Below are 129,783 nucleotides of genomic sequence, written 5' to 3' on the forward strand. Positions count from 1 at the left end.
AACTGAAAGAATAAATGCTTGAGAAGATGGATACTCCATTCTCCATGATGTTGTTATTTCATGCCTGTATCAAAACATCTCAGGTACCCCATAAATATATATACCTACTATGTACCCACAAAAATGTTTTAAAATAATAATTTAAAAAATACTATACACTAGCAAATCTGAATAATGTCAGTGACATAAAGATGTTCCTCTGTAAAAATTAAAATATGTTGTTGGTTTAAGCGCTAAACAATTGCTGTGGTTATAGTTGAATTTTAACCATATATATCCGTGTGTGTGTGTGTGTGTGTGTGTGTGTGTGTGTGTGTGTGTGTGTATGTGTGCGTCATTTTTTGTGCAGCTGAAAAGGATACCACAGCCCGGGTAATTTATATTGAACAGAAACGTATTGTATCACAGTTTTGAAGGCTGGGCAGTCCGAGATCAATGGGCTGGCATCTTGCAAAAGCCTTCATGTTATATTGTCCCATGGCAAAAGGGCAAAGAGAGGACGAGAGAGAGAATAAAAGGGTACCAAACTCTTCCTTCTATAACAAACCCATTCCCATGATAATGAACTCACTTTTGCCATAATGGTATTAATCTACTTATTTTCCCCTTATGGCCTAATCACTCCTTATTAGGACCCACATTTCAACACTATTATATGGGAAATTAAACTTGGTGCCTGTGACATAAGAGGCAGAAAAGGCAGTACCATTAATCTCCAAAGTGGCTTCAGGGTCATTCTTCCAGTGTCTCATGACTAGCCTCTGACTTCATTCCATCTATACTAATCTCCTTATCAAATGGTCTCTTGGCTATACCCTCGGTTTCGCCTCCTGAAAATGTTCTTTCATTTTCTACCACAGGGCCAGATTGAAAATCATTTGAATCCTAAAGTAATGTCTAAAAATTTTCATACTTTTACTACAGTTCTCTTCTGAAATCTCACCAGAATCACTCTTAATGATCTGTTTATGGCAATACAGGGATTTTCTTGCCTGTTCCTCCAAATTCTTTCAACCGCTGCCCATTACCAATTCCAAAGAGGTTTCCACATTTTCACGTATTTGATATGGCAACACCACACTTCACTAGTACCGATTTTCTTTGTCCATTTTGTGATTCGATAATAGAATACCACAGACTGGGTAACGTATAATGAACAAAAATTTATTGGCTCATGGTTCTGTAGGCTGGAAAATCCAAGATCAAGGGGCCAGTATCTTGCAAGGATCTTCTTGCTATGTCATTCCATAGCAGAAGGGCAAAGAGAGGGTGAGAGAAAGAGTAAAAGGGGTCCAAATTCTCACTTTTATAATGAATGTACTTATATGATAATAAATGCACTCTTGTAATAATACGGGTTTTAATCTATTCCCTCTATCCTCATGGCCTAATCACCTCTCTTTGAGCCCTACCTCCTAATACTGTTGCATCGGGGATTAAGTTTCCAACACATAATTTTGGGAGGAACACATTCGAACCAACGCAATATATAAGTAGCAAGTTAGCATATTTTATAATTTCTACATTAATAAATTTTATATTCGACATGAAAATTGAGAGAATCCTTGGTTAGACAGCTTGACCCAGAATACCTAGACTCAGCTATATAAATTCACTTTGAGAGGAAGTCTGTAACAGTTTGAAATCCTTTGAGCTTGCTTCAGGCTAAAGTTCTGTTTCTGACTCCCACTGTGCTCCATATTCCTGTGTTTAAGCAGTAGCTTTGAAATAAACAATGATAGCACAGTGATTGCAAAGACAAGAAACATAATTTAGGTGACTTTAATATGTCATTCTATGGTGTTTTAATTTCTGTTTACAATTCAAGAGCAGAAACATTTAGAGGCTTTAGAATCAATTACACTATTGAAGAAGAAACAAATATCTGGGTAGTTGCATTTTCTGAAATTTATTATAAAATGGAATTTTTATCATCTCTGACAAATTTATCCTTATATTTAAGACTTTACATAACTACTTTGTATATTTTGCTTCATGTTAAAGAAATTTTCTGAAATGAAAATTAATAAAATGTATTATTTGATCAACTGTGAATGAAATAGGTTAAAAACCCTAGCTAGACTATTTTTTCTGCAGGAATATGATGAAGAAGATTAATTTTGATGAAGTCATCAACAATGACAGAAGTTAAGCCTCGAAACCAAACTAATGTAATTTTTCATTAGTATAAGTGACCAGTATAGTAGTATACATATTCCGCTTTGTTCAAAGAATTCATTAAAATAATTAAAAATATTAATCTATTACACTGTATTTCCTTTCTGGCCAGTTTTATTGTTATTTCTTTTACTTCAGGGTTAATATTGAAAATAATTGTATCTTATAAAGAAGTGTTCTGTTAAGTAAGATAGACTCAGCTCTGGGTATAAATTATGCTAGATCTTTTATAATGTTAAGCACTATCTTAACCCCAAACTATAATCCCATGATTTATCAGATGCAGGTCACAGATTTTCAACTGTCCTGGGTCTGGACTGAATTTAGTGCCAACTTATTACCTACAATAAAATTCTTTGCACTGTGTTGTTTTCCCAGAGATCCCATTCCTAGAGAGGTAGAGAGTAATTCTCTCCTTGGTTGATCCCATAGCGATTTGTCCACAAATAACTATGTCATGAATAAATGTTTAGATGACTGACTTTCTTAGGAGACATGAGCCCCTGCAAAATATGGGATGTGTGTAATTAATTTCTACTACATTTCAGGTACTCAATAAATTTCATCGAATACGTGAATAAATGCGTGAATAAAAGGATGGTGCTTTCATTTGTGATCATGAATACATGAAATTTACATTCCTACTAAATTAAACAGATACATTTAAAAGGAATGGTACCTTTTCTTTAAGAGCATATTCTAATCTAATATTATTGATATCACTGTAAAATCAAAACTTAACTTGTGTTTTATCAGTAAATCTGAACAAATTCTTTCAAAATTCTCAAATAACCAATTAATGAAATGAAGACAACCCAGAATAGTCTAGTTCCCCAAACATTAATCACTGCATGCCACTTCATTTTTTTATATATGATTATTTAGTAAATATTTTTGCTCTAGCTATTTCTATTTTTTAAAAAAGCCTTAAATACATACCTTATCCCTGTTGTAAGAAAGAATATCCATGAATATTAAGGTTTTATGTGCCTATTACATTTTTTAATGCACACTAAAATAAGCACATAAATATTGGAATATATCATGTCTACTAAAATCATGTTGTATATACCATGATAAATACTGGCAGAGTGGAATAAACATAGACTGGGGTGAGATGAACTGGTATTGATCTTATCCACTTCCAAGGTAATATAACCTCTTTAAAAGTCAATGCTTCATATAAATATAGAGATAAGAAGACTGGCCTCAGAGACTTTTTGTGAAGATTAAATATGTAAATCACCTAATGGAAGTCCTGCATAGATTATTTAGGTACTCGATAGTTATACCTGCTAAGATGATACATATGTCTCACCTTTCGAACAGACTGCATTCCCTCTTTCTCCACTTCTCACTTTCTCTAATAATCTGTTGGCTGCTCTTATTCTAAATATAGCCTCACAGAAACAAGCGGCCAGATCTTATGCTACACAGATATTACTCATAGCAATTGCATGGGATAAAAATAAATATGGACAATATAGTGTGAAAGCAAGAGATAGAATTGAGCCTTCTTCTCCAGGCGCTGCCTCCATAAGTTATCTGCCACCTCAAATATATCACATGGGATCTCTGGGCCAGTCCCTTTATTTAATAAAATTGAGGGAGAAAATTCTTTTTCTGTTTAAAAAGTTAATGAAATATTCAATATTTGACATCCTTTTGCTTTCATGTTTTCTCTCTCTTAAATTTTATTTTTCTTATTCTTATTGTGAGAGTATATGTGAAGCAAGGTTCACTGAGAAATGAAAGGCCTTCTCCTAGAGTTTCAAAAAAGGGTCTTGCAAGTTCAAACAAGTTTTAACTTCAAGTCTCTTAACCCTTCTCCTATTGAACCATCAACTCAGACCCTTATCAGGGTGTTCTAACGCCCTCCTCCTCTTTCACCCAGGTGGCACTGACTTGCTCTTATTTATTCTTCACTTGTTGGGGGACTTGCACTCTCAGAGAGAAAGTAAGTTAAAAATGAGCAGAAATCAATAGCTGGAATCTTAACAGTGGACAGGAATTTTAGTTTACTTTTTTTTTTCATAGGGAGAAGAGTGCTTAGAGTTTTGATTGTATGGTAGAGGCCTCTAAAGCACTTAATTAAGATGTCTGAAGCAGATAATAACAAATTCAGAGGGCTCCTTGGATGATCATCCAGCAGACATCCTGGAGACAAACATACACCAAAGCAAAAATACATTTCTCCTTCTGCCTCTTCATCCTGTGGACTCAGCAGGCTGGCCAAGCATGTCCCCCAGAGGTTGGCCCCACTGTGGTTAGAAGAACATAGATTCTGCCTTAAGGCAGACATTAGTTACTATCCTGGATCTACCATTATCAATAGTAAGACTGAAAGTTACTTCAGCTCTCTCACTCTCAGTTTCCATCTATAAAAATTGAGATAAGAAATAAAAATAAGATCCCCCACCCCCCAACCCACTGAACTGACTCCCTCTTGGCCAAGGCAACTCCATACACCAAAGCAAAAACATGTTTCTCCTTCTGCCTCTTCATCCTGTGGACTCAGCAGGCGGACCATGCATGTTCCCCAGAGGTCAGTCCCACTGTGGTTAGAAAAACATAGATTCTGCCTTAAGGCAGACCTGAGTTACTATCCTGGATCTACCATTATCAATAGTAAGACTAAAAGTTACTTAAGCTCTCTCACTCCCAGTTTCCATCTATAAAAATTGAGATGAGAAATAAAAATAAGATCCCCCACCCCCCAACCCACTATACAGACTCCCTCTTGGCCAAGGCAACTCAAGAAACCTTCAAAACTGTGTTCCTGGCTATAACAGGACCATAGGTTGGAAACGCCTCAGTGTGCCCCTTCCTTGTTAAACTTTAACCAGAATTCTTTCCTAAGAAGTAAGCAGAAACAAACTCTGGAAAACTAGCAATAAAGGATTCATTCCTTTATTGCCTTTAGCTAGTCATCTGAGGCTGCAACTGGACTCCCCCTCCCTCTTTGTGGTTTGAACATGACAGCTCACCAGTTTCACAATGCATCCCTTCCTAAAAACTGACCACCATCTCCAGACTGGTTTTGGCTGGCTCACAGAGGATGGACAGTGATGGTGTTCGTGTCCTCTGCTTCACCTTTTGATGTCAGAGGGCCAACCCCACCACACCCTGGCCTGCGGATCATGCTAAGGCTGCCGTTTTTTGAACATGCAACCCATGAAGAGGCACGAAGCTCAGTTGTGCATGCCCTTGTTTCTGCTTTCATGAAATATTTATGACTCCTCCTGTTATTGACTGTGTAAATTCAGCCACTATGCTCAGCATAAATTCCTGTTCCCTTTACCCCTCCCTCAAAGTGCTTGCTCTCACCTTTTGCCAGAAGTGAGGCTTCCCTGTAAGATGGCCAGCCTGCAGATTGCAACGCTTTATAATAAATAATGCTCTCCTTTCCAAATTTATGAACATCATCATTCTTCAGTTGACAGAGATGATGCAGAGTTTTATGGTTTACTAATCAAAACACTTCACTGATAAACTGTTTTGATTATTTATTATTGCATAACAAACCACTCCAGAACTTGGTGTAACAATGAGTATATTACGCTCATGAATTTTTTTGTGTCAGGAGTTCCGATGACATAGCCAACATGGCTTGACTATACTCCACAATGTCTGGAACCGCAGCTTGGAAGACTCAAATGGCTGAGGTTGAGTTGAATGGCTGGAGGCTAGAATTCTCTGGAGACTTCTTCACTTTCAGGTCTGATACCTGGGCCAGAATGACTCATGGCTAAAGCTGATTGGCATCTCTCTCAATGTAGTCTCAGGGCTTCTCTTTGTGATTTCTCCTCCAGGCCTCTCCATCATGGAGACATCAGGGTGGTCAGACTTCTTATATAGAGCTCAGAATGCCTACAATGAGTGTTTCAGCAAAGAAGGTGGAAGCTGAACAGTTTTTAATAACCTAGCCTTGACAAATCACATGGCATCATTTTTACCATGCTCTCTGGGTCAGTGCATGTCTAGCCCTGAGATTCAAGAAGGCACATAGATACTATATTTGAAAGCATCAGGCCCAATACCTGGAATATTATTGGAGTTCCAGAAATGTTATAGATCATATTGCCATAAATCAATTCCCCATTGTAATAATACTGTAATAAATAAATCATAAAATATGTGAACATATACTTTGTAAGGCACTTTGACATTCATCAACTCTGTGTCACAATACCCTTCTCTAAGCAGGATAAATCTTTTCCCTTATTTTGTAAATAAACAAAGTGAAATTCAGAGAGGTTAAATTAGTTTACTAGAATCACAACAGCTAGTAAGCGGTGCAGCTGAGGACAAAACCCAGGATCTCTGTGGCAGGGTGTGGTGACTCTTGCCTGTATGTCCAACACTTTGGGAGCCAAGGCAGGAGGACTGCTTGAGGCCAAGAGTTTGAGACTGGTCTGGGCAACATAGTGAGAAAACATTTTTAAAAACTTAGCCAGGCCTGGTGGCACACACCTGTAGTCCTAGCTACTTAGGAGGCTAAGGTGGGAGGATTGCTTGAGCCCAGGAGTTTGAGGTTACAGTGAGCTATGATCCTGCTACTGCAATCCAGCCTAAGCAACAGAATGAGATCCTGTATTAAAAATACCACCACCAAAAACAACAACAACAACAACAAAACAACAGGATTTCTAATTCATGATGCAATCTGCTTCACTTTATAGAGTGAATGGAAAATAAAAATACACACAGATATATAAGTATACACTTTCTTATATTAAGAAGATCTGGTAACCACTGACAATTTCAGCTCATCAACTATAAAACTTGCTCATACGTGTGTGTGTATACTTATATATAATACAACTTCTTTTTGTTTCTACTAAGTTGTTAGAACAATAAAGAGGTAACATCTCACATTTGTTCTATGTGACAATAGATTCTGTGAAAATATTCTTTGGCCAAATCCTCTCCTTTTTGCATTATAAGAGATAAAAATTCCTGACAGACAGCCTTCCTAGAAACCATTAAGGATTGTTTATATCTCAACGCAAATTAGTGTCTCAGACTTTCTCTCGCTGTGAGTTGTGTACCTTGAGGCTGACACCATATTCCACTTCTCCCTTGGTGGGAGCTGATCTTATACCAAGGTGTGAAACTGATGGGTCAACATTTAATCCCATCCTCCTTATTAAAGAAAGCTTCAGGAATGATGATATGACCACATTTTGGCCAAGAAGCAAGAGGAAGTTTGTTGGGGCCTTCTGAGAAGGTTTTCCTAACTCTTTTGAGAGACTCGTAGGAATTTTTGTTTTCTTTTTTCGAGAAGAGTCACCCAGGCTGGAGTGCAGTGGTGGATCTCAGCTCACTGCAACTTCCGCCTCCCGGGTTCAGGGGATTCTCCTGCCTCAGCCTCCCGAGTAGCTAGGATTACAGGCGGGTGCCACTACGCTCAGCTAATTTTTGTAATTTTAGTAGAGATGGCGTTTCGCCATGTTGGCCAGGCTGGCCTCTAACTCCTGGCCACATGTGATCTGCCCGCCTTAGCCTCCCAAAGTGCTGGGATTAGAGGAGTGAGCGACTGCGCCTGGCGAACTCATAGGAAATTTAACACTCGGACTCTCCCAGGATCTGCATAAGAAAAGCAGGTTTTCCAGGGGAGAGGGGAAATGCTGAAGATAAAATCCATACCCAGAGGAGTACATGTCCAAGAGAACCACAAAAAAACGCAGCTGTATGGGATGCTGCGGGTGCCTTGCCCTGATCTCCTAATCAACTAAAGCATGCCACTGTTAATAGCTGTCCTTTCCTCCTAAGAATTTCTCCCTTCAGATGAGAAGCCGGACTCCCCTCTGCTGGAAGTTATGCACGTCTTTCATCCCTGAATTAACCCTCAGCGAATGACTGACCACCATAGGGGTACAGAAGACCACCTTCCTGCTTCAAGGTGGGACTGACTTTGTGGCATAATTCCTGTCCGGATTTCCCTGTGGGATTAGGCAGAAGCCGGCTCCAGCTGAAATCACATCTGTACTTCGTTCCTCATCTGCCCCATCCTATTTTCCTCACTTCCTTTCTCCTGAGGGTTTTTCCTCCACAAACTGCATAGACCCAAATCCCTGTCCCAGATTCTACTTCTTGGGAACCCCAACCTAAGACAGTGCCTGAAACCACTATTCAGCCATACATGATACCTGCCCTGTCTGTGTTCTTCCAGTTGTGTGCACTAGTACCATATATTGCGTTTGAAGACAGTATGTATAAGGTTTTTCTGTTACTTGTAGCCTGAAGTTTCCTAAGGAATAATATAGAAGCTAATGGTCTTTGACTGGGAAATCTGAGTTAGAAAAAGTACATGGCATGAGCTAGGTATAAAGGACAGGAGTTGACGTTTAGTATAAGACAGAACAAAGGTATGTTGTACTCAGTGAAGGACAAAAGGTGTTTCTGGGTTAAATGTTATTGAAGGTATGCAAAGTATGTGTTTTTGTGAGGTAGTATTTGCATGTACACCTTAGGAATTCTAGGAAGTCAAGCCAGGTCATATCCACTAAGGAAATTGTAAGACCACTGAGAGCAATGGAGGGGGAGGAGTTGAGTCAAATGACCAAATATCATTGCCACTATCACATGTTACAATGAAGAAACAACTTAATCCCTAAAGGGGTTATTTGGGATATGGAATTTTAGGAACTGGTCTTGAATCACAAGACCCGTGTCCCCGTCTTCAGGGTATAGATAGATGTAAGATCTGGGCCTGTGCTGACCAATACCATTGCCATTCATCACAGGTAGCTATTGAGTACTTCAAATGTGACTTGTCTGAATTAACATGTACTGTAAATGTAAAATATAAAATGAAAATCAAAGACAGTACCAGAAAATTAAAATGTCTCTAAATTTTTTATTGATTTTGTTTTGAAATTTTAATGTTTTGGATATGTTAGGTTGTATGTTATTAAAATTAATGTTATGTTTCTTTTTATACTTTTTAATGTGGCTGCTAGAAATTTTTAAATTACAACCATAGTTTACATTAAATGGCTATTAAACAGAACTGATATGAATAGTTTAAGGCACAGGTCTGTGTCATGTCCATAACTTGAAGTTCAGATCTGCAGCAAGATACTAAAATTTCCTAAAGAGAAGCAGCTTGAATTTATAGGTAATATTAGTATGAAGACATCATGATTAACTAGATAACTAAAAGCAAAACATCCAAGAAATCTAGTGAAGGTTAAATCATAATATGCTCAATTGAATACTTTACAAAATGACATGCAATAATTATAAATGGTTTCTTTCATGGCATATTAAAAATAGCTGAAATAACATCAAGATACAATGTAGCAACAAATTAAAAAGCATTTGTCAGTAAACTTACTCAAAAATACATAGAATACATTGCTGGAGATACAAAAGAGACAATTGTTAGAGCACATCACACCATGTAGGAAGGTGATTTACCAGCTGAATAAAAATATAGATGTGTTAACTCATCTCAGCTTATGTTATTCGTTAAATTTCCTTCATGATGCAGCAATGCCTGAAGCAGTACATTTTGGAGATTGTTAAAAGCAAAGATGTGCATAGAGGAAATAATATATTCTTAAGGATATTTTAGCAAAGAATTGTGGCTGCTTTGACGATTAGTAGAAAAAAACAAGATTCTGAAGCAAAAGCAAATGGCAGAAACAGCATTCTCTTCTTCTGTGATATTTGCTGGGTGTGGTAGTGTGCCCAGCTAAAATATTATATTCCCCAGTCTTCTTTACAACCGTGTTATGGTCAAGTGATTAGATTCTGAACAATTAGAAGTTATTGGATGGAACCTCTGGGAAGTCTCCTTAAAACGGGAGAACACAGAAATAGGATCCTTCCTTTTTTCCCTTCTTGGGTCCGATTGCCATCTTCTCACTTTGAAGGTGGAAGCCACATGAGACATATGGGGACAGAAAGATATAAGGAGCTTATGACAGCATGGAGCCACCATATTGTCCATAAAGGTCTCATTTTATATGAGAGAAAAATTTTTGTATTTTCACTTTTTTTGAACTGATAAAGGCATACAACCAAAAATCTTTGGAGATCCCTGGCCTGTGAGAAAGCATGGAGCACCCATGCTTGGTGGTAAGGACTGGATACAGGAAAGAGTGAGTAAACTAGGCCACATGGGAATAAGGAGAAGTTTAGGGAGGAAGAGAAATCTCTTTTAGGACTGCACCAAGCTGCAATAAGGGAATAATTAAACCTAAAAACCAAGGAGCTCTCCTTTGCTTAGGTTCCTTCAGAGGCACACTAGAACTTTCTTGATAGAATAAACTTCTTTATTATCAGCCTTAGCTACCACTCTATTCTCATTTCCTACCACTCCCCTTCCTCTCTTTTGCCCCACCATTCCTTTTGAAGACTTGTTCAAACATTAATTCTTTATCAAAAGGGCAAAGTCCAGCGGAAGAATCACAGATGAAAGTAGATAGGCAGCATTAAACTACAACTTATGAACAAGACCAAGTAGTCATATTATTGCCTGATGGTTAAGTTTTGATTGTAAAAGGTTGTAAAACTCTCTTAAGAATCAAGGCAAGTTTTTATAAAGACAAATAGAAGAGTCCATTTGTTTCAAAGCATTGTGATGCTCACTTCAGTAGCAGTCTCATGGCTATTGAACTCACTTTCAACACCATAGTCAAAGAATGAGTTTTTGCACTTTTCTCTCTATTCTTTGCCTGTTAACTTGATACATGGCATGTGGATTTCAATTTTTGAACCAGAATATTTAAGTTGCATCTCCACTTTTTCATCTCCAATAAATAAATTTTTCCAAAAGCAGATTCTCCATATAACAGGTTGACTTTGAGTCCTTTTTGAACTCTTTATTAAATCTTACCAAAAATCTTTGCCGTATTTATTCATTCGACAAATGTAATGTCAAGATCATGAAAGCTCAGACTTGTGTCTTCATAAAGAAAACGTAAATCTCATAATCATAAATATACATATACGCATATATATAATACACACACATAGATCATTTCACAAAATACTTCATTAAAAGAAACTGTGCTCCAAGGGCTATATGATTTAAGTTTACACAATGAATAAGAGTGTCATGATTTCAGAGTCCCAACCTTAGACGTAATGAAACATTGGTCTTGTTTCTTTTTAATATGACAGATTTGTATTTATACTCAATTCATGATTTGACTGACACTTAGAAAAAAATTAATTATACATAGACAAAATTTTCTTTTTTTTAAGTTAATATTCACATTTGACCACTTTCTAAAATTCTTAAATGGTTTATACCAAGCAATGTAATATTAGATATATAATTTTTAATGCTTCAAGGATATAACTAAAAAGGAACGTATATAATAAATGCTATTATTATTGCTAGATAATACAGACTGAAGTCTATATTTACATTATTTGCAGCATGATATTTTATCTAAAATAGATTTTAATTTAAAAAGTAATTAAGATTGTATCAGTAAGGACTCTTTATATGCATGTTATAGAAAGCCCTATTCAGATTGATTAATATAAGGAAATGTATTGACTCATGAAGCTGAAAATTCAGAATTAGGGCAGGTTTTAAGTTTGATCCAAAGGTCCACAAAGTCATCGGGTCTCATTTTCCTGCAATTCGCTTAGCTTTACTTCCTCTGTGTGTTTTCTGCATACTTAAGCTGGCTTCCCTCATGTAGGAATGGCAAGAAGAAAGCTGCCAGTGATTTCTAGGGCTCCAGATCTTCTTCACTTCTAGGTGGAAGAGATTACTTTCACCTCAACCATTAATTAAAAATTCACATTGATTGTATCATCCTTCATCATATTATGATCTTCAAACTAAAAATGTCAGAAAAAAGGTTGGAATTATCTTGACTGACTTGGGCCAATTGTGATTGCTAGAGCTAGGGGTGTAGTCAATCTCATACAAACCTTATGTCTGTTATTTGGGGTAAAGAGTGAAACAAATCCGTGAGGGACCACCAGAATGTCCCCTGCTAAGGGAGATAAAGCAGTATTTCTAAAGCATACTGGCATACTGTTTACTTGCGCTGATATTATGTCCAGTCATATGAAAATATATGGTTCTTGTACTGGAAGAAATCACATTAGACTGTATAAAATTTACCCATAAGGAAATTACAGTCTAGGAGAGGAGATAGTGAAATGATGAATAAATGCAATATTGTGTGATAAGAATCACATAATCAAAACATAATCTTGGAATTACATATGGCTTGAATTCAAGCTCTGCTATACTGTAGTGGTGAGGCCGTAAACACATTTCTTGTGCTATGTTGGTGTTCGCCCTCAGCGTTACCTTCATGTTTGCTAGATGGCTACAGGGGATCCAACCATCTCCTCATACAGCCATGTCAATAGACCTCAAAGGGAAAGTTAAGATGTTAATTATAGGGGACAGTGGGTGGGAGGTATATGGGAACTCTTTGTACTGTCTTTCCATTTTTCTGTAAATCTATAACCATTCTAAGTAATCAAGTGTATTTTTGAACAGAAAAAAAAATGAAAGTTATGCATCTCTTGTTAAAAGCAACAAAATTCTGTCAGAATCCACTCTTCTCCTATTTACCCACTATCAGCACACTTCCTCTTATTTGGCCAGAATTGCCATGTCTTAACCTCTAGATGTCAAAGCTAGCAAAACGGCACGATTGGCCCAAACTAATTAATATTTATCCTCTGAAATGTTCAGGGAAGAGGCTCTTTTTCTAGGATATGTGGATACACAGTGAAAAAACACTTGAACAAAATATGGAAGGAAATCCAGGAAGGAAAATTATGTGAGGTTAAGGGGTGGGAATGGGTTAGATTCACTTGGGAAGGCAATCAAAATACCTTCTAAACCACCCTCACAGTTAGTGTATGAAAGGAGCTTAGCATAGTGTATAGTAATGTAAGAGCTCAATAAACGGTTATTAATGTTATCATAAAAATATTTGATTTGATCTGATCGGGGCAGCTTTCCACAAGATGAGTCACTCTGACCATTGAAGACAGAGGCAATGTGAAATTTCCCAGTTGAGAAATGACAAAGGAAGGAAGCCAGAGTTAGTGAGGATGGGGAAGGTGGACAATTAAGGAGATGCTAAGTACTCAATTTCCAGTTTGGGTATGGAAGAGGAGTCTAGAACGACCTCAAGCTTGCTGGCATGATGGAACTAATGTCGGTAGATGCTGGTGTCATTTGTTAAAAAACGAATGCCAGAGAAGTGTCTGGTTTGATTACAGAGGCAGAGGTGCCAGTTCTGGGAGGAACATGATAAATTTGAGGTGTCTGCAGGACATTCTAGTGCAGATTTAATTGCAGTGCAGACTGCTACCACTTATTTAGTAGTTTGGCATTCATTTGGTCAACGAATATTTGTTGTATACCAGTAGTTTGGCATTCATTTGGTCAACAAACATTTGTTGTATACCTACTATATAGTTGGGACTAAGTTTAATCATTTATAAGCATTCTCTTATGTAATCTTTGCAATAGTTGGCCAGTGATCTCCAGCCATCACTTTTGAGGCCAATTTTGGAATCCATTCACTGCTGCATCACTGATAGTTAATTATCTTGTTGGCAGCAATATTCTCAAGCACAAAGGCCACATTGTGTGTGTTAACCCAGGAGTGTTTTTATCTGTCTCTCATTATAATTAGAATCAGGCCTGCACCCTCATTAACTATTTCTCTTTCCATGGACATTGGAGAACCTGGCAAACAAATGCTTGAAAATGCACTGAGTGCAATTGACTAATGAAATACCAGTTTCAAATACCTATAAAGAAAAAGCTTAATGTTATACATACATATATATATAAAAACTTTTATGTTATATATATGTGCATATATATGTAACTTAACACGTATCTGTGCTTTACAAGTTATAAAGAGTTTTCATAGATACGGTCACATTTGATTTTCAAGAAAACATTGACAGACACAATTTTTAAATTAAACTTTTATTTTGAGATAATTGTAGATTCACATATAGTTATAAGAAATAATGCAGAGAGAGTACATATACTCCAATTGAGTTTTCCCTCAGTGATAACACTGCAAAAATGCAGTGCCATATCATGCAGTGACAAGATATTGATATCGATACAGTCAAGATGCAGAACATGTCTGTCACCACCAGCTTCCTCATGTTGCCTCTTCATAGTCACACCTACTCCCTACTGCCTTGCCCCCTCCTTAACCCTTGGCAACCACTAATCTGTTCTCCATTTTCATATTTTTGTAATTTCAAGAGTATTATAAATAGAAACATATACCATGTAAGTTTTTGCCATCAACTTTATTTCATTGGGATATTTATCTCGATATGTATCCAGGCTGCTGCATGTATCAGTGTAGTTCATTTTCTTTTATTGCTAAGTACTATTCCCTTGGCATAGATGTATCACAGTTTGTTTAATCATTCACTAGTTGAATGACTTCTGTGTTATTTCCAGTTTGAGGCTATTAGAAATTATCTGCTATAAACATTCTCGTTCATTTTTTTGTGGGAACACACATCATCATTTTTCTGGAATACATACCCAGGAGTGAAATTGTTGGGTTACATGAAAATTGCATGTTTAATTATTGTTAAAACTGCCAGACTGTTTTCTAAAATGGCTGTATTGTTTTACGTTCCCACCAATGATGTCTGAGTGAATCCGTTTCTCTTTATCCTCACTAGAATTTGATGTTGTCATTACTTTTTTCAGATTTATTTATTTTTATTATTTATGTATTTTTTTTTTGAGACGGAGTCTCGCTGTAGCCCAGATTGGAGTGCAGTGGCGTGATCTCGGCTCACTGCAGTCTCCGCCCCCTGGGGTTCGCGCCATTCTCCTGCCTCAGCCTCCCGAGTAGCTGGGACTACAGGCGCCCACCACCACGCCTGGCTAATTTTTTTGTGTGTGTTTTTAGTAGAGATGGGGTTTCACCCTGTTAGCCAGGATGGTCTCAATCTCCTGACCTCGTGATCCGCCCGCCTCGGCCTCCCAAAGTTCTGAGATTACAGGCGTGAGCCACCACGCCTGGCCCTTTTTTCAGGTTTATTGAGGCATAACTGACAAGTAAAAATTGTATACGTTTAAAGTATACAACGTGATGTTTTGATATAGGTACCACTACCAAGCTAATGAACATATTCATTACCCTACATAATTCCTTTTGTGTGTGTGTGGGTGTGGTGAGAACATTTAAGATCTAATCTCTTGGCAAATTTCAATATACAATACATTATTATTTCTTATAAACACCATGCTATATATTAGATCTCTAGAATTATTTGTCCTGCATAACTGAAACATTGTGCCTTTGACCAATATTTCTCCATTTCCCCCACTTTCAGCCCCTGGCAACCACCATTGTACTGTCTGCTTCTATGAGTCCAACTTTTTCAGATTTTACATAGAAGTGAGATTTACTGTAAGATCCAACAGTCCCACTTTTGGGTATATATCCAAAGGAAAGATGAAATCAGTATTCCAAAAAGATATTTTCACTCCTATGTTCATTACAGCATTATTCACAGTAGAAAAAAATATGACATCAACCTAAATGTCCATTGACAGATGAATGGATGAATGGATAAACACACACACACACACACACACACACACACACACACACACACATTTCTATGCACAATGAAATATTATTCAGGCTTTAAAAAGAAGAAAATCCTGTTATATGTAACCACATGAATGAAACTGGAAGACACTGTACTAAGTGAAAAAATCTAAGTACAGAAAGACAATGTTGTTAGTTTTATTTTAGCCATACTTGTAGGTATTTAATGATATTTCATCGTGGTTATAATTTGCAATTCGTTAAAGGCTAATGATGTTGAACATCTTTTTATGTGCTTGTTTGCCATTTGTATGTATTCTTTGGTGAAATGTACCCTCGCTTTTTTGGCTCATGTTTTAGTTTCATTGTTTGCTTTGTACTACTGAGTTTTGAGAATTCTTTTTATATTATAGATACTAGTCCTGTATCACATATGTGGTTTGCAAATGTTTTCTTGCTTTCTGTAGCTTGTCTTTTTTTTCCTTCTCAACAAGGTCTTCACAGAGCAAACTTTTAAATTATGAAATCTAATTTATTAATTTTTTCTATTATGAATGTGCCTTTCTTCTCGAGACTATAAACTCTTTGCCTAAAGCTAGATTCCAAAGACTGGTCCTCCTATTTTTCTAAAACTCTAATAGCTGTACTTTCTACATTAAGTCTGTAATTCATTTTGAGTTAATTTTTGTATAAAATACGAGTTAGTTTGAGGGTTTGTGTGTGTGTGTTTGTGTGTGTGTGTGTGTATGTGTGTGTGGGGTTTTTTTGCATATGGAAATCCAAAGTCCAAATGGTCCAGCACCATTTGTAGAAAAGGCTATCTTTCCTCAATTAAATTGCTTTTCTATGTTAGTAAAAAATTATTTGGGCATATTTATGTGAGTCTATTTCTAGGCTTTATTTCTGGTCTTGATTACTGTAGCTTGAAGACTGTTTTCTTTATTTCTATTATTTTCTTTCAAAATTGTTTTAGCTATTTTCTTTGCCTTTCCATATAAATTTTGGAATACATTTTCTGTTAATATTTTATATCTACAAAAATATTGCTGATATTTTGATAGGAAACACACTAAAGATGTCAATTCTTAAATTGACATCTTTAAGAATTGGTATCTTTTAAGAATTGACATCTTTACTATTTTGAGTATTACAATCTGTGGACCTGATACATCTCTCCATTCATGATCTTTCTTAATTTCTTTCAACAATGTTGTCTGGTTTTTAGCTTACAAGTTCTATATGTTGTTCAATTTACGCCCCAGTATTTCATTTCATTTTTGAGCTATGTAAAGGGTATTGTATTTTTACTTTTAGTGCCTATATGTTCATTGTTAGAAAATACGGAGATACATTTGATATTTGTTATCTTGTAGCTTGTGACCTTGCTGAACTCACCTATTATTTCTTGAAGTTGTTTTTATTTTGTAGCTTGTCAATAACAAATTAGAACAGTTTTCACTTTTCCTTTCTGATCTGTATGCCATTTATTTATTTATTTATTTATTTATTTATTTATTTATTTTTGCCTTTTTGCACTGGCTAAAAATCTAATACTATGTTGAATAAGAATGTGAGAGTGAACACTCTTCCTCGTTTTTACAAGTTTTTTATGGATGCTCTTTATAAAGTTAAGTAAGTTCTCCTACATTACTATTTTTGAGAGTTTTTTAAAAATCAGAAGTGGATATTTACTTTTGTCAAACGCTTTTTCTACGTGAATTGATGTAATTATATAATTTTTATTTTGTAGCCTGTTGATTTGATGGATTACACTGATTGATTTATGATATTGAACCATTTTGTGTTCATACAATAAACCCTATTTGGTCATGCTATTTCACTCATTTACTATGTTGTTGAATGATATTTGCTAATATCGCATTAAGCATTTTTGCATCTATATTCATAAGTGTATTAATCTTTAATTTTTTTTGTACTGTCTTTGTCTGGTTTTTGTATTAGGACAATACCAGCTTCAGTAAATGAACTGGAAAGTGCTCCCTCCTTTTCTATTTTCCAGAATGGAGTGCATAGAATTGGTGTTAATTCTTTAAATACTTGGTAGAATCCTTCATTGAAACCATCTGGGACTGAAAATTCCTTTTTTGGAGTTTTTTTTTTTTTTTTTTTTGAGACGGAGTCTCGCTCTGTCGCCCAGGCTGGAGTGCAGTGGCGCCATCTCAGCTCACTGCAAGCTCCGCCTCCCGGGTTCACGCCATTCTCCTGTCTCAGCCTCCCGAGTAGCTGGGACTACAGGCGTCACCGCGCCTGGCTAACTTTTTGTATTTTTAGTAGAGACGGGGTTTCATCATGTTAGCCGGGATGGTCTCGATCTCCTGACCTTGTGATCCGCCCACCTCGGCCTCCCAAAGTGCTGGGATTACAGGCGTGAGCCACCGCGCCAGGCCCTTTTTTGGAGTTTTAAAATTACAAATTCAATTTGCTTAATAGTTAGAGATCTATTCGCATTATCTATTTTATGGTTAGTGGATTGGGGTAGTTTATGCTTTTCAAGGAATTGACCCCTATTATCTAAGTTGTCAAATTATATGGGTAGAGTTGTCCATGGTGTTCCAATATCCTTTGATGTCTGCAGAGTCTGCACGTGGCATCCCCATTTCATCCTGATATTGGTAATTTGTGTTTTCACTCCATTTTTCTTTGTCAAGCTTGCTAGAGTTTTGTCAATTTTATCCATCTTTTCCAATAAACTGTTCTCTGTTTCACTGATATTTTTCCTATAGTTTTCTATTTTCAATTTTATTGATTTTTTGTTCTTATCTTTATTGCTTCATTTATTCTGCTTGCTCTGAGTTTATTTGGTTTCTGTTTTTCAAGGTTCTTGAGGTGGAAGCTTAGATTATTTATTAGAGAAGTTTCCTTTTTTCTAATTTATGTATTTAATACTATAAGTTTTCCTCTCAGCACTGCTTTAACTGTATCTCACAATTTGAACACGTTGTATTTTTACTTTTCTTCAGTTTAATGTATTATTTGATTTCCTTTTAGACTTCTTCTTTGATCTAATATAATTCAGAAGTATGTCATTTGGTTTCCAAGTGTTTGAAGATTTCTCTATTATCATTCTGTTACTGATATCTATTTGACTCTATTATAGTCTCAAAATATACTTTGTATGATTTTAGATCTTTTAAATTTGTTGAGGTTTGTCTCATGGCCCAGGATAGTCTATCTTGGAATAGGTTCTGAGGGCACTTCAAAAGAATCTATATCCTGCTGTTATTTGGGGAAGTATTCTATAAATGTCTATTCATTCCTGTCAGTCAATGGCATTATTTTATTCTTCTCTATCCTTGCTGATTTTTGTCTAGCTTTCCAATCAGTTAGTGAGAGAGATGTGTTAAAGTCTCTAACTATAATTATTGACCTACAGTTCTATCCATTTTGGTTAACACATTTTGCAGATCTGTTGTTTCGTGCATATACATTTAGGGGTGCTATGTCTTCTTGGTGAATTGATGATATATTGTTATTTAATGTCTCTCTTTGCCTTTGGTAATTTTCTTTGCTCTGAAATCTACTTTATCAACTATTGGTATAGCCACTCCTACTTTTCTTTAATTAATATTTGCATGATAAATACATTTCTATAATTTTAGCTTCAACCTGCCCATATCATTATATCTGAAGTAGGTTTATTGTAGACAGCATGTAGTATGGTCATTTTTAACCCACTCTTTCCAATATCTGTTTTTAAATTAGTATATTTAGACTATTTATATTCAACATGATTATTGATAAGTTAGTACTTAAGTCTACTTTTGTTTTCTTATTTATTTCTTCTGGTTCTTGTTTCTCTGTTTACATTTTTCTCCCTTACTCAAACATTTTTTTCCAAAAATTCTATTTTGCTTGGCCTATAGCATTTTGAGTGCATTTCTTTGTACAGCTTATTTGTGGGTTTAATGGATATATACATAAATTATTGCAGTCTACTGGTGCCACTATTTTATCAATTTGAATGATATGCTGAACTATCACCTGTCTTTTCATCTTTAATCCTCCTCCATTTATAATAACTATCTTAAATATTTCCTCTACATAGATTTAGAGCCACATCAGATGGTGTTATATAATAAAACATGATTTAGAAAACTCAAAAAGAGAAGGAAAATTTATTGTGTTCACTCATATTTTTACTGTTTGTATTGTACTTTTCCCCTTTCTGATTTCCAAGATTCTTTTATCATTCTCTTCCTGTTTAAAAAACATCTTTTAGGATAGGTCTTTAGGCAACAAATTCTCTTAATTGTACTTCATCTATGAATGACTTGATTTTCTTTTTTTCTAAGGGATATATTTTATTAAATATAGGATTCTGAGTTTGCAGATTTTTTTTCTTTCAGTGCCTGAACATATTATGCCACTTCAATTTTACCTTCATAGTTTGGAAGATAAATTTGCTATCATCCTTATTTTTCATCTATAAGTAAGATGTTTTACTCAGGCTGCTTCAACATTTTTTCTGTCATTAGCTTTCAAAATTGTAATTATCATGTATCTTGACATCAATTGATTTAGCCTTATTATTTTCAGGCTTTGTTCAGCCTCTTGAATCTATAGGTTTATGTCTTTCCACAAATTGGGGAGTTTTCAGCCATTATTTCTTCAAGTATGTTTTCAGTTCTTCCCTCTTTCTTTCCTTTCCAGACTCTGATATCATAAATACTAGATACATTGTTATAGTCTCACAGATCCCTAAGGCTGTGCTCTTTTTTTTTTCCTGCCTATTTCTCTTTTTTGCTCAGATTGGACAATTTCTATTGCGCTATCTTCCAGTTCCTTGATTTTTTCCTCATTCCCCTTCAATCTGTTTTTTATTCCATCAGCTGAGATTCTTATTTCAGTTATTATATTTTTCATTCTAAATCTCCATGTGTTTCTTTTTTATACTTTCTATTTCTTTGCTGAGATTTTCTATTTCTTGGTTGAGACTTTGCAATTTTGTTTCTGGCATTGGTTCTAATTGCTTGTTCAAACATTTTTATCATAGGTGCTTTAAAATTTTTAGCAGGTAATTTTAACATTTCTGTTTTCTCGGTGTTGGAATTTATTGACTATCTTTTTTTTCATTAAGTTTGAGATATTCCTAGTTCATGGCATGATGAATCATATTCTATCGAAACCTGGACATTTTTGCACCGTGTTACATGATTTACGATCTTATTACAAACCATTTGCTTTAATATTTTGACACTGCTTCAGTGAGATGGTAGGCACCACCTTGTTACTGCTAGTAGTTACCACCTTGTTACTGCCAGTAGTTACCACCTTGTTACTGCCAGAAGAGGTCTGGGTTCCCCCACTTTACCTCCAGTGACACCTGTGTGGTAGAGGCAGCGGGGAGGGAAGCATCTCATTATTGCTGGTTACAGGTTGGAGTTCCAGCTCCTCTAGTGGTCTCCACTGATGTGGTAGTGGCCTCATTACTCTAGGCAATAGTTAATGTCCTAAATTTCCAATCGGTTTCTTCTGATACCACCACAGTGAGGAAGGATAGAGACATCTTGCTACTGCTCGATGTGGTCCATGCTGCTCATGTGGTCTCCATTGCCACCATGAAAGCAGAGGGGAGCAGAGTGGGGATATCATTACTGGACAGCAGGGATGAAAATCCTTCCTTCTGACTTGGTCTTCTTTGAAGCTATCCTAGTCGAAGTGTTAGGGTTCCTCATTACAGACTCACGAGGGTGGAAATCTAGGCTCCGAGTTCATCTTTTACTGGTATAGATAGGTGTGGGGCCACAGTATTTCATGTGGTATTTTGTTGGAGAAGTTATTGTGTAAAATGTTTCTGTCTTGATAGGTTGCCTTTTTCCTAATGTTTGGCTAGAGAGAAGAAGCTTTTGTTGGAGCTTAAATTTTCTTTTCTTTTGTCTATTGGTATTTATAGGTTTCCGGCTTCTGCAGCTTCATGTCTGAGATACGTGAAGCAAAAAGGAAGCCCACGACAATTACTGCCATGTGATTTCACTAGGTCTAGGCATCCCGAACTGGCTTGTCTTTATATTTTCTCCTTTTATAGTCTTCTTACATTTGCCTAATACATAATGTCTGGGGCTTTTATTGTACTTATCAATAGGAATAGGAAAAATGTGCCTATGCCATATTCGTGGAAATGAAAGTCTGGCATGACTATCAAAAATAAATTGGACTCAGGAATGTTGAACAAATTGTTCAGGGTCACCCAGTTAGAAAGTGAAAAATCAAGAAAGAAATGAGTAATAGGCACTTTAGAGTGAAATGGTCTGAGTTTGGTTTCTAGATCTATCACTCATTCTAAATATTATTAGTAATTTTTTTTTTCCACAGGCCCCTTTGAGAATATGATAAAAGCTAAAATCTTCTCTTCTGAAAAACACACTTATGGCTGGGCATGGTGGCTCACGCCTGTAATCCCAGCACTTTGGGAGGCCGAGGCGGGTGATCATCTGAGGTCAAGAGTTCGAGACCAGCCTGGCCAACATGTTGAAACCCCTTCTCTACTAAAAATACAAAAATTAGCCGGGTGTGGTGGTGGGTGCCTGTAATCCCAGCTACTCGGGAGGCTGAGGCAGGAGAATCGTTTGAACCCAGGAGGCAGAGGTTGCAGTGAGCTGAGATTGTACCAATGCACCCCAGCCTAGGCAACAGGGTGAGACTCTGTCTAAAAAAAAAAAAGAAAGAAAGAAAGAAAAGAAAAGAAAAACATACTTATGCACATACATACAACAGTTTGCACTTCATTTGAGTTAATTCCATGAATTCTAGGTCAGGATCTCCTGTTTTGGAAAAAAGCATGTTGTAGGCTTGTATGTGAGGAAGAGAGAAGCCACATTTATAAGAACAGAGCAGAGAATCACATTCTGAAAGGGAGTTTGCTGGTTCAAGTGTGGCTCTCAGAACGAAGAGGCTCTGAGGACTTGAATGAGTAGAGGACAACCATAGGGGCATCATGGAGTGCCAAGAGCAGTGGTTTTACTAGAAGATGCCCGTCTTCATCCCCACTCACCGGAGGGATGACTCACCTGTGCAGGCAGCTCTGCCGGGCTCCTCTGTATGTGTAGATTATCATCTGTTAACTGATGATCACCATGCTGGATGTGCTATAGCAATGCCCTCAGGGCTCTCTGGCTCCAGAGCACTTCTGGACCCTTTCTGGATAGGAAGCAAATGATATTGCTTGGACTTTGCAAATGGACTTAAGCACACCAGTGTACCCTGAGCTGGGGACAGAGGTAAAAGACTAGCATAAAGTTTGACATATAGGACAACAGAAAAGAAAGGTTAAGAAGGCTATGAGGGCTACAGGAAAGAGCAGTCAGATAAACAATTTGTATTTTAGCATTTACTAGCTAGGTGGCCTTGGATAAGTCACTAATGTCTTTGAATATCAATGTCTTCACCTGTAAAATGTTGATAATAATATAAATAATAATTATAGATTAATAATTTCACATCATATAGTTTTTACATGTAGTGAAGAAGATCATACATGCAGAGACTCTTTGTGAATTGGAAAACACTATACCAATATTATTTTCTAGGTCTAGCTAGAGATTATATACTTCATCCAGGAGTAGAATTTTACGTACATAATTGTTACCTTTTGTAAGATATTTATGTAAAGGATTGATGTGAAAACGTATAACAATTCTATGGTAAAACCATGATCTAGTTTTCTCTACTTAGAGAAAAATGTCCTAGGGAACATGGGTACTCCCCATAGAGAAAAAATATGTTTCATTAGAGCAGATGGCTGAGGAGAAAAAAAGTAGAGCATAATAAAAGGTATCTATAAAATTAGTCAAAACACTGAGTGTTACAAAAATAGTTCAGTGTTTTAACTGTCTTTTAGGGGTTTGTTTTACACGTGGAGGCAAAATGATCATAAAAAATATCAAAGGCAACCTCTCTGAACTATTTTTTTCTGGAATTCTAAAGAACTGGCAGCATTCTGAGAGCCTTTAGGTGAGGAATGACTAAGTGAGAAACAGACAGTTCAGTTTTTTATAACTTAGAGACAAGCATTTACCATTCTAAACAATTCTAAACAATAACCAATGAGTCTATTGTCAGGTTCAGGAAGGAGGCAACCCTTTGAAATGCCTGAAGGTAAAAGTGGCACAGAGTGTTCAAATGATTCTGTTGGTTAATAATTAATATCCTCTGGAGACTTGCGCAAATGATTATGCAAGAGCACATATCACACTGTGCATTCCTAACCTCTGATACACTAAAGCATAAGTGTTTTGTTACCAAGTATTCTTTGCAATCTTTCTTAGCCATTAATCTAAAGTTTCTGCATTTAGAGAGCTGTTGTGAATTGACCAAAGTCAATTTGTCATTGACAAATATTTAGTTAGGTTTGGTAGATGGGAGGAGTTAGAAATGGATAAGAACTCAAGGTCTCCCCACATCCTTGCTATCCAGGTAACATTTAACAATAAAAATAAATCTCAGATTGAATTCCTCAACATGTACAAATTTTTATTAGCAAACCTGCATGGACCTCTTCTGTAAACTAAGTGAAGACTTTACTCTTGATCCTTCAGCATGCTGTGATAGTATTTTGCAGGAAATCACCACTTTAGAAAAATGTGAAAATTTTTGAGCAGTAGGATACAGTTAATCTGAGATCAAATGTCAGAATATTACAAAAATGGCTTAAGACAGGACTGGATACTTAGGGCTATGGCTCTACTGGAAAGGATGTAAGATTTTATGCCCTATTCATGTCACAGGAGGCATACCTGTACAATCCTGTAAGCCAGTCTTTATATTTTGAGCACAAATAATGGCCAAAATGAAAATGTATTTCTCACCTCCATTATGCAAATTAACAAAGCTTCTGGAGTTGAAAGAAGAATAGGATTGGCTGAAGCAATTCCAGAAGCTTTCCAGGGGTACAGCCTTTTGAGAAGACCTTTCCAAATGCTACAATATGTTTGAAATATTTATTTTTGATTAAGGTACAAAGTTTTTCCAGTAAATATCAAGTATTTATTGAATATAATTAATGCATATACATTGTATATGTTTTAAGATGTGTAATACCATTAATTTGAAGTACATGCCCATTAAACAGAACTCTTAAAAGTGCTAGTATCATCTTTTTTCTGATAGCAACCAAATAAATCCACCTTAAGGTAAATATTTTTAAGTCAATTAACCCTTATTGGTAAGTGGCTTTGTACTTTTGAGAAATGAATAATTAAAACAATTTGTTGTAATTAAAGAAATTGATTATGTTTGATGAAGTGTCTAGCTTCCAAGGTTTGTGTATAGTTTGTTTAATAACTATTAAACTAAGTGATTGTGGCACTTGGAATATAATGTCCAAATAGGAGTGTCATTATTTTTAAGGAAGCACATACTGAGTTTGACAAAAAGATTTAAAACGGTTTATTGTAATTTTCCTTCTTAAAAAATTAAGAATTCGAGATGAATGTTTTACCAGGATGAAATTTATGAATGTAACTACAAAGGATATAAAGTCTCTCTCTGGAAATGAAATCTGTCTTCATTTGTTTTTACCATTTTCACTTTTACAAAGCATTTTTCATCATTTTAAGAGGAAGTTCTGTGCAGGTGTTTAAATTCTGTGATGAGCATTATGAACCTCATTTTGTGGTCAGGCATTGTGGGCAATGCAGATTTTATTTCCTAAATTCACAACTTTCTAAGTCCCAATTTTTAAATATTACAAATTATAGAGTTTATTCATTGAACCATCCTCTTATTCACTAGTATTCATTGAGCAAAAAATATGGATCAGGCACAAGAAGCTAAAAATGCTAAAGACACAGTCCCTGCCTCAGTAAATCACAGCCTAGTTGGAGAGACTGAGAGGTGGCTGGTGTCATGGCAGCAGATGACAGAGTGGCTTAGAGCCTGGGCTCTGCAGCCAGTCGTATTGAGCCAGAATTCTGACTCTGCCATCTCTTAACCTCTCTCTGGTTCAGTTTCCCCACCTATAAAATGACTATGTATGATGCTATCTACCTCATAGGATTGTTGCGAGGACCAATGTCATTTATTCATACAAACACTCTGAATGTTGTATGGCATGTAGAGATAAATGTGCCAAACAATACATGTTGTCTAGAATTATTATGTTAAGTGTAGGTTGCTTTGAGAGCTGTCTCCTGCTAGAATATCTCTTTATGTCACTCTGTGTCAACTCAGATACCAATTCCTACCAGACTGAACTCTGTATGATCTTTTTAATCTATTGACTTCCCCCTATTCTCACAGTCATGACTTTGGTTTAGACTTTGGTTATTTCTTACTTGTTTTCCTGACAGTCTTATGTCCTTGGATGCATTATCCAGACTTTCTAATCACTGACTGAAAAATCTTATCTGATTATCTGTTATCATCTCCCTCCCACGATCAAAATCTCCTTCAATGCCTTTTTATTATCCTCATTCTGAAATGAAACACAGGGCCTCTCAAGCTCAAGTTATGCTGGGCCACTCTTGGGTGTTGAGATTCCTTATTAGTGTGTAAAAATAAACAAATGCTAAAATTAAAATCACAATATGTTTTACATTTATGGGTTTGTAACATGGAATCACTTTAAACATATACAATATAGAAATGTGTATAATTGTGCAATTCAAAGATAACTAAAGAAACCATGCAATTCTCAATTCATAGTTGATGTGACTATGTATTTGGTACACAGGTTAACAGCTTATAGTAACTGAAATGTCTTCCTTTTTCAATTTAATCAGTGGATTTCTCTGTATTAGAAATGATTTGGGCTGGAACTAACAGTTTATGCAATATCAATTAATTATTTCTCATAGTTCTGCAAAATGGGGATCATCTTGCTGGCTCTACTCCTCCTGGTATTTGCTGGGGCTAGAAAATCCAAGATGGCTTCTTCACTCACATTTCTGGTGCCTCAGGTAGGAGGGCTAGAATAGAGCATAGCTGGCTGGGCATTTCTTTCTCCATGCGGCCTCTCAAATGGCTAGCTTGGGCTTCCATGAGGCATGATGGACTCTGGGTATTCAAACTTCTTACGTGGTAACTGATTCTTTTTTTTTTTTTTTTTTTTTTTGACGGAATCTCACTCTTGTCCAGGCTGGAGTTCAGTGGTACAATCTTGGCTCACTGCAACCTCTGCCTCCTGGGTTCAAATGATTCTCCTGCCTCAGCCTCCTGAGTAGCTGGGACTACAGATGTGTGCTACCATGCCCAGCTAATTTTTTGTATTTTTTAGTACAGACGGGGTTTCACTGTGTTAGCCAGGATGGTCTTGATCTCCTGACCTTGTGATCAGCCTGCTTGGCCTCCCAAAGTGTTGGGATTACAGGCGTGAGCCACTGCACCCAGCCCTGATTCTATTCTTTTTTTTTTTTTTTTTTTTTTTAGAGACAGGTTCTCACTATGTTGCTGAGACTGGACTCAAATTTCTGGGCTCAAGCAATCTTCCTGCTTAATAGCTCCCTAATAGCTGGGACTATAGGTGCACTCCACTGCATCTGGCAAAACTGGTTTCTGAGAGAGAGGAAGTCTCTTTTTGAGGCCAGTCCCAGAATTGGCACTAATGGTCAATGTCACTCCCACTACATTCTGGTGAAAGGAAGTTACAAAGCTAGTGCAGATTCAAGGAGAGGGAAAATAGACTCCATCCCACCTATTATTATGCAGAATAATGTGTGAGTACAGTGAAAAAAGGAGGCGATGGTGGCCATCTTTACAGACTATCCACCATACTCAAATAATGTCTACATTGAGGTAGTTGCTGATAATGATTCAGTGGTTCTACTCTGATACTTTTGGCCTTCCTCTCATTGTTGAAAGGTGATTGGAGTATTTCCAACTGTTTTATCCTCTTCCAATTATGTTCAAAGCTAGGAAACAGGTGAGTCCTTTTCCTTAGGCACTTCTTTCTTATCAGGTAGAAAAAAAATTTCCCACAAGCCCCCATCAGATTTCTTCTTGCAGCGCTTTGACCGGACCTGGATTACATACCCACCCTTAGACAAGGATGGGCCTTTTCCTTAAGAGGAGCTGCATCCAAATCCTAAACAAAATTAGTGAACTAATGGCAAGATGGGAGAGAGAGTGGATTTTAAGTAAACAAGGAATGGAGGAATGGTGTTGGTCATTTTCTTTTTAAATTTTTTTTTCTTTTTTTTTTTTGAGACAGAGTCTTGCTCTGTCGCCCAGGCTAGAGTGCAATGGCGTGATCTTGGCTCACTGCAAGCTCCACCTCCCGTGTTCAAGCGATTCTCCTGCGTTAGCCTCCCAAGTAGCTGGGATTACAGGTGTGTGCCACCACGCTCAGCTAATTTTCGTATTTTTAGTAGAGACAGGGTTTCACAATGTTGGTCAGGCTGGTCTCGAAATCCTGACCTCATGATCTGCCTGCCTCGGCCTCCCAAAGTGCTGGAATTACAGGCATAAGCCAGCATGCCCGGCCCATATTCTTTAACTGTATGTACAATTTAATTTGTAGATGATCCTAAAAGTCTAAATTGGAGTCCTACTGTCTTCCTCATCTTCAGCCCCCATAACAAACCTCATGATAGTTTTTGTCTATAAGAACCCCTTTGTAGTTTTACCACCTGCAAATTATTTAACCTTGCTTTTCCGTGATTCCTCACCCTTCACATCCCTTATATCTCTTAGCTATTGCCTCAAAAATTCTGGATAACAAACCAACCCAAATTTTTCCTTAAACGGCATTTACTTATTCTTACTCAGACTCATATGGATTGGCTAGAGGTAGGCTTGAGATTGGCTGATGGAGGTCTGGCTTAGATTCAATCAGGAGGTTGGTCCACATCTGTTCCACATGTCTCTCCTCCTCCCTGCATTTGCTGGTCTTTAAGTGCCTTCAACTGAAAATAATCAGTATACCAAAGCAGCATATTTTGGAGTGGCATTTCCTGAAATCCTTCACTGGTCAGGTGGCGAAGATCAACCACCTGATCAATTTGTTCTAGAGTGTAGAACAAGTCTGGAACTAGACAGGACTAAGTTCAAATCTGGGCTCTGTCTTTTACTAGCTATGTGACCTTTGTCAAATACTTAATCTCTTTAATCCTCAAATTCTTCATTTGTAAAGGGAAGATTAGAATAGTACTGCAAGGACATGCTCCAAAATTTAACAAGGATTATCTTTGGATAATAGGGTTAAGAATCCTTTTAAAGTCTGCCTTTAAAAAAAAAATCTAAATTTCCTACCTATAATTAACACGTATTACCCTTGTAATTTTCAAAAAGTTATTTTTTTCAAAACATACTATTGATGCTTTCTGTAAACATGTGGCATAATTGCAGGTTCTATTAATATCTGTGAAGAACTGCAAACAAGAGAATGGATTAGGAAAACTGATATTCTTATTTTTCTCTCTATTGAAGACAAGAAACACACACTGAATACTGATTATCTGTAGAGCACGGAGTGTGGTTCTACATTGAAAAAGGAATATTTTGTGCTTTTAAGGGCTTTACAATCATTAGGGTAGAATTCTAAAAAGCAAATAAATAACAATAATGTACTCCATGTTAGAATGGGGCAAACATTTTTTTTTAAAAAAAGGCTAAATAAACGAAATGTTCCCTGGGTTATCCCTGGGAAAGGAGTGATCACAGTAGGTGAAGCATCACAAAATATTTCCTGGAGGAGGTAGCATCATGGATGACCCACAAAGGGTGGATGACCCTCACAAATTAACTACAGTCTCAGTGCTTATTGGTTTGCTTCACAATAAAAGGAAAATTGGTCAAGAGATAAGAGCTGAGAATGAGGCTGGTTAATTTATAAGGAGAGGAATCTCCCTGTTAACTGCTCTAGCTGACAGTAACCTCAACAGCTGCATGTCACAAAGCTCAGGGGAGTAGGAAGTTCTTCTCTCATCACAACTGAGAAACCCAACGTTTAAATAAACCACAATTTGATTCAGTTCAATTGTGTGTGTTTGTGTGTGCGTGCAGAGTTTAAAAAGCTGGTAAAATAGATTGTCAGCTTTTAAAATTTCTGTTCAAGTTGATATTTATTGTTTTTCAACTCATTAAGGGCTTAAACGTTACCTTCCTTGTTTTTTAAACCCTGAGTCGGGCTATTATTTTTTTGTTCCCATTTGCAAATGGCCCAGTTTTTTACATGTATATATTAACTGCTTATGTGAATACACAAAATATTATACTAAGCCAAATATACAACTATGTGTGAAAATGATGTCTTGATTAAGGGTATCAGACATCCCTTTCAACAAGAATTTCAAAAGGAAGGGCATCATGACAATTTTTTTTTCTTTTTCTTTTATTTATTTTTTGTTTTTGAGACAGGGTCTCATTCTGTCTTCTAGGCTGAAGTGCAGTGGCACAATCATGGCTCACTGCAGCGTTCGTCTCCTGGGCTCAAGTGATTCTCCCACCTCAGCCTCCTGAGTAGTTGGCACTATAGATACATGCCAACATGCCTGGCTTTTTTTTTTTTTTTTTTTTTTTTAGTAAAGATGAAATCTCACTATGTTGCTTAGGCTGGTCTCGAACTCCTGGGCTCAAGTAATCCTCCCATCTAGACCTCCCAAAGTGCTGGGATTACAGGTGTGGACCACTGCACTCAGCCTGATGAATTTTTAAAATTATCAAATTGCAATATGCATGAGTTTACACATCTATTATTTTTATTATGATGATTTTCAAAAGGCTAGCTTGCACTTGGCAATGCTGAATTCTGATTCTTCTCAATTTCACAGGAGACTGGAGATTAAATCAGAAATGTTAAGGGCAAACAAAATTAAAATCAACATTAATGATGTATCATGGCAAAGACCACCAGTTAAACATTCCACCATAGATTTAAATATCTAGCCTCCAACAATGTAAAACATCTTTGTGATAATTAAGGAAAACAAAGCTTTTGGAATCTATTGGACATTTATTTGCCACATTGTGTTTTCAGGAGAAAGAAAGTACATGTTTGCTATCTGGAGGAACTTGGGCAAATGTAGGAAAAAAAAAAGAAGAAGAAAGAAACCCACATACTTCTCCATTCTTAAGAAAAGGAAGTAGTGGTGACATCATTCTCGGCTAAAATGTAGTCTGTTTATATCTCAAATATTCGGTAACAATGTTTTCTCCAGAGTTATGAAGCAACTAGAACAATCAAATACAATTTTCTTCTAAATCTTTATTGCCTGATTCATTCATTCATCCAACAAATATTTATTAAACATCGATTATGTGTTTGATGCTTAGGGACACAATAGTAAGTGGAGGGAAAGATACATAATACCTGCCCTCAAGAAATTTGGAGTTGAGTGGAGGATAGAAATATAAATTAAAGAATGACACAAATAATTATAAAGTTACAGCTGTTAAAAGAAAAGCATATGGTGCCAAGAGAACGTGTAATACAAGATCTACTCATGGAGGTGAGGGAAAGCTTGCCCATCAAAGAAGTTATGATTCAATCCACGAAGACCAGGAGTTGGCTGGGTGAAGAAAAAAAGGTCAGAGGAAGGAAGTCCACACTGGGGAAGGCTCTAAGCATAAAGGGTAGGAGGATTACAGAGGCATATTCACGAAATTTGGAGAAGGCTTTCAGTAAGCAAGGAGAAGCCAAATGAAAGTTTACGGGAGAGTTGGAGGCTTGAAGACACGTTCAAGGATCTGGTTTTTATCTTCTCTTTATCTCAAGAGCAGTGGGAAGCCATTAAATGATTTTAATCAGAGGGTTGGTATAACTAGTTTTGTATTTTGAAAAGCTGAATTCAGCTCTCGTTTGAGAAACTGAGTGAAAGAGCCCAGAACGGCCGTGGCTGAGGGTGACTCGTGGGAGACTCCTACACAAGCCATGGCAGTGGCATGGGCTGGTGGCAGAAGAGGGAATAGGGAGAAGATTTGGAACTCAATCTTCCTCCATTGACAAAGTCACTCCAGCTTTGGCAAGGCAATTAATTGGTGGGAAAGAAGATGCCTAGCCCTCCTGATTTCACTGCACTTTCTGCATCTTCAACATGAGTACTGGGAAGTGGCAAAACATCCAGAGGCAGCTTGGGTGCTAGGTGGAGCATGAGTTAAAATTCCAGGATGAAGCAAATGAACACTTAGAATGACAGGAAAGATTTGGGAGTTGGGTTTGGGGGAGGGCTATTTACCTTTATTCCCTGGAGACCCTGGCACAAACCCTTGCCTCTGCAATCTTCCTCTCAGGTAAAGGAATTCATTAAATGAATTGCTAGAAGATCTACTGACCAGAGGGCTGTACAGAATCATATCTTTGAGAGTGGGAAGTAGGTTGATCACATAGTTTATTATCCAATCAGGACATATCTGAAAGAGAAAGGGGGTTCTATTAATATTTAAACTACAAAACATGTACACCAGGAATGTCTTGGGCAAATCTGGTTGCCCTAGCAAGAAAGGAAATTTGAAAGTTTATACTGTTCTGCTCCCATGTTACCCCGTTTGCACATGAGAGGGTAAGTATTCTCTTTCTTCACCTGCATTAAGGGAATAAAAGCACAAGCATTCAGGTGACTCCCAACCCACTTTTAATTTTACAGTTTCTGCTATACTCTATACATTCTGAAAATTACATTTCCCACCACTATCACTTCGTGATAGGTGATCATTTACAATTACTCACTGACTCAGTCCCGGGAAGAGGCGGTGCAAAATGGGACGCTCTATCCAGGTGCTCATTAGAAATGCAGAATCTCTGCCTGCCTCCTAGACCTACTGAATTAGAATCTGCATTTTTAAATAAGATTTCCAGGTGATCAATATGTACATTAAAACTTGAGAAAAACCTCTAGACTTCGACCTAAAGAAAAACATTTTACAACTTGACAGTGTATGCACATACATACATGCATATAGACACAACTGAAGCACAAATTTAATGAAGTAGAATTTACCGTTACTATTTTATTTGGGAAAGAAATGTGCTCGCGACTCAATAGATTGGAGTATTCACTCCTGGATCTCAACTTGCAATTTGAAAACGCATCTCTAAAGCACCTAGGAGCAATCTGAAGAAAGCTGAGGGGAGGCGGCAGATGTTCTGATCTACTAGGGAAAACGTGGACGTTTTCTGTTGTTACTTTGTGAACTGTGTGCACTTAGTCATTCTTGAGTAAATACTTGGAGCGAGGAACTCCTGAGTGGTGTGGGAGGGCGGTGAGGGGCAGCTGAAAGTCGGCCAAAGCTCTCGGAGGGGCTGGTCTAGGAAACATGATTGGCAGCTACGAGAGAGCTAGGGGCTGGACGTCGAGGAGAGGGAGAAGGCTCTCGGGCGGAGAGAGGTCCTGCCCAGCTGTTGGCGAGGAGTTTCCTGTTTCCCCCGCAGCGCTGAGTTGAAGTTGAGTGAGTCACTCGCGCGCACGGAGCGACGACACCCCCGCGCGTGCACCCGCTCGGGACAGGAGCCGGACTCCTGTGCAGCTTCCCTCGGCCGCCGGGGGCCTCCCCGCGCCTCGCCGGCCTCCAGGCCCCCTCCTGGCTGGCGAGCGGGCGCCACATCTGGCCCGCACATCTGCGCTGCCGGCCCGGCGCGGGGTCCGGAGAGGGCGCGGCGCGGAGGCGCAGCCAGGGGTCCGGGAAGGCGCCGTCCGCTGCGCTGGGGGCTCGGTCTATGACGAGCAGCGGGGTCTGCCATGGGTCGGGGGCTGCTCAGGGGCCTGTGGCCGCTGCACATCGTCCTGTGGACGCGTATCGCCAGCACGATCCCACCGCACGTTCAGAAGTCGGGTGAGTGGTCCCCAGCCCGGGCTCGGCGGGGCGCCGGGGGTCTTCCTGGGGTCCCCGCCTCTCCGCTGCGCTTGACAGTCGGGCCCGGCAACCCGGCCCCCGGGCGGAAACGAGGAAAGTTTCCCCCGCGACACTCACGCAGCCCGACTCCCGTAGCTGCAGGGATTGTGAGTTTTTCTTGAAAAAGAGAAGGAAAGTTCAGTTGCAAGGGGCGCGGGGCACGTTTGGTCCCCTTTGTGCGAGCAGGAAAGGCGTTGTGTTGGCCGCGTTCGAGGCGAGCCCCCACCCCCGGAAAGGGAAGTTTGAGAAGTTGGTTATCTGAAGGCGGCCGGGGAGCAGCGGCCCGGAGCGGCAGCCTGAGCTGCCAAAGCAGCCAGCGCACCTGGGCCACTCCGCCCATGGCGATGCCGCGTGCCCACCCAGCTCTTTCTGAGCCACCCGTTCAAAAGGCCAGCTCCTCAGTCCTTAGCTCCTGGAGACGGCCACGCTTTCCCTCAGGCCGGCTTCTTGGCCCGGAGTTTTTGGAAACAAGTTTCAAGAAAATAATCGATTTCCAAAAGAAAGTTAGCTGGCTCCACTGACGCCTTGGCATGGATGGATAGGGAGTGGAGATGCTCAGGTGAAACCGAGAATCCCTCACTGAATGCCTACTGGGTGCTAGAGGCTGTAGATTTTGCCTGGAACAAGATAGTCCTGTCTTCAGGGAGTTGATGGTTCTATGCAATTATCGTTTGTTGGAAACCGAAGGGTTAAAATCCTAACTAGGCTACCCACCTGATCGCTGTCTCTGAAGGTTTTTAAGGAAAAAATAAAAATAAAAAAATATATATATATATTATATATATATAAATATATATATAATTATATATATAAATATATATAATATTAATATATATATGCATGCAGGAATGGGGGTTCTTAACTATTTGTTATGGAAAGTGTAAAACCTCTGAGACTTCAAAAGTTAGATTTTTTTTTTTTGGAGACGGAGTCTCGCTCTGTCACCAGGCTGGAGTGCAGTGGCGCAATCTCGGCTCACTGCAACTTTGCCTCTGGGTTCAAGCGATTCTCCTGCCTTAGCCTCCCGAGTAGCTGGGATTACAGGCGCGTGCCACCACGCCCAGCTAATTTTTGTATTTTTAGTAGAGACGGGGTTTCACCATATTGGCCAGGGTGGTCTCGATCTCTTGACCTCGTGATCCGCCCACCTTGGCCTCCCAAAGTGCTGGGATTACAGGCGTGAGCCACCGCGCCCGGCCAAAAGTTAGACTTTTTGCAGCTATGATCCAAATAACAGTATCTGCAGCTGTGGTCTGGGTAACCGAGTATTTGGGCAAGTCATAGAGCTTTTTCTGGGCCTTAGTTTCCTCATCTGTAAAATGGCCAGCTTGAATCTGGGTAATTTTACATCATCTTCATGTTTAACATCTTACGTATCGTGCCCCTCCCCTCCTTTCCCCTGGCTCTTCTGGTGACTTGGAGATGACCCATGTAGACTTTGGATGAAATGTAGAGGAGTTGACAGTCCACATCACCCGGAGGCACTCATTTTATTTATCCAGGGACATGGGCAGATTTACCTTTAGGTTTGTCTAGAAAAAATGCGCATCACGGTCAGTTGTAAATTTTAGAGTGTTTGAAGTGGATTGGGAACTTTTTAAAAATTATGGCATACATTGAAGGTGGCATGGAGATGGAAGCTTTTAATCAAATTAGGAAGAGGCACTATTGCAAGCAAAAAGTCTTGACACACATTTGAGTCCTATGGTTTTAATAAAATCTTAGTGTTTCGTTCTTGGCGTTTTTCCTGCATTGCAGTACCAGAATGTTCAATTGTCTCTCATTTTCCTCCAGACTTTTAAAACCTAAGTGACATTTTGCTAATAAATATTTAAAATGGCACCCTTAATTTTCTGTGGATGTTAAAAATCATTACAACTTTTGTTCCAGATTATAAAAGAAGGAAATTAGCAGGCCCTGATGTTGTTAGTTAGGTTCTGTTTACAAGGATAAGGTTTATGATTTGCAAATTCCAGACCCAATAGTTCACGAGTCACTTTCATTTCATCAATATACACACTTTTAAACAATTAGCTTAAAAACGTGGTGGCTTTTTATTTGGGTATTTAGACAGTTTTACAAGGCCCACAGATTTCATATTTTTATAGAACTGAAGTTTCAAAATGGTTGAATTAATGAATCATTTTGAATTTGTATTCATTTGATTCAAATTAAATTTTCAAAGTTGGCCAATGGTTGAAGACAGATATATTGAAGACGAGAAACCTAATTCTACTTACATTTTAATTTTTCATGTAAGTAAATAGTTTCAGAATTTCTCTAACGTAATTGGTAAACTGAAAACATTTTTTCAAAATATCTTAATGCAAGATAATATATCAGGTAATGAGATTGTTTAATAAACAACAAGCTCCTTTTACGTCACCTAAAAAGGCCCAAAAATCTGTCTTCTGTTTAGTAGCTTCTGTACTTCTGTTTAGTAGTATGCAAAGGATTTAAATAAAAGAACAAATTTCACTAAGAAATAGAAAGTTTTTTTTTCTTCGTTTTTGACTTAATAGATTCACTCTTCCTAAATGATCAAAATTAAGAAATGACTCTTTTGGGGAAAACTGTAAAGTGCACAATAACTCTTCAGGTCTGAAAAATATGACTTTTCAGGTTCCTGGAAGTAGATAGATTCTTATTGAGGACAAAGAATTTGTAAAAGTGTCATAGTGATCAGGTTCTTCACATCACTTTAATAACCTGCTTATTTTGTCAGGGTAAGAGACTAGACATCATTAGGCCCCAAATCTGATCTTCAGTCTACTCGTGCTTTTTTTCCGCCTCATAAAAACACATTTCCACCTTTAGGCCACTCAACATCTTATTTTTAATGAGTTATGATTTATACAAAATACTAATCACATTTTGAACTCATTGCCTTCTTTTCAATGTAGCATTCCCTAATGATGACTGTTGTCTATGTAGTCAACATAACTACTACATGTTTTCTACTCAGTTATGAACATGACTTTTTAATTTTTTCAGTAAGGTTAGTTTTTAACTCTGGATCAATAAGGCACCTCTGATATCATTGCAAAAACTGGGCATTTTTTCTTCTACCTTTTCAACCATATTTATTGAGTATCTCTTGCCAGGCAGGATGCTCAGACCTGGGATACCATCTCAGATGAATAAGACAGACCTGGTCTTTGCCATTGAATTTAACAGCTGGGAGCATGTTATAAGTAAAGAAAAGGATACGTGTTTTAACTGTTTATATTTGAAAGCATTATGGAATACTGGTGTTTTATTTTCTACACCTCATTTTCAAAAGCCTCATTTTTTTTTGTTGTTGTATGCACTAGGAGGATGTGCATGTTGAATGTTTCCTTCTAGGTCCCATTGAATGTATTTTTGAATCAATTTGTTGTCTCTTTCCTATCCCTGCCTTGTCACGGAGCCCCAGTTGGGCAGCCTTTAATTGCATTCTCCATTCCATAGCCAGCATGATGGACCCAATGCGTTCATTTAGTGCTCTCTTTGAGGATAGGCTGGTGGTAGAAGAGTGTAGGGTATAAACTTTGGAATCAGGCCGTCCTGGGTTCCAGACCCACTTGCCATGTACTGGCTGTGTAGCCTGTTGTAGTTGCTTTACCTACTAGTCATCCCTGGTCTCATTTGTAAAATGAGGATTATGGAGTTATGGTGAGGATTAAATAAAATATTGTTTTAAAGTATTTAACATGGTGCCTGCAACATAGTAAATGCTCAATAAATATCAGCTTCTGTTATTACTATTAACTCCTTAATTGGGCTTACCAGGGGCCTCTGACCTGGTTCCCATTTGACTCTGCTGCTTCACATCCCACCACAGCCCACATTTTCCCAGTCTATTTGTGTCACTACACATACACACAATGTGAGCAATTTAGGCAGCTGTTCCTTTGTTCAGGATGTCTGGAACTCCTGCTACCTGGCTAATTTTCACTCATCTTTTAAGACGTAGTTCAAGTGTCATCTTCTTGAGGAAACCTGCTTTGAATGTCCCAGTTTGAGGTAAATGTCTCCTATGAGATACAGACCTCTCACTTAGCTGGTAACAATACCAAGCCAAAGTCATATCTTTACGTAACTCTCTTGCCCATTATACCTTTAATCCTCTCAATCTTATTCAGTTTTCTATCTCTGGGATCTCTGGCAGTGCCTGACACATCATTTAGCACCCAGGAAGTGCTGAGCTGAGCCTCCACTTCATCCTACTGTATCTAATGCAACTGAGGTCGAGCATTTAACTAAGCAGTCACTGTTTGTTAGGTGTTTGGTCCAAATAGTAAAATCTTTACTTTCAGTTAGAATAGTTTTAGTTCTGATCACAATAAGTAATTTGACTGTTTTTGAAGTATGGAATTGGTTCTTGTATTCTCATGAAATATGGAAAAAGATGTTTCAACTTCTGACAAACATGATGGAAAGCTGCTAGAAGTTTTCATGCAATTCCTTTAGCCATAAATTTTGAATCAGTGTAGGGCCTTGAAAGCCACTGCAAAATTTTAAATAAAGTCACCAGAGGAATTATCCAGTAGATACTGATTCCTCTTTTTTTTTTTTTTCATAGAAGGGTGTCGGAAAGAGAATTTTATTACGAATGAAGTGCTAAAATCTAAATTTATTTTTTAAGTTTCTTTTTTCATTGGGTTTTATGTTTTGGTTTATAAGGGTGAAGCAGCGTTGGTTGAAGGGAAGTGTGGTCTTGTAGCCACCACTGCCTACTCTAGAGTAGCGTGGATATTATTTAGGTCTGATGCAAACCACCAAAGCAGTTTTAAATAGGGTGCAGGGGAAACATACTTCCTGGCTACAGCATGGCATTATTTGGCCAAGTTCCACATAAAAGCATAACTCTGTTACCTTGTTAGCTTCTACCCTCCAGGTCCTTATGTACAACTTCAGCAGATTTAAGTTATGATTTTCAGTAGAACAGATATGCATTCGCAGCAAGAATGCTCACCGCTTCTTTTGCACTCTCTACTTTCCTGGTAATATTTTGCTCCACAGGTACTTGTTGCTTGTGACTGAGGCAAGATAATGACTCATACTTCTTTGCTTGGCATGCCAAAGGGTTTGGAATGCTGGACAGGCAAATTGTCTCATCTCAGGGAGAAGGAAGAGAAAGACAATTAACATTTGAGAACCTACCCTGAGACAGCCACTTGATATTATGTATCTCATTTAATCCTAGGAAGAAATCTCCAAGATAAGTTTTATTATCTTTATTTTATGGATGGAAAGATGGATCCTGCTCAGGGTCTCTCTGGAGTTTTGCCTGGGTGCATGTATGAGTGTGTGGCCCAAGCTTCTTGTGCTTGCATGCTGCTAGGTTCTTTCGTGTGGTCTCTATGTGTGTATGCGTGTGTTGGGAGGGAGGCTGAAGAGGGGTGAATGGATATCAGATTTGAGAGAGGGGAAGCTTACCATCTAATGTCATCAGTTCAGTGCTCCTGATTTAATTGATTTGGTTTGCTTGCATTATCTGCCTCCTTCCTGACTACATTTGTACCACAGAAAATCAAGATAAGGCAGAGTTTCTTTGCATAAGGAAACTCTACAGCCCACAGTTTGACAATGGTGTCTTAGTGGTAGGACTCATGGTGGGTGACCTGTGGTTTGGCCACTTATAGCAGTTGGACATACCCCATTTGCAAAGATGTGTATTGTAAACCCCAAATTTTGAGTGTGTAGGACAATCATTTGTGTACAATCGTGTACAACTGCTGATGAGGGCAAGAAGAGCCGACTTTATCCAACATAACAAAGAAGAAGGGGACAGTTTGACTTTTGAAGGGGACAATTTGAAAACTTATAGGAGGTTAAGATTCTCTTCCTCACCCATTACATCAGGAGTACTTCTGCCTTTTACTTGCCACAGTCAGCTTTCTAGGTCTTAGCACCCAACAAGTAGCAACTATCCTCTTGGGTGTAGTCAGTTTAGTCTACTTATGGCCTCCTGCTTAGACTCTTAAGGGTTCCCTAGCATCTGTGTTTTGTTTGTAGGTTTGAAGCTATCATTATTAGATGAGATTTAGCTTCAGGGCCCGTACCTATGACTGGGGAGATTCTATCTGGGAAAGGTCAAGACATGCAGCTCTTTTTTTTTTTTTTTTTTCTTCTCTTTTCTGAGGGAATATTTTCCTCCAATTTTTTTCAGCTCTACAACTAAAATATAGACCTAGTATATGAACACAACTGGCCTCTGTCCTGGGCCTTAGATGGTACTCTGCTGTCATTCTTCTCTGGTCAGAGCCATGCCTATGGGGTGAGGTGACTTTTGGGCCTTCCAGTCTTACTCTCTTTTCATTTTTAGACCATGATTTGGTTATGTGGGAACCCACATTCGCTGTCCAGAAGGCCCTGAACTGGTATCTGCAGTTTGCATGGATCCTTGAAGCCATCTTCCTGAAGGCTGTCATTGCTACTGGTTGTGCAATCTCTGCACGAGGGTTGTTTAAGGGATAGCTCTGTGTGTGTGTGTGTCTGTATGTGAGAGAGAGAGAGAGAGAGAGAGAGAAAGAGAGAGAGAGACAGAGAGCGAGCTTGGGTGTCCACATATCACAAGGCCCCTCTTGATGTAGGATGGAGCAGGCAGGGGGGAGGAAGGCAAATTGATTACCAGGGCTCAGGATGATGTCTCTCTTTAAACCACCCATTTCTGTGGAAGGACTATGAACATTGTAGGAGTTCTAAAGTTGTACCTGGTCTTCCAAGACATTGAAAAGATATATTTGTCAGTCTAGGTAGAAGGATAACACCTATTTTATTGAGCAGTTTGCTAGCTTGATTTGTAACTTTAAATGTTTTGACTTATGGTACATGGGCCTCTATTTGCTCACTTGCCTTGGGCCTTCCCATGTTGGGGGTGGATCTGCAGCAGCAACATTCCTTTGCAGAGATGTTGGGTAGAAATAAGTTTTGGTTAATTGTACCATTTTTTCCCTGGAATAGACAACATTGAACATTAAAGAAAAAATGAGTTACTTTGTAGACATAGTGCTCTATTTCCTTTGGGAAATGTAGTTTTTCTTAGTTTGCGTTGTCCTGAAGTGAACTTTAGCTCTATACTTTTTTTCTTTCCTTTTTTTTTTTTTTTTTTTAGATTTCCTAGTGCCCTAGTTGCATTTCTTCTGTGTATTGAGAGACCACCAGGCGGGCAAGGTGAAGTTTATCTGAATGTTTTTTCCTCCTATTGTAAATATTTTATTTGAACCAAAAAAAGGCTTGGTTCTTCTCAAGCCTCTTTAAAGAAAACAAGGAAAAAGGCTTCTCAGTGCTTTAGAAGATATAAGATTGTCAAAACTTCATTTTAGAGAACTAGGGATTTGGTTGAACCAACATGAATGCCTTTGAAAGAAGATATGGGTTGGGTGCATATTTTCAGTATATGCTGCAGCAGCTCTTTATTAAAGTATAAATCATTACGAAGTCTTCATTTCCTATGGGGCGATAACACTGCTGCTTTGTGGATGACTACCTGTCACGCCCAAATCCTGCAAACTTTTCTACATAGGGAAATGAAATTGGGCTTATTTCCCCTGTAGCTTTTCTCAAGAGACTTCATGGACTAATTTCCCAATAATCATAGTAGCTACCACTTATTGAGGTCTTGCTACTGCACGGATCATGCTGAGTACTTCAGGTGTATTAACCCTCAAAACAACTTTAGAAGGTAGGTTATATTATGCTTATTATAAATCCTCCAGAGTCAATAAATTTGCCTAAGTCCACCTAGTTAGAAAATGATTAGGCTGGGGTTGGAACCAAGATGGTCTGGTTTGGGGATCTAGATTCCTAATTGTTATACTGTACTGAGACTAGTCTGCCTTAATTGACATAAACTACTTGTCCATTATAGCATGGGTGTTGGAAGACTAGAGGTTAAGAGAAATAATAATATCCAACATTTTTCTAGTGTTTTAGCATTCTTCATATATTATCCCATTGCATTTTCTTAGTGTAATAAAATAACACTCGGTTTATACACCAGGTAGTCAAACATCATGCCTGTCTTGTGATCTCAATGGAAAAATGAAGTGTATACCTCAAGTGATACAGTCTTGGCTGAATCATGGAACAATTATGCCATCAGGAAGTTTAGGTATTCTGAGTAAAACAGGCACTTTATTTGAAAGGACTGGGAGACTTCACAGATGCATCAAATATGTTGAGGATATAAATGCCAGGCTCAGGTGGATTTACTGTGAAGTGCTTGAACTTAACCTTCAAGGCTACCTATACCCTGGTATAGGTCCATCTCCTGGCTCTAGGAGAGGCCCTGGCAATGTGGTTAACAAGTGTCATCAAGTCAAATACTACGAAATCTTGCAGTGCCCTGAATCTTACAGCTCACATATAAAAGAAACCTGATAAAAGTTTTCCAAATTTGAAGTCAATCCAAAAAATTTATATGACATTACCTGTAATGAATTATGAAGCTGAAAGGAACTTTTCCAAATTATTCAAGAATAAATTACAAATTCTGATCTACATTTCTAAAGGGAAGACTGAATTATTTTTCTATTCTCTCAATAGAGAATATTGCAAAATGTTATTGGAAGAGATGATCAAAGAGTGTGCAACCAAAAAATATAGGAGAATTATTTCAGAGGTATGGCAATCAGTTAATAAAAATATTTGTTTTTTAAACACTTCATATTTGTAGTATTTATAGCTTTTAAAAATTTGTTGTTTGTATGATACTATTTAAAATTTTTTTTCCAGAGATGAGATCTCATTCTGTCACTCAGTCTGGAAAGCAGTTGCATAATCATAACTCACTGCAGCCTTGGAGTCCTAGGTTCAAGCAGTCCTCTAGAGTAGCTCGGACTAAAGGCATGCACCACCAAGACCGGCCAGTTTTTTGTTTTTTGTTGTTTTTTAATTTTTGTAGAGATGGTGTCTTACTATGTACCAAGTCTGGTCTTGAACACTGGGGCTCAGAGGAACCTGTCCACCTCTGCCTCCCAAAGTGTTAGGATTACAGGTGTAAGCCACTGCACCCGGCCTGTATGCCATTTTAATTCTAAATAAATATTCACTTTATTCTTAATTTTATATTCACTTTATTCTTAATTTTGTATTCTTCTTCTTAAAGAGTGCCCCTGAAATTTACAAGCTTCAGATTCCAAAGACCTGAGTCTTTGACTAATGGTAGGATTTGTTTGTTGGTTTAGAAAATAAATGTTAAAAAATGCCTCTTCCTCCTTCCCCCCATTGCAAACAGAGACTGAAATCTGCATTGTTATTTCACAAAACCAAAATATTTTTCCTCCAGGTTTAGCTAAACCCTTCATCATTTTCCTACTTTAGAGCCCCATGCCAAGTAGAAAAGAAGTTGCAAAGATGTAATTATCACAAACCTTCATCTTGGATGAAAGATAACCTAGCTCTGACCCTTAGTTTGAGATTAGAAGGACTCTACCTAGGAGACAGCTGGTAAAGACTAAGGTATGTTGTACCAGGAATCTAGGTGTCTGGGTGACCAGGCTGTCTTTCTTCCCACTGGGGCTCATTTTCCTTCTATACAGTGACAAGAATTGGACTAAATAAGATTTCCAGTATTTTCTCTTCTGAAACATTTCATTCTTTGTTATCCCTGTACTATTTTGTTAGTAGAATAAATCATTGAAGTTGAGTTAGAAAATCTTTAGCTAATCAAAATAGAAAACTAACAAAAGTCATGACAGGTCAGAACTGAGAAATACCACAGACTTCCACTGGTGTTCATTGGAGATGACTACTATTAAAAAAAGAGAAGAAAAAAAACCATAGCTATTTTGAAAATTTCCGACTACAGGTGTCTGAGCATACATCCTGACTAAATAGCATGTTTACTTCAGCTAGAGCTCACTCCTTCCTAAATAAAAGGCTTACTTGGTTTTGGTGGTAATATTATTCCTCTTTGGTTAATTATGGTATTTTCATTCTCCCCTTCCTCTGAATTGGTTAAAATGTCTGTGAAAATTTTTCCTAAGGTAGAAAGTTATGAAATGCTTTGCTATGCCTAGGAGATGTAAAGCCTAAAGGAACTTTCATATTTTTTGGGAAAAAAAAAAAAGGAAACTTGTCTAGATATAATTAGTGTTCTGTTGCCTTTCAAATATTTCTCTACCACTTTTCTTAAAATATTCTCAGAAAAGACAGAATTTGCAACAGATTGGCAGTTTTCAGACTGCTGTTTTAGGCAGGGGAGTAGCTGCCGCAACCTCTAATTGCATTTCTGTAGAGTTTGCAGACACTTGTTAGCGTAGACTAGGAATCTTTCAACTTTTGCTGTGAGTGACTACCTTGTTACTACATATCGGATTTGCGTCTCATTCTCTAACGCTCATAGTATTGGGGAAGAAAAAAAGACAATATGATATAATTTGTCCTTCAAGTATGTGAAAAGGAAAAAAATCTAATAATAACATTTTATGTTCATTATTTTGGAATCCCTTAAGTTATATCATTATAAAATAATCTAACAATCTCAATACCCCTGGGCACTCTTACTTTTATTTTTATAATTTATATTGTTAGAATACATTTCTATTCTCTTAGGCCTTTGTTCATTCTACTTTCTCACTTCTTTAGGAGCCTCATTCCTTCCTGAATATTACATTTTATGAGTTATTATATGCATCAAGGCCCAAAGCTTGAGCTCCAGCATTCTGACCCCGAAAATGATGGTTTCCTATCATCTTCTGATAACAGCAACTGAAGATGTTCTAATACCTTGCCGCTTACAGGAGGTCTGGCATCACTGAGAATTTATTGGAAATGAGGATTGTGGGTCCTCTCCCCAGACCTACTGCAACAGAATGTACACTTTCACAAGGTCCCCAGGTGATTCCTGTACACATAGCAGTTTGAAAAACACTGCTGTAATAGCATTAAAGCATGTTCCAAAGAGTAGCCAAATGATCTGCAGTGGTTTTAGTGGATCACATCAGGCTTGTTTCTGTCAATAAAGAAGAGGAGAATTCAAGGAAGAGTTGGCTTAGTTTTATGAGAGTCTTTTGACTCTTCCTAAGCCGTTTTAACTAAAGCTAGCAGAAGACAGAAGGCACTGGTAGCAAGTCAACTAAATGAGTCAGTTTTTAACCAGTCTGTTTCCCCAGTCATCCTTCATGAGTCTTTTGTCCACTGATTGTCCATCCCTTGACCATGGTGAACTGTAGAACCCAAGGACCCATTTCTTTTTTCTTTCTTGTTTTTTTTTTTTTTTTGAGATGGAATCTCGCTCTGTTGCCCAGGCTGGTGTACAGTGGCGCAATCTCGGCTCGCTGCAACCTCTGCCTCCTGGGTTCAAGCGATTCTCCTGCTTCAGCCTCCTGAGTAGCTGGGATTACAGGTGTGCACCAACACACTTGACTAATTTTGTTGTTGTTGTATTTTTAGTAGAGACACGGTTTCACCATGTTGGTCAGGCTGGTCTCAAACTCCTGACCTCGTGATCCGCCCGCCTCGGCCTCCCAAAGTGCTGGGATTACAGGCACGAGCCATCGTGTCCGGCCCCAAGGACCCATTTCTATATCGAACTCACTGCATTAATCATGTTTACCTCATTAGGCATTTACTCACAGATTGCCTTGACATATGTAGGCCCTAATTCATTCTGGAGCTATTATACCACAGCATTTCTTAAAATAGGTAGCACTCTGCTCTATACAAAGTAGGTACCCAATAAATTAATGATTCGATGACAGGTTTTCAGGAAGTGGTTTTACTCTTCAACATTTTTTAATCCTCTTTTGTCTTGAGGAACTTATTTGTCTGATGCTCAGTGAAGACCCAATAAATTTCTCTTGAATTGCTCAACATTTGTTTTAGACTTTTCTGAGAGTGCCACTGTAGGCTTTTTCATTGATTTGCTCCTTTATTTTAATATCATAAGGCAGCTTTTTGTGACTTAGTTACTTTTGTCTTCCAGAATTATGGGTCCCTGTCAGTTATTAATGCTCTTAATTAACAGTAGCCACAATAACCAGTCCTTACAAGCAGTTTCTGATGTTTCCAAATAATTTTATTTTCTGACTTTTTTTTCTTTGCCTTTGACATCTGAACTATACTTGGCAAGAAAAAAAAACATAAAAACTTTCCATTGCAACTCATATCTCATGGTGATTCCTGTTGCATCAAATCTTAAGTTATCCATCAGAAAAGTTACGCAAAATCTATAACCATTTGGTTTTATTTTTGCCCTTGAATTATGCTACCGTAACACAAACCTGAACTCTTATATTTGTCATCTGTAAAAATCACCTAATTGGTCTCTGCTTATGGACACCCTTTGTTCTTTCTCTGTCAATAACACAGGCATTGCCCTCAGTTAAATCTCCCCCCAGATGGCATTTTGAATAGCTGGCCTCTGTTAGAAAGCCTTCCATGGATTTTATGAATCCTAGATCATCACATGGCCTTCCCTTTCTCTTTGAGCATGGGGGCTGCCTCAGTGTCCCTTGGCTCCTAAGAGAGTGCCTTGTGCTGATGGGACACAGGACCAGTTTGATGACTACGTGCACAGATGAAGCCAAACCTCTTGCCCATCATCTATTCCACCCTTCACATCCCTCATGCCCTGGTTCCACTTGAACCCAGCTGCCTCACACATCCTTTTTGCTTACAAATTTCCTAGCTTGTGACCATTCTCCACCACCTCCCCCCAAGTTTTACCATTCTCTATTTGTGCCCTACAACGGCTCCACCCTTTGAAATAACGCCTGGTCTAAATGTTACTTTTTCTAGTGGGCCTTCCTTGATTATCCATCCCACTGTGATTCCTTTTCCTGCCCATAGCCTCTCCGACAAGCCTTGCATTCTCATTCATATGACCTTGTTTGCCAAGCTACCTGTGCTGTCTCTGTGTGTTTTAAACTATTTTACTAGCCAGGCGTGGTGGCTTATGCCTGTAATCCCAGCACTTTGGGAGGCCGAGGCGGGCGGATCACGAAGTCAGGAGATCGAGACCATCCTCGCTAACACGATGAAACCCTGTCTCTACTAAAAGTACAAAAAATTAGCTGGGCGTGGTGGCGGGTGCCTGTAGTCCCAGCTACTCGGGAGGCTGAGGCAGGAGAATGGCGTGAACCTGGGAGGCGGAGTTTGCAGTGAGCCGAGATCGCGCCACTGCACTCCAGCCTAGGCGACAGAGTGAGACTCTGTCTCAAAACAAACAAAACAAAACAAAACTCTTACTAGAATGAAAACTCTTTGAGGGAGAAACTTCTGTCTGATTTTGCCATAGCTCTTAGCACAGATTCTCACTAATTCTGTTTATGTGTTTTGTTTGTTGCTGTTTGGAATTCATTGCTTTTAAAGGCCGAGGAAACTTGCTTTTAGATCCAAGGCGGGGAGTGCTATTTTTTTTTCTCCCAGATGGCTTTTCACCACCAAGTGTAAATGTCAATGGCTTAAAGCCACCTGTAGTATTGTTTGACAGAACCATAGGCTTATGGAAAATCTCGTATGATCTGCTTTGTGTAAATTGTTCTTTACAGTGGAGACTTGCTCTGTCTGCAGTCTTTAGTTTCTGTGAATTTTGGGGAGCTGTGGTGTGTGGGTGTTAAGGTTAATTTTCCATCCATCACTGGCTCTGCCTTTGATTCATTTATTCTCTCATGTGTGAATCTTTTGCAGAAGGCTCAATGCATTATGACTATAGAGACCAGGCAAAGTCATAAAGTAAATCACACCATCTCACGCAGGACAATTTTTTGTCACTCCTGCCTTTTCTCTTTATGAGTCATAGATGATTTCAGTCATTGGGATTGCTGGAATAGGGATGGCTGAAGGGGTCTTGGTGCAATGAAGAGTGCCTGAAGATACTCTTCTACCTACCTGAGGGTAAATAATCCCATATTGCAAAGGTGACCCCTGGTTGTACTTTTTGGAAAGCCCTGTTAAAATGATACATGCTAAGGAGACTTAAATATGAGGCCTTTCTTACCTGGGTGCTTAATAGGAGTGGGTTTCTAAGGATGGTCTTGAATTTGGCCTTCAGCCTTCTCGTCCACCATAGTCCCCATCCATCCTGAATAAACATGCAGTCTAGGTACCACAAGTAGTGTTCTCTTGTGCAAGCACAGCTTCCAGCTGTGTTGCCTGCCTCCCTTTCAGCCAGATCATCACCCATGTAGCCACTCCTCTATGGGAATTCTGGAGCTACCACTGACATCACATTACATAGATTTGGACTGGTAGTGCCCTACCTGCTCTATCTATAGAGGAAAAGGAGATGAAATAAGAATTTTAATATTCTTTTTTTTTTTTTTTTTTTGAGACAGAGTTTTGTTCTTCTCACCCAGGCTGGAGTACAATGGCACGACCTCAGCTCACTGCAACCTCTGCCTCCTGGGTTCAAGTTATTCTCCTGCCTCAGCCTCCCGAGTAGCTGGGATTGTAGGTGCCCACTACCACACCTGGCTAATTTTTGTATTTTTAGTAGAGACAGGGTTTTGCCATGTTGGCCATGCTGCTCTTGAACTTCTGACCTCAGGCAATCCACCCTCCTCGGCTTCCCAAAGTGCTGGGATTACAGGCATGGGCCACTGCACCTGACCAGAATTTTAATATTCTTAAGTCTTAATATTCTGTGGCACTTATTGGAAATGGTTGAAATATAATGCTTTTAATTTAGCATGTCATTGGTTCACTCTCAAAACTACTGAAAAGCACTTATCTTTCAAGATTTTAATGATGATGTTGGTGAGGACGTTTGTGGTAAGTAGATAATCACTTACATTATTCAGCACTTTACAAAGCATTTTCACAAACTCTTGAGTATTGGTTGTTATCAGTTTATTACTGAGATGCCTGTGGTGTCTTCAGGGGACAGGAGAGAATATGTTAACTTCTTGAATAACTGCTGCAGCCGTAGTTAGCCCCCTATGAGCCAAGCCTATTGGCTTTGTTACTCCCAAGGTATAACTTATTTCATATATATAAGCAACTTGACTAAGTATTAGATGTCTGTGTAAGCCATTTTCTGTGAGTCAAAACAATTTTGTTCTTCCTTATGTCTTTCTTCAGAGGTACATCTTTAATAAGTTCTGGGAAGGGAAGTGAAAAACAATGCTTGACCTCTGATACAATGTACTGTTTTGATTATGATCAGCACTTTAATAAAATTTATCATCAAGAAAGTCTTTGGAGTGAGCCCCTGAAAAGCTTGGGAAAGTGATTGATATGGTGTCACTTTTCTTAAATTACCTTCCCATGTTGCTTTAGATGACCAGGGAGGCTAACTTCACTCTTGTGCTCTCTAAATTGAACTGTCCTGAAGTTTTAAGAAAATGAAATGATCAGACTCAGCAGTTCAAGATTGTGTTGGTTGATAGCAGCCACTTAGACCTCAGTTCACTATGGGTTTCTGTGTACTTTATTGGTGGTCACCAAGATGCAATGAAAGGTCCTGATTTTGTGAACATTTCTGCCCACACCCTTCTTTGGTACATACCTTTTGAGAATATGTAAAATGTCTTTCATTGTTAAAATAGCTGTTAAATAATATTAAAGGCAAAAAAAAAAGTCATGAAAATAGTCATTTGCGTACTTCTTCAGGCAGATAGAAAACTAGTACCAGCCAGTGCAATGGCTCAGGCCTGTAATCCCAGCACTTTGGGAGGCCGAGGCAGGCGGATCACGAGGTCAGGAGTTTGAGACCAGCCTGACCAACATGGTGAAACCCTGTCTTTACTAAAAATACAAAAATTAGCTAGGAGTGGTGGGACACGCCTATAATCCCAGCTACTCAGGAAGCTGAGCCAGGAGAATCACTTGAACCCAGGAGACAGTGGTTGCAGTGATCCGATATCGCACCACTGCACTCCAGCCTGGGCAACAGAGCGAGACTTTGTCTCAAAAAAAAAAAAAAAAAAAAAAAAAAAGAGAAAGGAAAAAGAAAAAGAAAAAGAGAAACTAGTACCAGGAAAACAGAAAAAAGAAGTGATTTGAATAATTTCAGTATGATTGAGACATATGGGTGAAAGATCACCAGAGGGAAAAATGTCTAGTCTGATAACTTTGAAGAAAACATATTGACCATGTCTAGTTATAATAATCTTTTAATAATCTCACAGTAATAGAAAGCTTCATTATTTTCAAAACAGTTTCACTTTCCTGTCATCTGTAATTTTAAAAACAGCTCTCTGAGATGGATATAATTATCCTGTTTTACAGATGTGGAAATGGAGGCCCAGAAAGATGAAATCATCTGCCCCAGCTGTAATAGGACTGCCCATCCACTGAGACATAGTAAAGTATCATTAATTAATCTTTTCATCATTTTTCTATTTTTAGTCATGCTCCCTCACTGCTTAATTTGTAAGTAAATCTAAGATAAAAATCTATAGTCTCCTCGTATTTTCATATTTTCATAGCTAAATTGTTAAAGAGGCGATGGCAGTGTACTCATCAGGAGACTTGTTCTTGCCTCGAACATTAAAAGCCCAATTTAAGACTGGAGAATTTCTTCTTTGAGGGTTTTGTCCACCCATCATAAGAGATTTCAAACTATGTAATGAGTCATTTTACTTTTCCCCTTTTCTTATGGGGACAGCTTCTCTTTAATACACCGTGTGGTCTGCCCTCTTGGAGGTTGTGTCACCATTATCAGTAGACAAATGCTGCCATGTGTAAAAGGCTATGCCAGTTTCTGCAGTCCTGTAGTTTTGCCCCTCACTAGAACTTCAAGTTGCTTAACCTAATCAGGAATACGGGCATCTTTACATAGGAAGTGCACTTCTTCATCATATAGACATAGAGGTCAGGTATTATTATCTTTGGCTTCCTTTCTCAGAAATTCTTAAACATGAATGTCTGAATAAACATACAGAGAAGAGGTTGGGCGCTGTGGCTCATGCCTGTAATCCCAGCACTTTGTGAGGCCAAGGTAGGTGGATCACCTGAGGTCAAGAGTTCAAGACCAGCCTGACCAACATGGTGAAACCCTATCTCTACTAAAAAATACAAAAATTAGCTGGGCATGGTGGCGGGCGCCTGTAATCACAGCTACTCGGGAGGCTGAGGCAGGAGAATCGCTTGAACCCAGGAGGTGGAGGTTGCAGTGAGCCGAGATCATGCCATTGCACTCCAGCCTGGGCAACAGACCAAGATTCCATCTCAAAAAACAAACAAATAAACAAAATATAGAGAAGAACAGAACAAGAAGTGTTTTGAGTAGCAGAACACGACTCACACAGACATCTAATATTTAGTCAAATTGCTTTTATATAAAAGAAGGTATACATTGAAGAGCAACAGAGCCTACCTCTATGACTGACATTTTCAAAGAAAATGGCTAAGAATCACTTTGATGGCCAGGCACGGTGGCTCACACCTGTAATCCCGGATCTTTGGGAGGCCGAGGAGGGCAGATCACGAGGTTAAGAGATTGAGACCATCCTGGCCAACATGGTGAAACCCCGTCTCTACTAAAAATACAAAAATTAACTGGGCGTGGTGGCACGTGCCTCTAGTCCCAGCTATTCGGGAGGCTGAGGCAAGGGAATCACTTGAACCTGGGAGGCGGAGGTTGCAGTGAGCTGAGATCGTGCCACTGCACTCCAGCCTGGCGACAGAGCAAGACTCCGTCTCAAAGGAAAAAAAAAAAAGAATCACTTTGATTAGCAGAAACTATTTCACTTGCCATCATAGAAAGCTAAGCTATACTTCTGCTTTTCTACTACTAGCTTTATATAAATGTTATTTTTCTTGCAACATAAAAGAAAAATTGAGTCATATTGTTTTATTTAATTTTTCTTGAAGAACACATTAAATTAGCTCTCACACTGTGGTGTGGACTTCTTTCTGTTTTCCACCAGTGTTCTTCAGGGTGATTTTTCCAGTGGGCTTGATTAGGACTGTGTGGATCATTGTGATGCTTTGTTCTCAGTGGGGATTTTCCAGCAAAGATGAGCTTCATTAAACAATGACTGGGTTCATGGATTTATAATTGGAGTGATTTTCTTCAAACTGTAATAAATTTCAGTGTTACCTTTTTCTGAACGCCCTTTTTAAAAGGGATTCCATAGCAAGTCTTCTGGAATAATACCTTTTATATAATTCTTTAAAAACTGTAATTTTTACATACTGATTCCTGTTAAGGCAGATGTTATTGTATCAAGAAAAGACTCAAATTTTGAACATATTAAAAATAGTGTTTCTTCAGATCTGGTGGATAGGTGATGCTCAATATATATTTGTTTAATGGAATAAAAAAAGAAAAATATTAAAGATCCTAGGAAGAGAAATTAAGTTGCAGGGATATATTGCTTGTGTAACGTCTGTTTAGCATTGCAATTTTCTGAAGGGAAGGCTATCCACAACTGTTAATTCTGATCTAAGGAACTATTTCCCTTCTTAACTTCTTTGCTAGGTTATCTAAAGGGAGATATGCTTTCTCACATTTGTTTCCTTGAACTTACTTTTAATGTTGCCTTGTAGGGTCAAAACTTTAGAAATACAGCTTTCTCAGGAAACTTGGTCCTCAGATCTTTCAGACATTATCTTCCTTTAAGCTTATTGTCCTCTTGGGAATTGGCAAAGGATTCCCACCCTTTAAAAAGATAGGAAATTGTAAAATCCACACTTAAAAATTAATCTAAAATTATTTTTCAGGAAGAATTTATACAATGGCAACTAAATGCCCTGCAGCCAATTATGTTTATGATTCCTGCCTCATCTCCAAATGGTACTAGAGTTTGAGTCATATGAGAAAATTAATTGGGTTGGGCTTGATTGTACATGTATATGTATATAATAATGTTCTGGTTATAATGCAGTTTGCAGTTTTTCTAGTTACAGCTCAAGGCAAAGATGAGAAGCAACACCTATGGGCCTGACTGCCTCTGTCCAGTACTACCATGCCCCATCTCTAACTACTACATTTTTTCCTATTGAATTCTCCAGTCCATGTAGCATAAGTCCCTTCCTGAACTCAGTTTATTTTTCTAACCCTGGCTGCACGTTAGGATCACCTGCGAACTTCTAAAAGAATTCCAAAGCCTGAGCCAAGCACCTAGAAGTTCTGACTCATTGCCCTGGGGTAGGACTTTGGCATCATTATTGTTTTAAAAGATCCCCAGATGATTCCGATGTGGAACCATGTTGAGAAACACTAATCTAGCCTAACCCAGTGAGGTTACAAATGAAGAATTTCACCAGAGAGGTCAAAGTACTTGATTTCCCACAGCAAAGAAATTCCATTTACTGGGTTGAAAACTCCCATCTGTTGACTTTAAATCCAGCATAACAAATATGAGCAAGGTTTTAGAAGGTTTTGGAAACTCATCTGCAGAACAGAGCAAATACAGGCCTATCTAAAAGCATACCTCACAGTAAAGATGGTTAAAAACCAAAACCGGAGGAGGCAGAGTACTCTTGGTGGGGCTGGTAGTGGGGGGAATGGATGATTTTCCAAAAGAGAAAACACTTGACCTGGGTCTGAAAGGCTGGGTATGATTTAAGGCAGGCACTATTGTTCACTTGTTAGCCCCAGGGCCATGCTACTCCACTTCCTTCAAGGAAACAGAGGGAAGCCGGCAAGTGGCTGCCTGGGGTGTGTGTCCACACACCATATAGAGGCAGTTCTTCAGCTCTGTCAGCCATGGCCAAAGCAGGCAGTATTTGAACCACCTTGGACCACTCCTGAGGGGCAGCATCAGACACCAGGCATCCTTTCAGACACCATTCTTGGAGTCTCTTCCCTCCATCACGTAAACCTCACAGCCAACAGTGAAGGCACTGAACTCCTTCCAGGGGCTGAGCAGGCTGCCTTGGGCATGCTCTTCTTGACCTTAAAATCCACCTGATAGATCTGGTAGGGAGGTAGAAATTTTGGTGGTAGGAAAGCCAGCAATTATCAGGTCAAAGGGTTTCTGATAAAAGGAGTTATTCAGCAGAAAGGTAATCAGATTATGGGAGCCTTAAGTGCCAGTTTGGGCTAAATTCTCTGAGTCACTGGCAGATTGTAAGTAGGGGAATGACGTAATAAAACCACTGCAAAGCCAGGAGTTTGTGATGGGAAGATAGGAAATCCCTTTCTTTTTTTCCCACATGGGAAATAAAAATCTAAAGATGTGTGGGGAAGCTCCTTAGAGTGCCAGGACTTTCAGTATCCCCCAATTTATCATTAGGTTCTGTCCAGACCTCGTTCCGCACACAGTAGCCTAGAGACACCTCTGGAATAAGGTGTGACAAAAAACAAGGAAATAAATTTATTAATTTTGGAAAATGCCTTCTTTTTCCTAGGCCTCCCTCATAGACATTTTCCTGACAAGTCCCCACTTCAGGTTTCAGAAAGAGATGCACCATCGTTTGGAATTCTGAAGAAACTCAAGTTTCAATTGAGCTGAGTCTCAGTGGCATGTATTTTATTACATCTAATGCCATTTTAATGTACTTGAAACTGGGGAGATGAGGGCAATTGGTACACATGTGTAAACCACTACAAAAAGTTCACCTGAGTGTAGAAGGTAGCCAGTAGCCTAAAAACCCTGTATTTTGGAGGCTGTTACTTCATAATCTCTATTATGAAATTGGGAAAAATTATGTAATTATCTCTCTAAGATGGTCTTAGATCCACTGTTCAATAGAACTTTCTGCAGAGATGAAAATATCTTATACCTGGGCTGTGTTAAGGTTTAAGGACAGCACTGGTATAAGATATTTTCACCTTTGCAGGAAGTTCTATTGAACAGTGGGTCTGAGACCATCTTAGATGATACATGTGGCTTGAAACGTAGCAGGTGCAAATAAGGAACTGAATTTCAAATATAGATATATTTTTATTTCAGTTAACTTGAATTTAAATAGCCACAGGTGGCTCTTGGGTATCATAATGAATAGGGCAGTTATGGAGCATCATTAAAGTCCCCATTCTTCTCAAGTCCCAAAGAGGTCCGTTCAGGTAATTTCTTAGCACCTATAATCACAGTGGGACAGATTAAATTACTTGTACTTTTCCATTCCTGTGCTTTGGAATTATAGGCTGTTTCTTTGTCCTGGAAACCAGATAGTCTAATGTTTGTGGAAATACTACTTAGTAGTGCACTGCAATTATAATACTTTATTGTAGGAGGATGCAGCCAGGCCTTTTTTTTTTTTTTTTAATCATCTGTGTTTTTAGTTTTAATCTTAAAAGGATTATAAAAATAGTACTGCCTTGTGGGAGAAAAATATGCTTAAAGTCTATGAGCATGGAGTGGTAGGGATTATAAACCGTTACAAACTTCTCCTGGAAATTCTGGGGAAAGGGAAGTTAAAGCGGCCAATAGAAATCTCCTAGGAGAAAACTTGCCCTGAAGGGATGCTTTTAATTGGGTTCAGTATTTATCAGAAGAACCCTGCAAAAGTGGTTTCCCTGAAGGCATTTGGATTTTCCCCTGTGAATAAATTTCACCCACCTTGGTCACCTCTGTGCTGTATTCTCCTAGAAACTCACCTTTATTTGGCATGCTGTGACTTAAATCCTCCAAAAAAAAAAAAAAGCCTTTGAAAAAGCCTGTGGGTTTTTTTTTTTTTTTTTTTTTTTTTCTCTAAAATGTTAATTTCCTTTCTTTAGGCTTGTGTGGGCTTTGACTGGAAACTTAATCTGTGTGCCTGGGCTCTGCATTAGGTTTCAGTCATTGAAATGGGGCTTAATAAGAATTACTTGATACCTTAGGAGTCAGACGAGCCTTACATTTATCTTGGGCTCAGGGATTTGCATTTTGAGAGGTTGTGCCAGCTGACATGAGCCTTTACAGGTTTCAGCTTGTTGCAAACCTAGTTGGGTCCATTTCTCTCACTTCTGAGACCTTTTGCTGCTGCCACTCATAGCTAACGTGTTTTCCATGGAACACTACTCCTTGTCCCTAATTGTCTTCTCTCCCTACCTCAGCAGTGACACTACAGACAGCCAGTCATTTAATACGAGACTCATTCCTTAAGAAGTTGGGATAGAACTTTAATTACACAAGGCATCCAAGCCAGCAGTCAGGGCCCTTTCCAATGCGATTACTTTTCAAGCTCTGCCCTGCTTCTCCTTCCATTTCCCTCTGGGCCTTCGTTTTCAGATCTCCTCAGAAGCCGAGGAACGCAGGTCCTTTTGAATTTCTTTAGATCAGTGTTGTCCTATAGGACTTTCTGCAATGATGAAAGTATCCTGTCTATTCCTGGCCACATGTGGCTATTAAGCACTTGAAAATGGCTGGTCTGACTTGGAACTGAATGTATGATTTCATTTAACTTTAGTTAATTTAAATTTATAAATCCATGTGTCCTCATGGCTACTGTGTAGCTCTATCTAGATTATGCCCTTGACTTTTGAACAATGTGTCTTGGGAGAGTTCTCTTGGCTCTGGCCCTCCACTTTCATGAACCAGCTCCTCCCAGTGGGGAAAGAAGAACTCTCTTTGACTTCAGAACTGACTTCCTTTTATTGCTAAGTTAGACAGGCTAGGCCTTGAGCTTAAAACTCTTCACCAACTGTTTATACCCTCCATACCTGGCCTCAACATGTCCTTTTTTCTCTGTGACTATATCCTTATTCTTTATCCAGCAACAGCAAATATGCATTAATTTTCTGCAGATAAGGTTTCCTTTGGAACTTAAGGAAGAGGTATGAAACTTGGCTTTGGAGGACTTAGGGATAGGAAAGCCATCACCAAGTGTTTATAGAGTACCAACCACCGTGTGCCAGCCAATGTTTGAGATTTGGGGAATACAGAGTGAATTAAAGTCCATGTGTACAAGCTAATAAACAAGATTCTATCAACATGTCAGCAGATAAGTACAGCGCGAGGGTCTGAGAACAATGGTAGATGCTTGTAATTTTAGAAGCGGTTGTCAAGAATGGCATCTTTGATAATGTGATATTTGAGCAGTAATTGGTATGAAATCGGGATGAAGAAGGCAGATCTCTGGGTTAAGCGCATTCTAGTTGGAGGGAACAGCAAGTACAGTGTCCTAAAAACAGACTGTGCTTGTCATTTCCTCCCCTCCTCCCCCATGGTTTCTCATTTTTGCTTCTCTTTCTAAGAGTTACATTTATAGGCATACATTTTTACACTGGACATCACAAGAAATTGAGCGAGTTCACAACTCCACTGGTGCTGGTAAAAAGATTATGCTAAGATGGATAAAAGACTATGAAACATAGTCAAAATGCACTTCTCAGTCACCTCTGGCCATACGATTTTACACATCTGGGTTCTCACCCCAGAATGAGATAGGTTTAATAGATAAGATTCAGTGTGGGGCAAATCTAAGGTGCCAAAGTTAGGTACATACTAGAACTTCCATAAAGAGTTGTCTTAAGAAATAGAAAGCATTATAATTTGACTTTGTAGCCAAAGGTCATTCAAAACATTTCAAAGTTTAGATCACTTATTCCAGTTTTATCTCTAGTACTAAATGTTATTTCAGCACACAAATGTGGTCATTCCCCATGGATGGAAGGAGCCAGCTGTGTTCCAGAACTATGTTGGAAGATTGCACCTTGAAGACTGTGTGCATGGTTCTCATTTTCCATCTTAAAATCACTGCTGGAATCTATCTTGACTTTTCCACAGCCCATTGACAACTGTCATTATGTAAATACTGTCCTTTTTTCTCACCAACTACTGTGGCTGATGTCTCCCCTCCAAAATTTATGTTGAAACTTAATCCCCATTGTGGTGGTATCAAGAGACGGAGATTTGGGGGAAGTGATTAAGTCATGAGTGGATTAGTCCCACATAAAAGGGCTGGAGGTAACCAGCCTGGATCCTTTTGCCCTTCCATTTTCTGCTATGTGATGACACAGTACTGGTCCTCTCTAGAGGACACAGCAACAAAGCACCATCTTGGAAGCAGGAAAGGGGGCTCTTACGAGACATCAGAACTGCCAGTGCCTTGATTTTGGACTTGTCAGCCTCTAGAACTGTGAAAAATTTCTGTCCTTTATAAATCACCCAGTCTCACATATTTTGTATGGCAGCCAAACAGACTAAGTTACCAACCTTAGTGGGATTGCTAGGACTTGGAAAGGAGTAGCCTTTTTTTTTTTTTTTTTTTTTTAAATACAGAGTCTTGCTCTGTCGTAAGGCTGGAATGTAGTGGCACAGTCTTGGCCATCTGCAACCTCTGTCTCCTGGGTTCAAGTGATTCTCCTGCCTCAGCCTCCTGAGTAGCTGGGACTACAGGCACGCACCATCAAGCCCTAGCTAATTTTTGTATTTTTAGTAGAGACGGGGTTTCGCCATATTGGCCAGGATGGTCTTGATTTCTTGACCTCGTGATTCACCCACCTCGGCCTACCAGAGTGCTGGGATTACAGGCGTGAGCCACCGTGCCAGGCCGGGAGTAGATATTTTAATCACAGGAGGTAGCATCAGAAAAGTTGCAGCTACTCACCACAAGAGAGACCTTTATGATGTTTACTGCAAATTGCATCAAGGTCATGACAGCAATGAGTAATGCCCAGGAAAGGCGAAGATCAACCTTACACTTTTTCATCTAACTGCACTGTGAGAAAACAAGCAAAATTGCCCAGTTTAAGGGCAGATTCTCAGATTTTGTTTCAAATTTCCTGCCCTTTGTTGTCCTTTCTAGAAGCCTTAACAATACTTGCAACTTCTTTCTTTTTTTTTTTTTTTTTTTTTTACTTCCTCTGCTTGAAAAACATGAAGGGGGAAGTTTCAAAGTGTTTGGTGTTATCTTAGAAACCAAAGTGAATCTGAATGTGTCTTTCTGTCCTTTTTGTGTCATTTTTCAAAATGAAAGGGACCTTTAAGTTCATCATGTCCAACCCATTTGTTTGACTGGTTGGAGAACAGGCACAGAGAGTGGTTGGGTAATTGCCCTTGAACTCAAAGCCCCCTCATGGTCGATTCAGAGCCTTCTCCACTGCAACCTGCTGCCATTCCCAGCATGGTGAATTCTCCTCCAGTAGAAGTCATATAGCAATGTTTTATAATTAACTTTTACGTGAGCAAATGAGCTCCAGGAGAGAAGATTAAGGAATATTGCTTTCCATATATCTGGATGGCCCAGAACACTTTTTAACTAGGTACTTAAAAATCTACTACAATTGTTGTTGCCCATATTCTTCTGTAATTCTTTCATCAGCTGTGAATGAAAGTACAGCAGTTTTATTTCCTTGAAAAGTAAGCCAAACATGATTTTATTTCAATATTTTAGAATTCCACAATCTTAAGACACATCATTGCCTTCCCATCTCTGCATGTCAAACTTACTAATTTTATTAGCATGTTGCGAAATAACACACTAAGTGTCTCAAAGCCAAAGTAGATCAGCTCTCGCCTGATAAATGTGCAGGAGTAAGCAGAGGATTTGAAAATTGAACTGGATTCTCAAGTTACTGCCTGTTTGCCAGACCTATGCTGGTTATGAACAATATTTCAAAACCAGATTATTTGGTTCTAGATCCTAAACACTCTTGGCAACTTTATTGTAACGATGATTGATTCCATTGTATATTTGAAAGCATCAGGGCACAGTGGTAACAAAAAATTATTATATTTCAATTTGTCTATTCATTCAAATTTCCTGAAAGGTTTTTTAGAAGTCATCAAACTGCTACATTCTATTGATGAGTAGGAATAGATTTACCAAACTCATACTTATCTTGTCATTTGTTTCCTGCAATTTTCTTTGGTGTGAGAGAGCATTGCATGGAATGTTACCTTTCTAGCAAGTGAATGCTTGTGTGGCATTTTTTACTGTCTAGAGGATTTTCACAGGTACTTCAAGCATGTTTGCTCTTCATCATGATCCTACATGGGACGATTTCATAAATCAGGAAATGGAGGTTTCAAGAAGTTAAGTGGCCCACAGCTAATACATGTAAGAGCCTGAATTCACACTCAAGTTTTTACCTTAAAACTCTTGGGCTTCACCAAGCTGACCTTATTATATATGTCTCCTAAAATAAGTGAAGTAATTACAAAGAACCAAAGCTTTTGTCTAAGAAACTTATTGCTTCCCCACCCCTTGTATACTTTCTTCAACTCCTAGTAGTCACACCTGTGTCTTTGCCTTGTACTGGAATGTGTGTAAAGTTCTACTCTTAAACTTTTTGATGGAATATCTATTTCATTGTGGAGTATCAGGAAGGATGAGGGCTTGTGTGTCACCATTGGCTTTGTCTTTTATTTGCTTTCTCTCATTGATATGATATGATAAGTTATTTCATCTCTTTGACCCTTAATTTCTCCATCTATAAAATGTTAATGACAAAATTGCATGGTGGTTGTGATAAGTAAATGAAATAATCATCACAGTACTTAATACTGGACTAAGCATTTGGTCTGCATTCGATAAATCATGATCATGGTAATAATAATTATTAACATCACATAGATCTGATTTCTAAAGTAGATGTCCTCTGGCCTTGAACTGAAATGTGATTATACACATTAGAGAATTACATGCATGTTAAAAATATTCATATTAGAGAGTTAAATCATGACTTTTTGCATTCTAGTTAAACCCTAATATTAGAAGAGAGAATTGAATGTGCAGGTGAAATAATCATTAATTGTAAACATTCAGGTGGCCACAGGGGCCTGGCAGGGGAGTAGGTGACATGAAGGAGTGTCAGGGAGGAGGCAAATTTGAGGACACAGAGACTTTCTCAAGAGGAGCATCTCAGCTCACAGTCAGCTGACTGTTGTCTTGGGATGGTGTGGGCCCACTGTTTCCAAGTCTTTTTTATTTCTTTAAGTGGAATTAGAAAACCAGTTTTGCATGTGAAATCTCTGAATTTTAAAACTTGGTTTATATTTTAAAAAGAAAAGAGTTCAGGCCAAACAGAACACATCTGTGCTCTGTGTCCAGCTCTTGTACCCACTGTAGCAATTTCTGCTTTAGCTTCTCAGTCTGTGCCCAAGTTATTTGGTTGTTAGAAACCAAGCGCCTTGGACCTCGTTATATTACTTTTTAAAGGGATGCCTTTCCCAAATATGGTAGTACTCTGGCCCTTTTCCAGAGAAAATATGGAAATCATCTGTTTTGACCAATATTTTCACATGTTTAATAAAACTGTAATTGAAAAACCTTTCAGGTACCAGGCATGCACAAGAACCCCGCAGCATATTTTGAAAAACTGAAGCAAAAGCCTCCACGGAGAAATTTATCAGTGAAAATTCTGCTCTCACAGAACATTGATATTCGGACCAAATCCCATGCTTAGTTGAGGCAAATGGTTCATTTCAGGGGCTGATTTTTCAGATTCTCTAATAGTCACTATCTTTTAAAAATCTGTTCTTACCAGATTTTGTGTTAGTTTCTGCATTTTCCATTAAGCTGCCTCAGTACTTTGAGATAAAGAATTGTTTAAATCCTAAATGAATAACTTAATTAAAAAGCACATCTTCATTTAGACCATCCTTATTTCCAAAGCTCTTTTGATGAAAATCATTTCGTGCATTTTTAAAAATTCCCTAGAAGAACTTAAAGATCTTGAGGAAAGGACCATGTCTTATCCTGTCCCCCTTCCCTCAAGGGTTTAAATATGAGGGCTGTCAGAAAGCAGCACATTTTCGTTTAGGTTGACTAATTTTGCTGGTAAGTAACAAATTACTTTAGTTGAATTGGAATGTTGTAAAACTCCGTCAGTCGTGTATCATTATCTTGCCTCTATCAGTCTGTGCCATTTACCAATGTTTTGACCATCACCAAGAGAGTTATTTAATCATCTTTTATTTTCAATAATAAATTATTTCCTTGTTGCTACAGCACTCCAAGTCCTGTCAACTGAGGGAGAATTGTTTTCTCAGTTGCTGTCACTTTAGGTAAAGTACCAACTTTAAAGCACTTCTCAGCAGAGGCATAAAGTTATTATTTTGAGAGTTCATGAAATAGTGCTCCATTCTACTCTTTCACTTGATCTAATATACCATTTGCATTTATATGGCTTAACTTTTTTAACTGGCTTCCTGTTCTTCTCAGCCCCAAACCCTACATTCTGGTTTTTGACTCATCTCATAGTCCCTGCAGTCAGTCTTTGCCAGATAAAGGCACTGTTAAAGTGAGCTTTATCAATGAAAAACTTAAGAATTTCATGTATTGATGACAGTATTTACTATAAACTGCTTGCTTCTCCCCAGCTTTCAGAAATTTGTTTTATTCACTGGGTCCTATTAGAGCTGAAAGAGCATGATTGAGAAAGTTACAATTGTTTCAGCTTTTTGAATATGGCACAAGTGCTAGAATTCTGAAATACTGCCTTTGGCAACAATGTGTAGATATTTCCACCTGCAAGAGTCATTTTAAATGTTTAGATTTTGTCTCCTGTTATGTGGCCTGTATCTCAGAGAGGTCCCCTGCCACTAAAAACAAAAACAAACAAAAAACAGAAAAATAAATGAAAATTCAGCAAGCGTTGGGGGGACTCAAATTGTACTTCATTCTTCAATGATACAAGAAAGCAAGAAAACCAAGTATGCATTTTTAGGATTTATTTGGGGTCATTGGGGCTGGTAAGTGTTAAATAGGAAAGGATGCAATTGAAATTCCAGCTCAGTTATTTTATGTTTGTCACTGGAGAAAGCCAATTATTTTTCCGTTCAGCTACAGCTTGTTTCATTCCGTAGAAGACTAAAAAAACTTCCTTGTAAATTGCATTTAAAAAAATTTGAGTTTAAAGGTACAGCCAAGATTTCAATTTAAAGTACCTCATTGGATGAATTCATTTGAGACACAAGTAATCATTCCTTAATCCCTTAATTTGTTTGGTAAATACAAATTTATGTTTATGCAGTTTTCTTAAAGCAATCATAGCAAACTACTAAATTCATGAGCCAAAATGCTAGTGAAACTCAAACCTACAAAGCTAAATTCCCTCAGTTGAACAAGTCCAAATGAGGAAATCACACACATAAATGCATAAACACACACACTCACACACACACTTCCCGTATCAGCTCTGTCTCCATTTCTGACCTCATGTTTGCATTTAAAGGCAAGTAACTGATTCACATGAGGTTGCCGTTGTTAATGTTGCCTCTCAAACTAGAATATAAGCCATAGGAGGGTAGGGACCAACCTGGTGTTTGTTTTAGATGTCTTGTTGTGTGGAGAGTATCCCAGACATTTGATATCCTTAATTGTTGGCCAGATGGTAGGTAGTTTCAGTGTGAAAATATATATGTATGTGTGTGTGTGTGTGTGTGTGTGTGTGTGTGTGTGTGTGTGTGTATAGTACTGGGATTACAGGCGTGAGCCACCGCACCCGGCCCGTACTAGGTATTTTACTAGAATTATTTCCTGCTCTAAGAGATTTTAGAGTATTGATTATGTCATTCTTGACAGGTTTTAAAAACTATATTAGTATTACAAAAACATGTGCATGAAAAGGAAAATTGATGCTTTTGAGCTTATCTCTTTATTTTCTGCCCACATGGTGGTCTCCCTATTAGGTATTGTTTCTCCACTTCTGATCCTGGTGCCCAGAGGCTATGTGGGGCTGTCACTTGAATGAAAGCTGCATGCATCTGCCATGACAGAATCTGCCTTGCATTTGCTCATTTATAATGAAAACATTTTTTAAGTACAGAAAAATAATAGAAAATTCAAAAGTAACAGAAGGGTATGAAATAAAAAGTTGCTTCTCAACCTCAGTTTTCTACCTATTTATTTTCCTTTTACAGGGCCAAATAATGTTTGATTCTCATGTCCTTGCATCTACTCCCAGAGACCGTCTAAATATATAAGCATGCATGTGTGTGCACGTGTGTGTGTGTGTGTGTGTGTGTGTATTCCCTTTAAAAAGCAGTAACAGGCCAGGCGTGGTGGCTCAAGCCTGTAATCCCAGCACTTTGGGAGGCCAAGGTGGGCAGATCACGAGGTCAGGAGATCGAGACCATCCTGGCTAACACGGTGAAACCCCGTCTCTACTAAAAATACAAAAAATTAGCCAAGCGTGGTGTTGGGCACCTGTAGTCCCAGCTGCTCGGGAGGCTGAGGCAGGAGAATGGCGTGAACCTGGGAGGCAGAGCTTATAGTGAGCCGAGATCGCGCCACTGCACTCCAGCCTGGGTGACAGAGCAAGACTCTGTCTGAAAAAAAAAAAAAAAAGCAATAAAAGCAATAACAACAAAACAGAAATGGTGGTGTGTCAACCAGGGTTCCAGTTGCAAGCAGATGGCACCCTCAAATTAGGGAGATTTAAGGAGAGTTTAGTAAAACAAGTACTTACAAAGGTATGGATAGAGTCAAGGGAAACCACCACAAAATGGGAGAAACCATAGTGCAGATACTTAGGACTAGTAATTGCTATGTTGACTTGCTAGGCCCAAAGTGGCAAGGAGAGGGAAGAAGTAAATCTTGGAAATGACCTCCTGAAGAGAACCTGTGACCTCCAAGTGAGGGACTTGGCCAGCTGGAAAAGATTCCACAGAGGGAGCCAGAACACAGATACCTTAAATGTGCTCCTCATTGCTTCCCTTAGATACCGCTGGGTCACCCCATTGGCCAAACTTACTGGAAGCTTGAGGGCAAGAGAGCCGGTTGATGTAGTCCATAAAGATGAGCCTCCTGGGGCAGACAGTCTGGTGACCAAGGGTGGAGAACTGATCTCTAAGGGCAATAGAAGACACCCAGCCCAAGTAACTCTATACATTGGTCTCTACCTTGCTTATTTTCTTGAATGCTATAGCCTGGGCTTCAACACTTATAAAGATAGCCACATGGAGCTGCCCTCTGCTTTTTAGTCGTTGCGTTGTGTTCCTTGTTTGGATTTGTCTAATTTATTTTACTAGTCTTCTCTTGATGAGTGGTTAAAAAAAAAACCTGTTTGTCCTTACAAACAACACTGCAGCGAATTTATCAATGAATATCATAAATTTTTAGAAGCGAAAGTGCGAGGCAAAAGGCTATTTGCGTTTGCAGTGTTGATTGATATCAATAACATGTACTCCTGAGATGTTATACCTGTTTACAACACAGCATTATGAGAATGTTTGTTTCCCCATACTTTACCCAGCTCACTGTGTTATCTGACTTATTGATCTTTTTCAAAATGAGTTAGGTGAAATATGGTATGCATTTTTAATCTGCATTTCACTTGTTAGCAATGAGGTTGACATGCTTCGCTTTTAGAGCTTATTCTCTGGTGATATGATCAGGAAGTAATATTTAAAGTAGCGTTTTTTTAACACAATATAGAGAACTCATATGATTTGTTATTTGTTTCCAATAAGCATTGATAATGATTTTAAATGGCATTAATTCTTCTGGCACTTGTAGAATACTTACTATTTAAAAGCAAGAATTATAAGGCATTGTCATTTCACAGAGATTTTAGAGTATTCACTTTGTCATCTCTGAAAGGTTTTAAAGTATTATTACTACAAAAATATTTGCATAAGAAGGAGAATTGATGCCTTCAGGTCACTTGTCTCTGTTTTCTTCCTGCACACGCCATAGTCTCCCTGTTAGCTAAATGATGGTATCTCTAGTATTGACCTTGGTACCCCAGAGACCATGTGGACTGTCAGTTGAAGGAAAGCCCGATACCTCTCTTCTCTCAAGGTATAATTAGATAAAGCATTAGGGTTCAAACACATTTTTAAAAACTAAAAAGAAGGTATTGTATTAGAAGTTCCAATTAGAGTGTGCAATAGATGTTCAGCAAAAAGAACTATTCCTAAAATGTTCCTATCTTTGGTTTAATCACAAGGTGTTTGTTTGGTTGGTTGGTTGGTTGTAGTAATTGGCCAAGGTATCTGATTGGCTTGGGGATGTCTTTCCTGAAGAATTATACAGGGAATCCTCTCAGATTGCTTGACTTTCTTCTTTGTTCTGGGTGGGAGGAAGTGTGTGACTAGCCAATAGCCTTGTCCCACCTTGTCTCAAGGGTCGGAGCTGCTGTTGCTAGCATCACAGGCCACAGCGGCTTTCTGCCAGATGGCTGCCTCAGTATCTGACTCGGAAATGCTGCAGGCAATTAAAAACCTCCTTTCAGAGAACATGTCTTTCAATTCTGGGCCCATATGGTGATCAGGGCCTCTGGGTTTGCAATCATTTAAGAGGTCAGGCTCAAGAGAAAAGCATATGGAAAGAACTGGAAGATGAGAAATGCCTGTAAAAAGGTGAAGAATAGGTATTTAATTTCACTAACTCCAAAATGACTGGAGAAAGGGAAACAATTATTAAAAACTGGGTTCTCCACAGCCTTCCCACTCAACATATAGTGGGCTGGCATCACCCAGGGCAGCAGCTCCCTTCCTATCTGTAAGGTCAGTTTCGTGTGTACTTGGCTAGGTTCTGGTGCCCACTAATCTCATTGTTGCTGTGAAGGTATGTTGTAGATGTGATTAACAGCTAAAATCATTTGACTTTAAGTAAAAGAAATCATTCTCTATAATGTGAGTGGGCCTCATCCAATCAACTGAACAGCCTTAAGAGCAAAAGCTGAGGTTTCTGAGAGAAAAAATACTGCCTCAAAACTGCAGCATTGATTTCTGCCTGAGTTCCCAGGCTGCCAGTCTGCCCTATAAATTTCAGACTTGCCAGCCCCCACAATACCACTATGCTACACCTGCAGGTTAAAAATATTCCCAAAGTACTTGTGTATTAATATTTGAGAAGCAGTACTCTAAAACAGTAAATTCTATCCACCAGTTTCCATGGATTATTCTTTGAGATGTTATTTAATTGTGTCAATTTCAGTGGTCTTACTATGAATATATAACACTAATCAAGACATCCACAGGTATTTGTAGAACAAATAAATTTCTGAGTTTCCCCCCACAAAAAACACTCCAGAAAACAACAGTCGGTAGATACATGAATTCAATGATACACGAATGCATGAATTCAGTGATACATGAATGCATTTCTGACAAGTGTTTATGGTTATTGTTAAACCTTGAGATTTTACCTAATGGTTCAGCTAATAATAGACACTATTTCAAAGATTTGGACTAAGGTCATATTCAGAATTTCTAATATTTATCTGAAATAAGTCTAAATCTTATTAGGCTGCTCATCTGACCCTCAAAGACAATAGTACAGTTCCAGAAATAGACACAGCTAAGCAGTCAATTCATATTCTCAAGACCTGGAACCTCTGTCTGTAGGCAGTGAGTGTGGGGAAAATGTGAGATAAAATGGGGAAGGTGGTATGACCTAGAGTGAAGGTTTTGATATTACTCATGGGCTTATTTGAAGAGAAGTGAAATATTATGGGCCATGTGATACTATCATATGCTGAGAGATGCTACCCATGTTCACTTCCTTTAGTGGATGGCTTTCTAGGTGACAGATATTCTTATTGGAACTTCTTTCTGGAGAACTTTATGAATAACGAATTTGCCTATTAGGGGTAGAAAATTCTCTAAAGATGGTTAGCTGCTCACAGAGAGTCTATAGGAATCGAAGTACAGTCATCTCTTGGTACCCATGGGGGATTGGTTCCAAGACTCCTCGAGGAGACCAAAATCTACAGATGTTTAACTCCCTTATATAAAATTGTGTAATATTTACATATAACCTACACACATCCTCCCATATCCTTTAAATCATCTCTAGATTACTTATACATAATACAATGTAAATTCTATGTAAATAGTTGTTATACTGTGTTGCTTAGGGAATAATGACAAGAAAAAAGTCTGTACATAATTCAGTACAGCCACAATCATCAATTTTTTTAAAAAAATATTTTGCATCCACGGTTGATGGAAACCGCAGATGTGGAACCCACAGATACAGAAGGCTGACTATATACTGCCTTAATATAAGAATATCTTAACTAGAGAGACTTAGACTAATATAACAATCTGGATTAAAAGTAATGTTGAAGTTGGGTTAGGGTTTGCTATAGGGTTAATTAGGTGGGTTTTGTATCGTTGTTTAGAGGAATATCTTTATTCCTAGCTATGCACATGTATGCACTTACTTTCCTTCCCATTCCTTTGGCTTTTTAAACATTATGTATTAAACGTAAGGAGATGTTGTTTGATATCTGAGGTCGTGGCTGGTAACATCTTTTCCTGTGGTTTGGAGTGCACAGATGCAATGTCCCATACAGCAAATGACTGTTACCCTTCCCTCCCACTGGCCCTCATCCCACTCTGACCAGCAGTATACCACTTAGCATGTTATTAGTGACTCTTGAGGATTCCGGGGTTGGCTTGGGATGCCTTAACTGGATCTTACGGGCCTCAGAGAATCTGCAAACCTTCTCAGATGATCTACAAATTTTGTATTTGTTTCTTTTCCCCAACTCCAAAGTGTGTTCATAAGGCTTTTATCAAACTTAGGTGACTCCAGCAAAGGTTTAGAGTAGCTTTGCCCTCTGAACTTAACTACCTATTCCACCAGTACATATGGTATGCATAAAAGGACCTGAGGACCTATATCATATAGAGGAAAAGAATACTGGTTTAAAACAAAGGTTGGAATGTATATGACCTCAAGGGCTACCTGGAATTGTTAAGGTGGGGAGTCTCCTAGGGTCAACTAATAGGGAGTCGATGGCTGGTGCTGAACATGTCCTGCATACAGGCTTTTGAAAAAAAATTCTGGTTAAGCTCTTGCAGTGGTAGCTTCTGCTGTAACAAGGAGAAAAATGTGGCATCCCTGGCTGGGTTCTTGTGAAGTAATATGCTGTATCTTAGGCAACTTTCCTCATATACAGTGGGTGCTCAGCATGTGCAAATTCTTATTGTACACTGCCCTTCCCACCATATGCCTGTGTCTATATGCAGTACAGTTGCTTGTTTGGCTTTTCTTCAACATTCAATGGAAAGGCTTTCTCTTGTTGGGTCTACCCATCAAGTAACATGTATTATATCTCGCCAGGGGCCCCGTTACAGTGGTGCTCCTGGAGCTGTGCAAATTGGTGGACCTTCTCTCTCTTTCTCTCTCCTCCCCCTCCCTCCTTGTTTCCCTTCCTCCCTTCCTTCCTCTCTCTCTCCCTACATCCTTCTTCCCTTTCTCTCCCTTTCTTTCTTCTAATGGTCCTTTTTTCTTTTCCCTGTTGATTGTGTTCTGCAAGCATCGGACTTAAACCACTTGCATTTGTCAATACATCTGTGGCCACCACTGCTCCCAGCACCCATCTCATCTGTTTTCATTTCTGTCTTATCTATCGCTGCTCACTCCTGTCACTATTCTCACGTTTCTAAGGTTTTGCTAGAAAAGGACTGGCCAGCACGGAGAAGAATTTCTATCTGAGGTGTGAAAGAGCTAATCACCTCTCCTTAGGTGCATGTTTTTCACAAGGGAACTAATTCCAGCTATATCCAGGTGCTGTCCCCTCAGCAGCATAAGTTGTATATGTGTTTGTGGTGGTGGGGTGGGAGTGGGGGGGTTGCTGTTTTGTTTTCTGTTTATTGTGTTTTTTCCAACTAACTATAGGTCTGGGTTCTCAACCTTGGTTCCACATTAGAATCATCTGGGCAGCTTCTAAAAATCCTGATGCCTCAGTTACCTTCCAGAAAAATTAAATCAGACTATCTGGGAGTGGGACCCCTTCAGTATTTTTTAAATTTCCTCAGGTGATGGATTTCAACATGCTCTCCAAGTTGATAACCACCAATCTAAGCTAAAATCCTAAGATGTTGGAAGACTGAATTTCAAGTAATGGAAATTTGGTTTTATATTTACAAACAACAAACCTTCCTAATCAGCAAATAGATGCTTGTCCAAAACATACTCTATACAAAAAATACGTATGTATGAAATAAACAAAACGTGGTTTCACTTTTTTTTTGCTTTAAACAATGTTAAAGAAACCTAAAGTGTTATTAGTTGTTTCAAAAATTGATCCAAGTATAACCATGTTAGAAAAAAATACATATTAATTGTTGTGTTTCTCCCAAATTTCACACAGTTCAGAGAGTATTTCTGCCTATATTTTTAGCTAAGCATAGAGCTCTTGGTCTGGGAGACACTGAGAATTTCAAAATAGCTTGTTACCTAAAAATAAACTTCCTGAAATGAACTTGAGGCCCGAGAGGGATGAATGGCTTTATTTTTTTCTTCTATATTTACTGTTACCACAAGAAAGCAAATCTTAAATTTATATACGTTTATATTTTTAGAGACCCAGGAAACAGGTGCTATGCCCAAGCTACAAAGACAGTTGCAGGGCAAAGTATCTATGACAGAATCCTAAAATTCACAGGACAGAGAGTGACTGTGGAAAGGCATTGAAAGTGTTCCTCTCTAGGCAAGAGCGGAGGGAACATGAGGCTTTTCTTAGGCCTCTCTAAGGGTTATGCCTTGGAAAAGTACCTCACAACTTTCTGTGGCCCAGCAACTGTTCCAGCACCCCATGCGGTCTAAGTGCTTAATGTTTCTTAGTCTAGCATGTAAGTATTAATTCATGTTTGCTGGTTGAGTGCCTAGTAGCCTTGTCATACTTCACTGACTGTCCAAACTCATGTCTTAAACATCATCACCATCTCATTGAGGAAGAAAATGGGGAATGGGGTGTTACACCTTTATTTGAACTGCCCCTAGTTTGCAGCCTGTATTTTGCAAAGAATAGTCTGTCTTCCATATTTTATTGAATAAATGTGAATGAATATCACATTTATAATCACATTCCTCTCTAATCTGAGTGAAGAAGTTCTGTATCCTATCCTACATGGCATCAAGGGCCAAACATGGACTCCTTGTATTCATCCTGTGTTCACTCATTTATCCAATAAACATTTTTGTATGCCTGCTATGTGAAAGGTTCTCTTCCTGGCACTGGAGATATAGTAGGTAAGTGAGGTGGAGAAAGTTTCATGGAGCTTACATTTTTGTGGATAGATTATTAGCAAGTATGCGATGCAGATAGTTTGTGCAGACAATAAATAAAACAGAGTTGCTATAGGATGAAGAGGTGGCATTTGATCAGAGATCAGAAAAGTGACAGGAAGCTAAACAAAGGTAATAGCAAGTGAAAGGCCTGAGGAGGGAATGAACTTGGCTTCTTCCCAGAAGGGGGCAGGAGATTGGTGATGGTGGTGATAAGGGAGAGGTACAGAAGGCAGATCCTGAGGTGGATTCAGCTTTTATTTGCTGCGATCATAACTCCAATGCCTCACCAATGCTTGGGATTGTGTCTAGGAGGCACTCAGTAAGTGTTAGTTAATCAATTGATTTGCCTCAAACACAGAGAGAGATCAGTAGAACTAGTCCCTTGAAAAGAAGACCCTTATAGCTCTTTCAGGAGTAGGTCAGGAAAATGGCGGCAAAATCTTGTGCCTCCAGCAACGGTTCCTCCTTTGGTGTGGCACTTCATGACTCTGTGAGGTTATAGCCTCCCTGCCCAGCTGAGCGGTGATGCTCGCCTGGCTCCCACATCCTCTGTGCTGCCCTCTATTTTGGGTCACCCTGACTTGGTCTGTTTCCTGTCTTATTCACCAGCTAAACTATAATTTCCTTAAGGGTACTTTTATTTGTGGGCCCAGCACTCCGTACTATGCAGTGGGCCCATCTAGGTTTCTTTATTGAATGATAAGATTTTTGTAGAAAGTGGACCTTATGACAACCATTGACAAAAGCAAATGGCTACTCAACCACCCCAACCCCTCACCACCCCTCACCACGGTACAATGGATTTTATTACAAATTGCATACACCAGATAATTCTAATCTGATGTGAAGGAATTATTTTGCCTTTCTTCAGATTCATTCTCATGACATCAAGTTCATTTGAAATTGCATAACATCTTCAGGAATTCATTGGCAGGCTGCCTGGCAGTTGGATAATCATTTAATATATCTTTCTCTCTCCTCAGTTAATAACGACATGATAGTCACTGACAACAACGGTGCAGTCAAGTTTCCACAACTGTGTAAATTTTGTGATGTGAGATTTTCCACCTGTGACAACCAGAAATCCTGCATGAGCAACTGCAGCATCACCTCCATCTGTGAGAAGCCACAGGAAGTCTGTGTGGCTGTATGGTAAGCAAGCCTTTTAAGAAGTTATTCTTTCTTTTCCCCTTTTTACATAATGTATTCTCATAGTACACACAGTCAGTGTATCTCTGTCTCCTAAATGTAAACACCTGTTCCATTTCCCTTTCCTTTAGACCATCTCTCTTTCGATTATTAAATGTAGTTTCTAGGGGTGTTCTCTGCATGTATGTGTACGTTTATGTGGGTATATAAACGTATCATGATTATAAAATGATCATGATAAATGTAAAGATCATAAAATGATCTTTAATATAATAAATCTGGAAACTCTTTCTTGTATCAAGAAGAGGGATTTGCCGCTTAGTAGTCATTTAACCGACACCTCCTCAGCACCCCATAGTGAGACCAGGAGCTTTGTTCTCTTGAGGCAATCTCAGGTCTGGAAGAAGAGGTGATGAAAGGTTGGCTGTTGGAAGAGAAAACTACCAGCCAAAAATGGGGAATCTACTTGGAGAACCACAAAAACAACCTGTTTTTTTAGTCAGAAATTCTGGTTATATTATTCATATAACCATTGGGATAGATATGACTTCTTTCTCTCAGCTCAGAACTACATATTTCTTTTTTTTTTTTGAGATGGAGTCTTGCTCTGTCATTCAGGCTAGAGTGCCATGGCACAATCTTGGCTCACCGCAACCTCCACCTCCCAGGTTCAAGCGTTTCTCTTGTCTCAGCCTTTCGAGTAGCTGGGATTACAGGTGCCCACTACCACACCTGGCTAAGTTTTGTATTTTTAGTAGAGACGGGGTTTCACCATGTTGGCCAGGCTGGTCTCGAACTCCCGACCTCAGGTGATCCACTCGCCTCTGCCTCCCAAAGTGCTGGAATTACAGGCATGAGCCACCATGCCCGACCAGAACTATATATTTTTATCGGATCACATTTTCTCCTCTCTCTCTCTCTCTCTCTCTCATTCCCTCCAACTCATACATACATCTCAAATAATAATTATACATACACAGTGGATACTCATGAATCATTTGATTAATTCATGGTTATAGATTGTGAGCATGAACAAGAAATAACCTTGATCTTTAGAAGAGTTGTAATTTTACAAAAGTACATAAATTCATTAATGAGATATGACATTTTGCAGACTTATTCTGATGTTTTTAATTTATTGGCCATTTTAAAAAAAGTAACTTATGTGTCTCCTGGCTAGTTGACAAACAAGAATATAAACCCAAATATCTCTCCCCCTTTTTTGGGAATGAGTCATTTGAGACCCCTAGACCATGTAAAGCTAGCCTTGATGATAGATCTGGAAACCTTGCAAACTTCTGTACATACCACGGGATGAACTGGTTTCTTAAGAACTGAAGGAATGTTAACAGCAAAGACTTGTCATGACATACTTGCCAATATGATATGATACCTGTCCATGTCCACTTCTAGGTAACGCTTTCAAAGAAAGGATTTGGACAAAGAATGTGTTCAGAGGAGAGGGACCAGTGTGGTTAGAGGCCTAGAAATCATGCTGTCTGAGGAATGGCCTGGGCAATTAGACATGGTTAGTACAGTGAAGAGAGATCGTGGGTTCTGCTGATGAAATTGAAAGGCTCTCAGGTAGAAAATATAATAAACATATTCTGCATAACTCTGAAGGGTAGAGGGAGGATCCATAACATTTGCAAGGCAGGCAGACTTGTGCTCAGCATAAGTTTAGACATTTTCACAATCATGGTTTCCCAACAGCAGAACAGGCTTCCTTTTCTGTAAGCACCAAGTGAAGTTCAGGAGAGGCTGGATGACCATATGTCAAATAGAATGCAGGAAAGATTGAGACACCAGACTAGATGGCCTCAAAGCTTCCTTCCGTGGTTTCTTAAATATCTACGGTGGTGTGAGCACTTGCTTTTGCAACCCAAAAAGGCTCTTTTAATTAAGATTTTTGTTTTCCTGACCAGTAATACAAGCCCAAATCATTAAATGTGAATCAAGTCTCTCTAGAATAGAGGCTTTGCTAGCCTCAAAAAAATGTGAGCATGTCGAAGAGAGGAGGCCTCCCTGTCTTTTCTGTGTCCCAGCTATAAAGGGTAAATACAATGAACATTATTTTGACCTGTGCTGGCCAAAGAAAATTCTCCCGTGAAGCCAGGGGTGTTGATAATGAGAAGGGGAAGTATAGGGTACGCTATAGTGCCCTCCTTGATCCTCCTTCATGACCAAGGCACTCATTCCCTGGGAGTGTTGGCTGTTGAAGGATCACTGCTGAGCCTTCCCTCCAGTGATGGGAGCTGCCTCATTCACGTTGGACACTTTTCATGGGTAGCCATCATCCCATGGCTAGTTGATGCAGAGAAACAAATTCCTGGTTATTTTGCCATAATGTGGTACATCTTTGAAGGACATCCCATTTTCAGAGTTTCCAAGGCATTCACTGAGGCCTTTGCTGCAACCTGCATTATAGTTTAGCTTTTTCCTTCTGTGCAATACTGTTGCCTTTAGTCGCTTACAGATGCATCTCCAAAAACCTCCTGCACAGAACTCTCACAGCCTCAAGGTCTGTTTCCAGGAAACCTAAACTAAGACAGGAGGCTATTGTAAAAATAGCCAGTGTGGAAACTGAAAGGCTCTACTATGATTGTAGATTTCAGTGTTGTTGTTTTTTTAATCAGTTTTAGTGTTTTTTCATTCATTCATTCATTCATTCATTCATTTAACTAATGTCAGTTGTGTGCCCATTCCATATAAAATGCTTAAGCTGCCTCCAAGGATAGAAATATTTTATAACCAAAATTATTATTATTATTATTTTTAAATTGAGAGGGAGTCTCCCACTGTTGCCCAGGCTGGAGTGCAATGGCGTGATCTGGGCTCACTGCAACCTCTGCCTCCCGGGTTCGTGCGATTCTCCTGCTTCAGCTTCCTGAGTAGCTGTGATTACAGGTGCACACCACCATCACGTGGCTAATTTTTTGTATTTTTAGTAGAGATGGGGTTTCACTGTGTTGGCCAGGCTGGTCTCGAACTCCTGACCTTGTGATCCGCCTGCCTCGGCCTCTGAAAGTGCTTAGATTACAGGCATGAGCCACCGTGCCCAGCCTCCAAAATTAATTTTATCATGTTGGTTCTTCTTTCAGTGGAAATTGACAACCTCTTCAGTGGCTCAGAGCAAATGTTGCAGGACAAAAAAAGAAGTCCGTATTTACTTCTTTGTATTTACCTTTCCTATGCTCAGCTATATCCAAAAAGAGTTTGAAAAGTTAGCTGTGCCTGGCTGTTACAGGAGTGAGTGGAGAAAGCAGTTAAGGGCTTTACCAGGTCTCAAGTATTACAGTTGTTTTCTCTCTGTGATGTTAGTTCTCTCAGTAGCTAAGAGGTAGAAAACCGGAGGCTCTGGAAGAGCTGCCCAATAATTATAGAGCAGCTTTCTTTCATGGCTCACAGTTCCTTCTTAGGCCTCTATAAGCGTCACAAGGAAAAGAGACCATGCCTTTCTGTGGGCACAGCATACCTTCGTTTTATTACCCAAACCAAAAACAACCTACACACACACACACACACACACACACACACACACACACACACAAAACTGTGGGGGCAGGGAGGAAGGTGTTCTTGTTCCATGACTACAGCTGATTTGAAGACTGCCAAGTAGCTTTGGGGTTAAAGATGGGTAGATTTCCAAATTATACATCATTTGTTGTATGATCATGCCAACTTTCATTTAGTTTCATTTGGTGTCCTGATAGCCACCCTCAACCAATTATTCTGCTTGTCACTCTTCCTGTCACAGCAGGGACCAACTTAGCAAAGCCTTGCTCCTCTTGTGTCTTTCGGAATTCTAGTTTAAGAACCCTTGAGCCCCTTCACAAGCAGACACATGTACCTCCACTGGAGTCAACTCTGGGCTGCATGGATGTTGACACTGGCACCATTCCTGCCTGGATTGTCCTAACCCATACCCTTGCCCTTATCCCTTTGTCAACATATTGTCCTTTAATGTCCTTGACTTAAGCACTAAAAAAGTGGTATTGGTCAAAGTTGCTCTTTCTCTCATGGGGATGGCCCCGCATCTTTTATAGGTGCAAGCTGTGTCTTAGCTGCTTCTTGCTTCTAGCCTGCCTTCCGTTTTCCTTGCTGTGAGCAGTGAGCCTTTGTGCATGGGGCAGGGAGGATTAGGGGAAAATTGGTGAGTGAGTACATGCATGCATTGGCTCATGTGTGCACTCAGAATCTTCATAGAAGATTACTCTAGCAAAACTGACTGGACCAGATTAGCCCTTCCTTCCGCTCCCTCTCTAGACAGAGAGAATGCGATTCAAGACAACAGGTATTTTGCATCTAAAAAGGACAGAGGTGAAAGGGTGGATGTCAGACTAGCCTTGTTGGACAGTCATCCAAGATAGTATGTTCATGAGGGAGCAGAGGGAGGTAGATAGAGAGGTGATACCCTTTTCCAAGAGAGCCAAAATGTTCTTTTGTTCAATTATAATAGTGGGCATTAATCATGTTGTTTAAAAATCTAATGTACACTGACGGCCAATTGAGCATTTCCTAGGGCCCAAGGAAAATGCTATGTGAGAAATTCTCTGAGCCCTGGGCTAAATTAGTCTTCAAATATGTGCTATGAAGTGATACTGTCAAAGTAGTTAGTTTATGACAGCATAAAATATTTCATTGAACTGTAAATGAAGAACACCCTGACATCCCTTTCCATTTCTTTTATTTATTTGTTTTTTTTGTTTGTTTGTTTTTTCTGAATTGCTCCTTTCTGTAATTTGGGAAAGACTGCAGTTCTTTATCTGCGATGTTTCTTCCCGTTTTTCTCAGCAGAACCAGCTGTTGACAAGGAGTATACCCTTTACACGCAATGCTCTGGGGCCCAGCAAACAAAAAAAAGAGGAACTGTGACTATTTCCCCAGGCATGCTCTTTGAAAACAGTATAGCTAGACAGGACAGATTTTGCCACTTAAACTAGGGGTGTGATGTGAGGTTTGCATTACATTCAGGATGGAAGATTTAAAATTATCCTGAGTACCTAGGAATGTTCTTTTTTTCCATGTCTTCCCCTTTAATGATTTAATTAAGACTTAAATATGTAAAGTTCTCCACCAGGACTGCCCCGTGGAACGCTGTCTGCTCCAGGTGATGTTTATAATCACAAATGGGTTCCAAGAATAAACAAAGGAAAAACAGAAAAGAGTAGAAAAGCATAGGAGACTATAGGACAGCCTGCGAATGCTGGAGAACAGGAACCAGCTGCCGTTGTTAGGAACAACTTCATGAAGGAAAAGTATTCCAGATTGCCTTTCTGTCTGGAGGCCATATTATTCATTTATTCTCTTTCTCTCTCTCCCTCTCCCCTCGCTTCCAATGAATCTCTTCACTCTAGGAGAAAGAATGACGAGAACATAACACTAGAGACAGTTTGCCATGACCCCAAGCTCCCCTACCATGACTTTATTCTGGAAGATGCTGCTTCTCCAAAGTGCATTATGAAGGAAAAAAAAAAGCCTGGTGAGACTTTCTTCATGTGTTCCTGTAGCTCTGATGAGTGCAATGACAACATCATCTTCTCAGAAGGTGAGTTTTCTTCTCTTAAGGGTGTGGGACCTGAGATCTGTGCCAATTTTTTGTATCCTTGGTCTGCAGTGTCATAGAGCACATTCCTCCTGTGGTGGATTGCATACAGTGGATTAGGAGCTCATTCAGCTGGTGGAAAGAGGGGCTTGGGGAGTAGCAGGGTTTGTTCTGGTTCTCATCAAATATGGTTGACTGGGGCAAACATTATTATTTGTCTTTGACAAATAGTTTCTTTCACCTAGAGCAGTGTTTCTCAAAGTGCGGCCTCTTGAGCAGCCAGCATCAGTATCACCTGGGAACCTGTTATAAATGCAGATTCTCAGGCCCCACTAAATGAGAAACATAGAGGGTGAACCCCAGCTATCTGTATTTTAACAAGCCCTCCCAGTAATTCTGTGCAGCTAAAATTTGGTAACTATTGTTCTAAAGATTTGGATGGGGTTGTTTAATCTTGGAGGAGGACTTTCTTTATAACTGATGTTGTTTCTTGTACATAGTCCCAGGATTTGTCTTTAGGGTACTTGTCATCGATCCCATTTGAGAGAAACATTGCAATACAGAGAGGAAATAATAAGCCAAAGTTTACCCCTAGAGCCAGGAGAAGAGTAGATTAGATACTAGCCTCCATCTTTGAAGTTCAGCGTTTACTCAGCTTGAAAGGAAGGCATACACTATTCCCTCAATTTTTAATAAGAAGAGAATTCAGTGGTTTTTAATTACAAAAGTAGTATATGCTCGTCATCAAAAATTTCAAACAATCCAACAGTGTGTGAAAATTAAAAATGAAAGTACATTTTCGTCCTCCCCTCACTCCCAATGCAACAGATCATCTGTATTGACAATGTATTAGATGCACACACGTCTCTATCATTCATTCATATTATCTCCCACTCCATCCTCTCTCCCAATCTCTCCCTGTCTTCCTTTCTCTTTCCCTCCTTTCATCCATCTGTCCATCCTTCCATCCACTCATCCATCTTTCAGTACAACTATCTGATCATACTATAAATATTATTTTGCAACACTTTTTTATACCCAACCACTTTTACAATTCCTTCTAAACAAGATAGAACACATAGATATACTGTACATCTTTTAATTTAGTCTCGAATTTCATATTATCTCCCACGATGGATCTTATCATGTCCCTGTTGATGGATTGTCTTCAGTTTTTCCACTTAATGCTACATTGAATATCTTTGTAAAAATATCTCATGCATTTGTGCTAATATTTCTGCAAGGCAGATTGCCAGAAGTGAAATTTCTAGATTAGAAATATGTGTATTTTAAATTTGAATAAGCACTACTAAACTATTCTCCTCCTGAAAAGGATGTAAGCATATGGATTTCCGTGTACCTTCTCCAACACTGGGAATGGATAAGTCTTTTAATTTTACCAGCGTGGTAGTGTAAATGTTAGTTTAGTCAACAATAGGTCTGATTTAATTAAAAAATCTTTTTGAAATACAAATGCTGGCTCTACACCCTATCTCTGCGGCCATGTGCATTCCACCTGCGAGAAGCTATGTGTCCTCGTGTTTCGTGTTTGGTGCTCAGTAGCACTGCAGATCCAGCTTGTTCTCTTCCTGTGTCCTTCACCTACTGCCATTCTCCCTATCTTCCTGTCCAACATCCCCCAGGCCAACTTCTCAGTGAACTGAAGGCAGGCATGCACATCTTGTCAGGGCAACGCTTTCCAGATTACTCTTCCTTCCTATGTTCTCATCCTCATCCTGTAAATGGTCCATTTCTCTCGTTTTCTTTTCTGGTTGTTTTTTTTTTTTTTTTTTTTTTGACGGAGTCTCACTCTGTCGCCCAGGCTGGAGTGCAATGGCACGATCTTGGCTCACTGCAACCTCTGCCTCCCAGGTTCAAGTGATCCTCCTGCCTCAGCCTCCTGAGTAGGTGGGACTGCAGGAGTGTGCCACCATACCCAGCTAATCTTTGTATTTTTAGTAGAGACGAGTTTCACCATGTTCGTCAGTCTGGTCTCGAACTCCTGACCTCAGGTGAATAACCTGCCTTGGCCTCCCAAAGTGCTAGAATTACAGGCATGAACCACTGTGCTTGGCCTCATGTTCTTTATGTGATTTGAGTTAGGAGGGAAATCTAAATAGTTTAATCACATGAAACATGGTAACACCTGATATTCTGACTTACCAGGTCAGCTTTCTTCAAGTAGATCACCTTTTAAAAGAAGGCCTAGGCTAAGCCAAAGGAATTAATCTCTGACAGTAGAATACCCAGGCATGTTTACTAGCATTGAAGAAACTTTTCTCTCCTTCTGTATACCAGCTTGTCTACAGTAGACAAGTTTATTTCCTCCAAAAGGACAAAAGTTGATAAATGGCCTGCAAGTTGGATCTATATTTTATCATTGAATATCTTTGTCAAAATATATCATGCATTTTATATTTTACTATGAGCCTTTCAGATACTAATGACTTCCATTTTCAGAGTCTTTCAACTCAAGTGATCATCATGGGCATCCCTCATATTTTTCCTCTTATTTATTCTCAGACTTTCTTATGAAGTGAGATAATAAGCATAAAGACAATTTCTCACTGTACAGTACAGGAAGCCTTTCACAGCTGACGACTCAAATGTCTGGGTGATTTCAGAGTCTTCTAAAATGCTCCAGAAGGTAGGGGGTGTTTGCTTTTTAAGCATCTCTTTTCTGTGTGGTGGGATATTTCTTCCACCTAAAACAGCAGACATTAGGAGCAACATTTTATATTCCATTTCTCCCCTTATTGCCACCATCTCTTCTTTATCTTGAGGAATGAAAACTTTTTTTTTTTTTTTTTTTGAGACAGAGTCTCACTCTGTCACCCGGGCTGGAGTGCAATGGTGCAGTCTCGGCTCACTGCAACCTCTGCCTCCTGGATTCAAGCAATTCTCCTGCCTCAGCCTCTCAAGTAGCTGGGATTACAGGCATCTGCCACCATGCCCGGCTAATTTTTATGTTTTTAGTAGAGACGGGGTTTCACCATGTTGATCAGGCTGGTCTCAAACTCTTGACCTCAGATGATCCACCTGCCTCAGCCTCCCAAAGTGCTAGGATTACAGGCATGAGCCACCACACCCGGCCAGAATGAAAACTCTTAATGTTGATTTGTCTACTCCAAGTCCAACAAGGTGGTGAACACAAAAGCTATGAAGTGCATTGTGGCTGTATTATTAGTAGTACAGTACTCTTGTTGGCAAGTTCCTGATCTGCAGCTACACAATGGATGATAATTATGTACATCTACCTTTTTTAATATGTAAGAAAAAAAAGTTGAGCCACAAGATTTTAAGTATGGATCTTTATTTCTAGTGCTACTATTAATGATAGTTAATATTCAGAGAAAACATACTGTCGCTGTGCAGGGAGCTCAGCCCTTTCCAAGCATGACCTCATTTAATCTTATAGCCACCCCATGCGAGTAGGCACTGTTAGGATCCCTGTTTATGCATGAGAAAACCAGGCTTAGAGAAATTTAACACTTTGTCTACAATCAAACAACTAGTGGGTATCAAAGCTAGGATTTATAATGGGATATGTAAGGCACTAAAACCTGTGAAGGTTTTCCTTTTTTCCTTTTTTAATTCTTTCCTTTTTTCCTCTTTTTATTTCCTTCTTTCTCTTTATATCTCTGTATGTTTCCAAAGAGATAATATATGCATATGATAAAAAATTCAAATGCTAGACAAATTCAAACATCTAGACAAAATGGTGCAGAGATTTAACATTTGTTCCTTTTGTTGTTGTTGTAAATGAGGCTTGGTTGTCTGTAGAGGCAGAGGAACACGGTAACATCTTGACATCAGACACTGGTGTCATAGATGCCCTTTCCTCAGAGGACTGAGATCATGGTTTTTAGAATGAAAGAGTTAAAGAAACCTTGCTGTTTTTTTCTTTGAACCGGGTACCTACCCTTAACCCTGGAATCCCTCAGTGGGGCCTAGTGCCAGTTCCCCTGCCTCCCTACAGTGACCAAGGGCAGGCAGGGGTCAAGAAACAACTAGAATGGGGCTGGGGTCTGCACTGCACAACTGTTCTCTCACATTCATGCTTCCCTCCCAGTCTCTGAAGATTCCCTCCTGCCAGAACATTTTGTGTAGAATTCTAAGGAAATCAGAGTCTATCCCTGTACTAACCAACATATAAAATTCCAATTAGAAGAGAAGTTGTTTGGATTGGTCATGATGGATGGCCTGGTGACAGCTGTCAGTCAGACGAGACCTGATGGGCACCAGGACTGAAGGCAGCAGCACAGGAGGTAGGAGAGGAAGGAATCCTGAGCAAATAGCCATGCTGTTTACTTGCCAATGACATCCCCACTTTGCAAAGACATGATATGGTTATTGATCTCTCACTGAACCTGTAAGAATCAAACACAACAACTCAGTTTTATTCATTTCATAAATGGTTTCCAAGTGCAGTCAGACATTTAATTTGTGGAACACTGAGCGAAGAGGTGATTTCTGCTGGTTTAGGTAAGAGAGAAACGGTCTAGTGTAATACTCAAGAATGAGCTAGATCTCCTGGATTTAAGGCTTATTCTACAGCTTATTAGCTCTGCTATGTTGGGCCAGTGACTTGACATCTCCATGCTTCAGTCTCTTCATCTGTAAAATGGAAATACAAAGCGGGTGGGAGGTGTTGTGAGGATTGAGTAGATTAATGCATGTAAAGTGCTTGCAACGTTGCCTGACATGTCACTGTCTGTTAGCTGTTAGCAGTAGTTGGGCTTTTTATAGAGGGCTGGTGACTTGTGCTTGTCTGAATGCAGGAAACCAGGCCTGTGTAGCCTTCGGTCTGTTCTAACACTGAAGTTTTGTAGTTGAGTGCTGACTGTGGTGCATAAACTGAGCATTTGGATACCTACATATCACACCACAAGGTTTTGGAGGGGCTCACTTTGCTTTAATCCCTGTTTCATCCAGTTTCTCTTTTTCTCCACATGCCTTCACAGAGGCAAGGGGAGCATGCTGAGTCTAGAATTTCTAATCAAAGCTAACCACATCCCTGTCATTGTTGGATAATATTACAAATTAGACACGTTGTTCCTGTTTTGACTCAGAATCACAGCAGGAAGCAGCTAAATAAAACTGAAACAACCCACAAGTGCCTTTCACATAAGTGATTAGGGTAATCGCAGTTCTGTACTTGCCAAAGGGATTCATTCCCTCTTCATTTTTTCCATGGAAAGCTTGCTTTGGGCCACAAGGCCTTCTCTTTGAATGACTGCGCCATTATTGGCCAAGTAGTGCTGATAAATGGTACCTGTGGGTTGTTGTGGGATTTAAGGAGATGATGCTTGGGAGCGCCCAGCACAGTGGCTGGCACACAGTAGGTGCATCCTTTCTTACTTCTTCTTCCCCTGATTAACGAGAACACTCTACACCAAGACACATACCTCTTCTGAACGGTATAAACCGTTGCTACTGAAAGTGTCTAGACCAGCAGCAGCAGGATCACCCGGGAGCTTATTAGAACTGCACAACCTTGGGTCCTCTGGGGCCTATTGCATTAGCATCTGCCTGTAACAAGGCCTTCAGTGATTTGTTTGCACACTGAAGTGTGAGAAGCACTGGTGTGAACTCACCAGGTAGGGATGGAACCAGAGATGGAGGTCTTATTAACTTCATGCTGGTAACTCCCTGAGCTAATGGGCCCATGAGGAATAAATTTGGTCTAAAGCCTGGTCATTTGGAAATGAACTAAATATACTTTACTCAGTCAGCTTGTGTAACAGAGCTCTCCAGTGGCATGTGGGTCTTTTTCAGCAGTGACAATAGTTTATTTTTTAAATATACTCCACAAATGTTGTTCTGGTGTGGATCTTAATGTGGAGAAAATCAGACACCTTTTCAGTAAGCATTTCTTTTGTTTCTGTGATCATGTTCATGTTAGTTTATTGTATTTGTATTAGTTTATCTGTGGGACTATCCCTTAATATTTCCCAAAACAAGAAGACATTTGCGAATGTTTTCAAGATGCATTGTACAAGATACTGTTTTGAACTGGATCAATGAAGGAGATGTTTGGTGGCCTTGGAAAGCCCTGGAGAGTAATAGTGTGGTTCTAAGAAGAGTTGGCCTGAATCAGTTCATTCTTGGGTTGTTTGCTAAGATTGTCTGCTGAAGGTGGGTACGTGGAAAACAAGATGGTAAGCCAAGGAGGATGAAGGGAGGCATGCTGCTGGACCACTTCCAGCTCCCAAATGACTGGATCTTGGCCATCTTGCTTTTCCTGCTAACTTAGAACTGAACTGCTTATTCTAGAAAATGAGAGGCACTGGGGCCATATAGGAAAGGGATAGCATTGGACCCAAGTCCTAGACTTTCAGTAGTTTGTTTGCAGGACCAGGGTCCCACCCCTTTTCCAATTGAAATGTAGGCAAGGTGGTGGCAAGCCCATGGCCTAGGCTGTGGGAACTCATAGAACAACTATAGTGATGATCGCTGCCTTGGATTGCAGCCTACTCTGAATGTGTGCACCTGTGCTAACTACTTTCAGGTGTGTTGTCTTGTTTCATAGACTCATTACATTTTTATGATGAAGTGAAACCCGTGAATTGGCTCCTCCAGACTTCTCATTTTAATGACAAAAAAGTGGGTCTCCAGAGAGGAGCTGGGATTTTCCAAGATCTCATAGTTTGTTCCTCACTTTTTGTCCGTAGGAGAATCATAGAAGAACCAGATAATCTTGTCTCTTATAGAAGGAATACCCTTACCCTTCCACATTCCCGTGGTGGTGGTGTGTTTGCTTTTTTATCAGTCTTAACCCATGGGAGGCTGCACAACTTACATAAGAGGCTACCTGTTCTGTTTGCCAAACGGCAGCCCAGACCCATCACTGAGCATGTCCTTGGCAAGAGGCACAACCTCAGGCTGACACTGTTTCCATGTCCGTGAGAAATGATGTGTATAAACGATGGCCAGTAAGATGCTCATCTGTTGGGAAGACAACAGAGGGCAGGGCTGAGAGCATGGCTTCCCTGCTGATTGCCTGTGTTCAGATCCCAGCTCAGCCGTGTGTAAGCTCTTGGTTCTTGGGGTAACTACTTGTTTACCTCTCTGAAAAATGGGAGTAGAAATAATGAATACTTTTAATAGGATTATTTTGAGGATAAATGTATTTATTTATGTAGAGAACTTGGCACGGCACCTGGCACAGAGTGAGCACTTAATGAATTTTGACTGTAAATAGTTATTACTGTTCCACTAGATTCAAATTTCTTATCTTTGCCTTTAGCTGGATGAGTGAGGAGATTTGTACCAACGTCATGTATTCTCCTCTTCCCTGCAAATTCCTCCACCTGAGTCCTATTGAGGTGCTCCCCATTATAAGGAGTCCTGTGAATCAAAGTGGTATGTTTACTGTAAAGAATGTGGAGGATGCTGTTCACTGCATTGTATTGTTATCTTCATGAGGAAGCCAGGAGACATTTATTTTGGCTCTCTGTTTTAGAAAGGTGTTCTCCTCATGACGACCTGTTTGCCTCTGATCTTAAGGACACTTTGAAGCATACCGAGCAGGGGTCTGCAAACTTCTTTGATAACAGGCAAGATAGTAAATATTTTCAGCTTTGCAGGGCAGAGTCTCTGTCACAGCTACTCAACTCTTCTGTGGTAGCAGCCACAGACAGTGTGTAAGTGATTGGACGTGGCTGTGTTCCAGTACAACTTCATTTACAAAAACAGGGCTCAGGCCAACCCCTGATAGAGATATTCATGGTTTTTGTGTTTCTCTCTCAAATGCTAACTACCAGAAAAGCTTAGAGTCAAATCTGAATCATGCTTCTAGCAAATATGTACCTACACATTTAGCATACTAATATCACTCTTGCTTACCAGTTTTTACCCTGTTTTCTCACATTTATATTCCATTTGTCATAATTATAGCTCCTGTCTTGACTGTATCTTCTTTCACTGTGTTTTTTGTTGTTGTCGTTGTTGTTGTTTTTGGGAATGGGATAGGACTGTAAGTAAATAAATCAATTATATCTTGCTAGCTTAGAAACCAGGACTTGAGTAACCACTTCTGACTCAAAGTTCAATCTATGTGGTTAAATAGGGAAGCAGACCATAAGATGTATGCCCAGTGGTGCACGTTGCTGACTCGCAAGCTATGTGCAGGCTTTAGCATTTAGTGTGGTGATGTGTGCCCTCTAACCTGAGATGTTGAGAGAGGGGCAGAGAAGAAGACTTCTTGTAGCCACAAAGTTTCATTCCTTCCTCTCTCATTGTTGTAGCATTTCTTTTAAGTGAAAACAGCCTTTTTGGTTTGCTAGCCTATCTCTGGCAGGAAGACAAATTATTTTTTTACAGTATCAGACACGCGGTTTCCTGTCTATGTTTAACTTGCTAGCAGAACATCTCAGCCAGCTGGTTCCCTCTGGACCCATTGTGTCCTTAATGTCGTTGCTTTACACCATCCAGCAAACCCACTCTGTGTACTGATCGCATGCATTGAGCATTTTGTTGACTTCCGTTGTTTTCCGAGTAAGGGAAGTCTTAGAAATGCTGCCCTCTTTCTCCCAAATCTCATTTTATGTTTGTTCAGCTCCAACACCAGGGAGCTGGCTTCTTGGGGAAATGATTAGTTCTTGCATGTAAGAAATGAAAAGAGTAAATGGTGTTTTGGTAGCTCTGGGGGATTTTAGGTATGCTGCCTTGGAACTGTGCACTCACGCCTCAAAATAGCTGGCTTTCCAGCTGTGCATTTTTGTTTCAAAAGAAACAAACCAGATTTACTTTCTGGTCTAAATGCAGAAGAAAAAATAAGTGTGGAAATATGGTTGAGAAAAGTTGTTAGAAGAGGAAGAAAATTATGGATTAAAGTTGCTAGTCTCATTCCTGAGAAGAGAAATCAGTTATTTGAGGTGATGACTCAGAGCTGAAGCAGCTTTTTGTTGTGAACCAGCCTTGGTTAGAAAGCACACTTGGAATTCATCAATATGGCCCTATGTCTGGCCAAGGAAATAATAAAGATTTTGCATGATAGAGGACACTGTGACTCAGTTGAAGGAAGCTTAGAATGTATTTGAACTGAATTAAGGCAAAAGCAACTCGCTTTTCAAGATTTTTTTTTTTCCTAAGTAGCAAAGTAAACAAAGCTGCACTGAGGCCAGATGTGCTTTCTGGTTGTGAATATTTGTACTCTAGAACCTCATTCTGGTATGAATCAGCAGAGTGGAATCTAGTATGGACACAGGCTGTCTCAAATTCCATCCACTGGATATGAGTGGCCAAGAAAGCAGTCGGACCCATACTGCTGGTGCTGTAGCAAGGTTCGGGTGGTTCCTCTGCAGCCTCAGGTCTCTCCCACTGCGGCCTCCATGTGTTCCATAAACTCCACACCCATGAGTAATGGCAAGAAGGGTCCACTGAGACCTTTTGCTGCTTTGCGAGTGTCTCAGTGTCCCACCAGGGGAAAAAAAAGGCTCAGGGAGGTGGCTAACCACTGTGAAATTGACTTTTATTTCCACCCACGTATACTCCAGAGGCTGTATTCACCACCATTTGGACATCTGGATGACTTGCCTTTGGAAAGTCCTTTTGTATTCTAAATCGCTCCTGCATGTTACCTGTTGTGGAAAATATCAATTTTGCCATTACAAATTATGCTTTTTTTTAAAAACATGTTAACTTTTAGAGAAATAATTTATATTTGCTTATCTACTTTTAAAAATATACATATATATGCCTTTTGTTGCCTAATTAGAGGATATAGTTGGTTCCAATGTCAAGAACAATTTCTCTGAAATGTAGTCATTAAAATTATTCCCATGTCTTTCATTTTCCAGGCCCCATCCTATTCGAAATACCTGTTTCTTCCACCAGGCTGATGTAGTTATGCTTAGGCTTGGCTGCACATTGGAAACACCTGAGTAGCTTTAAAAACTACTCATTAACTGGGTCTTACTCCTGCAGTTTCTGACTTAATTGGTCTGGGGCCTGGTATCAGGAATTATTTTTTAATTCTTCAAGATATTTTAATATGCAGCCCACATTGGGAACCACTGGACTCAAGACAGTTTGTTCTGCCAAATCTTTTTATATTTTTCGTCACGTTCCCCCTGTAGCCTGGAAAGGGACGGTAACAATTAAAGAATGGCAGCTACCACAGGAAGGAGCCAAAATTATGCCTTCGAAGGTTAGAGGAGGAGAAAAACCAACACCTGTTTTACCCCATCCTTGGAGGAATAGCAAGACACTTTAAGAGGGGATATTATTTTGTTTTCTACAACAATTTACAAGCAATTGCTTTGGAACAAGGTCAACGGCCTCATTGGGAATAGGCATCTTAGCTTTTAAAACTGATTAAATTATACGTTAAAGGAAAGCACATTTTAAACCTTAATGTGTCCAAAAGGTTGGATGGCAAGGTTTGGGTGCTACTGCCTTGGCAGAGACAAGGCAGGGACCAGGGAGGCTGTGTGCATGATTTTAGGAGGTGAGAAACTCAGGTGGGAAGGAATTGCAGAAGCCTGTGGTTCACCTGGAAAGCCAGGGAGAGAGAGAGGATGTATTCTGGTGACCTAACAGGTATTGTGAATAATGAATATGCTTTTCCAAAGCGATCTGGTCTCCCTGTTGGAGAGCATCCTGAAATAACTTAAGAAATGTACCTTGCTTTCAGGTTTCCTGAGAACATGAGGGCCCCTAGACAGAGTACAAGGTGTAATTCAGACAGCCAGCCAGAAAAAGAATTAAAGAATCAGGGCAGGTGTGGGGATCCTAACAAAACCTAAGCTTTTAGTAGTCAGAAAACTGCAATAACACAGAAAAGAAAATGAAAAAAAATCTTGTTCCAAAGAACATATATCAGGTGTGAAACTCTCTTTGTGGGAGGACAGATGTGTCATCATTTCCTGGACAAAGCCTGGTACCTTGTAGGCACCCTCCTAATGTTGGTTGCCCTCCTTTTAAAGTCAGAGCAAGAGAAGTAGCAGGAATCTATATCCTAAGGAGGAACATAAAGGGTGAAAAGCACAGTGGAAGGGATGCCTAAAAGAGCAAAGGCTGAATCAGGGTTTTAATGGCCTGAAATGACCAATTTTCTAAAACTTGACAGGTAGATGTAAAATCAGACATATAGGTTCAAACAATCGATTGCAAAGGAGCACTTGTCAAAACACTGGCTGGGAATCTGCTCATGTGATGAAGACCCCAGGGTTTAGAGGTGAGTTAAGGTCATTTTGAAATCAGGATGATCTGGCTGAAAGAATCAAAACAAAACAGAAAGAACAAACCATCAGGAGCCTTAAACTCCACTTGGTGGAAGAGGAGGTGAGAGTCCTGCTGTAATCTTTGCTACACAAGTTATATTCCAAGTATTATATCTGTGTCTATCAAAACACATGATGAAGAATCTTAAATAGCAAGCGTGGTTTCAGAGAACAGATCACTTTACCCTTAGAAAAAAGGTCCTGGCATTTATTGGGCGCTATATGCTGGGCAGGCTGATTTTAGGGTCTGATAAATCTGTCAGACTTTAGAGTCTCATCAATGTATCTCTTGAAAAGTAACCGAGGAAAACATGGCTGTTCAACCTGAAAATGAAATGATCTAGGGGTTGTGAGTTTCATATCCAGCAGGAGTTTAATAGTTCTCATCCCATAGAAAACGGATTCATTTTGTTACTTTTTGCTTTAGAGAACAGCAGAAGGACCAATAATAGAAGCACACAGAGGCTACATTTGACTTAATGTAAAGAATAATTTTAAACATATCCCAATATTTAGACTTTATCCCAATATATCTGCAGTTAGAAATATTGTGATTTGATTATGGAATGATAACAAAGGAATGATGTCCTTCTACCATAACATTTTCAGGCAGAGGTTTCACCTCTACCTCTCATGGGTATTCTAGAAAGAGATTATCATACTGGATTAGAATACATGCAAGGCTTTTCCATCTGGGAGAGAGATAAGAAGGAAATAATACAAAGGAGACTGTGCCATGGGATAGGAGAGGTGGCGAATAGCTTTGTTCTGAAATATGTGCAGTTGGAATAAAACAACCACATTGATTGGAGAGAAGACTTCTTTCATCATTTGAGGAAAAAATACTCTCAAAATATATCCAGAATGTCAAACAGTGCTATCAATAGCTAGAAGTTAAATTAAATCCTTCATTGCTAGTGAGCTTACTGTCCTTTTGTTGTTTAATTGAAATGACTTTTTATTGTTTGCCTAAATTGGTGTGCTTTTTACTAGGATGATGGATGGGGAAGCATATCTCATTCTACACTCCTCCACCAGTTAATTGACTAGAAAATTATCATGGGCCATTTTCTCATTGGCTAGTGCTGAATACAGCTGTACCAGAGCTTTGCAAACAATTCCACTAAGAAATTTTTTGTAGGAGGAAAGCATCTCTATGGCAGAGTACCAAAGAACTTAACTTTATTTTTGCTAAACTGTTTAGCAAGAATAAAATTTACCTCTGAAACTTGAATGTGTAAATGAATCACTGAGAGAACTTTTAAATGTAGATTCTGATTCAGTTAGTTGAGGACAGCGCTAAGACTCTGCATTTCCAGTAAGTTCCCAGGGGATGCTGATGACTGCTGGTCTGCGGGCACACTTAGAATAACGAGGTGACAAGTTATTCTTTATGTAACATGCCAACAAAATTTTTAAAGGTACAGAAAATGATGGCAAGATCTTTGAACTCTGCAATATGAAGCATATATGTGAGTGCTTAGCTTTCACTCTCTTTCTGTGTGTGTGTGTGTGTATACAGATACTAAGACACAGATACATTCACATATATACATCTAAATATATATACAGTACAGTCCATATTCAGATTTCTTCAAGGTTAATGGGTCTATTGTTTAAATTCGGAATCCAGTCAAGGACAACACATTAAAATTGATTGTTTTGCCTCTACAGTGTGTTTTTTTGGTTTTCATGACATTGACTTTGATTTGAATAGGTCAGACCATTTCATGTACTTTATAAAGGCACTTTGTAGATTTGTCTGATGATTTGATTAATTCAGATTAAACATTTTTTAAAGATTCTGGTGTTTTTATTGTAGGAAGTTTTTTTAAAACAGTAATTCTGCAAAAAAGCAAGGTTTGCCATTTGTATTCAGTCATATTAGTAGCAAGACGACTACAGATGCATACTTGGATGATAAAACAAGTTTAAAAGCTCAAGAAAATGATAACTATAAAAGCCAGGAATAGTGATTACTTTTTAGAGGAAGGGAGGGATCTCCGATTGAGTTGGGGAACATGAACAGACTTCTGGGGTGGCCAGCAAAATTATATTTTCTGACCTGACCAGTGGTTACAAGAGTGTTGATCTTATAGTAATTCACTAAGCCAGACACTTGTTTTATGCACTTTTCTGTATCTGTGTTTTATTTTGGAATGAATTCTTTTTCACAAGAGAGAAATCAGAGTAATTTCTCTAGTTTTGAGGGCCATACTGTGCTCTTGGGCCAAGTATATTATTTTAAATACCCTTAGGAGAAAGGAAAGAGGAAGAGAGGGCTAACTTTTTTGGGGGGGGGAGTTGGGGGGGCAGGGGGAGATGTTCTCGTTCTGTTGCCCAGGCTAAAATGCAGTGGCACCATTATAGCTCACTGCAGTCTTGAACTTCTGGGCTCGTGATCCTCCTGCCTCAGCCTTTTAAGTAGCTCAGATTACATGCCCACACCACCACATCCAGCTAATTTTTTTTTTTTTTTATACAGACAGGGTCTCAATATATTGCCCAGGCTGGTGTCAAACTCCTGGGCTCAAGTGATCCTCCCACCTCAGCCTCACGAAGTGCTGGGATTACAGGTGTGAGGCACCATATCTTCCCCCCATTTTTTTTTAATCATCTGAGTGGCTTCAAAGCTTTTGTTCTTTCCATACCACCAAGCTATCTCCTTAACAATGAACTGTGAGATCCATTTAATAATTCTGAAAATTTCCAGTCACTTCTGTCACTCATAGAGGCCAGACTTAGTTGCAAATAAGGAGCCATTTGCAAATGTCAGAGTCTTGTTACATAAATATTTTTTTAAAGACAAATGTCAAATTCTTTTTTTTTCTGTCTTCCAAAGATAAATGTTAGTATGCCATAAAAAAAAATACAAACTGGCAGAAAACCTCAAGGGGAAATCCTGTGGTATACTTTCCTTTGGAGTGATTGAAAAGTAAACAATTTGTCTTATAACTTGAGTATGCATGTGCGCACACACATGCACACGCGCGTGCGCGCACACACACGTTGCTCTCAGCCTCTTTTATGTCCTTTGTTATGCCGACACCAGTTCCTAAAAGGAACTTAAAACTGAACCTCCCTAATCCACTATTTTAAATAAAAGTCACTTGGTTAAAAAAATAAAAGCATTAAATTAAGGCCAACTTGGTAAATAAAATCCTATGTGGATCAGTTAATGTGTCTTGATAAAAAGCAAATCAACATAGCTGAATTTGGGAGATAGGCTCCTACTTTAATATTTGAAGTAGTTTGGCAATTCCTCCACTCGGTAAAGGAGTTTAGGGTGAACATTTAGTGGGATACTAATTTATCCGAGCAATAGAAAGGGACGTGGATGACAGTTTTTCGCACACCTTGGTGTATTAGTGCACTAATGAGCCTCAGATGCCAAGAGAGATTCTTGTGAAGTTGGCAGTGAAGCTCTAGCCGCAAGGATGTTCACATGCCAGCATGTTCACCTAAAGCGAGAGTATATATGCAACTGGCTGAGATCCAAAGAAGGAAACTGTGCTAAAGAGAGATAGCTGAGGGGAAGGAAGAACTTCCTGTCTCAAGTCATGTTAATTATAACATTAAAAGGACAGCATTCATTTATTGAGTACTTACTAGGAACAACTTTTACTTAACAAGAATACTTATTTACTAAGTAGACAAAAATGTTGTAGAAGCAACCAAGGTTCAGTATCCTCCTCTGTAAAACGGGGGTAAGAGAATCTAACTCATACATAGGGTTATTGGAGAAATAAAGTAGATCATGTTTACAAAATAAATTGTCCGGTGCCTAACCCAACAAAGCACATCGTATATGAGTTATCTTTCTTATTGTTACAAGATTTCAAAGGAGGGCTTCTCCTCAAATTCTACACTGCGGAGCTCCCTTCCCACTCCACAGAAGCTCCGACAGCATCCACAGTTGTCCATGTGCAGCACAACAAATCAAGCCAGGCAGATCTCCCATTGGCACTAGTTACCAACTTCCTAGAGAAACCCATCAATCTCAAAATTCCTGCTCTAGCAAGTCCTGGAAAAGAGACTAGAGCCCAAATGCCTTCACTCTGCCAAGGGAGCTTCCCTTTTTGTGTGTCTGTGCCATGGACTTCTTGAAGTAGGGAAGCCTGTGGACCCCTTCTCACTGTGATGTTTTTTAAATGCATAAAATAGAACATGGAGTATTTCAAAGAAAACCAATTACATTGAAATACAATGACCAAATATTTTAAAAATGAATTTGTGTTATAGTAATATATGTTTCTATAATAATGCTTTAAATAACAATAGCAGCAGATCTAAACAATTGAAATGTCTAAATGGTGAGCGTAAGTCACATGCTGAGACGTCTGCAACAACAAACTCATAGGTACAGCTGATACTAGGAAATATTAATTTTTAATTAAAGGTTAGAGAAAATAAAAAAAGATGCAATTTTTGCCCATTCAAATTCACAGACCCACTGAACTCTATTTATGGAACCCAGGCTAAAAATGTTTACTATTATAGCCTCATTTTTTTATGGGCCTTGGATAAATTCCACCCTTATTTTTAATGCCCTTCAGAGCTATATCTGGTTCAATGTTATTACTATTCATGGAAGGTCCCAATAGTGCAACAATTATGTTTTGAGCTCTGCTAAGATCTAGGCCATGAGAATAGGCTCTGAGAAAAGAAAAAGATTTGGGGGTTCTCCTTCACATAAAACTTTTTATTTCCTGGCAGGAAAAAGATGCATATTTACAGAGACACTACTAAACTGTGGTTCTTAGTTCAGAACAAAGGAATATAATCCCCATACCCAAAATATACTCCTTTAGACACATTATACAAGAATTGCCAATGTCAGTCGGTGGATGGCTGTAAAATCACTTAGTCCAGGCTACACTAAAGAAAAACACTTTATCAAATTGGGAGCTTATATAAAGTCATTCTTCCCCTCCCCCGCAACCCCTACCCCCCCATCCCCGCCCGCACAAACACAGGGTCTTGCTCTGTTACCCAGGCTGGAATGCAGTGGCAGGATCATAGTGTGCTGCCGCCTTGAACTCCTGCCTCAAGTAAAGTAATCCTCCTGCCTCAGCCACCGTAATAGCTGGGACTACAGGAAGCACCACAGTGTCTGGCTAATTTTTTTTTTTTTTAAGTTTGTGTAGAGACAGTCTCACTATGTTGCCCAGGCTAGTCTCAAACTCCTAGGCTCAAGTGATTCTCCCGCCAAAGTGCTAGGATTTCAGGTGTGAGCCACCACACCCAGCCTAAGGTCATTGCCATTCTTAGTTGGCTCTCACCAATATGAAGTTTAGAGATCAGGTATGGGGTTGAGATCAGAAGTCTCTCCAATCAGGCAATGCTCATTGTAAATACCAGCTTTGCTGTTGCCTAAATTTATCATCTGGGAAAATTACTTAAACTGTCTGATCTTTAGCTTCCCTATCTGTAAAATGGGGTTTATAATAATAGCAGTTTCTACCTCATAGGGTTTTTCTATCAATTAAATTTAAATATTCTATAAAATCCTTAGCACACAGCCAGGAACTTAGTAAGTGTTCAGTTTATGAGTTTCTCTGTAACTGGCGGCTGATGAAAAGAAGCATTTCCTGTTGGTCTTCGACTAAAGGAGATGCTGGCTTGTACCTACACCAACAGCTGTTGGGTTTTCTAGTAGCAACCCAAGGGTTAATACTGCCAGAGGGTGTGGGTGGCTCCTGTTTAGATAAAGCCACATCCCAAAGCTTCCTTCCAGCCCTGGTTGCTATTGTTAGAGTTTTTCACCACCTCTTTGAAGTTTCAAGATTGACAGATGTTATTCAAGAATTCCTCCCCCTCAAATTTTTTAAGTGTAAGTCTTCTAAAGAAATAACAGGAAATTTTAGGAGAAAGTAAAACTTTGGTTTCTGACATTGAACTGGGGATTTCTAGAATCTTCTTCAGTCAGTGCCACACATAAACTTAAGGGGATTTCTGTTTTTGTGTTTCCTTTAGGCTAAAAAGGAATTGAAATTAGCAAATACGACTGTTTTTATAGATATTTAGGAATTGTAAAATAAAATTATCCATGATGAATCAACATTTCATCTGGACGTTTTAGTGAATTAAGGACAAAGCTAAGTAATTATGCAGTTAATATTTAAATTTTTTCAAATTGTATTTCTCATATGTGAAAAAAAATTGACTACATATTCACATTTGGCCAAAGTGAAGTCTCTCCAGATTCTGCCAATGAGGTTATTAAAATAACACCTCTAGAACAGGGGTCAGCAAAGTTTTTCTGTGAAGGGCCAGATAGTAAATATTTTAGGCTTTCTGGGCCAGATAAGATCTCTGTTGCATGAACCTCTTAGTTTTATTGTTTTTTAAACAACTCTTTAAAAATGGGGATGGAAATCATTCTTAGGTCATAGGACTATACAAAAGCAGGCCATGGACTTCTGAGCCATAGTTTGTCAAACCTTGCTGTAAAATATAAAAAATTTGAGAAGTATCATTCCACGTAAGTAATCATTCAGCTTCTAAAACAAACGTTTGTTGAATACCATAAATTGCCCCATTCTGCCCCAGGTGCTGTGTATATCATGATGATCAAAACAGACCTGGCCACTACCCTGCTTTGTCAGGAGAGAAGCAATCAGATAATCAAGTGGATTTCTGATTATAAGACATTCCATGTAGTTACAGACACAGAGACCGGAGACAAGTGGGTACTTCAAGCAAACACATTCATTGGATACCACATATAATAGAGGTGGAGTTTCAGGCAGGGAGCATTGTGGAAGTGGTAAGCCTAAGTGGAAATGCCGACTGCTGGATCGGCTGTTGTGTTTGAATTTGTGTTGTGTTCATCTGCCCCCTTAATTTTGTTTGCTGTACAACAGGGACAGTCCATACATCTCCACAAGAGCATCTTTTTTTTCTTTTGCATTCAATCATTCTGTAATTGCTTTGTCCCACCCCATTTCTGCCCTACTCTTGCCTGTTCTTTGTCCCAATCCAAGCCTCCCAGTGTAAGAATTTATGTTTTTAAGGATCAATCACCAAATTTTCTCACTTTCCCTATACTTTTAAAATGCATTCATATATCTTTCCAAAAAATGGTGATTTTTTTTTTCCCTCTTGGTTGCTGGAATTCTGATATCTTGGGGTTACTTCTCTGGTTACTAGACCCAAGATTTTCATCTAGAATATATAGTCAGTGGAAGTTGGCATTTCCACTCAGACTTACCTTAAGAACAAGTAATCATATTACACATAAACCTTAAAAATGGATATGTACCAGCTTCATTTCTCACTGTTTCGTTAGATGAAAGTTTCAGATGCTGGGCCAAGCGCAGTGGCTCACGCCTGTAATCCCAGCACTTTTGGAGGCCAAGGCGGGCAGATCACAAGGTCAGGAGTTCAAGACCAGCCTGGCCAACATGGTGAAACCCCGTCTCCACTAAAAATACAAAAAAAAAAAAAAAAAAAAAAAAAAAAAAAGCTGGGCATAGAGGCTAAGGCAGGAGAATGGCTTGAACCCAGGAGGCAAGGTTGCAGTGAGCAGAGATCGTGCCATTGCACTGCTGCCTGGGTAACAGAGCAAGACTCCATCTCGAGAAAAAAAAAAGAAAGTATCAGATGCTGAAGTAGCTATGTAGACTGGGGTATATAACCTGGGGTTCATCATCATGAGCCAGGAAAATTTAGGATATGAACACACATGAGGAGTTTAGGAGTGGAGGTTTAATAGGCAGAAGAGAAGAGAAAGAGAAACAATTCTCTCTGTAGAGAAAGGAGTCTCCAAGCGGAAAGGACGGGCCAGTGGTGAATGTGCTGGATTTTATAGTCCCGTTTGAAGAGGCGGTGTCTGATTTACATAGGGCTCACAGATTGGTTCAATCAGGTATGACGTTTACATAGTGCATGGGGAAGACTGGTCACCCCACCCTAATCTTATTATGCAAATGGGCTTTCCAGTTGATCAGCACCATCTGGTCTGTTCTTTGTTGTACACATGGCTGACAAAGAGAAGGGAAGATGGAGCTGCCATCTTGAACATGTCCTTAGTTCCTGCTGGCATTCACCCGTGCAAGCTCCCAGCTTGCCTGTCTATGTCTGAAGCTCAACTTTACAGGCTGCTCTTTGTTAGAAAATGATTTGGGGCTGCTTTTCATTAAAAAGAAACACCTTACCGAGGACTTCCATACCCTTACTATCTGCCCAAGTAATTTCTTCTTAACTCCTTTATCAGTATCATTTAGGTAATGGGTTCCCCTTGAGAGAATTTGGTTATATCCTCATTCTACCTGGACTATATTCTCATCACTTTTTTTTTTCTCTTTAAACACCTACTGTAGGTGAAAACTGACAAATGAATAATCAAAAGATCCTTTTCTGACACGGAGTTTGGTTCCATACCACCTACCCATTTTTTTCCTTTCTATTCCGCAGGTGCAGAGTGGTCAGTATGGGATAATTGCTCTTCCTTAAGTAGATCATATATTCTTTCTCCTTAACATAGCACTCTTTCCACTCATCACTGACTTTTCCCATTCTTCAGAGACCAACTTAAAGGCAGTTTTTTGCTACTGTGCCTTCCATGTTTCTCTAAGCTTTTCCACATTCCACTAATATATAGATTACATTGTACATTTAGCCCCTATCCCAGATGCCATATATTGCTTACTTGTATATATGCCCTAAGTCCTCTACTGGGTACTCTCTGAGGGCAGTGCCATGCCCATCATAGACACTCAGTAGTGATATATTTAATGAATGATTCTAGGATCTGAGCATGAGGCCTGCTCATTAATGGGTACTTTGGAGGGCAGATGGATGACACATAAAGCAATAGAATTCTGCATGTTTGCCCAATGAAAGCAGCCCAGCACAAGCTCCCAGTGAACTAGAGCTGCCTTTTGCTCTCTCCTGTCCACTGTCTGTTTCTATTCATGTCCTTCTTCCAAAAAGGAAAACTATTTCACCAGAGCCAACAAGGCCAGCACATGAAACAAAGTTTGAGGCACAAGATATTATAGTTAGATATCTGGTGCTAAGGACTCTCCTTGTCAGCCCACAGGGGCCTGCTTCAGAATTCCAAGTCAAAAAACTGCAGCATTTCCATTTTTAACTTGTTTTACCTTTGCGGCCATGTTTCCATTGTTGCTATTAAATATTTCAGTTCCATGAAACTACAATTCGTATGCACACTGAAAAGAGGAATGTTGGGTGGATGTAAGATAACTGTCCAAAGAGATCCTTTCCATGGACTCCTCTCCCTGTCACCCATGGGCCCAGGGTAGCCTGAATGCTGATCAGAGCAGAACAAGTTGGAGTTTGAAAAAGAGCAAAGATTTTGGTGCAAACTGTGGCACGCTCTGTGTTTTTACCAGATGTCATACATGCAGATTTTTTGAAGGCAGAAGCTGTGTCATTTTTTTTCATGTTCCCAATGTCCTGAGCTTAGATAACACTCAGTAAATGGTTTGTCTTTTTATTTGGCAATATTGAGGACCTGCTGTGTGCTAAGTGCAGTTTACAGTAGTGAAGAAGACATGGTACCTTCCAGCATGGAGTTCCCTGTCCGTGGGGGATGGCAAGAGTAGGGAAAGACAGATGTGAAATCAAGAGGTAGAGTCATAGTTCATTTAGTTTAAGTTGTACTGAATTGTTACCTAGGAAAAGTATAAGGTGCTATGAAAATGTATAAAATAAGACAGTTTTCCAAGTTTTTCTAGGCCTCTCTTAAGCAGTGACATTTAAGCTGAAGTTTGAAGGAAGAGCAGGGGATGACGAACAGATGGCCAGAGGCAGGGAAGGCTGAACGAGCATGCACTTGCATCCCTGAAATAAAAATTAACAATATCGTATCTACAAAAACTATGCAGATGCTAAAATCTATAGATGCTCAGGCATGAACCCACTTCCTGACAGTACTTACCTACCACATCCAACTCCTTCTCTCCTTGTTTTGTTTCCCCATCAGAATATAACACCAGCAATCCTGACTTGTTGCTAGTCATATTTCAAGTGACAGGCATCAGCCTCCTGCCACCACTGGGAGTTGCCATATCTGTCATCATCATCTTCTACTGCTACCGCGTTAACCGGCAGCAGAAGCTGAGTTCAACCTGGGAAACCGGCAAGACGCGGAAGCTCATGGAGTTCAGCGAGCACTGTGCCATCATCCTGGAAGATGACCGCTCTGACATCAGCTCCACGTGTGCCAACAACATCAACCACAACACAGAGCTGCTGCCCATTGAGCTGGACACCCTGGTGGGGAAAGGTCGCTTTGCTGAGGTCTATAAGGCCAAGCTGAAGCAGAACACTTCAGAGCAGTTTGAGACAGTGGCAGTCAAGATCTTTCCCTATGAGGAGTATGCCTCTTGGAAGACAGAGAAGGACATCTTCTCAGACATCAATCTGAAGCATGAGAACATACTCCAGTTCCTGACGGCTGAGGAGCGGAAGACGGAGTTGGGGAAACAATACTGGCTGATCACCGCCTTCCACGCCAAGGGCAACCTACAGGAGTACCTGACGCGGCATGTCATCAGCTGGGAGGACCTGCGCAAGCTGGGCAGCTCCCTCGCCCGGGGGATTGCTCACCTCCACAGTGATCACACTCCATGTGGGAGGCCCAAGATGCCCATCGTGCACAGGGACCTCAAGAGCTCCAATATCCTCGTGAAGAACGACCTAACCTGCTGCCTGTGTGACTTTGGGCTTTCCCTGCGTCTGGACCCTACTCTGTCTGTGGATGACCTGGCTAACAGTGGGCAGGTAAGTTAGAGCTAGTGCTAGATCCCCTTTACCTTGAGCCTGGCCTCACCCTACCTCTTGATCCATATCTCCTGGCTCTTATCTCAAACAGCCCTGTACTCTGGACACTGGTCTAGGGAATCTAGCCAAAGTATGGAGTCTGCCTTGAGCATACTCTGCTCTGTCCTGCCTGAGCATTTTTGCTAATGGACAGCATTTCTCCTCCTATCTTCAAATCCTTCCCAGTTCAGCACATTTTTTCCTCCTGGATCAATCCTCATTTCTCTTCCAGCAAATGTTTTTTCTTTGTTTCAAGCACTGTTAGTACTTTACCTCTATTTTTTCCCTCTCTTATGGTTGTACTCAGTCCTTTCTGCTCTATACTAGCTGTAGTTGTGTTGGTTTCTTTGTATTAAAAGCATCGTGGAAGGCAATCTCCCTGAAGTCCAAATCTACATCCACATGGTCACCCAAGATATGTAGCACAATGCCTTGAACATTGAAAGTAAAATAAGTACTTGTCGACTGAGTGAGCACTTCCACTCTTGAAGCACTCTCACAGATTAAAATGGAAATGTTTTTGGCTAAGAAACTATTGGAAGGTGATTGGAAATCACCACAACATCCCTTATAAATGATGAGCCCAGTGTTTTCACACAGTGGAGTCCATGGAGAGCAGCACTGTCTTCTTTAGCCAGGTGGCAGGACACACTTTGAAGCACTCGGTTACTGCTCAGTCAGCCCTGTGTCCATGGCAGCGCACGCAGTGTTGAGGTAAACATCGAAATATGGACAGACTAATGTGCCAGAGTAATGAGCCATGCAATGACCTCTTGAGAAGAAAAAAACTCTCTAATACATGCCAATAAGAAACATTCCTTGGAATGATAATATCAACTCACTTGGCTTCCCTAGATCCTTGGGAAGGTAGGACTTTATTGTTATTTAGTCAGTTTATACATACTACAACACTAAATATTTAAGTGAGCCATTCTCTGGAATATTTTTTTCCTTTTTCATATGGATCCGACGTTTGCATATTATCAGTCATAGAGATTAGCACAGGCCTAAAAGTCAAAATAAAACTACATGGCCCACAAGTTAAAATTATAAAGTGATCCAGATTTGGTCTTTTACTGTGAAAATGCTTTTATACAATTTAATTTAGTAGAGATGTTATGCAATTGTACTATATCCTTTGCACACTGGAATGTGCCATGGGATAAACAAAGATTAAGACTCAGTCCTAAAGTGATCAAAACTGATAGCAATTATTATTTTTACCATAAGTCTTGGAGTTTCAGGAATAAAAAAAAATTCAATTTTGGAAAGCAAAAATAAACATTTAAAATATCACAAATATTGTCTCTCAGGTTATCTGTAAGGATGTTATTGAAAAATGTGATGACATAAGTCATGGGGTTAGATAAGGCAGCTCTGGGGTTTGGCACTTCCTTATTTTGGCATGCTTTGTTTATGGTCTTTAGAGGGTTTTCAGGGAGAGAACATCTATTTTAAAAAATAACCATCTATCTGTACCTTTCTGTGCATTTCTCATTCTTTAAAACAGCACTTTGATTTTTTAAAAAAATCCTCTGCACGTGTCAGGGGCCACCATCAGCTATATTGTGAAAATAAAAAGGCAGCTGGAATTAAATGATGGGCCTCACTGTCTGTTTTTGCTATAGGTGGGAACTGCAAGATACATGGCTCCAGAAGTCCTAGAATCCAGGATGAATTTGGAGAATGTTGAGTCCTTCAAGCAGACCGATGTCTACTCCATGGCTCTGGTGCTCTGGGAAATGACATCTCGCTGTAATGCAGTGGGAGGTAGGTGTGGACCAGCATCATTGTGTAGTGGTAAACTTGTCTTCAAAATAAGATCATGTGTTGCTTCGAGCATTATTCCAGGGGTTACAAAGCAGTTATTAGAGCTAGTTGAGATCTGATATTATACAACCATCCCAGAACTATTTGGGGTTATGCTAAACAGCCTAGGTTTTTAAACTGAAAGCCACATTTGGAGCATAAAGCTTTGTATCTCCTTTTATAAACCTTTGTATAATTACTCTTCTCTTGACACATCTCTTCACAGTTATTTAAATATCTGGCAAGAGACGAATACTAATAAATGTATAAGAATTATCTCTAATGATCATGTGGGTAATATTCAGATAAGCATCTGATTTCTTTTACTTTGTGTTTTAAGATTTTTCAGAATTATGTCTGGGAAAAAGATTTGATTCAAAATTTACTTTTATGGACATGACATTGTTTTATTGGGCAAAAAAAAAATCATTGTTTGAGATATTTGTTTAGGTTTTGAAAATTCTAGTGAAGAGGTTATTGAGGAAGGCCGTCTTCTTACTGCTTAAGCCTGCAAGACTGATTAGGAGACCTACTTTTCTCCTGAAAAGCTGGCTTGCTCTTTTTATCCCCAAGTTCAGCCACCTACTGTTTTTTTTTTCTTTTAGGATCATTTTTCCCTGAACACACTGTCATAGCCTCCCAGGTGCCCTCTGCTATGTCTTCTCTGCAGTTGTATGCTGAGTCCTTTTCACTGTTAGAGGCTGTTACTACTATTGACCATGAGACTGTAGATAGAATGGGCAACAAACATCTGGGGTGCCAGGGTGAGGCTATTGTTCTAGGAAGTATTATCCCTTGTTGTCCAGAAGGCAAGAACAGTTGAGGTCTACATTACTATACCCTTTCCTGACTCTCTTCTCAGTACCTTGGAGGACAGATGCATGACACATAAAGCAATAGAATTCTGGCATGCTTGTCCAATGAAAGCAGCCCAACGCAAGCTCTCATTGAACTAGAACTGCCTTTCGCTGTCTCCTGTCCACTATGTGTTTCTATTCATGTCCTTCTTATTTCTTAGGTGAGACAGGGTCTTAGGTCTCACCTGAGAAATCTGTGCACCCAAGTTCATCCTGGTTGGCTGCCAAATGAAGCCAAACTAACTCCACCCTTTTTTTTTTTTTGAGACAGTCTCGCTCTGTCACCCAGGCTGGAGTGCAATGGCGCAATCTCGGCTGACTGCAACCTCTGCCTCCCGGGTTCAAGCAATTCTCCTAGCTCAGCCTCTTGAGTAGCTGAGATTACAGACATGCACCACCACGCTCAGCTAATATTTGTATTTTTAGTAGAGACAGGGTTACACCGTGTTGATCAGGCTGATATCGAACTCTTGACCTCATGATCTGCCCACCTCGGCCTCCCAAAGTGCTGGGATTACAGGCGTGAGCCACTGCACCCAGCCTCCATTCCATGTTTAACTTTTTGTTTTGTGATAATTTTAGACTTAGAAAATAGTTGTAAAAATAGTGGAGTTTCTGTATACTCTTAACTCAACTTTGCCTGTTGTTAATATCTAACCTAAACCATAGTATGGCTATCAAAAACAGCAAATTAACCTGGATTCAGTGTTCTTAATTAATCCATATACGTATTTGTACTTCCAAGTCCCCAGTAATGTTCTTTTCTGAAACAGGATCCAGTCTAGGATCCCGCATTGATCTAATGTGCATGCCTCCTTAGTCTCCTTGACCTTGTGAGAGTTCCTCAGTCGATTTTTGTCTTTTATGACCTTGACACTTGTAAAAAGTTTAAGACAGTTATTTAGACGGTCTCTCACTTTGGGTTTCACTAATGTTTTCTCATGATTAGATTGAGATTACATATTTTGGGCAAAATTACCACAGAAATGATAGTGTGCCTATCTTCAGTGCGTCATATCAGGGGGAATAAGATGTCCATGTGTCTGGTTATTAATGTTAAATTTGGTCCTTTGGTTAAAGTGGGACCTGCTGCTATTTGTCCATTTGTAAGTAATACATGCCTTTGACCTGTTTCTAAAGATACTAAATACCTGTTTAGCAAAGGTACTAGAACTTTCTTATTCATCATTTACCCACTAATTTGATGATCTATGACTAATTCCTGCCTATAACAATTATTACTATAATGTTTACTTAAGGAAGATTTTCTGTTTTTCTTGTTCCTTCTATATTTATTAATATGCATTCTCCTTTAAAAAAGATCTGTCTCTTCTGACACCATCCCCTGTTCTTTGTTTACTAATTATGTATTTATATCAGCAGGGGATTTGGGGTATTTGTTTCATTATATGAGTATCCAGTATTGTCATTATTTATTTTGTTGCTCAGGTTGCCACAGCTTGGGTCACTGGTCCAAACTACCCAACATTTTGCCCAAGGCAGATTCAGTTGGCACCACTGCTGGCTCTGATTCTTCATCCTGTTCAGAATATGCATAGCCAATTCTCCAGCGTGGGTCCGGGTCACCCCCTCCCATCCTGCACCCTGCTGAACCTCACATGTTTTCCTGAGACCCCCGCATGGGGATGGCACTTCCTATCTAGCTGACATAGTTATTATTATCTAGTTTCTTGACTGAGATTTCTTCCCCCAAAACACTTCCAAAAGTTAACTTTGTTTTTCCTTGCACAGTGAAATTTGTTTAACCAAGTTTCAGCCACTGAGAATAATTTTATGCTTGAAAGCTTTGACAGTTCCAAAATGAATCTTTAGCCGGGTATGAGTTGTATCAGAGACAATGCTGTTGTCACTGTCAGAATAAATTTACCTAGATTTCAGTATCATTCCCTATCCTTTCAACTCTGTTATTCTATAAACATGAGCTGGAGATTGTGTCTCTGTCTTTCCCTCTGTCAGTGCAGCCAGCTTATTAAGGCCCTAGGTGAGCTCCCAGCTTTCATTGTTATCACTGACTAAAACCCTTGCCTGTTGATATTTGCTGAGTGTGGAAGAATTTAAGCTAATGAGGAAGGAGTTCACCAAATTTTACAAGGTCTAAAAACAGTTAGAATATAAACAAGTTTTCCCAAGGAAGGAACAGGATATGGTTTATTCAGCTAGTCTCAAAAAACCTTTTATAACCTTAGGATAAGAAGAGACAGCCCTGGGGAACCGGAAAGAGGCCATCCCAGTTCTCATTTCGTTTGATCTTAAGCCCACAGTCCTATTTCTCCCATCTTTGCTCGGGCTGCAGACACCAAGGTTATTTATCCATCCTCACGTTCGTCCTGACACAAAGCCGTTCACTTGATTAAGCGTGTGAACTCACGTAGTAAGCTCCTTCTCCCACCTTGACTTCTTCTTTTAAAAGCATTAGTGGTTTTTGTTTGTTTCTTTTTGGCATGTCTCAAAAACCTTAAAGACAGATTTTCAGCCTAGTCTTAGTTTCAGAGGCTTTTCTTTTACATTCAAAAGGTCCTTTGGAAAGTACACGAAGCCTGAAGACAGATGGATTCCCTCCAACTGCATTCATCTTGATGTTGTCCCTGCTGTAGCTTTTGTAGAAACACAGATGGAAGGACAGGTTTTGACCTCAAGAAGCTTGTAGTCTACAGGAAACAGTTGTTTGTTTCCTCTCCCTTCTTTTTAAAAAACTTACACATGCAGATATGTTTCTTATCTTACAAATTAAATAATGAATCCCCCTGTTTGATGTTAGACTTTAATTTTAAGGTATAAGGAAGAGGGAAGGATGTAAAAGGTCTTTCCTTAAGCTTGAACTTCTGCAGTTTGCAGTATAGCAGATGTAATTACCATTTTTTTAAAATCAGCAGTCTTATTTCAAAAAAGGAAATGTGGAATGTGCTTACCTTTGTATGATGAATCATAGATGGACAGTAAAGGGAACCAGATCTCCAGAGTCATCTTCTCTGTAGGCTCTGAGTCTGTGTGCTTGTGGGATCATGGATCAGGGCCACTTCTGTGACATGAAAGGCTTATGATCTGACCCATCGAGCCAGCTACCAAGCACCTGCAGAGAAGCCTGCTCAAGAGGTATGGTCCTGCCGGGCGCGGTGGCTCACGCCTGTAATCCCAACACTTTGGGAAGCCGAGGCGGGTGGATCATGAGGTCAGGAGATCGAGACCATCCTGGCTAACATGGTGAAACCCCGTCTCTACTAAAAATACAAAAAAATTAGCCGGGCGTGGCAGCAGGCGCCTGTAGTCCCAGCTACTCAGGAGGCTGAGGCCAGAGAATGGTGTGAACCCGGGAGGCAGAGCTTGCAGTGAGCCAAGATCATGCCACTGTTCTCCAGCCTGGGCGACAGAGCAAGACTGCGTCTAAAAAAAAAAAAAAAAAAAAAAGAGGTATGGTCCACCTCAACTGTGTGCAGAAGGATGATGGGATGCAAGTCTCCAGTGAAAACAGCTAATCTACATGACAAGTATAGTGGATCTACCCACTGAAGGAGAGTAAGTGTGGCTGCTTGGATTTCTCGGGATGACTGCCATTGGTAATATGGATATAGCACCCCATCCTGTACTGAGAGAGTCCCTAGTTGTATTGATACTTTTTTAAGCTATGGAACATTAACCTCTCTGTTCCCAGTTGTTAATGAGCTATTGCAGAGGTGACTATTTGTTTTACTTTCTTGGATGTTAACATTACAGTACTCACTACTTGAAGAAAAATGTTCTAAGCAGCAGAAGGTCTAACTGAATGAAGTAGGATACAAGGATTAGGGACAGAAGATTTCACAGAAAACTGTGAAGTCCCACCTAGCCTGCCTTTAAGTGACTCATAAACATGGATATTAAGGCTCCAAGCTCACCTCCACGCCACATTCTCATTCTGTGTTCATCACTTCATCATGATGGATGTCTTTTAGGTCTTACCTCCAGGCTTTGTCTCATGCTATTTACTGGCACTGGAACACTTAACTAGTCTGTTTTTAACAGGCAAGTGTGGTTCAGTTGTGATAAATGCTTAGGAAGGGAAGGCAGTGAGCTCAAAGGACTGAATGCCCAGGTTGGCTACAGGGAGTGCAGTGTTATGGTCAGGGAATGAGACTTAGGTCAGCTCTTAAAGGAAGAGGAAGACTCTGGGGCATCCTTCTGAGTTACTTCTTTACTAGCCAGTCTCCCCTGAATGCAGGGGAGCACAGGGAAAACAGAGAAAGAACAGCACTACACTGGAGAAGCCTCACTTTTATCAGGTGAGAAAACATAAACAGATGATAATAGAGCTCTTCAAAAGCCAGGTGGTACAGCTTCATTTCGCACAAAATTCCACCAGGGGCCTCGGGAGATGTGTTGCAGTTAGGTGAAGAGAGTGGTCAGAGAGAAAGGCTTCTTATTGAAAGTACATTTGGTCCAGATAAAGAAAGCCATAAAGGAATAATTACCACTTCTTAAGCACTTGCTCCACACATCAACTCATTTAATCTACCAAAACTCTTTGAGGCCTGTACTGTTATTAATCCCATTTTACAATAAGAGAACTGAAGGCTCAGGAAGTGCGAAAGTTGTGGAGCCAGGAATCAAAGCCCTGTTGTCTGACTCTGTAGCTCACAGGCCTTAGTATTCCTGGTATACTGCTAGCCTGGCCAATGGAGAACGTATTTAAAATAGTAGCTATGGCCATGTACAGGTACAGGCTCACGCCTGTAATCCCAGCACTTTGGGATGCTGAGGAAGGCAGATCATGAGGTCAGGAGTTTAAGACCAGCCTGGCCAAGATGGTGAAATGCCATCTCTACTAAAAATTAAAATATTAGCCAGGCATGGTGGCGGGTGCCTGTAATCGCAGCTACTCAAGAGGCTGAGGCAGAGAATTGCTTGAACCCGGGAGGCGGAGGTTGCAGTGAGCTGAGATCGTGCCACTGCACTCTAGCCTGGGCGACAGAGCGAGACTCCATCCCCCCCGCCCCCCAAAAAAAATAGTAGCTATGATTCCTATGATCAGTATGGATACGATAGTCAGAGCTACTCTGTGCATCCTGGCAGTAGATATGAAGCCTTCCAGCAGAAGCTGAGGAGACAATCACATGTTTGAGGAACATTCAGTGATGGCCTCACTTCTCTGGGTGAATCCCTGTTAACAGAATCCAAGGCTGTTAATTTGTGTAGCAGGTCACAGTATTGATACCTTAAAATTTGAGATAACTGTTTTATCTTTATTTCCCTAAAGATATATTTATTCATTCATTCACTCAAAAAGTATTTATTGAGTACCTATTGTGTCGCAGGCATTGTTTAAAATGCCAGGGATACAGCAGTTTAAAAAGCAGTGTCTTTCTTTGAGAGACAGGAAGTCTAGTGAAGAGCCAGTATTTTAGGGACAGGTAATGAACAAAGAGATTATGTAATATAATGTTGGAGTTGGGTGGGGTGGGTGGGATGATTTTAGAAAGAAAAATAGACTTGGGGGATAGATAATGAAAGAGGCTGTCATTTCAGACATTTTAATCCTCTGAAAGAATACAAAAGAAAAAAAAAAGAAAACAAATCTTTCAGAATTGTTTGAAGTAAGAACAAGACAAGAGGAGGTGATTGGTGTGTTACTGTTCTACGAAAAAGGAGAAAAAGCTTCATGAAATCGCCATTCAGCAAGGACAGAACTGGAGATGGCTTCTCTTTTACAAAGAAATCTCTGTCCCAGGCTTTCAGTCTGTTTGGTGTTCATACAAGTGTTTGTGTGTTGTGTGGAAGGCGGGTGAAGGCGGGTGAAGGCGGTCCTGTTCAGGGCCCCCTTTGGTGAACACAGCAGGCAAAATACTCTCGTCATCCCCAGCCAAACTGGCCTGCAAGCACACTGACTTCCACATCCCTAGCATTTAGGCCTTTGAATAGAAGCTGACACGTAGCAGCCAGCTGAACAAGTATTTAATGAGGAGCAACACAACTCCAAGAAGGGCTCCTTAGTGTATTGTCAAGTTGCTGCAGCCTTGTGAGATGAAAAAAAAAAAAAAAAAAAAAGTGCAAATGAACCAAAAAGAAAGGGAAGGGGCTGGGGGAAGAAAGAGACAGAAAAAAAGGAGGCGTTGGAGAGACGGCTGAGGAGAGACCAGGATTGAAACGCTTCATTTTCCTGGATTTCAAGGGAGCACAGTCTGGAAAGCAGATATGAAAACTCGGGGGTACTGCTTTGGGGAAAACCATCAACAACTTTGCTGCCCTGTTACATTGGGACTACAGTCAAAACAGCAGCTGTGCACCAGATGCTGACTTTCCGAGGAATACCATTGCTGTCCCAGAGACCTGCCCTCTGAGGGTTGTGGAACTGGGAAGAGACAGGCAAGCGTAGTTTTCTCTTAAGAGCCTTTTGAGACAAATTAAAAGAAGCTGCGAGGGCCGGGCGGTTGCGGGTGGCTTCCATCAGTGAAAAGACTGCAGAGAGAGGTGGCGGGAGGGAGATGGAAGTAAGAGAAAGTCGTTCTCAAGCAGTGAAATAAAGAGGTTTTTTAGAAAAGATGCCGTTTGAGGCACTCAGGGAAATTCTGAGGTGTTCAGCCCCGTCTGTCTGGCTTCAGAAACAGTCTGAGGGTGAGACAAAGACTTGGTTTGATGAACTAATTCTGCTGTGTAGGCATATGTCTTGGGTGGAGTGCCTCCAACCCTGGAACAAGAATTTGAGTACTAGTAGTTTATTTGGGAAGAGATTGCAGGAAATGCCAGTAAGAGAATGAGGAAATGAGTCAGGAAAGGGAAGGAAACCAGTAAAGGATATCTTATCAAGTGGGTTACCACCATGGGCAACTGGAGTATAACTACGAGCAGAACACACACCTCAGTGTCATACCACCTGACTCAAAGGAAGCTGGGTGTTTTATCTTTCCAATTCCCATCAGTTTGCTGGAGGGCTGCTCCAGGCCGAGCTGGGAGGGTTCACTCCAGCCCTTCTGCCTGTTCCTCCTGGAGTTGGGCCAGCCTAACCGGAAGAGCCAGTGCAATGGGGTTGGGAGGTGGCGGTGCAGCTGGCCCTGCAGCATCACACTGAATAATTGTAGGGGGCATATGTGACTATTCTTATTTTGTGGATATAGGAAGTGAGGCACAAACTCTTGGCATCTCTTTTCTAAGTCCTCATATCTACTTTTTAAAGGAGTCAGGGCAAAAACAACAAATAATACTTACAATGCATATTGTTAGCTCTTCCACTTTTGAAGTGCTAAACTCAGTCATACTCTCTAAGCCTTCGCTTTTTCTCTTAGAGGCAATTCCAATTTTTTTTAAAAAGGTGGTTCTTGTTATAGGTTAGCCAGGTGTAACATTTTCTCTGGACTCAGCCCACACACTCCTGAACTTGCTTTTTATGCAGTTCTTCACAAGAGAGAGGCCCAAGGTCAAGCATCATTTGATCAAATGTGCAAAGAGGAACTGCATTAATTCTATTGCCAACTATGCCCCAATCTGATGCCTGTAGCTAAAATGAGATTCTCATCCTTACCTCACCTCCACCACCAGTCACATCTACTTCCCTAAACCCAGAAAGGACAAGTGTTTGGGTTTAATGTGGGTAAATAATACCAGCTAAGGAGAGGGCTGCTCTTTGTAATTGTTTTTTTGCATAGCTGGCTTAGAAATTACAAATAACAACCACCCAGCAGATCCCATAAGGTTCCCCTTCTCAAGGTTGTATGCTGAGGAGGGCCCCATCAAGGCAGGGAGGGACACACTTGTCACATTTGGGAAGGGCATGTTCATACCAGGGACTGCCCCAGCTGTACTTGCTCTGGTTAGGGGAGAAATCTCTGCAATGCTTGGCAGAGATGAGCAAGCATGAAAGCTTCCTAAAAAGGCAAAGGCAAATTTCTTCAGAGTAACAGTAATAAAGTGCACAATTCTAAATGCTCTTCCTGGAATCCAGTGTACTATTTGGGCCTCAGTTTTCTCAACTGTAAAATGAGGATGTTGGATCCCGTCTCTGAAGACCTTTTCAATATTCTTTGTCTGACTCATTTGAAACCCTTAAAATATGTTTAATAACTTGTGCTCTTTTTTCCTGTGTCAAAATGCATCTCACATTCCTTAAGAAGCATTTAGGGCAATGTTGCTCCAAGTGTGGTCTTTGGCAGGTGCTGGTCCTCAAACTCTCTGTTACAGATTTGCAATATAAGGACAGAAACCAAGATGTGTTTTGTGCCTTTAATAGCAGTTTGATGTTGCCACAACACTCAAGTGGGATTCATTTTTCTTGTAATTCATTTCTACTGTATTTTACCAAAGCCTTTATTCCCAATGAATTGAGGGCAAAACATCTGGGCTTTTATAAAAAATTGATTGAGAAGTGCTCATTTGCAAGTAATAAGGGAAAAATTTTAATCACTTTTAATCTCACTATTCCACCTAAGCCACTTTTGTGAAAGAAACAGTGGTTAGGAGTTGGGGAGAGATTTACATTTCTTTATACATATTTGTTTAGTCATTTCATAGTTTTAATCACATGCATTTTCCAAAATAAAAATATTTTAAGCACCATCATGAAAAATAAATAAGATACACAGTTTGGACCCAAAGATTTTGCCAAAGTGGATTAAACATCCCAGTCTCCAGCTGCCTGAAACCCTGGGGAAAAAGTTGGGAGTGTCAAAGGTCTCAGGCCATCAACTTGTTGCCAATCACCAGCTCTGTCCAGTTCCCCAGGACTGCCTGGGCTCTGTTACATGAGGTCTCATCCTAGGAACGACCATTGGTACCCACCTGGCTGGCAGAGGGCTTTCTGCTTTCTAACCTCCTCTCGCAGGGTTCAGGCTATCTCTGGCCACGATCTTCCCTTCTTCTGCTGAGTCAAAGCAAATATCTGAGGCATTCTGAGGGACACTTAGAACTGAGGAGCAATTAAGAAATGCCCTCCAGGAGGGACTGGCCTCCATGTTACATGGTCATCCTACAAGTCCTAATGGAGGCCCTGAGAATGGCATTGCCTTAATGGCCATAGTAGGAAAAATGAGCAATGTTGCCTGATCGCTGCAATTGAATATCAAAGATGTTAACTGAGAGGCACATGTATACACACTGCCAAACATTAAACCATCTTCCTACACATTGCAGGGCATGAGAAAAAAAAAAATGGAGGTTGGGAGTAGGATGTCCAAAATGAGAGAGAAGGGTAAAGAAAGAAGAATTGCAAAAATCCATAATTAGAAAGAAAAAAGCAAACATGCATTTAGCTGTTTTGGAAAATCTATGTTACATAAATAGGACATTTTTCAGAAGTTAAAGAAAGGTCAGCCTAAATCATGCACACACTGCAGATCCCCATCCGTACTCCTAATCTGAAAAACTAATATTAAAGGATTAGAGTATGACAGTTTAGGTCAAATGATGATCCTCCCTCCCCAGACTTGTCTATTTTAAGCTTAGGAGGAGGCAGAAGAGTCATAAATTCTCCCAGTGGGGCACAAGGAGCCAGTCCTTTTGCCAGCACCTTTCAGACTACCCGTGACCTCCCTTCCTTGTGAAATTACCCATAAGTCGAAGATGGGAAGCAGGCCTTGTATCCCTTGGGAATATTAGGGAGTCTCACAACTTTCCAAGATTTTAGGAAAAGTAGGAAGTAACCTATTTATAAGTCTGTTTGTTTTGGGAAGGGATTATTGCCTTTGTCTTCCTTTCTAAAATAGCATTCATTAATTTTTCTTTAAGTAAAAATATGCCCAATGCCATCTTCTCTCATTCCCCATGGAAACTTGCTTTGATCCACAGAGTACCTATAAAAAAAATTACAATAAATTGTGTAGTGTTTGTAACTAGGAAGATTAGGACTTGGAATGAATTGGCTCTGCGTTTATAGTCTCAAGGACAAAGACTTTGTCTTTGTTCTCAAGGACTATCAGCCATGAGATTGACAGCTGGGGTTTATTCTGATCCCAACATTTTCCTCCTCTGATGTTGGTCATGTCCTCCTCTGTCACTTCTGACCATGAGTATAGGGATTGTTGTTGATAGTCAGAGGAGAAAGAACTCTCTGAAATGCTTGGTAGAAAGGAAAAAGCATGAAAGCTTTCTAGAAAGGTAAAGGAGTTTCATCAGAGTAACGGTAATACAATGTGAGATTCAGAATGTTCTTCCTGGTTTAGTAATTTCACCTTCACAAGAAGGGGCTACATCAAGGCTTCCCCAGGGTAGCTTTGCAGCTACAGTCAGATTGTGCAGATTCACTGAGACAAAGGCCTAGGGAGAGAGGAGAAAGCACTTCCTTGGCGGCTGTGTTGGGCCAGCTTTACTAGAAGTGGAGTCTGACACACTTTTGTGCAATGATTTATTGAGGATAAGCTCTCATGAGAAGGAAGTAAGAGAAGCAGGAAGAGGCATGGAAGGAGTTAAGTGAACTTGTATTTCAAGAGAGGTCTAACCTCAGCTTGATCTCACTGGAAGCTCTGGAGAGTGTGAATTGCACCATAGTTACCCACCAAGAGCCAAGAGAATTGGACTGTTAAACTTCAACATTAATTTGTCATCGGCTATACGCTGCCTCTGAGAGTAAGGCGGTCATGTCCACGAATCTCTAGGATAGGCAACTCCCATTGGCCAAGGACAATCCCCCAGAAAAGGGTGAAGGTGTGAGCCCTTATGAGCCAACACCTGTGGCAGCTGTAGGCTGCTGGCCCTAGCTTGGTCAAGGGGACCTTGGCAGGCACCAACTGCAGCTGCTACATAAGCCAAAACAATTGAAGATGGAAGGTCTGTGGACTGTACCTTATCTAAGGAACAATTTATATCATATACAAATCCTATCCTTTACTATTATATGGTAGTACATATATCTCAAGGTATGGTACCAAGGGGGCATCATATTTGATTAGATTGGATTACAAGATAAATCTGAAGAGGAACATGGAGGTAGCTCAGTTCAGTATATTCATTTTATAGAAGAGAAGAAGTACATGAGAGTAAACACTTACTGGGAACCAGATCTGATTCTCAGTTTTCTCTTTTGCTTGAATTCAACCGAACTCATATTTATTAAATTCTTACTACGTATAAGGCACGATTTTAGGCACTGAGCAGATAAGTGAAAGACACCAAATTCAGCCACTGCCTTGTGCCTTAGGCATTTACAGTCTGGTTGAAGATAAGGAATGAAAGAAAAAAATAAGAGTATAAATGCTATGCAAATCACAATTCAGATCTCACCCAAGAGCAATGTGGATTAAATGCTTGGGTCCTTTGAGGCAAAAAGCATGACACACAGGAGGATAGTTTGTGGTTTGTCTTAATGTGATGGGAGGCCTTCATCCCAAATTCCCCTGTATTTAAAACTATAAAAAAGAAAATATCCTGGCAGCTCTACTATTTGGTGAAGCTGAAAAAGATAAATATTCAAGTAGAGTTCTGGAAAAGGGGAAAAAAGCAAATGAACAAAGAACAAAAACAAGCCGTCCCTTTTCAAAATGTCATCTTGCCATGAAAGCTTCTTCAATTCGTTACCTAGAAGTGCAAATGTATTGAAAGTTTTACTCATTAAATAAGATTATTTTGAAGCTAAAGGCCAAAGATCCTACTTACTTTGGAGAACAGTGTTGAATCCAGCCCAATCTCTCCTTTCAGCCCAGGCATGTTTTAGTACTGGGATGTTTTCTATCTTTTTAAGTGTCCTGTGCTCTGTTTACACTATATTAATCTGCTCATTTAAATTGGTGTTTTGTTTTAATGTTTGGCCAGAGTTTATGCACTGCCACTTTGGAGAGAATCTAAGATTCATTCATTCATTCATTCATTCACTCACTCAACAAAGCATTTGTTGACAGCCTGTTGGCATGGGAGACCCTTGCAATTGGCACCAAGAATACAAGAATGAGAAAGGGACTCAACTTGCACCCAAATGCTCACAGTCCAGTTAGGTGAGAAAAATAAGCAGGTGAATATATTAAATAAAATATGGTATATGCACGAATAGAGCCCTGCCCAGGATATCTAACCAAGATTGACCCTAAGGATGTTCAAGGAAGTTTTTATAAAGAATTTGACCTTAGTTGAAGCCTGAGGCCCCGGTGAAGGGTTACCTCCTCCTTTATCATTTTCTTTATTGAATATACCATCAGAGGAAAATTATCGTTTTAAAATTTTGTTGATGTTGTTAATCTGTCCCCTCTGTCTTCCCACTAAAACAGCATTTCTCAACCTTTTTTAAAATCAGTGATATCGTAAGGAGCCTTTTTAAACAACTTTTTTTGTTTGCTTGTTTTGTTTTTTATTTTGTATAGATAGAGGATCTCGCTATGTTGCCCAGGTTGGTCTCAAACTCCCGGAGTCAAGATATCCTCCTTCAGCCTCCTAAAGTGCTGGGATTACACACATGAGCCACAGCACCTGGCCTGTAGACAACTTTTTTTCTAAACACTACTCTCCATGATGTTTTTCTGTAGCAAAATAGGCATAATATAAAATGTACCATCTTAACCATTTTTAAGTGTACAGTTTACTGGCATTAAGTACCTTCGCAGTGCTCTACAACCATCACCATTATTCATTTTTCTGTACTGAAATTTGCTCAACTGAAATTCTTTACCCCTTAAAGGATAACTTTTCGTACCCTTTCCTCCCAGGTTGCCCCCTGGACAACCACCATTATACTGTCTCTGAATATACCTGTACAAGGTACTTCATACAAGTGGAATGATACAATATTTGTCCTTTTGTGTCTGGCTTATTTCACTTAGCATAATGTCTTCAAGATTCATCCATGTTGTAGCATGTGCCAGAGTTTCATTCCTTTTTATGCCTCAATACCTACATGAAATTTAATACCACATTTTAAATCTCTTTGTATACTCTGGGCCTTTGGAGGCTCACAAACCATTGTAATACATAAGATTTTTCCACTTCCCAAGAACCAGTTTCACCCTTTTGCTGCAATATCCCCCTGTAGAAAATGCCTGTGTTAAAACCTAAGCTCCGTGACCCTCTCTATCTTGTTGTCCACTGTGTCCCCCAGCGTAACACCTAGCACATTTTAAGTACTCAACAATCATTTATTGAATACTTCTCTAGCCCTTCCCCAACCACTCCTTCCTTCTTATCTTAGCCATTATTATTAAAATTTGCTCTTAGAGTAATTACGTATGTATTTGTTACTTAGTGCTTCATGCTCCCCAGCCAGGCATCTCACCATGCTCATTTCCTTTGGCTGCACATGCCATTCTCAGTGACCCTGTGTTTGCTGGCTTTCTTCACAGAAGTAAAAGATTATGAGCCTCCATTTGGTTCCAAGGTGCGGGAGCACCCCTGTGTCGAAAGCATGAAGGACAACGTGTTGAGAGATCGAGGGCGACCAGAAATTCCCAGCTTCTGGCTCAACCACCAGGTAAGGAGTGAGTGTTTACAAAGGTCAGTAAGATTCAACCAAGTTGCCTCTTAGGTGGCAGAGAATTCTGGAATATTGAGCTTAAATCTGAGGGAAGGTCCCATTGTGTTCTATGGCCCTGTTAAATTTTGTTTATAAAGCAAATTTCAATACAGTGGATAACCCAATTATTATAGGCTCCAACCAGCTGATATGTACTCTGAGAGTTCACAAATAGCCATTCGGAGGACATTTGCCACATTTTCCAAGCCCCCTTGGTCCTGGGTTAAAACATTTTGTTTGCAGCCTCTGCTACTTACTCCTGGGCCTTCACGTCAGGAGTTTATATTTGATTCCCTCTGGATTCCAAATGTTTTCTTCTGGGAATCTTCAGCTCCATAAGGAAATACTTAGCAGATGCAAAACAAGCAGGGTTTGTCAGGCAGCTGTAGTGAGAAGTGACTGTGGCATGCAGAAGGCTGTGTACAGGTGTTTGCAGGCTGTGCTCACAGACTTGGGAGAGGCCTGAGTGAGCACGCGTGGGAAAGAGGAGACCGACTCCTCACTCTGGAATTAAGGAAAGCAAAGAAGAGGAGAATGCCCTGGAAGGAACGAGAAATCTGTCTGTTGGGAACATCCTAATGGCCTCTTATTTTTCCTTGTTAAGAAATGCTAGCTAAGGCTGTCCATAGCAGGGCAGTCATTCTGGACTCATAAAGAGGCTGATCCAAATTGTTTGTTTGGGGGCACTTTGATGAGGGCAATGGTCAGAGAAAAAAGAAAACGATAGGTTGTGAGTGAGTCAGAACCAGCTATATGTCTGACACACCCAGGAAGGAGCCCTTAGTGAAGAATGAGAGAGAACAGTGTGGCCCTATCTCACTGAGAAGACTGTTCTTTCTACTGACTAAAACCTTTTATTGCCTCTTTTGGATGAATTCCCTCAACCATGAAGGCCGAGGCTAAGTTGTTGGTTTCCCTAAGGGCAAGGCAAATTCAGATAAGAAACAGAAACAACAAATCAGGCACAATCGGGAAGACAAATGGAGCAGGAAGTCTGGTCTGTGCCAGTCCTGGCCCAGAGCCACTTCAGCAGACAGACCTTAATAAAGTCCGAGGAGGTTGGCGAGGGGGAACCAGGCTGTGGTGGGTCACAGGCTTCTCTGGAGTTTTGAGCAAATCCTCTTTGACACTAAAACTGTAAGAATATTTTGCATAAATTCTGAAATCAGAATGTGCTGGAGTGTTATGTTTCTTTCAAACTCTGTTGCCTCCTCTGCTGTATAGTTCTCGTAATGATGCCATTATTCATGATGATAAAATTCTGAAAAGAATTTGCATAATACATTTTTTCTCATAATGAGATTTGTTGCCCTATTGATTTCAAGTTAATGCTTAATATTTAATTTAATTTACTGCCTGTAATTACAGTGCCAGAATAAAATAAATGTTACTTGTGTACCAACAATAGCACTCTACTCTTAACAGGGCCATCTGTCAATACTGTCAATTAGGTGAATTATGCAATTAATTTAACATCATGAACTCATCGGGTGGGGAGGGAGAGATAGGCTCCTAGGTGTGTTTGGAAAGTTGTTGGTATTAGAAAACAAGTAGAAAAAGTGCCAGCTCTCCCAGGTAGTTTTGAGATTTATCCATCCCACTCCCAGCCACCTGTGTGAGGGATCCCATTAGCAATGTTGATCTTACAATTGGGAGGAGCACACTCTATTTCCACCTATCAGACCATTTACTTAACTCCTGCCTGCTTTATTTCCAAAAAGGATTTGAAATGATAACAAAAATATTTGCAATGCAAAATAAAAATTAAGCCAGTGAGAGAAAACTCTTGCCACCTTCCTGGGCAGGATCTCCTGGATGGTCTCCTTGGATGGGAGCTTGATTCGGTTAGGGTGAACCCTAGGAAATGGCATAGAGTTAAGCATGCCTGACCCACATAGGCAGCTGTTTCACAGGGTTCAACCCAATGTTGTTGGAGAGGAATGGAGCATCCCAGAGGTCATCCTTGGCAGCTCGTAGAAGCTGCTACTGAATCACTCTACAAAATGTGTGGCCTATAGAAAATGAAACCATGCTAATGCCTGCATACAATTCTGACGGGGGTAATCAGCCCTGTTAAAATAGAACAGTGTATATGACCCAACTATATGACACTCTGGAAAAGGCAAAAACTACAGAGACAGTACAAAATCAGTGGCTGCCAGAAATTTAGGGGAATGGAGGGAGGGATGAATAAGTGGAATGCAGGGAATTTGAGGGGCAGAGAAACTATTCCGCATGATACTATAATGGTAGATACATGTCATTATACATTTGTCAAAACCCCTGGAATATACAACACCAAGAGTGAACCCTAATGTAAACTATGAATTTGATTGATAATGATACGTCAGTGTTAGTTCATCAGTTATAACAAATGTACCTCATAGATGCATGCATGATGTCAAGGTGGAGAAGGCTGTGCCTTTATGGGGAAGGGGTTTTGTGAAAACTCTCTGTACTTTCCACTCAATTTTGCTGTGAAGCGAGAACTTCTCTAAATAGAAAGGTGTTGAAATGATATTAAGGGCCACTACATGGGGAATTTTCAGGTGTTGGGAGTGTTAGTGTACCCCAGAAGCCCAGCAGAGGATCATTGTGCTGTCAGGACCTATTGTGATCAGATAGCACCAGAGCCAAAAAGTATGGTAGGTTTTGAGCACAGCTGCCACCAGCACAAACCCCCCACCACCCTTTCCACATGGAACTGGCTGGCCTGCAGCAGCAGGCACTCAGTCAGCACATGTTAAATGCACAGGCACTTTTGGACCCTGCTTGCACTCACTATAGCAACAAGGTCAGCAGGCCACCTTGCCTTCCGCGGAGCCCACCAACTCATGGTGCCCTTTGGATCTCTTTCCCGCTACAGGGCATCCAGATGGTGTGTGAGACGTTGACTGAGTGCTGGGACCACGACCCAGAGGCCCGTCTCACAGCCCAGTGTGTGGCAGAACGCTTCAGTGAGCTGGAGCATCTGGACAGGCTCTCGGGGAGGAGCTGCTCGGAGGAGAAGATTCCTGAAGACGGCTCCCTAAACACTACCAAATAGCTCTTCTGGGGCAGGCTGGGCCATGTCCAAAGAGGCTGCCCCTCTCACCAAAGAACAGAGGCAGCAGGAAGCTGCCCCTGAACTGATGCTTCCTGGAAAACCAAGGGGGTCACTCCCCTCCCTGTAAGCTGTGGGGATAAGCAGAAACAACAGCAGCAGGGAGTGGGTGACATAGAGCATTCTATGCCTTTGACATTGTCATAGGATAAGCTGTGTTAGCACTTCCTCAGGAAATGAGATTGATTTTTACAATAGCCAATAACATTTGCACTTTATTAATGCCTGTATATAAATATGAATAGCTATGTTTTATATATATATATATATATCTATATATGTCTATAGCTCTATATATATAGCCATACCTTGAAAAGAGACAAGGAAAAACATCAAATATTCCCAGGAAATTGGTTTTATTGGAGAACTCCAGAACCAAGCAGAGAAGGAAGGGACCCATGACAGCATTAGCATTTGACAATCACACATGCAGTGGTTCTCTGACTGTAAAACAGTGAACTTTGCATGAGGAAAGAGGCTCCATGTCTCACAGCCAGCTATGACCACATTGCACTTGCTTTTGCAAAATAATCATTCCCTGCCTAGCACTTCTCTTCTGGCCATGGAACTAAGTACAGTGGCACTGTTTGAGGACCAGTGTTCCCGGGGTTCCTGTGTGCCCTTATTTCTCCTGGACTTTTCATTTAAGCTCCAAGCCCCAAATCTGGGGGGCTAGTTTAGAAACTCTCCCTCAACCTAGTTTAGAAACTCTACCCCATCTTTAATACCTTGAATGTTTTGAACCCCACTTTTTACCTTCATGGGTTGCAGAAAAATCAGAACAGATGTCCCCATCCATGCGATTGCCCCACCATCTACTAATGAAAAATTGTTCTTTTTTTCATCTTTCCCCTGCACTTATGTTACTATTCTCTGCTCCCAGCCTTCATCCTTTTCTAAAAAGGAGCAAATTCTCACTCTAGGCTTTATCGTGTTTACTTTTTCATTACACTTGACTTGATTTTCTAGTTTTCTATACAAACACCAATGGGTTCCATCTTTCTGGGCTCCTGATTGCTCAAGCACAGTTTGGCCTGATGAAGAGGATTTCAACTACACAATACTATCATTGTCAGGACTATGACCTCAGGCACTCTAAACATATGTTTTGTTTGGTCAGCACAGCGTTTCAAAAAGTGAAGCCACTTTATAAATATTTGGAGATTTTGCAGGAAAATCTGGATCCCCAGGTAAGGATAGCAGATGGTTTTCAGTTATCTCCAGTCCACGTTCACAAAATGTGAAGGTGTGGAGACACTTACAAAGCTGCCTCACTTCTCACTGTAAACATTAGCTCTTTCCACTGCCTACCTGGACCCCAGTCTAGGAATTAAATCTGCACCTAACCAAGGTCCCTTGTAAGAAATGTCCATTCAAGCAGTCATTCTCTGGGTATATAATATGATTTTGACTACCTTATCTGGTGTTAAGATTTGAAGTTGGCCTTTTATTGGACTAAAGGGGAACTCCTTTAAGGGTCTCAGTTAGCCCAAGTTTCTTTTGCTTATATGTTAATAGTTTTACCCTCTGCATTGGAGAGAGGAGTGCTTTACTCCAAGAAGCTTTCCTCATGGTTACCGTTCTCTCCATCATGCCAGCCTTCTCAACCTTTGCAGAAATTACTAGAGAGGATTTGAATGTGGGACACAAAGGTCCCATTTGCAGTTAGAAAATTTGTGTCCACAAGGACAAGAACAAAGTATGAGCTTTAAAACTCCATAGGAAACTTGTTAATCAACAAAGAAGTGTTAATGCTGCAAGTAATCTCTTTTTTAAAACTTTTTGAAGCTACTTATTTTCAGCCAAATAGGAATATTAGAGAGGGACTGGTAGTGAGAATATCAGCTCTGTTTGGATGGTGGAAGGTCTCATTTTATTGAGATTTTTAAGATACATGCAAAGGTTTGGAAATAGAACCTCTAGGCACCCTCCTCAGTGTGGGTGGGCTGAGAGTTAAAGACAGTGTGGCTGCAGTAGCATAGAGGCGCCTAGAAATTCCACTTGCACCGTAGGGCATGCTGATACCATCCCAATAGCTGTTGCCCATTGACCTCTAGTGGTGAGTTTCTAGAATACTGGTCCATTCATGAGATATTCAAGATTCAAGAGTATTCTCACTTCTGGGTTATCAGCATAAACTGGAATGTAGTGTCAGAGGATACTGTGGCTTGTTTTGTTTATGTTTTTTTTTCTTATTCAAGAAAAAAGACCAAGGAATAACATTCTGTAGTTCCTAAAAATACTGACTTTTTTCACTACTATACATAAAGGGAAAGTTTTATTCTTTTATGGAACACTTCAGCTGTACTCATGTATTAAAATAGGAATGTGAATGCTATATACTCTTTTTATATCAAAAGTCTCAAGCACTTATTTTTATTCTATGCATTGTTTGTCTTTTACATAAATAAAATGTTTATTAGATTGAATAAAGCAAAATACTCAGGTGAGCATCCTGCCTCCTGTTCCCATTCCTAGTAGCTAAATCCATTTGCCTCATTTGGTTATTTTGCAATTTATGCAGAAAACGTCACCAAGTAAATAATCTCCAACTTTTTCATACTGTCTTTCTCAACTGACAGTCTCACAGTCCTTAAAAAAAAAAAAAAAAAAAAAAAAAAGTCACAGAAGCTCAGTAATATGAGATGAAGCAGATGCTGCTCATGGCCTGCCTGCCATGCTGGCGTCCTGGCATGATGTCCCTCTGAATGCCCAGAAGACCTCTTCCCACAGTCTCAGGAGCTGCCTCTATCCACATGGCTGTTTCTTGCAGGGATTTTCACAGCCAGTGTTTCTACCGCTTCTTCTATTTTCTCTATTCCTCATACTAGCAAGCTGTTGGCTCTCTTCTTGACTCTTGTCATATTCCATGCTTCCCTTTTCTACCCAGATACCACATCCATTTGGTGCTTTTAATTGATTTACATGAATGGTGAGATGAATATGCCTTAGGAAATTGTCTCCTGGTCATTTCTTGTGACAAAGTGCACGAGATTTTCTGCCTGAACTTCATGCTACCTGTTTTGGAATCTGAGAGATTCTGTAGCTTCTTCTTAGTTATCGACTGGGTTCTAAATAGTTAATGTCATAGTGCCTGCACCAGGGTATTTCAACCTTAGCACTGCTGACTTATTTTTGCATTGGATAATTGTGTGTTGGGAGGGAGGGAAGCCGTCCTGTGCACTGTGGGATGTTTAGCAGTATCCCTCGCCTCCACCCACTAGATGCCAGTAGCACCCACCCCACAGCTGTGACAACCAAAAATTTCTCCAGACATTGCCAAATGTCCCCTGAAAGACAAAGTTCCTCTCAGTGGAGAATCACTGAGCTAGATGATGTGGTCCTACTGTGGGCCTTAGTTATAGTCTTGTCTTTATTAGTAGCAATTTTAGTGGTTACTAACTGTAGAGGTTACCTGCTCCTCTATTTGCCAGCTTTGTGATCTGGGCAAATTACTTAACCTCTCCATGCCTCAGTTTCATCATGTGTAAAATGAGATTTTACAAGCCTCATCCTATACAAGATAAAATTGTGGTAAGAAGACACATTAGGCTTTTGAAGATGGGTCTTGAACTTTTTGGAAAGCCTTCACTACATGCTGGCCAGTGTTAAGTTGGTTTAGTATGCCAAGGACTGCTTAGGCAAAGAAGCAGATTTTTAGGTACAAACCTAGAGAGCATTTACAACAGAGGAAAATGGGTACAGTCCCCAGGTCTGCAGGACAGGAAACGTGGGTCCTGTGTGAACACATAATCGGGGGAGAGCGCTCATTCACTGAGTACTCGCTATGCCATCGGATTGAATCCTCCACTAGCTCGGTGAGGTACATACTATGCCCATTTAACAGATGAGGAAACAGATGGTCAGAGAGCTCAGATAAGAAGCCCAGGGTCTCACCATGTAGAATCTGGATGCAGGGCCAAGTTGTCTTGGAACTGGAATTTGGAACACCTGACATGCTTGGTTCTTTATTTCCTGCTGTTTCCTGAGGGAACTGACCTGCCCAAGCAGGACCAAAAGGCTACCCCATGAAGAAAAGCTCTGCTACTGGATCATTGTTCTCATCTCTCTCTGGGTCTCTGCTCAGTGGAGGCAGAAAAGGTGCTTTTCCATTTCTATTGCCTGACTTCCTCTCCATTCACATGGTAAGTGTTGTCTACATGCTTGCTGAGAGAACAACTGGAAGATGAGTGAATGTGTGTAGACTGTGTTTCCTAATGTGTGAAATGTGTACTGGTATCTGAGATGATTTAAGATTGTGCCACCTTTATAAAAATAGATCCACCTTTATTTTAGTGGATCATTAACATACATTAGAAAAAAATCATTAACACAGCCTGGGCTTTCACAAATAATATTGCTTGAAATATGGCTGAGTTTAAAAACTTGAATTGATTATTAAAATACATTAAGTAGACGACACTCATGCATGACAACTACAGGAGGTGTTAATAGGAATAATTGAAGTTAGGGAGCTCTACCCAAGGAGGCAAATTCATATTAATTCCTAACATTTATTGAGTACTTGGTAAGTGCCAAACACTATTCTCTGTTTTACCTTATCTGCTTAAATCCTCTCAACAACCCTGCGAAGTATCTTACCTCCATCTTATAGAGGAGGAAACTGAGGCAGAGAGCAAGGTCTAGCTAAGGGTCGCAATCATTAGCATGAGAATTTGAACTGAAGCAGTTGGACTCCAGGGATCAAACCCCCACCTTGAACACAAGATAAAGCTGGAGTTAGGGGGTAACAACGTGGAGCCTCTGGAGAGCTCAAGGGTTTTTGATTCAACAGTCCAAAATGAGGAGGCAGATGCAGTTAGCACTGGAGAGGAGGGAGTTACCCATGAGGGAACCCAGGGAGGAAAAGTTATTCCTCAAATGCACATGGGCTCCGGGCTGCAGCCCAAGAGCTTCAGCCAAAACAGGAGCCAAGGTCTTCTAACCCCTCTCCCTTCTTCCACGCTTTGTTTTGCTGGGGTTATTTTAGTTCTTGCTACTGCAAGGTCAGGAACATTCCCAACTGGCAATTGGTCTCCAAGTGCCCTCAGCATGGACTCAGTCCCTTGCACCAGTCAGCATCCTTTGAATGCAGTCTATATTTGTGCCCAGGAGTTTCTATTTGTGGTGGCTGTTTTTGTTTTAAGCTCTCTATGCAAATGACACACTAATGGTCTGGTCCTAAGGGAAATTCTGTCTTCAGGTGACAGAGAACTTTTCATTTAAACAAGTGTATCTATCCTTTTTCACTAAAGCCACTACAGTCGGCATCTGCTCATTTTGTTCATTTTCCTCCTGAAATAGGTTAGCTAATCATTGCTTATCACATTTCCAACTAGTTTCTTTTTTTTTACTTGAATAACTATAGCTCCACCCTCTATGGGTTTGGGGCCATGCCTTTCAGGCCTACTTTGCAAACTGTGCTGATAAAAGACAAGATTGTGAACTTGCCCACATTACATGGGCTGCCAATCAGCCTCACATGGTGTAATTTAATTCTAATACGCCTCCTGATCTTTGGTGCATTTAAAAATAACTTGTTAATAGTCTTCCTATTCTAATTAAGCTAAAATTGCACACACTGTGAAATGCTTGCTCTCTTGCTCTCTCATGCTCTCTCTCTCTCTCTACACACACACACACACACACACACACACACACACACACAATTGATCCTTAAAAATCATTTCTGTAAACTGCCTGTGTAGCACAGTGCTTCTGAAATTCTCCTGTGTCTTCCCCTGACCTATGCCCACAATGATAGACAATAGAATAAAATAACTGTGGCCCTGGTACCCTAGGTCCATTAAAATATTCATAATAAATTGTCTAAACATTGATAACAAAGTGGTTAAAATTGGAACCTCTAGAGCCAAATCTCCTGGGTTCAAATCCCAGCTCTGCCACTAACTGTAACTTTGTGTAAGTCTTTTAACTGTTTTTATTTCCTGGTTTCTTAATGTGTAGAAGGAGGATAATGATGAGATCTACTTGGGAAAGTTGTAAGAGTTAAATGAAATACTGGTTTTTTAAATGGTTAGAACAGAGACTGATGCACATAAGTATTCATTATTATAATTCAGTTTTTGCATTCTTTAAAGTGAAGCTGTGTTGTTGCAGTATTTTAAGGATATATTGTTCCCCAAATTTTTGGGTAAAATTGACTGTTAAGGAAGATGAGTCATGTTTAAACTGTAATTGTGAGTAGACCACCCTTTATCCTTGAAGGGCTTTCTCAACCAGGTGAATGGCATGGCTGTGGTGGGAAATACAGGGCCCTGTGAGACAGGAAATCTAGGGGGTTGTCTAGCTCCATTACCATCCTCTTCTTTTATGGATTCAGTGTCTTGTTCTTTTGTTCCATGTGAGAATCATCCCTGCCCTGCCTACGTTATAAAGCTGGAGAAAAATGAAATAAGTAAAAACACATGGAAAACGTACTAAAATATTAATGCAAGGATGCAAGGTATAATCTTTGCTGGAACATTAGTTCCTCATTTATTAGTAACATTACAGGCATTTGAAATTATGTACTTTATATGGGACCTATATTTTAAATATATGCTAATCATCCTAGAAGCCCTACAAGGTAGGTGTTACTTTTTTCCATTTTACCATTAAGGAAATTATCCAGGTTTACACAACTTGAACCCAGGTCTCTGTCAGTAAAAAACTGTCTACTCTTCCAAACCATTTTATCTATCCATATTTATTTCCTCCATCAAACATTAGTTGAATGCAATGTGGTGTATCACCCAAGGTCGGCTGGCATCTTGAAAACAATAACTATGTGTTACTCAGCATCTTAGCACCTAGCAAAGAGTGGAGAATATAACAGTCTTTCAATTAAGTTTTGTCGAAGAAAGAAATGAAGGCTCTTGGTCTTTAGAAATTCACAAATCAGCTGAGGAGACAGACATACTAACCAACAGCATATGATCAGCATGTTCTAATTGGTACTGTCTCTGGAATAAAACAGCTGGCAGCAAAAAATGTCTGACTTTTGCAGAGAAACTCCTAATATGAGTTTGACTGCTGTCCCACATCTACCTATGTGGTCGTAGTGCTGTAGTCACTGTTGTTACCCTAAGAGGACAGCCTTGTTCCTCCAGGTCTCTTACAACTCTCTTTTAAGGAGCTCGTATTAGATCCCTAGAGCTGCTGTAATGCATTGCCCAAATCTTGTGACTTAAACCAACAGAAATTTATTATCTCATAGTTCTGGAGGCTAGAAGCCTGAAATGAAGGTGTCTGCAGGCTTCACTCTCTCTGAAATTTTTATGAGAACATTTTTCATGTGATTTAGAGCCCACCTGGGTAATCCAGGATGATATCATCTCAAGATTCCTAACTTAATTACACCTGTAAAATCCATTTTTCCAAATAAGGTCATATTCACAAGTTCTGAAGACTAAGGCATGGACAGATCTCATTGGAAACCATCATTCAACCCACTGCAAAGCTTTAGCCAATTCCCAGCTATGAATTCTTCCAAGATGAAAGGATACCAAGCTCAAGACTCTCCCTTGTTCATTTGAGGCCTTCCCAAAGATGACTGACATTTTCACAAATTTTATTTGGTTTCATTTCCTATCTTAACGAAAACAATGATAATTTCCTATCTTAATGAAAAAAATGATAATGTTTATACTGTATGATAATTAAAACATCATGTAAAGATTACTCTTTATCTAAATGTTTGCACATACTCTTTGAACATCCATCATTTTTCCAGCAGTTATGATTTTTTCTTCCCAGGAATATGGGAATGAAGTGAAATTGACAACTTTTCCCCCACGCATTGTATCCTCTTTTAATGCCACCCCCTGTGTTTAACAGCCTCTGACACAATGTAGGAGCAATCCATGGTACTCAAAGAATATTATGGAATTTAACAACAAGTATATATATTTGTCTTGATCCAGTGTCTTATCTGATTACCTTGGGCCACAGGAATACCCTAGGTGAGAAGGGAAAGTTGGGTTCTAGCCCAAGTCCTGTTACTAAGTCTCTTAGCTCCATGACCCTTGGATATTCTAGTTATTATTACTACAAAACTTAGCGGCTTAAAGTAATCTTTTTATTTTACATAATTTTATGGGTCAGAAATTTGGGAAAGGCTTAGGCTGGAAAGTTTTCACTTGGAGTTTCTTCTACCATTGCAGTCATATGTCAACTGGGACTTAAATCATCTGATAGCTCAGCTAGGCTAGATATCCAAGATGCCTCACTCTGGTGGTTAGTACCAGTAGTTGACTGGGATCTCAGTTGGGGCTGTCATCTAGGACAACGGCACATGGCTTTTCCAAGTGGCAGTGTTAAGACAATACTTTTAATATGACATCTGGCTTCCTCTAGGGTGAGTGTAGAACCTGTGGAAACTACACGGGTATTTATGACATAGCCTTGGAAATCATACAAGATCACTTCTCCCATACTCGATTGAGCCAAGCAGTTGCAAGTCACCCAAATTCAAAGCAATGGGACGTAGCTCCCCACCTCTCAATGGGAGATGTGACAAAGAATTTGGGAGCAATATTTTAAAACCACCACAGGTACTTTATACTATGTGAGTCTTGCTCTCCTCTATAAAATGGGACTACATTGTCTCTAAGACTCCTCTAGGGCTTAAAGTCTATGGGGCACTTCCCTTTAATAATCTTAATTTATAGATACTTACATTAGTATTTGTATTCCAATTCTTTTCTATCATAAAATAACCGTAGTACATAGAATTTTTAAAAATAGAAAAACAGGCTTAGTTTCAATGCCTAAATCTTTATGTATTTCCATATTTCGAGTTGTTTTCTGCGTGTTTGTTTGTTTGTGGTGCTTGTGTGTCTGTGTGTGTGAGTGTGGTGAACCTACCAGTACATCATTTTGGCATCTTTTCTCAGAATTAAACAAGCCAGGAAGACATTCTGACAGTTTGTTTTTAAAGACCATCAGTTGCCATTATAACTAAACATACTATACAACAGTAACATTTAATATCCCAATTAAATTGTAGTAGTTGTTGACCTCAGATTACAAACTCAGGTGGGCCAGAAATGTCTTATTTTACAATAAATCTGTTTTAATTTTGATTCTGAACCCCTGTCCTGCTGAGCTGGTAGGAAATATAGCCCTTCATTTTTGAGACAACCTTCCCCACTAACTCCTGAGGTTATATCATTCATCCAGGTCTCACACAGTTGGAACAAAGGGGAGGGGGCTGAAGGGTTTTGGTTCTCAATTATCCATGAAACCAAATTCACCCTGAAATGACCATTATCCTTATTTGCTGGGCTTGTTCAGGTCTGCCTCTCTTATGGTTCGTTGCCTTGCAGGGAGTTTGTGATTATTCTCCAGGAAACAGAATATCTCAGGTCTAGACTTGCTTTTTGGTGCACCACAAGCAATTTCCTTATATCCTCCATGTCCTCAGGGTCCTGCCATGGAACAGTAGGCAGGTGCCCTCTGCTCCAGAGATCCCCACAACTCTTTCTCCCTCAGGTCCTACAGATTCCATATCCTCTGCCTTTTGCCTTACCCAGGCTCTATTCCTGCTCGTTTCTTAGTAGTTTTTGATAGCCTACCAAAATCATTAGCAACCAAATAACTGCTTCACTTCATCCTGAAATTTTCCCTGGAGAAGGAAATATTTGCGTTCCATCTTTCTACTGCTTCAGAGAAAAGAATAACCAAATGACTATTTTTCCACAATAAGAGTGAATGTTCACATCCTGCTACAAAAGAATACATAAGGCTAATTTATATGCATTGCATATTCTCCAATATATAAAGGGAATCGCACTTCCATCAGATAGTTTTTTGAGTCTGTGTTTAACTGCTTCCTAAATCTTCTGGGTCTAACAGGAGAACAGCGTCTTTCATGGCTGATGACACTGAAGAAGTGCCAAAGAAACAGCAAAATGGCAGATTTAGTGTTTATTGTTGGGATAAGATAATACAGGTTCATAATCCCTATGTGCTGTTTCACATTCAAAAGCTCAGAAAAATCAAAATAACTTCTAGCTCATTAGGCTTCTAAACCTGACCTGAACTAATGTGAGGCTACTTTTAAGTCTTTATTTACCACACTTACGGTGCATATTTTTATGTTATATACCAGAAATATTAGTATGACTGATTATGGGAGTGTTACCTACTTCGTGCTGCAGGGTATCACATGTTGGGACTCAGAAAATGATACCCTGAAATATACTGCTTTGAACTTCCAACTGAGAGGACCTGAGGAGCAGCAAATGCTGAGTTCCTTATTTGACTAAGAGAATTTCCTTCAGAAGGCATTAAATTGTCTTGCCCCACCCCACCCTTCATCCCCATAATTTCATCAAACAGATGAGACTAACTCATAGGAAAGAAGATTGAAGCTGACTCCACACTTGGAGCTCATACAAACTTTTTCCCAGGCTATTGTCTGTTCTTCAAGCCCATTCACCTCCCCTAAAAATCATGTATTCTTCCTCAAAAATTGTCTATTATCTTCCACTTCCCTTTCCCCCATGAAAAGTGTTGAGGCTTATTCTGAGCCAATATGAGTGACCATGGCCTGAGAACCCAATATGAGTGACCATGGCCTGAGAACCATCTCAAGAGCTCCTTCAACAGTTGTGACTGAGCTTGTCAGGTTGCAGTTTGGTTTTATATATTCTAGGGAGACAGGAATTATAGGTAAAATCATAAATCTATATATAGAAGGTATACATTGGTTCAGCCTAAAGGGGTGGGATATCTTGAAGGCAGGGTGGAGGGGATGCTTACAGATCATAGGTAAATTCAAAGATTTTCTGATTGGCAGTTGGTTGAAAGAGTTAAGTTTTGTCTAAAGACTTGAAGTCAGTAGAAACAAAAATGCTTGAGTAAAGATAAGGGGGGTTGTGAGGGCCAAGGTTTTTGGTATGTAGATGAAGCTTCATAGATCACAGTCTTCAGAGAGAATAGAAGATAAATGTCTCTTTTCAGACTTTAAAGGTATCAGACTCTCAGTTAATCTCTCCTAGATCCAAGAAAAGCCTAGAAAGAGAAGGCCTGACTCCATTAATGGAGATTCTCTACAGATGCAAATTTCCCCCACAAAAGATGGCTTTGCAGAGCCATTTCAAAACATGTTAAAGAAAAATAAAGTAAAATCTGTTTATTTCCTTCAGGGTCTGCTATCTGTCATGTGCCATGACATGCTATACCAGTCAGGTTGGAATTGGTGTCTTATTGCCATAGTCTGTTTACTCAGTCTTATGATCTCTATTTTAATGTTAATGCTGGTCAGTTGCGCCTAAACTGCAAAGGGTGGGAGTATGATGAGGCATATCAGACCTCCATTCCCATCATAGCTGGGAATTCAGTTTTTCAGGTTTCTCTGGGTTCTCCCTGAACTAGAGAGGGTCTGTTTAAAGCTGCATTTGCAAACATTATGACAGTGAGACAAATCTAGCATGGCTGATTCCAACTTGCTTCTAGCCTCACATGCTGGCTGTTTTTACCCATTCTTGGCTATAGGCCAAGCTAACCATGAAAGGGGACTGAATTCTGCTAAGATCTACTTTCTGTAGTCCACTACTGCTCAGGAGTCACGTGGCTGGAGGTCACAAGATTTGTGACTTATTGCTCCTTTAGATAACATCACTATTGTAGAAACTAAATTGGCCTTTT

General features: G+C 39.8%; 2 protein-coding genes and 1 pseudogene across 17 annotated transcripts, besides 4 other annotated features; 1 reads left to right on the forward strand and 2 right to left on the reverse strand.

Moving 5' to 3' along the window:
* Positions 23,633-24,132: an enhancer, noted in NCBI's record as "500 bp enhancer 129 fragment used in low-throughput reporter constructs". NCBI's record gives its function as "activates both an SV40 promoter and a TATA-containing promoter in HepG2 cells {active_cell/tissue: HepG2}" and the evidence as "EXISTENCE:reporter gene assay evidence [ECO:0000049][PMID:23512712]".
* Positions 23,811-23,955: an enhancer, noted in NCBI's record as "145 bp enhancer 129 fragment used in the MPRA reporter construct; PK_construct_75". NCBI's record gives its function as "activates an SV40 promoter by MPRA in HepG2 cells {active_cell/tissue: HepG2}" and the evidence as "EXISTENCE:reporter gene assay evidence [ECO:0000049][PMID:23512712]".
* Positions 23,876-23,889: a transcriptional cis regulatory region, noted in NCBI's record as "HNF1 motif; enhancer activity is lost when this motif is scrambled". NCBI's record gives its function as "necessary for full MPRA enhancer 129 activity {active_cell/tissue: HepG2}" and the evidence as "EXISTENCE:site-directed mutagenesis evidence [ECO:0005528][PMID:23512712]".
* LOC105377015 (translation initiation factor IF-2-like) lies at positions 30,871-33,396 on the reverse strand. Its single transcript, XM_047449400.1, has 2 exons — positions 32,618-33,396; positions 30,871-32,030 (listed from the first exon to the last, which is right to left on the reverse strand). The coding sequence occupies exon 1, from the start codon at positions 33,394-33,396 to the stop codon at positions 32,956-32,958; it is 441 nt and encodes a 146-aa protein (XP_047305356.1). The 3' UTR covers positions 30,871-32,030; positions 32,618-32,955.
* TGFBR2 (transforming growth factor beta receptor 2) lies at positions 32,828-120,614 on the forward strand. 16 transcript variants are annotated; one of them, NM_001407136.1, is made up of 9 exons: positions 33,073-33,449; positions 49,671-49,745; positions 53,742-53,854; positions 71,219-71,387; positions 76,742-76,932; positions 98,110-98,909; positions 100,577-100,718; positions 114,856-114,983; positions 117,892-120,614. In NM_001407136.1, exons 4-9 carry the CDS (start codon positions 71,230-71,232, stop codon positions 118,069-118,071), a joined length of 1,599 nt encoding a protein of 532 aa, NP_001394065.1. In that variant the 5' UTR covers positions 33,073-33,449; positions 49,671-49,745; positions 53,742-53,854; positions 71,219-71,229; the 3' UTR covers positions 118,072-120,614. The 16 variants fall into 16 exon arrangements, with proteins under 16 accessions (NP_001394058.1, NP_001394061.1, NP_001394065.1 ...); NM_001407133.1 differs by lacking the exon at positions 53,742-53,854 and adding an exon at positions 59,216-59,318; NM_001407126.1 differs by lacking the exon at positions 53,742-53,854 and adding an exon at positions 88,004-88,111.
* Positions 33,147-33,246: a silencer, noted in NCBI's record as "silent region_14158". NCBI's record gives its function as "represses an Ori minimal core promoter by ATAC-STARR-seq in GM12878 lymphoblastoid cells {active_cell/tissue: GM12878}" and the evidence as "EXISTENCE:reporter gene assay evidence [ECO:0000049][PMID:35858748]".
* Positions 52,895-53,269, reverse strand: KLHL25P1 (KLHL25 pseudogene 1; annotated as a pseudogene).

Source organism: Homo sapiens, chromosome 3, assembly GCF_000001405.40.
Source record: "Homo sapiens chromosome 3, GRCh38.p14 Primary Assembly".
NCBI lineage: Eukaryota > Metazoa > Chordata > Mammalia > Primates > Hominidae > Homo > Homo sapiens.

What these genes read in the sequence shown, in the direction of transcription:
- LOC105377015 (XM_047449400.1), bottom strand. Translation starts at nt 33,396, where the DNA reads ATGTGCAGCGGCCACAGGCCCCTGAGCAGCCCCCGACCCATGGCAGAC.
- TGFBR2 (NM_001407126.1), top strand. Translation starts at nt 33,356, where the DNA reads ATGGGTCGGGGGCTGCTCAGGGGCCTGTGGCCGCTGCACATCGTCCTG. An exon ending in GAAGTCTGTGTGGCTGTATG is followed by an intron (nt 71,388 to 76,741) that starts GTAAGCAAGCCT and finishes TCTTCACTCTAG; the next exon opens with GAGAAAGAATGACGAGAACA. An exon ending in ACCTGGCTAACAGTGGGCAG is followed by an intron (nt 98,910 to 100,576) that starts GTAAGTTAGAGC and finishes TTTTTGCTATAG; the next exon opens with GTGGGAACTGCAAGATACAT.